At 43.6% G+C, this 143,032-nt stretch overlaps 4 protein-coding genes across 5 annotated transcripts; 2 read left to right on the top strand and 2 right to left on the bottom strand.

Moving 5' to 3' along the window:
• Positions 1–68,309: 68,309 nt before the first annotated feature.
• Positions 68,310–77,774, bottom strand: UTP6 (UTP6 small subunit processome component). The gene is made up of 19 exons (XM_054393826.1): positions 77,683–77,774; positions 77,515–77,599; positions 76,930–76,971; positions 76,748–76,840; positions 76,047–76,094; positions 75,230–75,293; positions 74,574–74,692; positions 74,267–74,344; positions 73,786–73,867; positions 73,439–73,520; positions 73,097–73,278; positions 72,209–72,288; positions 71,487–71,564; positions 71,152–71,331; positions 70,401–70,481; positions 69,485–69,594; positions 69,337–69,403; positions 68,981–69,053; positions 68,310–68,467 (listed from the first exon to the last, which is right to left on the bottom strand). Exons 1-19 carry the CDS (start codon positions 77,772–77,774, stop codon positions 68,310–68,312), a joined length of 1,794 nt encoding a protein of 597 aa, XP_054249801.1.
• Positions 77,775–87,133: 9,359 nt separating this feature from the next.
• SUZ12 (SUZ12 polycomb repressive complex 2 subunit) lies at positions 87,134–108,947 on the top strand. Of its 2 annotated transcripts, XM_054393765.1 has the most exons (17): positions 87,134–87,158; positions 87,201–87,455; positions 90,283–90,329; positions 90,420–90,484; positions 95,814–95,882; positions 97,487–97,536; positions 98,503–98,588; positions 100,030–100,261; positions 101,028–101,130; positions 101,630–101,735; positions 102,576–102,753; positions 104,451–104,542; positions 104,975–105,118; positions 106,134–106,291; positions 106,996–107,194; positions 107,695–107,774; positions 108,513–108,947. In XM_054393765.1, exons 1-17 carry the CDS (start codon positions 87,134–87,136, stop codon positions 108,856–108,858), a joined length of 2,235 nt encoding a protein of 744 aa, XP_054249740.1. In that variant the 3' UTR covers positions 108,859–108,947. The 2 variants fall into 2 exon arrangements, with proteins under 2 accessions (XP_054249740.1, XP_054249741.1); XM_054393766.1 differs by lacking the exon at positions 95,814–95,882.
• A 5,675-nt stretch (positions 108,948–114,622) lies between these two features.
• CRLF3 (cytokine receptor like factor 3) lies at positions 114,623–126,125 on the bottom strand. The gene is made up of 8 exons (XM_054393974.1): positions 125,997–126,125; positions 123,221–123,428; positions 121,339–121,426; positions 120,715–120,892; positions 119,092–119,314; positions 118,297–118,429; positions 115,241–115,353; positions 114,623–114,933 (listed from the first exon to the last, which is right to left on the bottom strand). The coding sequence occupies exons 1-8, from the start codon at positions 126,123–126,125 to the stop codon at positions 114,680–114,682; spliced, it is 1,326 nt and encodes a 441-aa protein (XP_054249949.1). The 3' UTR covers positions 114,623–114,679.
• A 620-nt stretch (positions 126,126–126,745) lies between these two features.
• ATAD5 (ATPase family AAA domain containing 5) lies at positions 126,746–142,671 on the top strand. The gene is made up of 23 exons (XM_054393905.1): positions 126,746–126,811; positions 127,731–129,511; positions 129,841–129,928; positions 130,479–130,643; positions 131,148–131,286; positions 131,684–131,768; positions 132,245–132,426; positions 133,181–133,338; positions 133,640–133,793; positions 134,355–134,648; positions 134,805–134,901; positions 135,710–135,792; positions 135,903–136,048; positions 136,146–136,296; positions 136,397–136,564; positions 136,978–137,096; positions 137,856–137,949; positions 138,173–138,237; positions 138,853–139,033; positions 139,822–140,009; positions 140,278–141,107; positions 142,246–142,410; positions 142,593–142,671. The coding sequence occupies exons 1-23, from the start codon at positions 126,746–126,748 to the stop codon at positions 142,669–142,671; spliced, it is 5,478 nt and encodes a 1,825-aa protein (XP_054249880.1).
• The last annotated feature ends 361 nt before the right edge of the window (positions 142,672–143,032 follow it).

Below are 143,032 nucleotides of genomic sequence, written 5' to 3'. Positions count from 1 at the left end.
TAATCTTCAAGGTCCCTTCCAACCCAAACCATTCTATGAATTTATGAATGCACTGTGCATCTGTATGGCTTTTCTCACCCTGCTACCCAGTGAGAAACTGGTGCCCTCATCTTCCAGAGGGGGAAACTGAGGCAAAGAACAGTGACATGACTTGCAAAATGCTGGATCAGATGTGGGAAGGTGCCCTGTGAGGCTGACTCATTGATCTCTGCACCAACACCCCAGCAAGAGGAATTGTTCCCAAGCAATGGACAGGGGTCACTGAAGCTGATAAGGAGCCAGGGCCAGGGCTGTCCCTGTTTGCTGTGAGCACTCACATGGCAAAGCCTTGCAGATAGCTGCTGTAGTGCAGAGGGTGACTATTGCTGATAAAATGTTTACAGCAGTGCACAGCAAGCCCACACATCTCACAGTCTCATCTGGAGTGAATCAATATCAGTTCAGACCTTATTTAAACATATTGTTTAAATACAGTTTATCCCTCTTATGCTGGGTTGAGAAGTTCAGTCTTTCAAGTCTAGTTGTTCTGACGCTGACATTTTCTTCTATTTAGGAACAACTTGAAAACACAGAACACAGAACGAAGAGCTCACAACCTTAATCCTGTTATCAGTAAGCTGGGATGCTTTTCACAGCCCATTAGTGGTAGGTCTGGGGGATTGTGCATGCTGCGCCAGAGCAGCGCCTGGGCACAGCTACAAAAGGGTCCACATGAGCTCACTGAGCCACATGCACAGTGTGCCCAGCTCCAGTATCTGGAGAGAAAGCTCCCAAACTGCCAGGAGAATTCAAAGCAGAATGATAGCTCAGCATTATCTTCTCATTTTTATAACAGCTTCCTAGAAATTCACAGCTCAGCTTCAAGTAAGTTTGTCCTCTGAACAATGCTATTTGCTGTTTCTCCTCAAGATCATCTCCCATTGTTCCCTACACTCATTCCTTCTCAGTGAATACCTAGTATGGTCAAATGAACCATGAGTGGCAAACTTCCTAAATTTGAGCATAAACTTGTCCAGGAGTAAACCTTTTAAGGAGACAGAAGCTTAAATCCCATTTTCAACAGTAATCTAGGGCCAGACTGTAAGGTTGTATTGGCATCTGAAGATGTGGAGCAGTTCCTATTTTTATCCTAAATATCTCTATAGCCCCCAAAATCCCACTGCTCCAAACCCAAGGCTGCATTTACAGTGCCTGAGAGAGAAGGACCCAGAGATCTCTGAAATAGCTCCACACTCCAATCCATCCACATGCTGAAGGAGGAAACCATTCAGGAGGAGAGGCCCAGGCTCTGCAAGCCAAACAGTTGCACCAGCAGGGCTGTCACAGCCTAGGACTACTGCTCAGTGCCACAACTCTGCTCTCCAGAGCTGGGCTGCCTAGTGTTGTGCTTGACCAGCCCCAACTCCTTTTGAAATGGGTTGTCAAAGTCTCACCCCACACCCACCAACCTCTTTCTCTCCTTAATACAGTTGGGAGTCTTATCTTTAATAAAAGATATCTAATAAAACAGCTAATAGAGGGGGGTTAGATGCTTATTGGTTGCTATGAACATTTACAAGTGTCAGCTGTGTTCCAGAATCTCAGCAGCAGCAGATGCTCTCCAGCCCAGATGTCCCAGCTAGAAGCAGGCAAGGTTGCTCTCCAACCATTCATCAGTCACATTCACTACACTAAACTGGCTTTGCCTGTCTACAAACTGAACTTTCTTTTAAAAGGGCTATGAACACTGCCAGTTTCAGTGGTGTGCAAGGTCTCAGAGGCTCTGCCACACACAGGTTAGAGGTGGTTTTGTCCTCTGCAGAAGCCAGCACCAGATGACACAGGTGGTGGTGGGCACATCTACACTCCCGGTGCAGCTCCCTTGAGTGCCAGTGTGAAAATGCTGGTTGTGCTGAGGGCACGAGCAGCCCTGTCAGCAGAGAGACTTATGCCTTACCCAGAGAAGTCATCATCAATTAGGAGTAAGGAGATCATACACTTCAGTTTGCCCTTACTCAGCAGAGCAACCACACAACCAGTGAGCAGCAGTAGGACTGATAAGGCCATGCCTCAAGTTAACCATATGCTGAAGTGTTTCCCTGACCAAATCTGGATTGCAGGCTGAGGACCAGCAGGCACCTTCTGGCACCTCCCAGCAGGCAGAAGAGCTCCTGGCTCTGAAGAGCAAGCACCTCTACTGATTTCCACAGCACGGTTCCTCTTGGGTAAGCACTGGCAAAATCCAGCTCAAGAGTACCACCTAGCCTTCCTGCAACACTTTACAAACACTAACCAGTGAGCTCCACACCACCAAGTTAGGTAGTCACCAACTCTTGCACCTGTCCCACAAAACAGGTTTTAAAGACTGCCTGATGACTGGAGAAGGTCTGACTCTACCACAGCATTAAGGAGTGCAAGAAATACAGCCCTTTCTCTTGTGTCCCACATAGCCTTTGCTGACAGAGCAAACTCCCCTCACCAACCATCTCCCGTGCTCTCTGATGGAGCTTTCCTGTGCCCTCCTTGGAACAGCCATGCTGGAGCTGAGCCAGCGAGACTGACTGGCCCAGCAAGGGATGCTCAAGCCTTTGCTGGTGGGAGAGGTAGAAACATCAGTCCTGTGGCAGTGCCTTGGAAAGGAAACAGCTTGCTACAGCCCTCCTTCCCCATAAGAGTGGACTGGAGGAAGCTGGAGTGTTTCAGGAAGAACCACAGCACAATGGAATAGCCTACACCTAGTGCTTGATAACTCTCAAAAGCATTAATCTGACTGATACCCTGCATCTGCACAGGCTCACTATGCCCACCAGTGACTACAGTCACTTCTGAACTGCAGCAGAATAGAAAACAGCAGTAGTTTCTTATAACTTAGCCTGGGAAATCAAGGGCATGAGCCCAGCCCAGAAACACAGGGCAGGTCTAACACTGGTGGGTACCAACACCTGAAGCACAGCCTTCCCATATAGCCTGGGAAGTGGGACGTAGGATATCAAAGCACCTAGGAGGTGTGCTGCAAACTCTGCATCATGCTGGGCTGAGGGGAGTCAAGCTGAGCCTGTGAGAGCTGCCCTTGTACCAGTGTGGTCACAAAGCAGCCAGGCAGGTCCCAGGCATGAGTTAGGAGGCCTGAGCCATGCTGGGTTGTGCCCTCTCTGGACTTTCTGCCTGCAACTTCTGATCACTCAGGGAACACTGTGCACAGTGTAAACATGGCCAGAGTTATCCAACCTGGAGTCAGGCCAGACCTTTGGCATCAGATCCCCTTTACTTAGGGAAAAAAAAAAAAAAAAGAAACATGGAGATGATCTGAGTGAGCAAGAAGGGACACGTTGCAAAGGCGGCACAGGAGACTTGGGGTTTGTTCTTAGCTCCACCCAGCCCTGGTGATGATAATCCTTTGTTTGCCTTCTTTCTCCAGCTAGATTGCAAGTTCTCCAAGACAGAGACAGTCTCCTGGTATTTGTTTATACAGAGTTTAAATATCAGTCCCAGGGATTACTGAAATCTTTAATGACCACAAGGACATGCACATCAAATAGGTGTTCAAAGAGAGGGTCTGAGCTAATTACAAGCTGTAAGATACATGCTACAATATTTCTCCATGTTAATTTCTATCCTGGCATATCCAGCCAAGAATCAAATCCCTGTAGTCTTGGCTGTAACCTACTTTGTAGAGACTGGTAAATGAGTCTTAGTGTGACTGGAAACTCTGTGCCTTACCTCCAGCAAGCTCACACCTGACAGAGAAATGAGAGAAATCACTTCTCTTTTCATCCTATTGAAAACAAAACAATAACAAAACCCACAGACAAACAAAAAAACCTGTCACAACTAAAGCAGAGAGAAATTCAGCACTTCAGAGGAATTAAAACAGACAGAATCCTCATGTAACTGGGAGCTTTGAAATAAAAGTAGGAAGTCCAAGGCAGGGCTGCTGACTTTCAGTGTGTTCCTAGGGCACAGACATGAGGAGACGCAGGAGGAGAAGGAGAAAGGTGCCAGGAGTGGGAGGGACTTGCTGAGCTGTTAAACCCAGGGCTCCACCTTGAATTTGCTTTTTATTTCTGAGCAGCAGCATTGAGAGGAAGAACCGAGGGATGGGGAAGAGAGGAAATGAGCAGCAAACCATCCCTCAGCCCAGGCACAGCCATGTCCAAGAGGAGCCTTACTACCAGATTTATTCCTCAGGGACTGCCTTTCTCCAGTGGCTGAGCACAGCTCCTCTGACTTCACTCTTCTGCACAGTCTTTAGCACAGTTCTAGAGCTAAAATGTATTAATAACTGAATTCCACAGCTAAAAGTCATTTCTAACCAACAAATCCCTGGCTCAGAGGGGTTTCCATCCCATATATTCTCCAGAAGTGGCATCAGGAACACTGCAAGCCCTGCTTTTAAAACTTCCTAGCAGCCCCTTTCTGACCTCTATTCAGTGACAATCCCCTGGTTATGCGTGACAAGTCCTTCAACATACCTAGCCCACCACTGCTCATCCAAAGGTCCAAAGAGTCACAAAAAAGGGCTTTCACTTTTTTGTTAGGCTTTGGCTCAGGCCACAGAGAAGCAGCTCTTTGCCCTAATGACCTGTGACATCTATTTCAGCTACTTCTTGCACATCCATGTTGCTGTCCACCCTCTCACACAGCTGCAGCTGCACCAGCTCCTGGGGAAGTGCAATGAAACCCAAGCAGTGTTGTTGTGAGCTTAGCACAGATGAGATACCACAGACTGCAGCCCCAGGGGCTGTTCAGAAACATGGCTCTGGTTTGCTTCCCGTGTCCATCCCTTCCAGCCAAGATCCTTAACATTCTTGAGGAAGCACTGATTGGGCCCTAATACTCCTTCAGTCCTGTAGAATGAAGCTCATTTTGGTTCTGAAGTCAGTCCTGCTCAAGTAAAGTGTTTGTTTGCATTTCAGATCTTACTGGATGTTAAGATGAATCAAGGTGCTTGGGGCTGTCAAGCTGAAAGCTTAATATCTTCAAATTGCTGCCCAGGTTACTTTGAAATATTTATGTAATGCACCTTTCTTTTCTGGCAAATTACCATTAATGGGAAAGGAGCTTGGAATTACCTAGGAGAAGCGCCAAAGTCCCTTTAATGGAAACAATTATTCATTCTAACAGTTTTTTATGTATTACTTTTTCTGTAGTGCCTTCAAAATACCTGCAATTCCAGCTGAATGTTTTATGCTAATCTAAACTCTGATTTCGTCTTACTCACTTTTCTCAAAGCTGCTGCCTTGAGGAACCAGGCAAAGCAAGAGATAAACACTGATCTCACTCCTTTGCTAATGTAGGCTGGTTTGAAAAAGGCTGAAAGCACTTCAGCTGGAAAGCATGCTATCATGGGCTCCATCCAAGACCTACTGCAGCCAATGGAAACATTCCAAAAGCTGCTTCTCAAAAGGGTTAATAAGTCAACAATGGATATTTTCATAAGGAGTTAACTCAATTCTGAGTAATTATCATAGTCAGAAAGGTCAACAGGCTTTCTCCCAGCTATCTAGCATACTCACTAATATATTTTTTCAAAGTTCAGGTTTTAAAAGAGCATCCATTTGAAGAAAATTGTGAGTTTTCAGGGAAATAATGACCGACAAAATATTTCCATGCTGAAATACCTCCACAATGCCTCATCCCCTCCTCCAGAGGCAAAGTCTCCTACTAAAACTCATTTAAGAGAACTGCAGGAAACTAGAGAATCTGAATTAAAATGAAGAGGAAGGGTGGTTTGGGCCTGTGCCAGCAGACAGGACATTCGTCAGATCTGGGTTCCTTTCCCAGTATTGCTGCAGATTCCCACGTGATCCTGGGTGAGCTGGAACCCCCTGCCTGGCACCCACTTCTAACAGACTCACCATCACCTACCTCTGGTCTCAGTTCCCTTTAAACTTCCACTTCTTTGGAGCAAAGAAAGACTCCCTCAAAATATATCAGCACAGTGGGGTTGAGCACAGAAGGGCTCCATTTTGGAGGGGGAAATCAGCCACCACCATAATTCAAAGAGCAGCTGCCTGACACAGTCACAGTCCTGGTGTGAGTGGTGCAGCAAAGCAGAGGACAGCGGAGCTCCAGTTGGTGATCACACCACCACAGAGCAGCCCAAGCAGCTCCACTGATTTGTCCCCTAGGCAATTTTAGCAAGGCCCACTAACTCACACTGTGGTCACAGGGTAATTTTAGCAGCAGCAGTGAGACAGCCTCAGCTCTGCTGGGCCAAGTAGCCCCAGTCAGACTGGCACCACCAGTAGAGCACAGCAGATGCTCCCCAAGGGGCTGGAGCTGAGAAAAGAAAACATCATCTCCTGCAGGAGATGCAGATAGCACATGGGGATGCTGCTTGAACAGCCACATGTGCAGCACTGAATTGAGTTCAGCTGATATGTCCAAGTCTGTGGAGTTCTTCATTTGCCCTGATTTAGGGCTTCCTGTGCTTTTAAAATTGGTCCAAATAGAAAGGTTGATGAAGCTGCAGGAGAGGAGTGGAAGCCAAGAGAGCAAGTCTATTTGCTGCCATATGTTGCACTTTTTACTGCTCTCTTAATGCTCTCTGTCAGAGCATTAGGTTGAGGCTTTTTTGGATCAGTCCAAAACGAGAGGAAAAAGCTGCCTGTAAGTGACCTGCTGCTGACATGCTGGAGACACTTCAGAGAAGATGGAGACCTAGAAGGATAAACTCTCCTCACTGAAGGGTTGCATGAGAGAAACATGGAAGTTCAGCTGTAGACTTACAAGTTCCAGGGTCAAAACAAGCCCTTACACACCTGGATGTGAAAATTAGTATTATTTCCCTTTAGAAGAGCAGAGGAAATTTGAAGACAGAAGAAAGAGAGTGAAATTTTTTGAGAGACACCAAACACTTCATCCATGAGTGGCACACTGCAAGCAGTCAGGCAAACAGCCAGCACAGTACATGCTCTACTTTCTTCCTTAAGCTGATTGCAATGAATAGTAGGATGCTAAAATGATATTTTCATATGAGAACAAAAGAAAATAAAACTCATATAGAACTGCACCCATCCCAGGAACTGCTGCCTGTTTATAAAACCCCAAGGCTCTTGGAGCAACGGAATACTCAGGTCCCATCAGGAGTGAGCAGGTAAGCAGGAGAGCAATTTAAAATCTGTGTAGGACTCTGCAACTGAGCTGCAGCTCTTCCAGAGTCAAGTGCAGGTACTTACCTTCCCTGTTACTGGTTTCAAATCAGTCTCATATGCCCTGTATTTACCCATCTGTGCCTGTGCTCTGGCCTATCTCAGACTGCAGGATACACAGAGTTCATTCTTTTTTAAAATAGATGTCTAGACAGCTCTCTGTGCAGCAGACAAAGTGATCATGCAGGAAGTTCATAGGAAAATTGATGTGAGCTGCTACAGCACAGAGGTATTCAGGATGAGGATGGCACTTCTGCTCCCTGACAAGGCTCCCACCATGGGGTGGGTGGCTCATCTGCAAACTCTAACCACCTGCCACCACCACACCCCACCAGCTTTGTCCCCAGGATGAAGAAAGTTAGAGGAATTGATCAATTCTCATCTGAGCTCCATTCTATGAATCCATGAATCTATGAGCTCCACTGAAATCAAGGCGATGCAAACCATCCCTGCATCAGTGGGTGCAGTAAGAGTAATTCCCATCAACCGGCAGTGAGAGGAAAACAGACACTAAATTGAGCTTCTGTTCCTTGCCTCTTTTGATCAGAGTGTGTACTAACAAAATAGATCTTTGAATCACCTCATGATTCATCACAACACAAAGGATTAAGTTACCTCTCAGGCTGCACAGGCAGGTGACACATGATGGGAGCAAAATTTCAAGACCAAAGAAAGAATCTAGCTAGGTAAAAAAAAAGGTGTGAAGTCAATTCATTTATTTCCATAGAAACCAGGCCTCCACCTCAACTAATTAAAAAAGAGGAATTTAGAAGCGTTTTAGATCTTTTTGCAGCTACACTAACAAAACAAGAAAAGCCCTGATACATATTTTGATTTTTCCTTTTCTGTCTCACGATGTATCACAGTCAGGGTGGGGAAAATCCTAAGGCTACCTCATTAGAAACTGCCAGGGTTGTCCAGTGTACAAAAGGGAGGGCTTTTACAGCTTTTCTTTGCTCCTTTTTAAGTGTATATATATCATGTAAAACTGTTGATGATATTTCTCTAGAATGGAAAATATCTGCAGATTTGGATAACATTGGAAATGAAAAATTAAACTACAGTTAAAAGTAAATATTAAACATCCAGTCTTGAACAGCAAAGTTTATTTATTTTGAAGAGCAAAGTTATATTTCTGTGATTTTTTTTTAAGACCATTTGTCTGAGAAAATCTTTCCCCAAGAAAAAGTCTCATTTCTGGCATGTTACGCTTTCAAAATTCTAAAACCCACTTAGGAAATGAGGGGAAGGAATGAAGGAGAAAGAGGTTTGGACATGAAACACCTCCCTCCCCTTCAAAAAGATGACCTCTGAGGGTCCCTTCCAACCTAATGCGTTTTGTGATTCTGTACAAACTCTTTAACAATTGATGTCAGTTTTCAAGCCAAATTATTTTATAGTGGTGGTCTTTAAGACATAAAATTTATCTTTAAACATAACCTTAGCTAACTAAGGAGCACCTGCAATTAATAATTAAGTGCATAAATCTCCCAATAAAGTCCTATTGTTTGACCAGGAACAACAAATTAATATGACCATTTTAAGGCAAAAATGATTCCTGAATGGCTGCTGGCACCCAGATACCAATGTTTTAAGAGACTCTAGGAATAACTCTTCCAGCAGCAATTGCTTCACCTTCTATAAAAAGTCATGCAAGGCACTCAGTAAGAGCATTCATATCAGGGCAGCTCAAACTCCCAAAGCAAACATGAGATGAGGATTCCTCACGGACCTTTTAATGGTCCCATAACATTTTTTCCCCTTGCCTTTTTTGGCTTGCAAATAATATACAGCATTTTTTACTGCCAATAAAGTTTACTGGTATTTTCATGGCTAAGGGTCAATCATGGTGGAAATCAGAGCCAAGGATTAAAGGGGATGCTCTTTTTATAGCTCTGGCAGAAATTCCTTCTCCTCCATCTGAGGAAGTGAGCAGTGGCTGACAGGTTCTCCTGCAGCAGGTAAAGCCTGGCTACAGGGGACAAAATCAGAGAGCCTGGAGGGAGGGGATAGGTTTGGAGAGTTTTATTAACCACAGGGAGCCACATAGGGTGAAATCCATCCTTTTAACAAGAAATGAGCCAAAAAATTAGATACATATCATGTGTGCCTGGTTTGGAAAGCTTAAAGGGGAGATAAGTGGCAAGCCAGCTTCAATTTCATCTGACTTGAGTCAAATCCAATTAATAGAAGCATTGCAAAATCAGAGCAACAGGCAGAAAATCCTCATTTCCTTGCAATAACTCCAAGAGGGGTAGGCAGGGCAGGTCCTGCTGTCAGTCACACGGGTGCTCCACACAAGGGTGCCAATTCTTTACTCATGCAAAAAGTAAACTAAAAAAGATTTCTGTTGGAAATGATCGTGCTTGGAAGGCAACAATGTGATCACACCTGTGCTCCCCTGCAGCTCAGGCATTCTCCTTTCCTTTGTCACATATTTGCTAAACTTTCTCAAGTCTTCTCCAGCTGTGGCTGTTCTCAGTTCTCAGCCAGCAGAGCTCTGCCTAGGGCACCATTTTAGCAGCAACAGAAAAAAGTCAAAGCCTACCCAGTTATCTCAGAAGAAGCATTGAATGATGTGGTGTTTAACAAATTTGAAATATAAAGATCTGAAACACAAAAGACATGGTACCAATGGTGCATAAAGCAAGGGGAATCATGATTGAGGCTGTGAGCAGTCTGGGAGTCACCAGCCTGCCACCACCGTATGGTGTGACAGCCCAGGCAAGGGCTCCTCAGTGCCTTGCTAGGCCAAGCCCTTTCTCCTCTGGTGCCTCAGTTTCCCTGGTAGGAGTTATTGCTTGCTATGCAGGGAATCTTAGTCAACATTGGGAGGCAGAGAGGAGCTGGGGTAGGAAATAGGTGGAATTCCTGAGCCCATTGAAAGGCTGACGGCAGCAATCCCACAGACTGGCTGGAAGCAGGCGTGTTGCTTTGTTTACCTCAGGCTTTATTTTTTAAAGCACCATGGCAGCTCTGAGACTCTTTCTGTCTCAGACTAATCTGTTTTCCCCTCAACACCTTGCAGCAAGCAGTCTGCCAGCTTCCTGTCCAGACCAGGGTCAGAGCCTCCCACAGGGACGCAGCCGGCTGCGAGCGCTGGATGAGCCGTACGGGAGCAGCAGGATCAGCACAATCTGACCCTCTGCTATCAGCTCACTGCATTCAGAAGCTCCCCAGATCCCAGGCTGGGTACTCAGCAGATTCCAAAACTCAAGCCATATGCCTCCAAGAAGTCCCACCTCCTCCAGGAGCAAGGCAGCAAGGCTTGGAGAGAGCAGAGGAGCCGAGGTGAAATGCTGCTTTGTTTGTTGGCACTTTGCTTTGGTACAGGTTTGAAATGGGAGACTCTATTCTGCACAGCTTTCTCCAAAAACAAACCCTGAGGCAGAGCAATAAAAATCTATCATGCAGGCTCATGCCAGGCTGGATTTACCTTGTGAGCATCTCACCAATATTCCTAGCACAAGACATTAAAACCAGGCTTCTGAAAGTCACAAACTGGGAGTTCTTTCAATATCTCAGCTCTGTTTTCAAGCTCGTTCAAAAAACACACAGACAAGAAACCTACTGGGACTTTTTTATATGGAAGCTGAGTCTGAAGCAACACCTTAACTCGAGGTGATGGGACTTTCCAAGTAGCACTAATCACTGCTGCACTCCAGATAAAATCCCAAGCACTGATCCTGTAATGTCTGTAGGATAAACAATAACAAAATTAATCCTTGCTAGAATTGTAACTAGATGTGGGGCTTCAGATGCCTCACCCAGAAGATCATTCAGAAATGGGGATCCTTAACTTCTCCCAGGTTTTGGTTTAGGCCACTTTGTTTTCTACACAGATTGTAAACCTGCTTGTGCTGAATCCTGCTGATAGAACACCCAGCACATGGGGCTAGTGAACTTGTTGAAAACTTCTGAACACTGATATAAAAGGAGACATATTTTGGATGTCAAAACATGGGTGGAAGCTCCCTGAAGAGGACTGTCATGGAGTTATGAAGCACATTCAAATTTGTTATATTAGAGAAACTTTTTTTTACTGGAGCTTTTGGATTTATCAGTCTTTCCCTGCAAGCAGGTGAAACAAATCTCAGCCATTTGGGATTTTACAGACAACAAGCTAGAAAAATTTGCTTGAAGCAAAATCATTTTCTAGGTGTTTATGGCTCTTCTTACACAACTACCCCCATTTCAAAAAATGGCAAAAAATATAATTAACAGATAGGCTCTTAGTTGTGACAGGGGCCTTGAACTGTTGGCACACCACACTTAAAACCAATAAGGGGATAACTGAGGTTTGCTGGCACAGTGCAGTAGGTACAGGTGAGTAGATTTGAGATGCAGGACATTGGCAAAGGCCTGGGAGGAGGCACAGAGTCTGGCATGGCCACAGTGAGCAGGCACTGGTGGTTGAGGCCATGTTCAGAAGAATATCAGAGCCAGCTACCCCTGCTTCTGCCAAGGCACACATTGGTCCTTCTGGACACACCCCACAGAAACAACAGGACAGTTCCAGCTTCTTTGCCCTTTCTGGCTGGCTGGGCAGAACTGATCCTTTGCAGCTACTACGATGTGGCAGCAGGAATGGTCTGCAGAGCACACAGTTAATACTTTAACTGGAATGATCCTAACGAGTCCCAGCCACGGGTCCAAGCAGACAGCAGGGTTTGCTAATTAGGTCATTCTTACTTGAGTGGTGTTTTGGGTTCTCTTAAAACAGCTGCCTAATGAAGCAATTCATAATTAGTATACTCTTGTCACTTAGAAAACAATTATTTCATAGAGCAACAAAATCTAAATTTCTATCCAATGTTTTTCCATAACAGCCACACAGTCTCAGAGCAAAGAGCTCACGGACAAGCTCCCTACTCAAACTCAGTTATGCACCAGTAGAAAAGGTAGTAAAAGAGCTGGCAGCTCACACCATCAACATCCTCTTTGCTACCGCAGCCCAAGAGCAATCAGAGCAGGGAGGGAAAGAAATCAGAACCGTTTAGGGGACAGAAAAGCCTGTGAATGAAGTGAGGAGCAGGTCAGGTCCTCCTCCTAACTTTCTCAAGTCCTTAAATAAGAGGAGTGCAGCCCACATGCTGCTGGTACTCATGACATCCAGGGAGAGTCCCTCCTCTGGCTCCCATCAAAGCCGGGATTTCAGCTGGGAGAATTCAGAGCATTTCCATCCCTCTCCAATATACATCTGTGTTTGTTATTTTTTTGCCTGCAAGACTGACAACTGTTCACATATTTTCTGAAAGAGAGCACAGTTTGTTTATCTGTTAGCTCTAGGTGCCAGTGCTTAAAATGTCTGGGGTGACAAGAAAATAAATGGACTTACTGTGCCATATTTAGATTCCCTTCCCATCCCTCACCAGTCCCTCAGTGTGTTTGGCTCTTTTTTGCTCTCACAGGGGACTTGTGGCACACAGCACTGTGCCCTCGCCTGTTTTCACTCTGATGCACAGAGGGCATTTTTTAAAGCATGGGATACTTTTTCAAGGATTTGACCATTTCTAATCCCAACAGAAAAAGTTCTCAGTGGTTTCACAAGGACTGGTCCTTCATTGAGGACTGAAGCAGCTTTTACAGGCTGGCCAGATTCTGCCACTTCAACCACTTCCTCACAGAGACACAACGGAAGAATTTCATCAGATTTAAAGCCCACAGTGAGTTTTCTTCCTGCAAAGGAACCAGCCTGAAGGGAGGTAAAGGTCCTCAAGATGTATTTACGGAGCAGTTTAGACTTTTTTCTGAGCATTCAATTCTTGGACCTGCAGCCTAGAATCTGACAAGAGTGATTTTTTCCTCAAATGAATTTTTACACATAAAATACAAAGTATCCTAAAAACGACAATTCCAAGCCAGAAATGATCTTGTCACAGAACTGGCTCTGGCTGCAGGTTTGCTCTGCTGCTGTCCCCATGCATCAGGGATCTTCTGCTTTGGTGTTTGACAGGGACTGACCTGAGCCAAGGAGAATTAAATGTCTCAATTTCTTCATCCTTAAGGAAGTGTTCCAAAGGTCTGTCAGTCTCATCCCTCTAGATTAAATGAAATTTGGCATTTAGATGTTTACTCTTCCTTTATACTAATATGGGCAATAACTTTAGTGCTGACCTACAGGCTAACACCAGTCTGAACACCATAAAGGAAAAAGGCTCTGAATCACTTTTTGAAAGTATTTACAAGAGCCAGAGCACAGGGGAAAAGAGAATTCAGCAAGCAAAGTTAATAAAAACATTCCCAAACTGTTAGCTTAATTAGCTTCAGCACAGTATTTAATGTGGTTGAACAGCATGGGATGGTTTGGGAAGCTTAGCATCAACTGCAGCAGGCATGTCTCAGTCAGAGATGGATGAAATCTCCTTCTGGTACACAACAAACTTACTGGGAAACGTTTTGTTTGCTGGGAAACAATATCTGGCCACAGGGCAAATCTGCTGGCCAGTTCTGACCAGTGGAGGGGACTGAGGACAGCTTTACTGCTTGGTTGGTCCTTACATGAGACAGAAGTGCTTTCTCTTCATGTTCCAGTGTATTATGCAAAGTGGAGCACAGTTTAAGCAAGTTCCCCACCTTGAAAGGACTTCCAGTCTGGCAGAAGGAGATTAGGAGAACTTTTAGATGGAAGAGGATCAAACCTGGGGCTCCCAGATTGGATCTGAGCCTCTCATCCATTTAGTCACAGCACAAAGTGCCACCACCTCCTCCACCTTCAGCAGCTTTGCAAATCTTGTTTCCCCTGCCCCAAATGCAACATTCCCAAAAATGAAACATTTAATGTATGCTGGAGTGGTGGATGGAAAATCTTGTTGGCCACAAAAGGAATTCAGGGTGGCTTTTTCCCCTTCACTTTCTGGTTGTCCATCCAAAGTCATGCCTGTGTACAGGGCATTAGGGAAATAGGCAAACCATTTAAAGAGCTTGAGCATTCAGCCCAATTAACTGGCACTATTGTCTCCTTTGTGGCAAACAGCATCAAGAGAGCTTTAAATGGTGCAACCCCTGTTTGTGTAAAGGGAAGAATTCAATGCCAGCCAAGAGGCCAGGGCAAAATAGCCCCGTCTACACAGGACTGGCTTCTAAGATCACTGCAAGACCAAAACCTTTATCTTATAAACTGCCCCATTTCCTGAAAGCATCCAGAAATGCTAAGCTCCAGCAATTTGTCATCTCTGTAGTCATTCCAAAATATGTAGAGAGGACCATTGTATTAAAATCAAGACTAAAATGGCTGAAAACTGCTGCAGTCAGCATTTTCTGCTGGGGTGAGGGAAGCCATCATTGAACAGAAACATTAAATCTCTCCCTAAAGTAAATCTGCAGCTACATTTATGCTTTTGCACCATCTGAGGGTCCTGCCCCCATAGTTGTTTCAAAGGAGGTCAGAGAACACGACTGAGAAGCTTTGTACCAGTTTCCTAATAAGATTGCCTAGTCTCACATTTCTGCTGATTTCTTTCATACCTTCCAAGTTGTTACAGCAGCTCATAAAGAGAAAATAAAGATTAGACACAAGCCTTTGCCCTTGAGACCATCCCTGACCTCTGGATTGCCATTTGCATTTATTACAAAAGAGCCTGAAATGTTTTTGAGTCACGGAGAAGCAGCATCTGATGGCTACAGAGGGTTTTGCACCAAAAATGCTTTCCTCGCCAGGTTTCCTCAGACAGAACTTTGCAAGGATATTGAAACTCCCTCAGTGTCAGGCAATAAACACAAGTATGCCAAAGTTGGGAGGAGGGGCAGAAGGGGGATGGTTCCTTGCACACCACTGTTTTCATATCCATCTGGAGTTAGGAAAGCACGCCTAGAAAGGAAGAGCCAACAGCGCTGGGTAAGTCAGCCCAATTCCTCGGCTATGACATAGTGACTGTATGCACGCGCGGGAGAATGCGAGGAACTCATCTGGCTGTGTTCTGCCCCTATTTGAAAGAGAATAAATTAAATGATTCACCATGGCAGTAGTAAAAGACTTCTTTAAGGGATCCACTTGCCAGCCTGAGCTGGGCTGAGCTCCCTCCCTCAAGAAGCAGCCCAGAGTTCAGAACTGGATTTGAGAGGCGTTGGGAGCATTCACATCTGGTAAAATCTGACCCCAGCTCAGCATGCCCCTGCAGGCTTGTGCCATTGAAATAATGGGAATTACACTGGAGACATAAGTGTGGTTAGCTGGGAGTCACAGCAGAGGGAGAGCAAGAGTGAGCTGCCGTGACTGGTGGGCTTGTGGAAAGGAGCATCCTGCCTTGCTTCCCTCCTTTCTGGCTCCGGTTGTCTTTAATCAGCAAGCTATAGCTCATCCTTGCAGAACAGCTACAGCTCCCCTTACATCTGCCACTCACAAACTGCCCATTGCTACCACATGCTGCACTACAGCCTAGAGGAGAAAGAGGAACTGTTCCTCATGAGTGTTCATATATTCGTTTCAATTCAATTTAAATGTGAGCTTGATTATGACCTTGTTAGCACCCTCTCTCCTGTTTACTTTCCATTAACATTCAGCCTGTCAAACTTTATTACCACAAATGACCATAGAAATTGGGAGCTGTTTGAATTCTCTCAGTCTGAAACATATTTAGTGGGTGAAATTCAATCTGGCCAGTAGGCCAGGGGAGCTCTCTGCTGTGCCCCAGCCTTCTGCTGACTTGCAAATTTTAGCAGTGTTCACAAGCAAAACGTGATGACAAGAAAGAGTCTCTCTGAGTTAGGGAAAACAGAAGTGACACACACAGGGCTCCCCCAGGTATGCACAGTCTGGATTGTCACATGAAGAACATGTAAAAGGAAAGGAAATTATACTTTTTTCCCCTCCAAGCTAGAAAAAAAAATAAACCAATCCCTAAATTAGGGGATAAAAGACCTCGAACCCAAAGATATTCTACAAAAAAAGTGGGGGGAAAAGGTCAAATAAATTATAAGATTCATGGAGCTCTGCAAACCACAGAAGTGTTTTGTATGCAGCCCATGCTGTCACCTCTGTCTCAGGAGAAGATGACTTCTTTACTGAACTCACCCTTCCCTGTAGTCTCAGCTAGATTTCTTGTCCCCAGAAGAATATCATAACATATGGTTGACTTCCCCACATAATACCTAGCTCACAGCCTCACACAAAAACTTCCCCAATATATGTCATTTTGACACGGGTTTAAACATGATAAACAGTGTAATCCAATCTCCAGCTGTTTGAACAATTCTGGTCATAAAGTGCCTCACTGCACTGTCATCATCCTCACTTCTGCATCAAGCCTTTGTTCTCTTTTATTCCCCACATTGTTTCCCTTCCACTCTGAGATGTTTTGCAAGGAAAATGCATAAATACAGTGTTAAAAACCAACGTTCCCTTGGGCTTTTTATCTCCGTGCAAATAGGAGCTTCCAATTTTAATTTTTATTTAAATCAGAGCTGGACACAAAAAAAAAAAAAAAAAAGTGTTTTTTTCTTTGGAACTCTGGTGAGGCCATTCTGAAATACTGTCTGTGACTTCTGCTCAAATGCTTGGATAAAGCATTTCCAGAGCAGGAGAAAGTGAATGGAAAAAAAAAATCCTGAAAAATGAATCCATTCCAATTTTTCAGTTTGAAAGACCCAGGTCAGTGTCTAACATCATAGAATCATAGAATCAACCAGGTTGGAAGAGACCTCCAAGCTCATACAGTCCAACCAATCACCCAGCCCTAAGCAATCAACCAGACCATGGCACTAAGTGCCTCATCCAGTCTCCTCTTGAACGTCTCCAGTGATGGTGACTCCACCACCTCCCTGGGCAGCCCATTCCAAAGGGCAATCACCCTCTCTGTGAAGAACTTCCTCCTGATATCCAGCCTATACCTCCCCTGGCACAACTTGAGACTGTGTCCTCTTGTTCTGCTGCTGGTTGCCTGGGAGAAGAGACCAACCCCCACCTGCCTACAACCTCCCTTCAGGTAGCTGTAGACAGCAATGAGGTCACCCCTAAGCCTCCTCTTCTCCAGGCTAAAGAGTCCCAGCTCCCTCAGCCTCTCCTCATAGGGTTTGTGTTCCAGGCCCCTCACCAACTTTGTTGCCCTTCTCCGGACATGTTCCAGTACCTCAACATCTCTCTTGAATTGAGGAGCCCAGATTTAGTTCACTTTCATTAAAAACAATTAAGAGATCCAGAAGGTTGTAAATCAAATGCTGTCTATTTATTAAGTTGTGACAGAAAAAAATACTTTGCCCTCAATCGACTGCAGTGATTTCTTTTTCAGCCTAGAAAGCAGATAAAAACTTCCTGTTTTCTGTGCTGTTCCAGTAAAATAAGCTCACCATCTAGCAGTGCAGCAGATGTTGCTCACAAGAGGTTAATACCCACTGGCATGTTGTTTGCTATCCCCCATCTCTGGAGGTTCCCTGTGTGGGTTGGTTATGAAATCCTATCTGCCCCTGCTCTAACGAAGCAGCCCTGGCAGGAAACTCCTCCGCTGTGTGTGCTCTTGTGATCTCTGAAAATTCTGCAGAATACATGCTTGCCTGCTGCTTTCCTGTGATGGCACACGATACAGCAAGGCACTCAAAGACAAGAGGAAACAAAGCAGCAAAGATGAGACCTATAAAGACAAGCTCATACCTGGCTGCAGTTGCAGGGGTGGGGGGGTCTTACAAACCCTTTCCCGTGGAGTTTGGGGTTGCTTCAGTGCTCCAGTGTGGCTGCACAATGAACTGAAATCCTTCCCTGCAAGCCCAGGTGTGGAAGAATGTATTTTAATATCATAAGAAATACAGAGAAAGGGGAAAGAGTATTTCACTTCATTAGTGTGATTTAAAAAGGGAAGATCTAGGATAAAGATGAAGGGAAATTAAGGGTAGGCTAAGGAAAGAGTGACTGAGGGAAAACATAGAAGCCCCATCAACTGAGATGCTTAAAATTAAACTCAATAAAGCACAAGAAAGTACATGGTGCAAAACAACCCTGCACCAGCAGAAGGATCAGCCACGGAAAGTATCTTTTGTCAATCCTTGTTTCTGCTGTCTCCTCTCACTCCTTCATAAGTGTCCTAGGAGTGTCTGCTCCCACACAGTATCACTGTCACTCCTCCAGCAGCCAGGGGCAGCTCCACTTATTTTAATTGGTTTAGTGTCATGTTAAATCTCTACCTATAACTGCAGAGGGACACCTTGTTATAGGCCTGTTTGTGCTGAGCAATAACTTACTCTAGGCTGCCTTCGAACTTCATACTTTGCTCTGAATAAGGACAATCACTGTCCACTGCCCAGCACTGAAGAAGGAACTGGGGCCTTCAATTAGTTCTTGCTCTCTGGCCATGAGGCATCACGTCAGGGACAGCCAGCAGGTCCCTGGGCCAAGGCTTTCAGAGTTCATTCTGCTGTAAGTCAGTCTCTGATGGCAGCCAGCAGCCAAAGAACACCAGACAGGTGCCTGTGCAGATAACTTGGTCCTGTCACCATGCAAACTTGGGGTGAAACTGGGGCAGCTCTGGTTTGCAGACATAATGGGGTTATTCCTAGTGTGAGAGGAAGAATTACCCAAATCATACAGATTAAAAGCCATGTTGGCTCATGCCAGGAAAGCCATTAATATAACTAAATACTGTCGACAGGGAAAAAGATAAAAATCACATGTCAAAGCTGGGGAGAGGAGGATTTGATTAAAGATGGCCTCACTGATTCAGCAGCAATTAAGGTTGCTCTTCAAGCGTGCAGTTCATTCCTACCAGGAGAGAGGCAGTGGGTTCAACCCTCTCCTCGTTTGCACCAGCCTGACATTGGTGAAAGCCTAATATCCGCTGCCTAAGCTCAGCCAGACTGGAGCAGAATCTGCCCCCAAAGCCCTGTGGCAATTGCACAGGATCAGATAAGACACCTCAGGAATGCAGCACTGAGAGCACTTTGGTAATGCTTTAATTTCCATCCTTGGCTTACTCAGTCCCAGCTTTCATGAAGGGACTACACAAGGGTTCGAGGAGAAGTTTTTACATGAATCAGTGTAAAGGGTTGTCACAACCTGGTGTTCTGAGCCAACCTTGGGCAGTGAGGAGGTCATGCTAATACTCAAAAATTCCCTTGGAGTAAATTAAAGCAAACCAACACCTAAGAGCTGATGAGTTGGGTTTGTTAGAGCCAATGGAAACTCTAGGTAGCGGACCTGAGCAGGGGGAAACTGGAAGAAAAAGGAAAGGGGAAAAGAGGGAGAGAGAAAGAGTTAAGAAGTCTGAGAAAGACACAGATATTACCACTCCTGGGATCTAGAGTCCAAGCCCTTCAGTGGCAGGTGTTTCAGCGTCTTCTGTGGTAGATGCAAAATCTGGACCTTGGAAATTGTGGTCCTTTTATACCCTTTTGTTGGCCATAAAGAGAGGTGTACATGAGTGAGGTGTGCCCTGCCACACACATTGTCCTGAGACAATAGAGTCACTGGCTTCTTAAAGTAGCTCTGAAGAACAAGCAACCAAAGAGAAAGGGAAGATCTTGGCCACGGGGCATCAAAGGCTCCATTCTTGTGCTAACCAAGACAGCCAGGTTGTCTGTGCAGTTTGCCCCTCACAGACACCACTGCATCAAGACCTCCACTAATCCCAGGAAGCCAAATGTGACCCCAGGGCTCTCCCATTTGCTGCACAGAGTCAGATTGCAGTTGCCATCTTCTCATCTGCATCTGAAATGCAGCAATGAGCCTGCTGCAAACATCCAGCCCTTGTGTTTCTATAGCAGAAGCTCCTGAGGTGGAGCTGGTCTCTTACTTCCTTCTTTATGTACTGTAGGAGCTCTACAGAACTGGACTGCTGAAACTGCAACACATGAGCTCAGGGCAAAAGGCCACAGGCAGCTGTTGTACCTTATTTGTGCCTTATTTCCAATCAGGTTCTTGCCTGAAACCTCAAAACCACAGCATCAACCACTTGGAAATATACAATCGCAACCAACAGGCAGTGCAGCTTTTTAAGACCAATAAAACATGAAGTTGGATGGATGCCACCCACAGAACTGATTTCTTCAATATTTTCCACACAAAAGCCTACCTACTGACTTCAGCAGGAAGGGTACACATGTATGGCTGCAAAAGCTGAATCCTAGTGCCTGGAATCAGAAATCAAATCTTGTGTGTAGCATCAGAAATAGAGTTTGGTGGTTGTGCAGACACAAGCCTGGCAACCAGCCTGCATCTACACAGCCTGGCCTGGGTGAGCAGTCGAGCCTGCTCCCCCCGAAGCCACAGGAAAGAGAACGGTGCCATCATGGGTGGGATGTCTGCTCTTTCAGAGTAACTCGATTTTGGTTACACTGCAGCTCTTGGTCTATTGAAGAGAAACGATCACAAGGAGTCTGGGGACTGCCCAGCCGCCAGGGAACTCTCCATCACTTCAGCTCCATCGACTTGGAGAAATGAAGGGAACAGCAACTCTTTGGCTGTTTGCATGCTCCCAAAAGAGCATCGCACCCTGCAGCAGCCCCGGCAGGGCTGGCAGAAGGGCTGAGGATGTAACAGTGCCATCTGCTGATGGCAACTCCACCAGCCCCACCAGCTCTGCATGTGGTGCTTACAGGGCATGCTTCAGAAGCTTGTACTGCAACCAGCAATTTGATTTCTTCCTCGGTTAAGTGGTCTTAAGGTATGCTACTAGGTAAGGACATCACCAGAGCCTACCACCAATTTTGTGTAGCTGACAGATGCTTTACACTGAACAGAAGTACTGGACTGACTTGTCTCAGGGGTGCTGATTCCCATTACAAAACAGGGAATGGGGCCTCACCAGCTGAACATCATTCTCATCATTAGAAGAAGCAATTTGCAGCCAGCACGGAGCACACCTACTACCTGAGAAAGACCCAAGGACACATGAGGAAAGAAACAGGTACAGCTTAGCTACTTAGTGAAGCTACTTTCTGTAAAGAAAGCAATGAACACAAGCTCCAAAACTCCAGGCTATGATGGAAACAAAAAGGCTTGGGGAAAACAGCACAGTGATCTGGAACAGACAAAGGGAATTTGGTGGTTACAAAGGACAAGGACAGGAACAGCAACTACGTGAGCTAGGAGATGTTCTAGGATGACACAGAATGTATAACTGATGGCCATTAATCTCTGCAAGGGAAGGAGCTCTTCTTTGGTGCCATCTGTTTCTAATTACTACCCCACTCATCTCTAGGCCTAAATTGCACAATTCAAACTTGATTCCAAACCACCCAAAGTGCTAAAGGTTTTGGAAGGCACAGGAATGGAAGCATTGGGCATAAATTGCAGGGTTTATGAGAGAACCCAATTAGCTCATGCATGAGTGCCAAAATGATCACAGGAACACCCCATCGGGTCACCATGAGTGCCAAATTACTTCACCCAATTAGTGTATGCAGGAATGCTCCAGCAGTTCATGCATGGGCACCCAATAAACTAATGCATGAGTGGCAAATTAGTACACACAAGTGCCTAAGCAGTCTGTGCATGAGCATCCAGTCAGGTTATTCACAGATGCACAATTAATTCATACATGAGCACAGGACCAGTTAATGCATGGCTGCCCAGCTGGTGCATGCATGAGCATCCAATCAGTTTGTGCCTGAGTGCCTAATTAGTCTGTGCTTGAATGCCCTGTTAGGCCATGCTTGAGCACACAAAGGCTTCATGCATGAGCACCCAAATAACTCCTGCTTGAGGGATACATTTTATGCATCAGCACCTAATCAGTACAAGCCTGAATGTCCAAGGAATTTCTGCTTGAGGCCCCAGATCTTCTGTGCAGAAGCTCTCGTCTCTTTGTGCAAGAGCAGCCCATTAACTAACCTGAGTGCTGCACTGGGGGTGTGTGCAAGGTTTTGGTACCTGGGGCTGCAGTGGTGCCTTTGCCAGGTGCTGGCCACTGCCAGTGCCTAGCCAGCCCTGAAACTGGTGGAAACACCCAGAACACCCCAAAGCATCAGCCCATCAGAAACACACTCAGTACCCCAGCTCATGCATGTCTGAGGAAGAGTGGCAGCTGCAAGCAATGGAGACACACAGAGGGAGAGACAGTAGAGATGTGGGGCTGGAGTCATGCTCTTGGAAGGAGACGCTCCATGTGCAAGGAGTGCAGCCTGAGGGACCAGCTTTGGGGAGAGTCATAGGTATTTTTAATTTCTTTACTTCTGCACAGCTTTTGCAGACTTGTCAGACGTCACATCTGGAACCAGGAATAGAAGCTGTCTAGAAGCTCTGATACAGGCCAGCTGCTTGTGATTCTGCAGCATGCCCACAAGAACTCAAATCCAGCGAGTAATGACTGGTAGTCTCTAGAGAAAAGTCTCACTCTAACAAAATGTATTGGCTTAAGAAGGATAAAGGCTCTACAGCCTGTGCTACACAGGAACTCAGATAAGATGATATAATGATACATAGAGGTCATAAAATCTATGATCTTATCAGTGCAGCTTGCTTAGGTCTCTTAATCACTGCAAAGTCCAACTTGCACCACTTTCCTTGTCCAGACAGGAGAAAACAAGGTGCTGTGTATTAAACCTCACTCATGCCAACAAAAATGTACTACAGGAGTGAATGTATTTATTAACTCTCAGCAGTGATGTCAATGGGCCTGGCTCAGCTGCAGTTTCCTGGCTTTGGACACAGAGTCACAAATCTCTAAGACTGTTGAATCTTGCCCCAGAGTAAGGAAACTTGTGAAGTCTCAGCTGGAGCTGGCTGCCACAGGGGACAGAAAGCAAATCCTAGGTGTCCTTGAAACACTGTGCTAATTTTTTTCAGAATTCAAACAGAACAATTTAAACATTCACAAGAGCAGGGGAAAAGCTGGCTTCAGAATGGTTGGGATCCTCTCTTTGCACTTCCATGCAGGTAGATGCAAAGGAAGGGCCAGCCAGAGCACTCTGCTGGAGAAGCTGCCACAGCCTGCAAGGGAAGGCTGCTCCTGAAAGCACACAGCAGTGTGCTGGAGATCCAAGTACCTTCAGAAGCATGGCAAGTGCAGGACTGGCAAGAGGAGCTCTGTGTCTACCTGGCTGACAAGCAAACTCACAAATGCAAAATATTTATTATCTACTAGAACCAATTATGTCCTGATGTAGCTGGCAAAAGCTACAAAATTAGTTCTTTTAGCATTTGATTGGTGATTCAGAATGTCATCATGGAAGGATGTCAGGAAGGCCTCCTTACTGGCTAGAAACCAGCAAATGTGATCATAAACAGTATCACTATTGCTCCAGGTGTTGAAATCCCAGCTGTGAGTGCGGAAATGTAACCTATCAGGGTGTGCATTTAAGGAGACCATCATGAGTCTGTGGTTAAATCCCCAAGGGGAGATAAGGCACCTGAACACCTGTGAATGTCTGGATTTAGAGGTTTTCTGCAGAATCTCTTCTGCCCAGAGCACTTAACATAAACATGAGCTGCATGGAGAGCCACACAATAGCCACCCGCCAGCCTTCTCCTTTTGTCTTCCCTGCCTACATGGGAGGTTTTCTGGGGAACATGGCCAATATTACTGTAAGTTAATGTGGCAGTTTAGGCTGGGTGCCCCCTGCCACTGCCGCATGAGATACACCTCTGGTGTCCTGGGTGCCCACCCACAGGGGTGGACACAGGAAACGACGTATTTCTACCCATAAATCCTGCACCCTATAAGGCCATCTGCAGAGTCATTCTCTTCCTCTTTCTTCCCTCTCCGCTCCCATGGGAGATGTCCTCTCTTATCGGGTAATGCCGGGGGAGTATCCTCAAGGCCTCTTAGGCCTGTCTAGGCCTAATGCCAGGAGGAGAATGGAGGGGGGGGGCAGTCTCAGACCTGGCCAGCCTGAGACTTGCCTAGCAGCGGGAGGGAGAAGAAAGAGCCCTTGGGGGGTTTGGGTTTACCCTCAGGTGGGAAGAAGGGAAGGATTGGGAAGCTCTGGGAATTATGTAACGCTTTGGGATACTCTTTGTCACTATGCTTTGTAGTTTGTAGTTCTCTGTAGCTTCACCAATTGCTTTTCCATTTAAACTTTCCATCACTCTCCAATCCGTTTGTGTGAGTCTCATTCTTTTGTCCCTTTCGGGGCAAGAGAGGATCTGTGTCTGGCCCCAAACCAGCACAGTTAATAACAGCATATTTTAGACAAAGAACAACAAGGAAAAAAATAGAATCAAAACAAAAATATTCACATAATTAGGCTAGAATGTGATATCAGTTATATGAAGCATCACTAAATCTTTTGGCCCAGCTAATGAACTGCAGGCTGGTTTTACAGGCACAGAGAACCTTCACATAACCAAGTGGTTCACAAATCACTGGCATTCATTCTTAGATTTAAGTGCCAGTGAGTTTCCAGATGAAATGGGGGGCAGGGGGGAGGGAAGGATGTTGCAAGAAAATCAACAGGGTGATTAAGCAGCCTTCTGGCTTGATCAGTTAGGCAAGAGGATGCCGTGGTACATGTGGACTTAGTGTGCAGACCCAGTGGTTGAGAAATATGTCCTAGAAACACAGGTTCAACCTACTACATACAGATAGGAGAGAGCCCACACTCCTGTTCCCCTCAAGATAAAATAGCACAATTCAGGCCATTCACATGGGAAGCTCCTCTGCGTTGCTGCAGTTTTAAGTATTTGCCTGACCCCACTTGCCACAGCATCTACTCACTGCTTTGTGGTGCAATGCACTCCAGGAGCACTGATCCCCCAACACTGCTGCAAGGTGGGAAATACTTTCATAGTGATTTACAGATACCAAAATGAGGTATCACGAGATGAACTGACTTGCCAAAAGTCACAGAAGGTACTTGTATAACAGCAGGAACTGAACACAGGTCATTCACACCAGATCAATGCCACGAGTTTGCACTTCACTTCAGAGCTACTTCGTGAAAGACATCTTGGCTGTAGCTGTTAAATCCTCTCCTTATCGCAACAACTGATTCGTTAGTAGAGAGAGAATGCACATGTGCAAGATGTGCCCATCAACCATGAGATTCAATCACAAACTCCAAGAGTTAACTGCCAGAGTTAAAAATAAAAGCAACATTCAACTCTGTAGTGCATGTTTGGTGTTCTAGAAAGAGCTCTGCTCTTGCTTAAAGAAACGTATCCTAGTTTTATTGTTTGTACACAAGGTGCTTCCAAGGGTGTGTTTGGCTCCAGGACGGCTCTGGATCAGGCAGCAGCACAACACATCCTCTGGCAAGTGGAATCTCTGTGCATTTGGGAGATACAGACTTGGATGAAACATTCAGTGAGAGTGCCTGGACTCTTCTCCAGGTCTGTTAGAAAGCAGATAACAAGTGGGGTCACTGGATAGTACAGAAGAGATGTTTGCATGGGGCTGGAATATGTCAAGCTTTACAGTGAGCCAGAAGCTTTAAGATTTGCGCTTCCAGCATACTTAAGACTCCTCTAGAAGCATTAACCAAGGCAGAAAGACAGCAGGGAAAAGACTCGGCAGCTGCTTCCATGCTGCAAGGCTGGGTGGGTAGAGGTGCACACCTACTCTGTGTCACAGCATCTCCCAGAGCTGCCAGCAGTTGGACACTCTCAGTCTCACAGCTGGACTCTCTGCTGTGTTCCCCTTTCTCTTTGCTATGCTTTTGCTCTTCTTGAGAAAGACTCCACAGAAGCATGAAAAAATGCAAAATAACAGCTCAGAAAGGAAGCACAGGAGTGAAACTCTGGTGATTCCCAGCTCTGCCATCACACTCTGTTTCATACCATTCCTGACTAAGGACCCCAATAAGAACATACAGCTGTCTGCACCACAGGCAGTGTTTTTAAACCTCATTAAAATCCACGAAAATTCCAAGCAGGGTGAAGCAAACTGGATGCATTTCCTACCATATCTCAGCTGACCAAAGGCCCAGCACTGTTTGTCGCTTTTCAAGGCATGTAGTGGGCACTGCATCAAATGCCTCCAACAGGAATTGTGAAGAGCCCTTTACTTTTCACATCCAAAAACACCTGTTCAGGGCAAATCTTTGGAGGCAAAACACTTGTCAGAGGAGGAGAATCACACACTCACACTTTACCAAACCTGCTTTTGTCAGAGCAAACTTTCTTCTGCAAAGATATATTCCTGGCTCTGGGAAAGGAAACATACTTATCAGATCAGTGGTGTTTGCAAAGGAAACAAAAAATGGTGAATGTTTATAACTTAAAGTGTTTGTAATGAGCTTAACTGCTGTGTTTTAGTCTTGGAGAAAGAGTAAAAGTTCTTAGGAAAACAAGCAATATAACAGAGATGAAGAGATCTGTTAATTCCCCTTGAACCATTTTGTGCTGGTATGGATTCTTTCACCATCTTCACCAGTCCTGTTTTATGGCATGTGGGATAATTGCAGTCTGGCACAGAGGGAAGATGCTTCTTGCCAAAGTGAGCTGCTGCACCTGGGTCACCTCCCTGTGGGACCCAGCAGAGCTCAGGGTGGATCACCAGCTGCCTGCCACTGGCCTGCTCACTATGTTTAAACTTTCCAGTGGGATTCTTGTAAGACAATCCCTGAGGCCAGCAAAGCACCTTCCCATTTTCCTGCTTATGTGGCAAAAACCACAAGGGCTGTTGTGCAGGTAAAAGTGCAGATGACTCCAAGTTGGAAAGCAGTTAAAGGCAGCAAGTTGGAACAAGAATCTGGGAGTGTAACAATTTCATTAATCATCTTCATTATCTTGGTGTACATCAGAGACTTATTAGCAAAACGAAGGAGCTAAGCAAAGGGGTCTGAATACTCAAAAACTGCAATTAACAGAGGACAACACACACCCACAAAAAGATCAAATAAACACTAATCTTTTCAAAAGGAAAGAAGAATACAGAATCTTGGGGAATAGGTCCTCCTCCCCAGTGTGTACCACACTGCCAGCTCCTTATGCCTCCACTGTGCACAAACAGGTTCCACTGCTGCCTTCCTAGAAAAGACTGGAGCTGGAGAGCTTTGAGAGGCACATATGGGAATAGGCAGAGACTGACCATAGGCAGGGAAGCAATAAGCAAAGGGTAAAGGGCAGAGAGAGCTGCTTGGTCAACCTGTAGTGGGCTTTGTCGAACCCAGGATCTCATTGTTGCCAGTATCTCCCAAAACACTTCCTGGGATCCACCACAGATGTCAGTACAGACTGGAGGGAGAGCCCAGCCCCTGCTGCTGCTCAGCATGAATGACAGCTTGAGGCAGATTTAAGAAATCTCCAGCAGGATTTTCTGAACGAGAACTTCCCAGAGAAGCATTAGAAAATAAATCTCTCTCATGGTATGTAAAATCTTCCAAATTTGGACTAGGTAGAGAGCCAGCTGCTTGGGGATTTTTGTTTGGTTTGTATTTTTCCCCAAATGCAGTTTAATACACTCTTGCTTACATTTCACTGAAAGGGAGAAAGCCACAGTACCAACCTGGATTTAGCACAGTGAAACCAGGGCCTGGCTGGGCTTCCATGGAAAAACTGAGACCTGAAGGAACCCTGAGCCATGGGCTGTCCTACACTACTAGAATGGCAGACACTGAACTCTGGGCAAGCCATCGTGTTGTGGACGCACCAGGCAACAACTCTGGCTGAGACATGCTGGCACTTGCTGCAGTCTGACTCTGCTGAGCACTGCACAAACTGCCCCTGAATGCCAGGCAAGGGCTGGTGCAAGGATTTCTGAAAGCTCAGAGCAAAAGGACTTTTATTCCCTTCCATAGAACAGCACAACTGCGGAGCAGAGAGCTGCCCCCTCATGACATGCAGAAGTAAAGATGGAAGTGGGATATTCCCAGCAGCACAGGCTCAGACACAAGGCAGCTTCCCATACTGGGACTCCAAGTGCAGGACAACATTTGTCTTTTGGGGAAATAATGGGCAGGGTACCCACCAAATGGCAACAGGCACTCCGCAGAATACATTCCTTAACCATAACTACCCAAATCTGCACTGTCTAGAAGATGCTTGAGAGAACCTCTGATTAAGAGGAAGTCAGATCCCAATAAGAAAATAAAATAGCAGAAAATAAACCAGCGTATACATAAAAACAAGTAACAAGACAGCTCCCATTCTGCCTCCTCTTCCAAGTACCCAGCAAGTGAGTGAAGTGCTTAAACATTTCAGCTCTAACCTCATATTTAAACTCATACCTGTTTACACCACCTTGGGGATATATAAAATGGCCTAAATATGAGTATAAATAATTATGTGTAATCAAGAAATCAGGCTCCCTTTGCCCGAGGTGGAAAGAGCCTATAATCATTCCAAATCCAAATTCATTTTGGAAATGAATTTTCATGACTGATCAGCTTATCTGCTTGATCAACATACCTGCAGTCTAGCCCCATAGCATTAGTGCCAAGAACAGACAGTACTGATGACGAGGGATGATACAATCTGCATGTTCATTGAATTTATCAGAGTTTGATGGATACCCTGTGCCCTGGGCAGGTAATTAAATGTGATTGATTTGACTTGGAATGGACCGAGCTGAAATCCATTTCAAAAACCTGTTCTTTCCCCAAAGCAATATATGAGAGCAATGCCCAAGTCCTCAGCACAGAATCTTTTCATTCACTGCAGAATTCCAAGGTTGTTCTGCTTTATTGGAGAGCCACAGGGAGATCTGTGTCTGTGGAACAGCAGGTCATGACTGCGGACCTGAGTTCTGAAGATGGAGTTGCAGAGCATCTTGCAGTGATGGCAGAACACCAACTCTGACCTCTGACAGATGCTATGAAGACAAGGTTGCCTGAGATACTCGTGACTCAGCTCCTGGAGTCTCTTTGTCTTACATGTTGGAATAAAACTGTGATAGTTTCAGAACAAGACAGGTAAGCAGTATAGACCTCCTCTGCTACACCAGCCCCCAGCTCCCTCAATCACTCACCTCAGATCTGTGCCAGAAAGCTTCAGTATTGCATTTAAAATCCTTCAGTGCCTTTTGGCTAACACTGCTATGTGACTGACACCCTACAACCCCCATCTGTCAGAGCCCTGCACAAGGGATTCCTCCACCAGTAACTCACTGGACCTGGCAGCCCATGAAAGCACTCAAGTGTCTTGGACAAGTAGAAAGACTGAGCAAGGGAGCAGGCAGGCAGAAATCCATGCCATGCTTCTACATACAGTCAGAGCTTACCACCAGGTAGCCATAAGGCAGACATCTCCAACACAAAATAATTTTGCATAAGCTTTTTGAAGCCTCAGCAGCTGAAACCTAGAAACTCTAAACCACAGAACGCAAGCCAAAAGTGTCTGTCTAGTTCTCATGTAGACACTGTTAATGATTAATTAGGATTTAGAATGTGGCCTTTCTTACTGCTTCCCAGTTCAGTTACCTGCTCATTAAAAAGGAAGGGTTCACAGCTGTAAGCATCTCCTTGACAAATCCCATTTTGAGTTCTACCATTTTCTTCACACTACTGAAAATGAAGATGAGTTAGAGAGAGAATATAAAGAAGAACTTCTGTTTTGCTGTCTCTTGCTCAGCCCTTACTTTCTGCAGCCTCACCAAAGCAAAAAGGCAAAAGTCCAAACACATGACAGCATTTCAAGAGCAACCTAGATGGTGACAGCAGCTTTGGATCCTTCACATTCTTGGCACCCAGCATTTGTGACTGCACACATGAAAAGCAGCACACAGAAACAGGGGTTATTTTTACTACGGCACTCCAAAATAAGGTAAAGGTTGAATACTGCCTAGAAATTCACAGTGGATGAACCATCTGTTTGCAGTCTTCAGCAAACAGCTGAACAGCAGCACTGCTGGCAAACAGGAAAAATCCAATTTAAAGGGAAGAAATGGCCCAAGTCTGGTGTTTGCTGCACCATGCCTAGGTCTTCATTCTATACTAGAGGACTGCAGAAGGAAACAAACATCTACTAAGTATTTAAATCTAGAAATGGAAAGACAACATCTATTGACCTAATCCCTCTATCTATCCGCACCCTGCAAATATTCTGCTGTGAACTTTGACATGAGTAACTGACCCAACAAACTGAGCACTAAGGTACACAATCTGTAATGGATGTTCAACTCTGGCTTGTTATGGCAAACACTGAGACATGGCAAACCTTCCTTCTGGCTCTTCATTCCCATCCTCTGACTTCAGATCCTGTAACATACTTGCTATGTAAAGTCATCCATTATTCAATAGCAAGGATTTGCTGCTAGTGCCAAAACCTGTGTGCCCTGACATCAGACCTGAGTGCAGAGCCATTTAACTGGGCAACTAAAACCTGGGGCTTTAGTTTATAATGGAGATAATTTAAACAACCACTCTGGTTTTGAAAATCCCAAGCAGACAGGAGGAACAGGCCCAGCACGTCCACCTCACTCCACACTGCTGCCAAGATCCCATCTTTAATGACACATCAAGGCAGCTTCTCCCTTTAAATGGGTACTTTTAAGTAGGAAAAGCTCTCCCTCAGACAATCCCAGCTCTGCACAGAATCCCCTGTTAGCTCTTCTAGCTGAGCAGGCTGCTGCACACCCACTTGGCAGAGCCACAGGAAAGTGCACTTTATCCTGCATCTGTCAGCATCAGTGACAAGCAGACTCCACATAAGGGCATGAAACAGCACGTATCAGGGACAAGGTACTCATAAGAAATGTGTGAGATTTAAACAAGAATTTCCATCTTTGCACTTCTGCCCTGGGAGAACGGACTTCAGATACTGCACAAGAAGAGGAAAGATTTTTGTCTCCAGAGAAGGAGACTCCACAACCTCTCTGGGCAGCCTGCTCAAGGGCTCTGTCACCCTCACAATGAAAAAGTTTTCCCTTCTGTTCCCATGGCACCTACTCTGCTGCAGCTTGCCCCCATTGCCCCTTGTCCTGTCACTGGACATCCCTGAGCAGAGCCTGGCTCCATCCTCCCCATACTGCCCTGCACATCTTTATCACCAGCAATGAGGGCAGCCCTCAGGCTCCTCTGTTCCATGTTCCCTCAGCCTGTCCTCACAGGGAGATGTTCCACTCCCTTCAGCATCTTTGTGGCTCTGCTCTGGACTCTTTTGAGCAGTTCCCTGAGGTCCTTCTTGAACTGAGCTTGAAATGCAAGCTCCTCTGGTCCTGAAGGAAGGAGCTCAAAGAGAACAGCAGCACTTCAAGCTGAAGGGGAAGGCCCCTTCAGAGGCCACGGTCCACAAGTTCTTACACTACCAACTCCCCCCTACCCTGGCTAATCCACTCACACTATGTATGGGCAGCCCATTTCTGGAGTAACAGATGCTACTAACCTATCCTTCAACAACACACCTAGAAATTGTCACAGCTGGATGCCAAAGTCTCCAGTTTGGAGCCTTGCCTGTCGGAACAGGGAGCAAGCTTCAGAGCTGCTCTGCCATTCAAAACAAATGTGAACCAGTAAAAAGGAAAAAGTAAAGAAATCAAGGCAGAAATCACTGCTCACCAACACACACTGCAGGGAGAGGGCAAAGATGCAACAAATTAGCAAGAGCTGAAATTCAGGCAGAGGAAAAGAAGAACCAAAAATAGTTTATTAGTGAATCAGAGACATAGAAGGAGCAACGGAACAGCACGAGGAGCCCTCTTGAAAAACAAATGCACACATTATCAAATACAGCAAATAGAAGAAGTAAAGCTAAAATATAAGTGCTCCAAGACACATTTCTTTGAACAGAAACATTTTAAAATATTTTTCTTCACACTGAGTCCACGTGGTTTGTTTTGTATTGGCTCTCCGTGACTTTTCTAGCAAATAAAGTTGTAAGTAGGAATGTCATAAACAAGAGCATTTCAATCATATGTTGGCATATACCCAAAGGATTCACATGCAAAAGCATTTTCCCTGAAATCCTAAGAGTTACATTCCTTCAGTCCAAGCAGAGAAACCAAATCACATGCATAAAGTGAAACCTTAGCTGAATTTTAGCTGCAGTATTGCCAACTCCAGCCATTCAAATGTCATCAGCCAAAGGCTCAGCTTCCCACTTCTCTCACAGAAGCTGACAGTAATGAATTAACACACATTAAACAGTGTGTCTTCTCCCAGCAATCAGATCAGTGGAACTAATCAAAGGTATCACCTCTCCCCACAAAACCTTCTCTCACCCCAGCTAGGGGAGAAAGGGAGAATGAATTCACCTGAAGGATGTGCCAGAAAGAGCATCACTTACACAAGGCAGGCATACAAATTTGGCCATAGCTGGAGCCCAGGTACTGGAAAATAAATGAAGATCTTAGATGAGTTATGCCTTGAGACTGAGTTACTTTCCCAGCAGCTGATCCCAGTGGTCTTCAGAGTAAGTGACAATGAGGAACTGAGGGCACGTGAGCTTTAAAAAACCATCCATGGCACCCAGGCAGTAAAAGTGGAGAGGTTTTTGCAGCCATGGATCACATATAATGAACACAGAGAAAAGGTTTTTGGAAGCAATTTGCAGGTTCTTATATGTGGGAATTGAAATGAAAACATCAATTTGCTTTACAAGGAATCACTGAATTATGCATTACTCTCACGATATCACAGTGCAGTAATTAAACAAAGATTTCTAGACCTGCAGTGATTCCAGCTTGGAAAGGTTTAAATTAACTGAGAGCAGGTGTATTTCCCAGCCTATTCTAAAGCAAAAAGCTGATATAAAGGTATGGAAAACACAGACCCTTTTGTGGGATAAAGTCTGATGAACAAAGACATGGAAACCAGAAAATCTCAGTCTAAGCCTTCTGCCAGACCTGGATCCATCACTCATATCCAGCCCATAGCCCAGCTAAGGCTCTCTGGGGAGTCATTCTCACCTCTTTAGGGTACACAAACCAGTGGGTGCTGAGTGCAGGCTGAACCCACAGCCCTCCTGTGCACCTTGCCATGAAATCCCTTGGAAAGGAGCAGCTTGTTTTAATTTCCTCAGATGATTTTGTTCCACATTTAACAGAAGTAGTGGAGACTTTAAAATATGAAGTGAGTCACATAGTGCAGGTTTTATTTGCTTCTGTATTTTTATATAAAAACAGTAAAAAAAAAAAAACCCAAACAATTTTTAGTATTTATTTCCCAACACAGATAAGGGAGTTACCATGGCTACCAGTCTCTAGTACTGTGGTTTAAAAGGACAATAAAAGGAAGCCAGACTGAAGCTTGAAATAGTCAGGTTGCTCTGTCCAATACTCACACCATGCATGTTGTGATAGGAACAGAGGACTAAAATCAGTCAGGCTGGAAAAATACAACACTGACAACAAAAACAAGAAAAAGGAGTCAAAAAAGTATGTCAGCCATGCAAGCAATTTCAGATTCAATGTCTTTTCAAGTAGACAGAACATCTCAGTAGCACCTAAGCAGCTCTGGATTTAAAGAAAACACAATGAAGCCCATGAAACAAATTCAAAGACAAGTGCTTCATAAGGAGATTAATTCAGCTCCACAGGCAGTGTGCACAGGGTAGCCCAGTCCAAGGGCTGAGTGCCCATTTGAAGGCTCAGGTACAAAGGCTAAACACTGGCCCAGCTCCTGAGGGTATCACAGACCAGCTGTGAGTGATCCACAAAACATTCCCTAATTAGTGTCCACGCCCTACTTCCCCATCAAGTAACAAAATGGATTAAGCCCCCTTCCCAGCACTGCAGACACATGCTGCAAGTTCCTGGCTCTGACGTGCTAGGGTTCCCTGGCAGCGAAGCCAAGAAGGGAGCGCCCAGCGGTGCTGCTTGCCAAGGCTGTGCCAGCAGGATGCTGGATGGCAACGCCCTGCGTCACGGGCAGAGAATGACATCTGTGCCATGGGAACTACCCCCCAGGACAGAACACTGCTACTGTGCCAGTGAAAAATATCAGCTAAACACTTTCATGCCCACACAGGAAGCACATCACAGATGGTTTAGATAGGAAAACACACACATCCCTCTGCCCCCTCCAAATGCCCACAGAGCCCAACTCCAGCCTTTCCACTTCATCATTGCAGCCCCTCCAGCCTCCAGATTCACATCACACACATCTCCACCTTGCTGGGAGCTCCTGCCAGCTCCACCCACTGCAAAGCATCACACCAGAGGGCAACCAAAACATTCCAGTCCCCAAAACCTTTGGTGGCAGCTACAGCTGTGATGTTTGAGTGCACATCAGCTGCTGTATTCATACCTGCGTGTTTGTAACAGGTTGGTCACCCATAGAGTTGGGGCAATGCTACTTCGGTGTACCTCCATTTACACAAGTGAAACCAGCATAACTTACCAGAGTTTTTTCATCTGTTTTTATTAAAGAGTTCAATTGATTTTCTGATGTACTGAAGGCCTTCAGACAGATGTTTGAACTATTTTATTGACAGAGTGCAAAGGATTCTTTGTATACCAAATTTTCCACTAAGAATAAGCAAAGATATATTCTTACATTTCAAAAGCTGAGCAAAGGAGGTATTAAGACCTGAGAAGACTGAGTGAGTGTGATTCATTTTATATGGATACACACATTGTTCATGTATGTAGCCGCGTTTAAACAGCCTAATATATTTGGAGGAGGGAAAAATTACCCAGCTGTACAGGATGATGCACTTTCCTATTCATTGTTAGATGAGTGAGCTGAGTGTGCTGATAACTTATTGAGAAAAAGAGATCATTTGTGCTTATACAATCAGGACTTTTAATCATAAATACCACTGTGGGCCTCAGGTTTTTGTCAAAAGTATCTTTCTTCCCCTGCTCAGCTCCTTTGATGCTATGCTTATACTCCCTTACTACTGACAGCAAAGCACTTGGAAGGCATTTGCCTGTCCGGCGACCAGCCCCATTGTGTCCACATCTGAACGCAGCTCAGCATGGTGGGGAGGCTCAGTCCTTTCACAGGGTCTGCCTCCTAATTTGTTTTATTCTGAGTTTTCCCATTACTTTAAATCATATGAGCAAAGGACAACTAGATGCCCCTTGGCAATGCCAGCAGCATCAGCAAATTTTAACAATAGTTTGTTTTTGTGTTTTTCAACCTCATGATGGCCTCTGCGTGTTTGACTCAAGAGCTTGATATTTGTTGGGAATTCTGTAGTGCCAGAAGCACAATCTTTGTGGACAAGTTAGAAGTATGAATTGTTTCCAAAAACATCACAAAAATCCCTCTCTGAAAGCCAAGGGGACAGGGGGGGTTATATATATTTACATTTGAAACAGCCCTAATTATACAACCAAAAATTATCTTTTCATCTCTCACTAACTTCACAGAATGTGAATCACAGAATGTTAGGGGTTGGAAGGGACCTTGAAAGATCATCAAGTCCAAATCCCCCATGCCACCCTGCCACAGCCCAGGGAATGGCAGGGGCATCACATCCTCTGCAGAGAAGCACTTCTTCCTCCAGCTGCTAAAGCAGCACCTTGTGCAGAGCTGTGACAATTCAAAGTATGCTGTTTGAATGAAATACCACAGTAGCAACAGACTTGTGGATTCTCTCTTGTTCCCATGTTCTGTATTCAAATGAGTGCTCCTTTCCTTGCAAAAGGCATGGCCCAGACAGATGTCTGCTGCATCAATTGCTGTAACAACCATCCCTGACAGCCAGCCTCCAGTATGAGGCTCTGATTACCACAGCTAGACAGAGCTCATGGGTCATTTGGGAATCATCATTAGACCATACACATTTTTCTTAGAAGGGAGAAAAACAGGAGAGGATGACTAAGTTTTGGCTCACTACAAGCTCTTTTTTTTTTCTTTCCTCAGGGTGGAGATGCTCAGGTTTCTAATGAATAATATGAAAATGGATGAATGTGGATGGACAAAGCAGAGAGGGACAAAAACCAGCAAACAAGAAAAACAAGTCATGCGTACTGCAAAACAACATGAGGACTGACTTTAGCAGAACAAGACACACAGCAGAAGCACCTGAACTACACCCCAATTCAGTCAGGAAAGGTGTAGAGGAGATGTGCCAAAACTCCACCTACAAGTTTTGAGAATACAAATCTGTTAGTTGGAAACTTTGTTCTCCCAGTTCCCTGTGTTGCTCTGAAGAGCTTTGCCAGGAAGAGCACTCACAGGAACAAGATCCTGGATTGCCAGGGCTGAAAGACTGTAAGCACCCTCCTACACTGCTACCTCTCTGCTAATGAGGTGCATGGCAAGCATACACTCTGGTCCTCTGCACCAGGTCACTGAGTCCCTGGGTTTTGGTCCCACAGCAGATCAACCACCTGAGTCTAGGAATAAAGTCTGAAGTGAGGAACAGTAGATCAAGCCCTTCACCTATTGAGTCTGCATAAAACGGGGGGAAATAATCTCTGCTGCAGCCCTGTGAGGCACTTCTCTACTTAGAAAGGTCTTTTGAGACTTTCCTTAGCTGAAGAAACTGCAGAGTTCAATTATCATCTTGTATCACAGGAGGCTGGAAAGGACAAACACATGCACTGGTTTTATTCCTTGCTATACCAGCAGCTTCCTGTGTGACCTTAGCAATTCATCAGTCCCTCCTGGGCCTCATTTCCCAGTTCACTTTTTAAGAATTCTCTAGTTTTGACGCAGACAGGTAAGATCAAGTGAGCCAGCTCGCTGCCATTATAAAGCTCCTCAACCCTGTTTTATATCAGCAAGGAATTTGGCTCAGCATGTCTGCTGGAATAGTTCACTGCTGTTGGAAACAAAATAATAAAAAATTGAGAGAAGCTGAGAGAGTAAGATGAACTTTAATGAAAATCTTAAATGTTGAAGTGGCAAAACACAGTTAAACCCTTTGGCCAAAGAAATGCCTCGGAAAAGCCTCTAAAACAATGAGAAAATGGCCTGACAGGAAAAAAAGACCAGCAAAAGTACCTGAGGCAAGCAGTGCCTTTTAGCAGTCCCTTGGCTGCCTGTGTTTCCAGCCTAAGCAGAACAAAGGGAAATAGGATCATATCATTCACCAGATTTACCATAAGAGACAGAGCTGCACAGGAGATAAATCATTATTGTCATTATCACACAGATCAAGAACAGCACTTGACAGCCTGCAGCAGGTTTAATCTGGAAGACCTCGAAGCACTCTGCCATGCCAAGGAGAATCACAAATGTCATCCAGGCTTCCTATCAAGATGCAGCACATGCAACTCCACAAACAGAGACAGGAGCAATTGGGTGAGGTGATGTCATGCCAGCCTGGCACTTTTCTGTGGCTCCCCAAGGAAGCACCACACACCTCTGCGCTGCTGTAGTGGAAGAGATGGGTTCTGCCAGAGATGCCACCCTCTTCAACAGGGACAATTTTAAGTGTTACCTCTGTCTCCTATCAGGATTCTTAAGGTAGGGGTGACTCCAGGTGAGGAGTCAACTTTCCTGCAGTTGAATGGACACTTCTAGCCCTTTCCCATGTATTAATGTAGTACTTAATGTGCTCACTCAAAAATGCTATGTTTGTATTGACCACCCCACTGACACTGCAGAGCCACTAAACCAAATTCTTTTGCTTAGGATTTATGACTCTTTCCTAATAGGATTTATGATTCTCTCCTAATTATTGTTGAATCTCTTATTCACATTCTTTTTCAATTTTAAATTAAAATATATTATAAAAATAAAAAATTTATTGACTTAAATTCCATACTTTGATAACAGCCCCACAAGAAGCCACCAGCCCAATGAGAAGTGACACTGTGACTATGAACAGCCTCTTCCAAGTCATTCATTTCCAGTGCCACAAGGAACAATCCTCCTGGGTTAAGGTTGATTTATGTGTAAACTCATTTAAAAGAAACTGACTCTGTCTACACAAATAAAGGTTATAAAGCAGGAACTCCAAAAGGGTTTTTATTCTGTTAATCCAATAATGTTTTTTCTTTTATTTTTTTTTCCTGACTTGATTTTTCTTTTCACCTATATTTTACGGCAATTTCATGACAAGTAAATCCAGGCAATAAATATTTCTGTTAAGTCTGATCTGTGAATTATCAAACCTAATGACACCCTGACACAGAGCCTTCTTCCTGCCTTGCCAAATTTATCACATGCAACTAGAGCACCTCTGAGCCCGAAGACTCCACCACACCTGATTTATGTGGCTTGAAAGGAAGTGAACATGTTTTAAAGCTGCAAAACTGCAACTCCATTTCATCTTCTGCTGGGCATGTTTGATCAAATGAGAGCTTGCAAACCAAGCTCTCTGCTGAGGTCTGCATTGGAGAGGGGAGAGGGCTGTTTTTGTGAAATGATGTAGCTGGGGAAGAATGCCGAGGTTAGCACACCCTTGTGTGGAACACATTGCCGGCATTGCTTGGCACCACTGCCAGCAGGTCAGGCTTCTGCTCCAGTCAGCAGGCTTGGATCTTTTGGAGGAAGCTTGGCAGGAGGATGAAAAAAAACTGTACATCCCTGCTCACTGGATCCTCCCCTCCTCGCCCTCTGGACAGCAGTAGCTGGATGGTGCTGCTCACCTGGGTACATCATCTAACACTATTTTTAATCATGGTTTTCCTTCCAGGGAAATAAAAGTTTGAGTCAAAGTTTCCTTGGCACCTTCCAAAAAGTTCTAAAGGATGGAAGAAGAGAAGTAGAAAAATAAAGAGAGAGTACCACTGATCACACAAAAGCAAGGGCAGGTGGAGACTGGTTCAAAGGGCTGATCAGAAGTAAAATCAAATTGTATTGATACGCTGCTGTGAGCAGGCCACGCTTTGGTTCCCTAGCACATCTCACATCACACTCAGCACATCTAAACAGCAACACACACACATCAGCTCTCCCAAAGAGGGTTAAATGTCCCAAGACTGTGCAGTGGCTCTGAGAAACTGCTACACAGAAAGTAAGGTTGACTTAGTGAGAGCAGACGCTGTGTGTACCTGTCTTGCAGCAGATAGGGAAGCACACAAAAGATAAAGGAAGCAAAACCAGGACCAAGACTCAAGAAAGGAACCTGCTCTAGCAAACCACAGGTTTGTTTCGATGCTTCATGCTACAGGGAAGAAATGCTTAACACCAGAGAAAACCAGGATTCAGTCTTGCCTGCTCCATAAACTCAACTCTTGACCGGAAACAAAGTTTCTCACATATCTGGGGTGCCGGGAGCAGGCAGCTGAGTTCTGCTCTCTACAGGAGGGCAGAGCCACTCACCCGCGTCAGGCACGGGACAAGCACAGCTGTACTTTTAATATCAAGAAGACTGTAACTTCAGTACTAAATAGCCTTGCACAGCTTCAAACAGCTTTGGTTAGAGGAAGCAAAACTCTTACCTTTTTAAATAGACATCAGACAGCTGGAGGAACAAATGCACAACTCAGCTCTTCAGAGATCTGCAAGAGAAAGAAATTGAAGTCTATTAACTTTGGCTGCAGTCTCATAGCCAGGGTTAGGAAATTCCAAGAACTGATGATTGAGGTGGCAATGAGATGGCAGGAAGAATATTTACCCAGGAGAGGAAAAAAGACTATTTACACAACGGTATTAAGCTTCTTTTCGAGCATAATCATAAGGGCTTTAGTAAAAAGAAAGGGCAAGCTCAGAACTTCCCCAGTTAAGCGACACCCAATGACTGGGATTGCAGGCAATGCCATTAGCTTCGCTGTGTTAGAAATGAAGTTACTGAGATTTGTTTGCAAAGAGATTGAACCATCAGTCCTTGCACACACAAACCTTCAAAAGACTGGTCTAACATGGCTAAAGTATTCCTGGCTTATTTTTTCTTCATATTGTAAAGGAATTTATAGGAATCATAGGTCTTTTCCAACCTTAATGATTCTGTGATAAATCAGAGGCTAAATGTGCAGTTCTCAGTAACCACAGGGATTTCAGCTCATGTTATTCCTGTCACTGACGGAACAGAGAGAGCATAAACAACTTCTCCTCATACTTAAAAATAACACCTCGTATCTATTTGGACTTAGATTTTATGCTTTTTTGTCCATATGGAGTAAAAACATTAACCTGTTAACTATCAGGTTCAGCTCAGAGAAGAAAAATCAAATGAGAGACAGCATGCAGAGCAGCACACAAATGCAGAGCATGACTCTATCCTCACCAAAAAGCAAAGCATGTCCTTCTCACAGGGCAGTTACATTTGCTTGCATTATTTCCCTAAGGCAGATCCAAGATCCAAGTGCTGCATTTGGCACACACTGTCCAGCACCCCCTAGAAGAATGAAATCAGCCAGTACAGCAGCGTGGAGGCCCCAGTACCTGACCAGAGCAGCCATCTCTGCAAACAAGCAGCTGCCTGAACTGCTGATCCATGCAAACATGCAGCTAGCAAGAAGGTTCACATTAAGCCACATCACTTTAAAATTCCTCAGGTATCAGAACTGAAACAAATACCCCACTATGGAGCATTTCTAGGAAGCCAAACATTCATTTGACAGCTCCAGTTCTTTTTGAGTCTTTCCACCTGCCAGGCTGTAAGGTTGATTGTGCATTTTATCTGAATAGATTCCTCCTCTACTCCAAAATCAAGGGAAGCTGCCGAGGAATTAGCACCTCCTGGAGCCAGGGCTGTTAAATGAGGTGAGGTAACACACCCCAAGCTTTGCTACAGAGGAAGCAGAACTAAAATACAGCACAGCAAAGAAGGTCCAGACTTCCTGTACTGTAAAACCTGCAGAACTGAGGGAAGACACAGGGGCAACATTACATGGAGATCACAGAGGCAGGACTTCTGAGAGCTGCCTGTGGAAAAACGTTCACACATACTTTGCACACATCATTGCTGTGATTAATATCTTGTGCATGCATGAAATACTCAAAACCTGGGCTTGAACTTGCTAACTCCAGCAGTATAAGAATAAACTCACCCAGCAGATCCTCAGCCGGAGTAAATCACCACAACCCAAAGGAACTGCATCAATTTATAGCACCAAAAGATGTGGTCTGGAGGCATTCAAAAACCACACAAGGAAAACAAACTCACCAAGAAAGAAAGAAAAAATAAAAATTAAAAAAAAATAAAGGAAACACATTGCAGGGAATGTGCTTTCCTATCCTAAAAGGCAACTTTGGTTTTCTTTCCCCAAAGATGTGCTTATTCATCCTACTCCTCTGGGAGCTGCTCACAAAGCTTTCTTACATTGCTGTCCATTTAGCATCATGTTTCACTCCCACCATCCATTCAGTTTAGGGGCTCCCTTGCTGATTAAGAGACTTACAGTAATTCAGTAAGAGTCCAGATGCTAGACACTGCCTCTTGAGGAAGCTATTTGAGGCCTAGTAATTTGAAACCTTTTATTTAAACTCCCATCATCTTTCAAAACACAACTTTTGAGATCTAACTTGCTGTGCTTTCAAATTACTGAAAGCAGCAGGTGGGCTACAAGGAAGCAATTTGTTATGAACATGATGCTACCTCCAGATTGGTAGCTGGTTAATCCCCACAGTGGTTAGTGGCCAGCGTGCTGGAGAAGAGCACACAACCATTCATGAATTCCAAATATGGGGTTGGCAACAGAATTCTGGCATCTGAGAAATGTGATATATGGAGCTAACTACTCTGACCATGCCCCAACACCCCTCGGACAGCCCAGTGGAAAGGTTTTAGGCTACTCATAACCTCAGGCTGCTCAGTAGCCTGATCTTCAGACTGGAAACACCTTGAATACCTGGGGTCAGTTTAGCTTTTCATCTCCAGCAGCTCAATGTCTTTCTTGACAAAAACAGCAGTTGGTGCTGGTTCATACAGCAAATCCAGTAGAAAACCAGCATGAACAGCTGACACTGGAAGGTCTGCTCTGCTTTGGAGAGTTTCAGTAGAAGTCTGAGCAATGAGTCTGAGCTCTTTTGGAAAGGCACCACTGAAGACCAGCACTGCAGAGAGGACAGCGGAGGCGCTGTTAATGAATCTTGGTTTCAGGACTGAACCAGCACCTTCTAATGTGCATGGCAAAGAACCCAAATGTGCAGAAGAGGAAACAACCCCACAAAGAACAAGGGGAAGCTTGAAAGTGATGTCCCTTCTAAATGAACTGGAAAGAAAAGGCACTTACGGCTCTGACAGCAAATCACAAGGTAATTGTTTCTTCCCACAGACATTATTGTAACATGGACAAAAATTGGTCACCATTAAACAAAGTTTACTCAGTGGCATTTTTACTGTTCTGCTGATGGGTCAGTTAAGAAAACACTGAATAAATTATGAAACAATAGAAGGAAGATGGCTCTGTATAAGCAGCGTTCAATATAACAATTTTAAAAGGCTGTAACACAAGTTTATTGAATTTGGCAGGGCTTATAAATCCCAACTCCCATTACCGCACTGCAACTTCCAAGGACTGCTCTTCAATTTGTCATTGCACATTTCAACTTTAAGTGGTCTCAGTGCAAAATGATGACACAACTCAGGTCAAACACCTGGTTTAAATGCTGCTCTCTGCCCTGCAGCCTGTCCTGGGTATGAAAGCAGGGTTGAGACATTCGTCTTTACGTGTCCATCTGACCAACTATTGATCTTATTTCAGATTTCCTTGGCAGCATTGTTTTGTTTGGGTTTGTTTGTTGTTTTCGTTTGTGTTTGTGGGGGTGGGTTGGTTGGTTGGTTTGGTTTGGGGGTTTTGTTGGGGTTCTTTTGGTTGGTTGTTTTTTTAAGAATTCTGACCCTCTTGAAATGCTTTCTAGAATGATTTGGTGTTTGAAAAGCTCAGAAGGAGTACCAGAGCATTTTAGTTAGGATGCCCAAGAGTACACCCAGCTGGTTTCAGGCACGAAAGGGTGTTTAGGGAAGCTTGAATTCTGTTGCAGGAACTGAAGTATTTGCCTACAGACTGTTTCTGGCATGCAATTATCTCATTTTATGGAGTAATGCTCCCCACCAATTAACCTGGACTCTTAAGACCTTCTTCCTCCTCTTCCTCCAAAGACAAGAACACCTTCAAAGCCCTGACTTGCAGCAGAGAACAGATGAGATACAAAATACATTTAGCCATGACGCAGATGGGTAGAACCGAGTCTGGATGATTCCAAAGGGAAGGAGTTCTTTTCCCCTTTCCCTGCATAGCAAGCATGCTAATACGAAGCTGCTCTGAACAGAAATCTGTTTTCCAGCATATTGACTTACAGGTAAGTCCAATTCATTAAGATCAGAACTGGAGCATTTCACATTGATTTTAAAAGCAACAATTAAAAAAAAATAAAAGAGGCTTAACCAGTAGGAGCTGCTAGAAATGTGGCTGCTCCAAGCCTGAAATGCCAAACTGTGACTAGAAGTAAATTAGTCCAAAATTTGCCAAAATATCCTGAAGCTTTCTACTTTGCTTTCATTCTGTGGAGGATATAAAGCTGTGCACAGACTTCAGATGAAAAGATATAAATATTTTGTACTAACAAATTCACCTCATCCTGCTGTAATTTTCTATTAATTTCTGCTTTGGATTTCCAGCTGAAAAACCAAAAGAAAAATGCAGGTTGCAAGTAAGATCTTTCTGTAGAACATACCTTGGAAAATACTTAACCAGGGAAGGGCTTGAACCAAAGACCAAGAGGAGCTGATGAAAAAACTCTGAACACCTTTAACAGTTTCTAAATCAAGTCAGTGAAAGCTTTAATTGCTCCCAATTACACATATATATAGCTTTATACATCTATAGGACAGACAAACTGCTTTTTCACTGAACAAGGACTGGGAAATGGGGAATTTTACAGGGACTAGCCTCTAAAAAATGCTTCCCAGAATTATGTACTCTTGACCTACTCTGAACAAATTGCAGCACCACTTAAAAAGAGGGATGAGAATATCCATAAAACAAAGACAAATCTGTTCCTCCAGAGACACAGAGAGTTAAATTAGAAGTGTGAAGCTCATCCCTTGTGTTTGTGTGCAAGCACACTAAGTCAGCAGACAAGCCCCACATTTCAGCAGAAGATCAGTGGTGCTGTGATGGCTCTTGGGCTGTGCTGGCTTCTGAACACCAGCCTTCATTTAAGAGCTTTCTTTCAATACAAGCAATAATATTTGGACAGCTCCAATAGAGCAGAATTTACTGCCCTGCCTCTCCATCCCCTCTCTCTAGGAGGAATGCCTTTGAAATACAAATGATTTTTTAAGCCTCCTTTTCTTGGTGAGGCACAGAGAGAGTAACGGCTTTGCCCAAAGCCAAGTGAAGCGAGAGGAAAGTGATATTCCTTGAGGTCATGCTGAAAGGCCAAGACAGACTAAGAGCTGCATTCAGATCATGACTCTCAGCTCTGACCCAAGAGCTGCTGAAGTTGGTGCAAGTCTCCCTGCTGACTTTAGTGGGCCACAAACCAGGACCCTTTGGCCTTGGCACAAGCCTGAAGATAAGTAAATGCAAAGCAACTGCACTTCTGCCAAAGCAGCACATCACAACAGCCAAATTTGCTCCACAAGGACTGGGAACGTGCAGTGCACTAAAAGGAACAATTCTCAGTATTACCACATTGCTGAAACCTTCAGTTGAAACCTGCACTTTATCTGAAAGTGCAATATGCTGCTCTGAGAAACAACCTCACTGTGCACATTTCGTGGCACATCCCTTTGTTATTATATGGTCGTGCACTGACCAGGCTCCATAAGCTCTCTTCTTCTTTAGGTTTGCTAGAAAACACTGGTCAAAGGACACTGAGTTCTTGCCATTTTCTCACCTAAAAGTATTTTTAATGCAGGTAGACTGACAAGGAATGCAAGTTATTGCATACAAAGAGATGAAATTACAGTATAAAGAAGGAGATTTTGCTATAACCTTCCATGTTGTTTATTGCTTATAAAAGCATCAAACTGCTACAGACCCGAGGGTCCAGCTTGGTGTAAGGCAATCACCTTAGCACAGGCTGCACGCTAACAAAAGCAGGTTTTGAAAGGTACTTTAAATAACACATCATTAGGCTAAATGCAAACAGAACAAGAGCCCTGACGAGCTCTACACATGAAAAAAGTATTCCTGGAAGTTGCACTTTATGGGACATATCACACACTGCTGCTGTCCTTGGATGCTTTGCCACAGCCAAGATTAATAGCCCATTTTAAAGCCTGAAAATGTTTAAGAACTGAAATGCTAGTGGTGATGGCTGGGGTCCCTCACATTCCACTGAAATCAATGAATTTGGAAGCATTTGGCATCTTATATGATGGGTGAGCCCTTCCTGAGCTACCAAATCTTGATTAGACCAAAATAGAGGAACTTTGAACACAGTCTTGGAAGAACATAGAGGAAAATGTGAGCTGTCGTGGAAGAGAGGTAAATCTTCTCCCTGACAGCCACAGTAAATCTCTCTCTCATCAGTTTCCCCATCCCCCTACAGCCTCAAAGGAAAAAAAAAAAAATTGATCTTAATGGACAAGACTGGCCCACCTGATGGTGTATTTCTGACCAGCTGTGTACAACCTCCTGGGACTTTCAACAAACATCATAAACAAAGCCAGGTGGGAAACTGGTTTCATTTATTTTTATTTTACAGAGAAGTTCAGACTGAAATTGAGTTGTTTACAAAACTACAGGACCTTGAGGGGCCACGAGAGAAACCTCTGTCAATCTGAAATCCACAGTCCACATCTCACTAAAAGCAAAGTTATATTTATGTATGTGCCTGAATTAGCAATAAATAAAGAAACTGTTAAAATGCAGAGGCAAAAATCCTAGTTTACACAGCTGCAGCAACCCAAAGCATTTTACAAAACTCTGCAGGACCTGACAAAGGTTGAATTGCAACCTCCCATGAAAGAGAGTTTCACAGCAGTTCACAACAGGATGTGAGGGTCATCAACACAGTTAGAACTGCAAAATCATTTAAAAACAGGTAGAAGTAAGAAGCTGGAGTTTAGCCTGAGAAGAAAGACGACTTGCACCACAAATTCTTTAAAGCTGACAAGTCATTTGAAATGAATGCTTCATCTCCTTGAGAAGATGGAGGACCCACTTGCACTACATGTAGAAGAGCTCAGATGGAAAACAGGAATATCAGCTACCTGGGCATCCTGAGTATTCCTCAGAAATCTCTCTCCAAAGCATCTCCTGAAACTAAAGGTAGAAAATACAGAATGAAAACTTTCATCTCAGAGGTTAGGTAAAGATCCGTAAGTAGCCATACTTGCAGCTGAGAACAGCATCAACTCAGCTGGCCCTGGCTAAGATTCCCAGCTATAGGGTAATAACACAGGTAAGGCTGTGGCATGGACTCTTCCAACTGATTCACCCTTTGCTTTGAGGTCAGCAGCCCTACACCACACATGCATCAGCAGCTGAAGCAGAAGCACACCCAAGCACAAGCAAAACTTCAGACAGAAGCACATGAGGCTTCACAGCCTCCCCAAGATTCTTGCTTATGAATGAGTGAATCTTTAGACTCATTGTCATGCTCTGCAGTTAACTGCTGTGCACAGACATCAGTGGTTTTCCACTCTTCTCGACGTGATAGCAAATGCATGTCAAAGAGAAAGTGGCAACACTTCTTTAATCAAAGCAAGGAGCAAGTTTTCGCTATCTGAAAACATAGATTAACTCTGATGAAGCTGCTGTCAGACCAGTATGATTGAAAAAAGGTTCACACCCATGCAGAAGTAAGTTAGAAAATGTCATTTAAAAGAAAAAAAAATTTGCCAGCACAAACTGATATGTGTGCAGCTCCTCTACCATTTTTCATGCAGATTCAGAAATGCAATTTCATGAGAGAAGGAAAAACTGCAACCTCATAGGAGCTGAGAATTCAAACGACCAGGTCCCCTTTTCTAGAAAACAGCCTCTTTTCATCATTTAGCTGAGCAAAGAAGCTTTAAAATACACTAAATTTGAATTTAATATCCTGTTAGACTGCTGGGGTGGTACAGACCCCATTAAATTTTCTATTTAATTCAGAACCAAATCACACTGCCAGTTGCAGAGAGTCCTGAATGCTCCATTTTATAGCATACCAAAAAGTAACCCTCAATACCAAACAGCTTTCCACTGAGCTCTCACAAAGTGCAGACCCTACCTGAACATATTCACCAGTGTCCTTTGTGATATTTCCTTGTAAGAGAGGAGAAAATGCACAGACTGGGCAGAAAATGGACAGATTTGCACAGTCAAAAAGTGAGCCCTGTGTGCAAGACTGCAGCTGTTGATGGATTGAGGTGATGCTGGGCTATGTGTTGCCCTGCATCAGGCAGCACAAGAATCACAGGATCACAGAACTGTTTTGGTTGAGAAAGGCCTCTAAAATCATCAAGTCCAACCATTGACCTAACACCACCATGGCAACTGAACCAAGTCTTCAAGGGCCATGTCTACAAATGATTGAAGTGGCAATATTCATCTGAACAGCACTGCCACCCCCTCCCACTGCACTGCTCTGCACAACTCTGTTCTCTGCTTGTGGCAATGAACACATCTCCATGTCTCAGTCACAGGAAAGGTTCTACCAACAGACTGTTATGAGTGTATCAATTGCAAATGTTTACAGGTCACATCACAGAGATAAAAATAGAGAAGAAAGAAGGATTAGAATAAGAGTCAAGAAGGAAGTACAGAGGTTTGATCAATATGTAACCTTCCCCAGTACTGCTGAGTTCTGGCTAGATGCTTCAGGAACTGACTCCTACACCCTGCATTAATAAGTGACCTTGGCCAGCCTCCACAGCCCTGGCTCTGCCAGAAGCTTCCTCAATATCACAGCACCTCCAGCCAGGTTACTCACAGACATCTGGGACTTCTCTCTTCCCTAGAGCTGCAGACAGATGTAAGACACAGGAAGCTGACAGAAAACAGTAATATTAAAAAGCTAACCAATTTGCACCACTGTTCAAGAGGAACATGTGGAGCTGGAAGCACCAGGTAAACTCTTGCATTTTCTAGGTTTTGAAAGATGAGAATGTACAAGATGAGGCCAAGAGCAATAGATTGAGGGCTGGGTTGGATGAAAGGCAGATGGACCCAACATGCAAAATATTTTTGTTGTGAGTATTCTGACATGAGACATAAAATAAACCTGAGGAAGATAATCTGATTTCCCTGTGCCCCAGCTCTCTCTCCAGCTCCCTACCAGCAGGGTATGATCAACATGCTCAAATTCATGATGCATTTCTGTGCAGCCCCAGAGAACAGAACATCAAATGCCCTGGAAACAATTTATCATTTCCTACAGGAAACACACTCCATTTCTGAAATAAATATTTCAGATCTCAGAAATGAGGATTTTCTGTTTAACGAGCAGACAAAACCCCTGGCAGAAAGCACTTCTTCTCAACCCCCCAAAAATACAATTGTAACAAAATGTAACTTTATTTCCGTGATAGTTTTGTTTTGACCAACACCAGAGCATTTCAGCTGATCTTGGGAACAAAAAGCCATCATTTTTATGTAACATGAGGATAACTTAGTCCACTATTTTTCTGTGATTTTTTTTCCTCCCTCAGTCTTTCCAGTACCCTGAATCCCTTTGCCTGTTGTGTCCACGTCCTGCCCTCTGTTTCATATCTAAACTAAACCCTAGGCACAATGACAGCACAATGAAGCCTTGATCAAGCGCTCTGAGCCCTACTGTAAATACATCAGATAGGATGAGATCTTCCCATTTGCCCTCTATAAGCTCTGGATCAAGTCCAGGACAAAGAGAAGTTTATTAACACACACACACATTCCTACACCAGCCTTTGAGTTCTTTGGCAAAAAATTGTTTTAAACAGGCCCCTGTAGAGAGTGAATGAGCAGTGCTCAAATATTTACATCCAGCAACAGAGTTAATTACAATTTAAGACATTAGTAAGATTCACTTCACTGCAGCCTCAGCAACACACTGCAGCAAAGCAGCAACATAAACCATTTTCTGCCATCTGAGGCAGGCAGCTTTCCATCTGGGTTTCAGCTAAGGCAGGAATGTTCCTGTCTACAATAGAACCTCACTAATCAGCACTTCACTAATCCACACATTTTATTACCTTCGCCAAAAAACTCACAGCCTCTCCCTGCCCCTCAGCAAAGATTTAACAGCAGAGACCTCAAGCAAAGGCTTTCATTACCAAAACACATATTTTAGGCAAACGTTGTGTGCGTTTGAGTCAGATATTACAAAGCAGTTTTGATAAATAATTTGAGCAAAACTAGAGTTGTCAAAGGCATAGCCAAATCTTATGTGTATCTGGACATGAGAACCCAAGGAAACTTGGAAGCTGAATCTACAGAAGAACATTTTATCAAACCCCACTTCATCCTTGCTGTCTCCCAGGATTTGCTCCTTTGTGAACAAAGCAAGACACACAAAGGAAATTTCCTTTCTTCTAAGTTAACACTATGTTTGCCCACTTTACTTACTGGCTCGCAAATTCAATAACTTTCAAACTCCAGCCACTTCTGACACTTCATTCTTCCTTTCGCAAAGCATTCTGCATCCTTTACATGTAAGCCAACAGAAACATCAAAGCCAACAATCACATTTAACTCCAGCCGGGAACACAAGCTCTGTCCATCCCCCTGTCTTAGCTCTGTGCTTAGCAACTGTTTGTACCTCTCTGCACCAACCATCAGCACTTAAAGGCTGTGGCTATGGCAGCTTCATTTTTCAAACCTAAAAGATATTATCCACATGCCATCCTTAAAAATCAAACTAAATGGCAGCAAATCATTCATTATCCTTCCATTTCCAAGGGCATTTTTAAACAAGTGAGAAGATAATCAAATATACTGACTTGTTGGGGGTTTATTTCCTCATCAATTAGGCTATTGACATAGAATATGAATAATACAATGTATAAATTATTTACATGCATCCATAGAGGGACAGAAGGGAAATTTATATGCATTTATATTGATCCAGTTCTACTTTTTTGAATATTTAACAACACAAAGAATGATGTGTCAATTCTACAGATGTGATCTTACTGCATCTATTGGGGTTTGACTTTTTAGTTGCAATTGCTGTTAAAACTCAAGCAATTAATTTTAGAAGCACAAATAAGTACATGCAAGCTGCCTTCATCTGTGACAAACAGACACAAAAAAACCCCAAAACAACACAGATCTTAAGAAGTTCTTATCTGGTATTACTGTTTGGACGTGGAGGGAGAAATTAATCGGTTTTACTTCCTATATTTTAAACAGTGTTTTGCTAGAGATTTCTTGCCTGGGTTTAGTTAAGGCCATTATGAGCAGTGATGTTGTTCCCTGGGTTTAGTTAAGACCCTTATGAGCAGTACTGTACCACTGCTCCTCCACAAGCAATGACTAGCATGAAAGAGAGAAACAAGTGAATGGCTCCATCCATCAATAATTCCTAAGACTGTGTCTTTTCAGGTCATCAGCTTGAACCAGAAAGCCACAGATACTGAAAGCTGTATCTTCAGCTAAACAGCTTGTGAATGTCTGTTTTCCAGTGCACAGGCATTCAAAACCCCAGATTTACACCTGCATGGAGTCTCAGCAAAGAGGCCAAGCACTGAATCTACACAAAGACAAAGGCAGAACGAAGGAATACACAAACAGCCCCTTATTCTCTCTTGTAAATTAAACCAATGGATTAGAGGCCAGAGTTGTCCAAATTACAGTTTGACACCCCTATAAAAATTCATTATTCAGGAGATTTTGTCCCCCCAAGCAACACTCCAACTGCCCTGCCAGTCGTCTGGCTGAACTGTGATCACCTGAACTCACAGGGATTCTGCCAAGACCATTGAGCCTACGATCACATTCCCTTCTCACCAAACCCTCCTCTCCTTCAGCATCCCTGGTGTACAACACAGTGCAAGCAGTCACAAGTTCTCTTTGGAGTGCAGATCACAGTTCCAGGCTAAAAGAGGACATAGACCCCCATATACTCTCTATTGCCAAGAAAAAACAGAAAGGAAGCCTCAGCAATCAGATGGAGTACACAGAGGAGGTGAGGGAGCTGTGGTCATACATGGTCAGTCCCAAAGCTACAAACACCCCTGCTTCACGTAACATTCTCTGCACAGGACAGCCCAGGAGAGCACAGAATCTGGGCACAGGTCATATAGAGAGCACATCTTTCAGTTAGCATCTGGTGGTAAGAGCAGATGCAGGTAGATGCAGCCAGGGAACAAGCCTTAAGTTTGACCATCCCTGTTTGGCCCTAGATTCTTCAAAATCTTATTTCCTTAGTCCAGCAAAGCTCAGAGAGATACATTAAGAGCTCCTCCTGAGCTCTCAACCCTGGCAGGATTTCTAGTTGAAGATGCATTGTGCTGGGTTTACAGTGAGTAGTGCCACAAGCCTGAGGAATAAGCATAATAGCTTGTCTGTTAATGATCTAACTCAGTCTATTATACAGATCTTGACATTTTAAATGAAATCACACTCTTAAAGAAGCATACAAGAACTCCTGGCCAAGCTGTCAGCCTGTGGCTTGGACAGCAGCACTCTGTGCTGGGTTAGGAACTGGCTGGAGGGCCGAGCCCAGAGAGTGGTGGTGAATGGTGCCACATCCAGCTGGCAGCCTGTCACTAGTGGTGTCCCCCAGGGATCAGTGCTGGGCCCCATCCTGTTCAATATCTTTATTGATGATCTGGATGAGGGGATTGAGTCCATCATCAGTAAATTTGCAGATGACACCAAGCTGGGAGCAGGTGTTGATCTGTTAGAAGGTAGAAGGGCTCTGCAGAGGGACCTTGACAGGCTGGACAGATGGGCAGAGTCCAACAGGATGGCATTCAACAAGTCCAAGTGCCAGGTGCTGCACTTTGGCCACAACAACCCCATGCAGAGCTACAGGCTGGGGTCAGAGTGGCTGGAGAGCAGCCAGGTGGAAAGGGACCTGGGGGTACTGGTTGACAGCAGCTGAACATGAGCCAGCAGTGTGCCCAGGTGGCCAAGAGAGCCAATGGCATCCTGGCCTGCATCAGGCATAGTGTGGCCAGCAGGAGCAGGGAGGTCATTGTACCCCTGTACACAGCACTGGTTAGGCCACACCTTGAGCACTGTGTCCAGTTCTGGGCCCCTCAGTTTAGGAAAGATGTTGAATTGCTGGAGCATGTCCAGAGAAGGGCAACGAGGCTGGTGAGAGGCCTTGAGCACAAGCCCTATGAGGAGAGGCTGAGGGAGCTGGGACTGTTTAGCCTGGAGAAGAGGAGGCTCAGGGGAGACCTCATTGCTGTCTACAACTACCTGAAGGGAGGTTGTAGCCAGGAGGGGTCTGGCCTCTTCTCCCAGGCAACCAGCACCAGAACAAGAGGACACAGTCTCAAGCTGCACCAGGGGAGGTTTAGGCTGGAGGTGAGGAGAAAGTTCTTCACAGAGAGAGTGGTTGGCCATTGGAATGGGCTGCCCAGGGAGGTGGTGGAGTCACCATCCCTGGAGGTGTTCAAGAGGGGATTGGACGTGGCACTTGGTACCATGATTTAGATAGTCATGAGGTTTAGGGTGACAGGTTGGACTCGATGATCTTTGAGGTCTCTTCCAGCCTTCTTGATTCTATGATTCTATGATTCTATAAGAAGCCCTGGCAAACCATAACTCTAAGTGAAACCAATAAAAGTAATCCTTGTCCCAAGCACTACCACGATTTATTCTCCAAGTCAGGATTTCTCTTCAATCCTTGTGATTAGCTCAGCAAGCCAAACCTGGAAAATACCACATTGCATGTAAATTGCTGAATGCTGCTTCTGTCCTTGAGAGTTAAAGCAACGTTGAGATGTTCAGACTTTCTAATCCAATACTCCCCTTTGCCCCTACTTGAAAGACACTGTCAAGACAGACTCCCTACATCACTAGCAGCAAGATCCATACACCCACTTGGATGTCACTCTTGGCTTCCCACTAATGTTTAGTGGAGGATATTTTGATTTATTCAGATAGATGCCCTGCAAAACACCCCCCTCACCAGAATTGACATGATACTGCAGCAGGCTTTGACTTTGCACATTTTTATCTCTTACTCTCCAAAGCTACTCTGCTCATTGCCTCTTCATTTGAATCGTATTTAATAACACACATTTTAACCTTCTGTGGCATATACCGATCACGAGTGACAAACCAGGTCACACACAACTCTTCTGCATGAGATGGAGATTTTGGCAGGGCTCCGGTGAAGGGAGCCCTGAGAAATTAAAAGTATGTCCCACACATACAAAGCTATGTGGTGAGGAACTGAACAGAGAACAACTCAGTTAAGTTCAGGCAGAGGTTGACACCATATTCTGGGTGCTGCCAAACATGCTATAAGCACACGGACACCCACCTGTAAACACACACAAGAGTTAGATAAACAGAGCTACACCTACAGCTGCACTCTATAAACAGAGGCAGACCACACCTCAATCTTCCATCCTGCACAGAGATCCAACTCCTACACCACTGGGAATTTCAGGATATGTTCAAACTTGAAGTCAGTCTTAGACGTGCTTTGACCTCTGAATTTCTGGGCTTAAGGCAGATCTGAACTTGCAGAGGAAAGCTTCAGATACTTCCTCCATCTCCAAATCAGACTTTGTATTGAAAAGAACCAACTTATCAATAGCAGCCAGCAATAGAATTACAGCACTCAATGTAAACAGAAATTAACAACTTTTGGAACAGAAGTGTTTGATATTTGTTATTTTTAGAAAGGAATTTAATAGTACCAGAAATCAGGAGGGACCTAGTAATAGTGAGACATTATAAACTTCATTAGGTCTTTGTCTCCACCTACTGTATGGAGGAGTAATACCTGGAACTCCCTGAAGGATCACTGAATCCTGTTCTCATTATAAACCCCAACGTCTATTCTGTATAGATCACACAATCATAGAATGGTTTAGGTTAGAAGGAACCTCCAAAGATCATCTAGTCCAACCTGTCAGCAGGGACATTCCCCGCTAGATCAGGTTGCTCAGAGCCTTGTCAAGCCTCAACTTGAACATCTCCAGAGATGGGATCTTAACTACCTCCCTGGACAACCTGTTCCAGTGTTCCACCACTCTCATGCTAAAGAACTAGTTCCTAACATCCAATCTAAATCTGCTCTTCTCTCATTTCAAACCATTGTCTCTTGTCCTATCACTGCAGGCCTTTGCAAACAGTCCCTCTGCAGCCTTCCCGTAGTCCCCTTCAGGTATTGGAAGGCCACTATTAGGTCTCCCTGGAGCCTTGTCTTATCCAGACTGAACAACCCCAACTCCCTCAGCCTGTCCTCATAGCAGAGGTGCTCCAGCCCTCTGCTCATTTTGGTGGCCCTCCTCTGGACCTGCTCCATCAGGTCCATGTCCTTCCTGTGTTGAGAGCTCCAAAGCTCCAAAGTATGCCAGGTGAGGTCTTACCAGAGCAAAGTGGCAGAATCACCTCTCTCCATCTGCTGGCCACACTGCATTTGATGCAGCCCACAATGCCATTTGCCTTCTGAGCTGCAAGTGCACACTGTCTGCTCATGCCTAGCTTCTCATCCACCAGAACTCCCAAGTCCTTTTCCACAGGGCTATCATCACATCCCCCAGCCTGTCTTCATAATGAGGATTGTTACAGCCCAGGTGCAGGACCCTGCACTTGGTGTTGCTGAACTTCATGAGGTTTACCGGTGCCCAATACCTCAACCCTTACCAACAGCTACAACAGCTGCTGTTAAAACCCTATCACTGAGAAACAAACACCACTGCTTCTTTTGCTTAGATCACTAGCCCATAATTAGTGCAATGTGGCCACTGTTATGATTTATGGAACACTTTTGCTTTATCACAAGGTTTTGAAATGTTGAAACTCTTGAAAATAACTTACATGAGTGTAAGAGGTGATTTGGAAACTTCCTGACCAGGAATGAAAATTAAAAGTCTTCAAAATACTTCAAGTTTTTTTAATGACCAACAACTATTTTTCAACCACCACCACCACCCAACCCGACTCCCACCCCACCCCACTCCCAGGACTGCAGTGAAAACCTGCAGAGGCCTGTGAGCGCTCTCAGGCGTAAAGGCAAAAGGAATTAAACAAAACACTCTTAATGAAAACTGTCAATCTGTCAAAAAGTGGAAAGGATCAGAGCAGCCTGATCTCTGGTTGCTCTGTACTTTGCACTTCCTAATGTGACAATACAAAATGCATGTTATGAATTATTTCTAAAGATGGCTCTTTCTTACTATTTTAGCACTCATCCAAACGGTTGATTTCTTTCGTACCTGTCACTAAGTTTCTGTACAATCAGAAGCTAAAATCAAGCTTTTCATTGCTATGGACTTGGGAAGAATGGTGCCAGACTCCACTTAAACAGAAACTGGGGAAGCCCCAGGAGTCCATTAAAATCTTGATTGAAATGGTCAGGCTGAAGGCAGCAAAGAGCCAACCTGCACAGCAAGGAGGCAGGGAGGCACCCCAGGCAATTTGGTGACTTTATTTATTCACACCACATGAAGTTTCCAGTCCTCAGAATGTGTTCAGGCAGGAGATCCAAAAGGGACAGAAAATTGAACTTTGAGATGCTGGTATTGGTGAACAAGCTCTTGCAAAAATAGGCCCTGGATGTAGCCAAGCATGTGCTTGTAAAGGTGCACAGGGAAGCATTTTGTTTTCACAAAGAACTATCTTGATGCACCTTGCAGACCTGTGAGAACTTCAGCTATTTTCAAATCTATTTGTAATAAGCTCCCTTCTTATTGAAGAGGCAAAAAAGGATACAGATCCTGTAGCAAGGTCACATTTCAGTCCTTTTTTCCTCTGTGGACAAAATTTTATAGATTTTTCTTAGTCCAACTCAAGAGAATGCAAAGTAGATAAAGGCTCTTAACAGCAGATGGACCTAAAGATATCAAAGACTTAAAAGAAACATTTTCCCTGCAACTCTTCATAAAGCTCAGGAAGGCTGGTGTATAGGTTTCAGCTGAAATGAACAGGGAGTTCACATCCCAACTAAGAGGCTGTATCTTCTAACGGACTCAGGAACATTCTGCAGCAATCAGCCATGATGATGAAGGTGGCAGCACCTGAGCTTCAGAGGAAAGGAGGCCTAAGGGAACAATAAGGGCATATCTTGACCATAAAAGTCATCCCTCCTTAACCTTCTCATTGACTAGTCAAGGTGTACTTCACAGCACAAATGAAGTGTAAGCCCAGTTCCAAGATGAGGTGGGTAAAGATGATCCTTCAAGGTCCCTTCCAACCCCTAACATTCCATGTAACTGTGATATGACTGCACATTCTCTTACCAACCCACACAAGAGACCCACAGCAGCATGTGGCAGAGCTTTGCCCATATTCAGTGGGTCACTGTGAGTTGTACTTGTCCTCCCAGCCAAGGAATAGCCACCTCTGTGCTACAGAAGAGTAGGATTTAAGGACATTTAATCCAAAGATGTTGTGAAATACAGGATATATTTGGGAAAGTCTCTATTTCCAGCTTTTCCAGTTCCTCGTGGCAATGAGTTCCACCAACAAATGCACATAAATTAAAAGCACTTTTGAAAGTTTTATTTCATTGCTCTGAAAGAATTGGGGAAAACTGATTCGTCTTTGAAGTTCAATGCACTGCAGTCCTGGAAATAAGGGAGATTTTGTAGCCATAGCAACATTGTAATTTTCATTGTAAATTTTAATAGATATTTAATTGGGCAATGCCACAGACTGGCATTCAAGCTATTTTTTTCCAGTGGAGCCCTGCTTTTCAATGCATGAAGCTATTGGTGCTTACTAGCAGTAGCCTCTGAAGATCTTTACAACATAGCTACCTTCCAAATACAATTTTCATATCAACCTTGACAAAGAAACTTTGCTAAGTGGTTTCTGCTTCTGCTGTTACTGTCCTTGACTACTACTTTTTTTTTTTAAACCAAGTGAAGTCTTTGCAAATGTTCATTTTATTAGAAGACAGAACAGGCAAAGTTCCTTGGTGACTAATTCATAAGCTGAGAGTAGCTGAAATACTGAGTAGATGAAATATTTTGTCTTCCAAATGCTGCCAAATATCCAAGTTATTTTAGAAGTATGTAGCTGTATGGATAGAAGATTAATGAAGAAAAGTGGTGCTGAACTATGGCAGAATGTTCTCTCAGAATAAAATCCACCTGCAAGAGGCTTTCTGAAAGCTGCAGAGGATAAGACTGCTAAGATACAAAAACATGCTGTTTATTACAGCGAATTTGATCAACCACTTTGGTAACAGAGTAAGTTCCCATGCCTAAGAATAAATTCCATCCCTCTGCTGCATGCTGCAGACTGTAAAAAGGTTGAAAACAAGTGAGCCTTTCACAAATCCAGAATTTTCTCAAGATAATTATGCCAACTCTTAAACATGACAGACTCTCCACTGAAAACCACATCTCTGTCAGATCTTAAGTGTGTGATTATTCAAAAATCTAGTCAAAATTATCAGCAGTGAAAACACTAAGTCAAAAGGAACCTGGGATATGTCAGGCAGCACTGTCATGACTCACAGGATTTTGTCCTAGAGCTCTAGTTTGCTAACAGAGTACCAGTTCAAGCTACCCTGCTGCTGGGTGGAACCATGGAGATGAGAGGTCTGCTACACACCTATATTATGGCTTCTCACTCAATATGGCCCCTACGGACCACCTGAAGAACAACTTAAATCACATGTAGCCTTGCTCAACAGGGTAAAAAAAAAAAAGATACCATTTAACAGTGGTGCAGAATCCATATTTGCCAGATAATAGCAGAGAGAGACCACCTAAAAACTTAGAGCATCACCACAGTATGAGTTTTGTGATAGTAAAAAATAGCAATGGTTTGAAACTGGAGCAGGGTGAGTTTAGGCTGGACATCAGGATGAAGTTCTTCAAAATGAGAGTGGTGAAACATTGGAACAGGTTGCCCAGGGATGAGGTTAAGGCCCCATCCCTGGAGACAGTCAAGATCAGACTTAATATGGCCCTGGCCAGACTGCTCTAGTTGGAGGTTCCTGCTGACTGCAGGGGGCTTGGACAAGATGACCTTTGAGGGTCCCTTCCAACCCAATGCAATCTGTGAATCTGTAAACAGGAAACAAAATGGATGAGAAACAGTATTTAGGTAAAAAAAAAAAATTACAAAATAAGAATCTGTAAACAGCAGCATGAAAAAAACTCAACAGAAGAATTAATGAAAGCAGAAATTAGTCTGATTCTATCATCCCTGCAGCATCTAATGGTACAGCAACAGTAGTGTACTTGTCATTCTACTGAACAACTGAAAACTACTAAGCTGTTAAAAATATTAGCCCTAAATGTCACTCTAGAAGTAATGACAGAACCAAGATTAAATGGATGCTAAATCCTCAGTCACACTTGGGTCTTTTTTCTCAAGCAAAGACTCTGTCTCACCACAAGCACCTATTCCTAGATTGCAGTCCCCACAAAGATGCAATGAGGGTGCCCTGGGTGGGCATTTGGAATAGCCAAGAACAAAGAAACTTCTTTGTTATTATTAGAACATGGAGGATATTTGATAAGACATGGAGAAAACAGCTGTTGCCTGCATCATTAAAATAGCACTGAACAGCCAAACAGAACCTGCAAGGATTAATCATGAGAAGAAGTGCTAAAAATAGATATTCCTCTCACATCAGTGTAATGTGTCAGGTAACATGTCAAGTACAGAAGAAAAGGATACAAGGCACTAAACCAGAGAAGAGAAAGCTCTCAGCTCAATTAGGTGAGGCTTCAATTAAAGAGGAAGTTCTCAAGTCGAACTTGAAGCATGCTCCAGTTGTAAATATGAGCACAGTAACTGCACACTCTTGTGTTCTCCCATAGATAACCCATTTCAGCCTCCTCCCACACTCCCTGCCAACACAGTCCAAGGGTTGTTACACAAGATGGATGGTGCTATAGCAGAGAACCTATTTCTTCTTTCCTTTAGGTAGCACCCATTACTGGGTCTTAGTATCACAGTCTCACAGTATATTAGAGGTTGGAAGGGACCTCAAGAGATCATCCAGTCCAACACTCCTGACAGAGCAGGATCACTTAGGGTAGTCCACACAGGAATGCAGCTGGGTGGGGTTTGAAAGTCTCCAGAGAAGGAGACTCACAACCTCCCTGGGCAGCCTGTTCCAGCACTCCATCACCCTCTCTGTAAAGAACTTTCTTCTCATGTTGAGGTGAAATCTTCTATGTTCAAGTTTGAACCTGTTGTTCCTTGTCTCATTACTGTGCACCACCAAAAAGAGCTTGGCCCCCTCCACTTGACACCAACCCCTCAGATATTGATACACATTGATGGAATGCCCTCTCAGCCTTCTCTTTTCCAGACTAAACAGCCCCAGGGCTCTCAGTCTCTCTTCATAGGGGAGATGCTCAAGTCCCCTAAGCATCCTCATGGCTCTCTGCTGGATTCTCTCCAGCAGTTCTCTGTCTCTCTTGAACTGGGGAGCCCCAAACTGGACACAGTATTGCAGATGTGGTCTCAGCAGGGCAGAGCAGAGAGGTAGAAGAACTTCCCTAGCCCTTCTGGACACCTTTCTTGATACATCCCAGGATCCCATTGTCTCTCTTGGCCACCAGAGCACATTGTTGTCCCATGCAGAACTTGCTGTCCACCAGCACACCAAGGTCTTTTTCTGTGGAACTGCTTTCCAGCAGGGCAGCCTCTAACCTGTCTTGGTGCCTGTTGTTATTCCTCCCCAGATGTAGGACCCTGCACTTGTCCTTATTAAACTTCATGAGGTTTGCCTGCACCCAGCTCTCCAGCCTGTCCAGGTCACATACTACAGGTGGAAGCAAAACCTAAACTTAACTCCAGGCAGAAACAGCTACTAGGTTCAAAAAAAGGAAAAAAAAATCCCTCCAAAATGGAAAATTCAAGCAGAAGTTGAAACACAAACCACAGAAATAAATCCTTAAGCCAGAAAAATCTATTGCCAAGCCTTGAGGACTGAACTGTGGTGGAAGCTAACACTAAAGCCTTAGCAACATCCAGTTCCAAGGTAACATGAACAGGAATAACTAAGCCAAACTTGAAAGTATATGTGGCAAAAAGAGGTTGTTTCCCAAGTACCTGGAGTCTCGATTATGGAGCAGTTAAGTCCATTAGCAGGACACTGAACTTTACCCTTTTGTTTAAGGCAGTCAGGATCACAAAGGCTGGGTGTTACCAGTTTCCCTAGTCCCATAACACTGAGGAGCCACACTGCTACATGCTGGCAAAATGCTCACATCTGCCTCCTCTCCAGATCAAATCTAATTAAAAGTCAATGTAATTAAACATCAGCCACCTGTAACACCAAACAGGTGGCTGATTTAATAAGCCAATACATCCTTAATTCAGCTACACATGGTGGAGAGGTGGAAGGTGCCTTGTGCAGCCCAAAAAAGGGCTTCCCCTGGCTATCAGTGTTGGGTGCTGGTTTTAGACAGGCTTTCTCCTCTGCACAGCAGAAACCCTGCTGCAGCTAATGGGACAGATGACGAAACTCCCTGTTCTTTCATCTGAGAATTTACCTCTGTACATAATTATAAGCATGATCATTAAAGTCACCAGTCAAAATTGCAGGGAGGAGCCAGACACACAAAGTACTCCTATAGGGCCTCAGTGAACTTTCTAGACCACATTAAAAGCCTGTCCTTAAACCAAATCCCAGCTCTGTCTGAAGAACACTGCCTGCCTCTCTCCAAAAGACCAGATTAAATCTAATCCACCTACTAACACAAGTGCAGGTAATAGAGTTTATCTAGTAGACAAGCAGTCTCTGCCTGGGAAACATTTATCTAAGTGGCTTTATCTACAATGCCTGACCAACTCCACTGAACAGACCAGACTTCTAGAAACCACAAGGAGCTGGGTTAATCAAACAAATCAAGCATCAAGCAGAAAAGCTACAGCTAAACAGAACAGAAGGCAAAAGGTGTTTCAGACCAGTAAAGAAAGCCCATTATATGAAGAACTAAACCCTATAGTAACACTAAACACTGAACAGGACATGACACAGGCATTGCACAGGGATATACAGGGACAGAGCTTCTGCTTGGGTCATGATGAGCTGCCACAGTTTACACCAGCAGAGGATCTATCCCAAATGCACAAAGGAAGCTGTTTCCCTCACTAACCCAATTACTAGGGTTGTGTGCTTTGCAGTTTTTTTCAGTAGGTTACAGTCTCTTCTGCCAAGCTAGGAAACCATGCTATGAGCAGCTGCTACTCCCAGGACTAGCAACTTCACCAGAGTTTTTATCCTTTAATACTCAAGCCTCTGATGTCTACATTTGCAGCACAACACCACAGAGGGTAAGGACCATAAGTCCTTCCCCATGCCTACAAGCAAGTGCTTACCCACTAACCCCACAAAATGACCTTTGTTACAATGGGATTTACACTGGTGTCCTTGGAAGCAGATGGTCAGGATGAGCTGCTGCCATCAGCATTTTCCTCGAGTCTGTGAAATTATTCACATAGTCCCCTCAAGAGTGGAATCATTTTCTCAGCTTAAGAGCCAAAGGACACCAGTTAAAAGGAGGCACAAAACAAGCAGTCAAGCAGTAATGTCTTTAAAGGACACTAAAACGGGCTGGATCTTGTAGTTACACAAGAGCAAGAAGCCATTGTCTCAACCTGATGAATGAATTAAACACTGCACCTTATCAACAGGAAATATGAAAACATTTCCTGCAGTGATTTCCTCTTGCAAATCATTCCCTGTAGGTTTCAAAGGAAACAACAGATGCACCCAAACCAAGCTTTTTTGTTTCTTTGCTGGCCTTTTCAAAGAAAATGCAAAATTATGTTGGGTTTGAGGTACTTTTGGTTGGTGTGTTTTAGTGGGGTTTTTTAACATCTGATTTAGACAAACTTTCTTGCTCAGAGAATTTTCAGTACTTTGTGGAGAGATTTCTGTCATTATCTCTGACTGAAAAATGGGGACATGAGAAAAAAAACAAGGGCAGCTTCAAGTTGTACCCAGACTTCCGAGTCACCATATCATGCCACACTACTGAGCCTTCCCAACAACAGAACCCCAGCAAGCACATTAACCTGAGCAGAGCCTTCTGTCCTTTGAGTGGGATCGTGTGCTGTAGGTAGAGAAGAGGGAAGTCTTGTTAGAGATGTAAATGCATTTAACTGAGAAATCTTGGACTCTGCTGGCAAGTTTTCCAACTGATTTAAATACTGCCAATGTGTTTCTTGTAGGTGTAGAATATTTACAATCTTAGCCCTGTAATGGGACTCTTTTCCATCCAATAATTCAAGCAGGCTGAAGGGCTGACAGTCTTGGCATGAATTATTGGCTCATGTACTACCTTGTGTTTTGTTCAATTGCAAGAGATTCCTGCCTAGAATGACACACTTGTGTCAACACAAAACAGGCTCACTGCAAGGCTCACAATGGAATCTGAAACACTCCGTAGTGCAGAAATGTTGGAATCTATGAGCTTGATTTCAGATCCTTCCAGGAGATGCTTTCTGAGAAGACTGCATCTGGTTTTCTAATCCCCCTGCAGTTCAAGAGTATTCAGATCAGGCTTTACATTAAGCCCCTTCCCTAACAAGCAGGGCCAAGACAAATGAAACTACATTTGCCAACACGTCCCTAAAGAGCTCAGCACATCTCTGCTGCAAAATTCTTATGCTGTTTTTGCCAGAGCTGGTGGGGGTGTCAGCTTTAACCCACAGGGAAACTGAAAACAAATCTTTTAAGTTTACAATCATTTAACATACAAACAGTTCAGGAAAGAGGCAATTTCTCCTCAAGAGACAAGACAGCCCAGGAAAGGCTGATTGCAATTAAAGGGACAGGCTGAAAGAAAACCATCTTGATTTACAGAGCACATAGAAAATGGCTGGAAAACTTTGGGCTTGATGGAATTTTGGGACTGTACAGGAAGAAAATCAAGCCAATGAATGTTACAAAGTCTTTTTGGTTATGCTTTTAAAGCAACTCTAAAGAATGCAGGTTGGCTTCCACAGAATTCTGTGAGGTTCATCTTTATTAAATACAGTGGGATGTCTCCCACAACCATAATTTAAAAATCCATAGGCCCCCAAGCCAAGTGATGTTCTTTGTTCAGCCATGAAAGGCACTTTTCAGTCCAAGAAGGGTAACTTCAGAGTGGAAATTTTAAAAAATGAGAAACTAATCAGGGCTATGACTCAGCCTCGCTGGGGAACAACAAGGCTATGCAGAAGAGATCTGAATTCGATCCGAATTACTCTCAGCGTTGCCGTGGGAGCTCAATGCCTGGTGCCAGTCAGCAGGGCTGGCGATTCCCTGCTTCCCTGCTGCCCTCTGCAGCTGCTGCCCAGCACTGCCTGCTCTGGCTTGTGCGGCTCACAAGAGATACTCGGCTTTTGGAGCAAAACTTTTACCACTAACTCTTTGGTTCTCTGCTCTCTCCGATGTGTGGCAGCCCACAAAGCTTGCCCAATGCCCTGGAGAGCAGAGTGAGGGCTTTCTTGCCATGCAGGGGAAGAAGAGCCTGTTAGCCTGTGCTTTCTGCTGTTGTCCAATGGAAACACTGATCCTGAGATAGCTCCATCATATAGGAATGAAAGAGCAAGCCTACTTTCTTGCAACCTTAACACCAAACTTTCTCTCCCTGACTGCTTGCACGAACTGCAAAGAACCAGGAAAAGAAAAACAATCTTCCAGGTCTAGCTCTCCTCTGCTCTCCAGGAAAAGAGCAGGCAAATATCACTGTGCCATTCACTTCCATCGACTCATGCATATGTTATTTTGCTCTCACACACTGGAAGAGATATTTGATCCCATGTTGCCATCATGCCAGTTTCACACTGAAAGTGCTGGCAGCAGCAAAGTATCATGGGGCTTGAAGTTCAGATTGGAACATGAGAGGATTCCGGTTCCAGTAGCAGATTCCTGTTTCTAGGTTTGGGGTGCTGGGCTCTTCTCCTGCTGCATGCTTGAGTGGGGGGAACCATTTGGTCGCTGCTTCTGCACTTTTCTGCAGAGAGGCTCAGATCATTGTGTATTGGATCTTTTCCAGTAAAACTCAACCCAGAATTTTGGGGTTTTTTTGGCATTACTTTCCCTCCTCTCTGCATGGGGAATGAGGGGCCTATGAGAGTGGGCTGTTAACCCAGGACAGGCAGTCAGTGCCAAAACACAGAACCAACAGGAAGTTCTTGAGACAAGTGATTAATAAAATAAAAGCATAGATGAAGAGTATTGTTTCTCAAGTGCCCAGCGTGAGGATTGAATGTGCATTTGAGAATGTCTCCTTTACCTCCAGAGCAAAAGTCAGAAGGACATGGTTCTACTTCCAGCTATTTTCCTAGAGACTTTATGGAGTTGCTTTGGGTTCCCATCCCATTTGCCACAACTTAACAGCAAATCAGCAGTATCAGGAACATGAATCCACTCCTGTCTGTAGGACACAGAGGTTATACACTGCAGGACATTATATAAGCACAGATATTTTCCTCATCATTACAGGTCTGATGTTGCATAAGGATGTTATAAAGACAATGGTGAGCCTGGAGGGTAATATGCTCATATACCAGAAGGTCTGATGTGGAGAAATCTTGTTCGGGAGGCTGTATTGAGCACCCAGTGTTCCAATCAGATGTGCACAAGTGTATCTGCAAAATGTGTTATCATTTATTTGTAATTCCTTGATACCAGAAATAGACAAAAATAAACCAAAACCAACTCATTCTGTATTTGTCATGGCTGAGTCTGTTAAATGCCGGTATTGGATATGAAACCACAAACTACAACATGGAAATACAACAGAGAGGCTGGAGGAGGCAAAGTTTTTAAAACTACTGGAACAAATTTGACAACAGCAAATGGAAAAAGGAAAAAAACCTCCAAGTTACATCAACACACAGGGATCTGCATGTCAAGCTGAAGTTTGGAAATTAAGTACTTCCTCGCAAGCAATTTATTACACAAAATTATAGAACATAACAAAAAGTCCAGAAATGCATTGGGTCATCACAGCCAGCACCTGCACTCTCCAAAGGCCAAGTGTGGTCAAAGTACAGGCAGCCCAGAAGCAGCCTAAGCCAAACTTGGAAAATGAAGGAGCATTTCTGGCCTTAGGCAGAACTCTACCAGCAAGACAAGGGCCTTGACATGACTCAGTCAGTAAAGAACATAATCCAACTCAGAAGCCAAACTTAATTCTGACCAGGGTCAACCTCACTCATCAGCATCATCAAACTGGCCAATCTCAGTCACTCTAACTGGTGGTGTAAAAGTAATAGAAGCTGCATGGTGACAGCCTGGGTTGTAAAATGAATCCTCTTGCCATGAGTATGAGGCCAGAAGATTATTCTCCTGAAAGCTTCCACACTGGAAATCATCAGCATCTAAAGACGATCAAAGAAAAGATTTAAACCATGGGAGTTACTTGGAAACTATTTAAACAGTCTCCTGCAAAGCACCTACCCCCAGTCACACACTAACTAAAGCTCAAATGAAGCACAAGTACAGTGGTACTCACCGTAAGGGTTACACTCAGAGTCCTCCAATTCTTTATCCCAGTCCTCAGCCTCATACACACAAGCAGTTTGCAGCACTGGAAAAGTTTCAGCCTCAGACACAGTGGAGACTTCACCACCCAAGTCTTCCATGTCAGGATGGAGATCATCATAGTCAACAGGAGAGTCACTGACACCGTTTTCATTATGAGAGGTATCAGAGAATTCATCCTTTTCACACTCATTATCAAGAATATATGGAATATTCTTCAGCAAATATTCTAAAAACAACAGAGCCAACAGCAGCATTGATTAATTACTCTTGCACCAAGCACATACAAACATCTACATGAAAATAACTCAGTGCAGCCACTTTCCATGCATCACCTAGGAGTTTTTAAGTACATTTCGTCAAGCAGAATCTAAGTTTCATTACTCATCATCCACTTTGCCATGTCGTGATATTTCAGGCTTACCTTTTGGGGGCTTCCAGGTCACAGCTTCTTTCTTAGTAAGAAGCTGTTCCTCCTCAGAGCTTGCAGGCTCAACGGCAGTGGCCATCACCTACAAGACAGTTTGAAAGAATCCAGTAGCACCTTTCACTGTAAGGAGGTTCATGCAACTTCTGCTGCATTTGTTTCTGAGCCCTTGACCCTGATCCTTGATGCATCAGGGAGTTTCAACCAGCCAGGCTTTCACTTCAGAAAGCAAACCTGCTGAGAGATGGCTCATCCTGCTGCTGCCACCAGTTGGCAGCAGCCAACACAGCACAGACAGTGCCCTCAGTCACTACCACAATCCAGCTACCACCTTGAGTTTGGGAACAAATTCCCAAATTGACCCAAAACGGGCCCGTCTGGAAACAGCAGCAGACTGTGGAAGCTGCAGAAGCAATGAAGACACAAGGAGCGCAACAATACAAGCTCCACAGGCTATGACCAAGCACCTCGTGGGGGCCACATGCCAAGCAGACAGGAGAGGGTGAGAGTCTGCAGCAGCCCTAAGGAGCTGCAGAAGAGAGCAGAGGTGCAGGTGGAGCGCAGGAGGGAACACCACCTCAGCTGCTCCGAGAGTGCCCAGAGGCAGTGGAAAGGGAACACGCGTTACCCTAGCACTACAAGGCTGCATCTGCTTACGGAGGGCGCTAGGTGCGGGCAGCGCCCCGCTTGCCCTCCCGAAGCCGACCTGCTGCAGGGAGGGGCCTTAGCCGGGTCGCGGCCAAGGCAGAGGGCTGCCGCCTCCCGGCTAGGGGAACACAACCCACCCTCCTCCGGCTCCCCACCCCGCCGGACCCCGCCACACCTGCCCCGGTGGCGATGGCGGCAGCCGCGCCATACTGGCCGGCGTGGAGGGAGGGACGGGGCGAGGCACCGCTGTGAGGAAGCGTCTGTTCGTCCGTGCGTCCTTCCCCGCCCGGCCAGAGCTGGTAGCCCGCTCAGCGCCGAGCCCGGCGGCTGGCGGCAGCAGCGGCCAGCGGCGGGCGAGCGGTGTCCGAGTCAGGGCGGCTGCTGCGGAACCCGGGGCACACAGTGGCCGTGGGGCGCTGACAGAAACCCGGGGCGAGAAGGGGAGAAAGAGGCGGGAATCGAGGCGGCGCGCGGCGGCTGGGCTGCTCGCGCCGCAGCCTCGCTGCGTGCAGCGCTGAGACCTCCTCAGCGCGCGGGGACCCCTCTGCCTCGTGAGCACCTTGCACTGTGTGCAAGGGGAGAGGAAAAGCGCCTGACTGCATGGCAGAACTAAGCCATTAGCTATGATTAGGGGAAAAAGGTGTAGAAAGAAAGGCGTAAAAGCTGTAAAAAACCTTTGCGCTCCAAAGCTGTAAATAAAGTATCAATGCCTCTTCAAACTGCGCTGCTTTTTAATCTTGCCACTAAAACCCACCAAAAACTATCTCGTTATCCTGCTAGCAGCATGCTTGGAGGCAGCATCAAGAGCTTGGAAGCACCTGCAGTGATCTGGCAGGTGCTCCATGAACAAGCCAAAGTTCTGTGAGGAAGCAGAACAGGTGCAGAAAAAAGGCTCATACTCAGAAATAGTTATCAGCTGTGCTGTACTTAACAACCCCAAACAAACAAAAATCCACCAAAAAAAATATCCCCCAAACTTTGTCCTTTAAAAGCTTTTTGCTGTGCAACAGACAAAGGAAGACAGGCAATTCTGGGGCAGGGATAAAGTAGTAACAGGGTACGAGGATTGATTACTAAGGGAAAAGCACGATGGCAAGCATGAGACAGCTGGGAACGAGTAGGGAGATAGAAAAGGGCCCGGCTAAAGGCTTCAAAGACAAAGGATGTACCTCAGACATCAGGAGCAGCAAACAGTCTCGCTTAAAACCTTGTTTCCAGCTAATTACGTTACTAGAATTTGTTGCTTAAAAAGATCTGCACTTTCTACCTGTGTGAAAAACCTTAACGAACTATTTTTCTGTATTGACACATCACCATCCAGTCACTGGGAGATCAGATAAAGGAACTCAGATGCATCGTCCTGTGCTTTCCCTAGGCACACTCTGCTGCTCCAAGGAGAAAGCATTTGTGATGATGTAAAGGGTTTGACATGGGAAAAGGTGGCTCTGCAAGCAGTCAAGGACAGCACTGTCTCAAAAATTTGTTACCCGTTTTCCAGGCACTGTGGACAGAAAGTGGAAGAGTGGATCAGAACTTTGTACTGTCACATCAGGGCCATTTGTAAGAAATCTCAGCTCCCCTCCACTTTTTCAGTCCCTTTCAGAATTACAGCTTCAGAGGTGGGTCAGAGGCTGGTTCAAGGCTAGGAAACAAATACCAACAAATACAGAATTCTACAGCTTGTTTCTCCAGTGTTCTACCTTTCATCACTCAGCTTAGTAAAACACCAAGAGCTTTCACAGGTGGTTTTGCATCTGTTAGAATTCCAGAGTGTCCAAGCTAACACATTATGACTCCTCCAACTGAAAGCTTAGGCAGGAGGAAGGAGTTTGCACTCAGAAGTCTTGTGAAGAACAACCTCAGAGGCACCTTTGCTTTCTCCTCTTGAACTTGCCACTGGCAGAAGCAACACTAGAAAGCAACTGCATTGGGGCAGATTATTGCATTCTTGCGTATGTGGAAAAAAATAAAGAAGTCACTACTTTAGTAACATCCAGGAACACATTTTTTTGTACAAAGATATTTTAAAAAATGAGCATTGTCATGTTATAATTATTTATAGGTTTTCATAAATGTCCAGTTTGCAATAAAGTGTGTTTGGAAACAAAGTCTTCCACCAGGTCACCCTGCAACATCTTCATAGCTCGCCAGTGAATGTTCCCACAGTTTTCTGGTTTGCCTTGGGGATGACTTAGCTCTTCTTTGATATAATCCACCCAGAGATCTTTAAAAGACAAACAGAAGCTGTGGTTAGATTCTATTGGATGTTACTTAACACACCAAATCTAGCCTAGAAGCTTGCTTTTTGTCAGTGTCCCCAACATTAAAGCACTGAGGCTTACTTTGTGGGACTACAGCCCCTGTCTCCTGAGAACCAGAAACCTGGGCTCTATTCCTAGCTGGAACAGTGATGTCTTCAGAAATAATGCAGCAATTATAGAACTGTTTTCTTTCTTCAAAGGAATACTGCAGAAATCTTGATTATAAAAGCATAGCTCCATACTGTTTGCAAATCCAAATGAAAGGTCATCTGCATCTCTTACTGCCAGTCAGTTTCAATGCCTTATTTGCTAATAGTTCCACTGAAGCCATCCCACTGTGACCAGCCCCCCTGGAACTGAAAGGTTGCTGCAGAGTGTCATTCACTTAATAGCAAGGAAGAAATAAGTTCCACTGTACATGACAGCACTCATAAGGACAGAAAGAGGCAGCACTGAAGTAAATCAAAACCCATTACCAGAATCTGTCGAACCAAACTCTCTCAAGGCACGTTCATAGTATTCTCTCAGATGAAGCATTTTGCAGGATTCCTAACAAAGGAAGGTATTAAAAGGCCATTTATTTCATACAGAAGTGAATCTGCAGCTTGATTACATTCTTACAAAGAAAAAGAGTCATGGTAATTACATGAGCACACTCACACAACCAAAGATTAGTTACCACAGAACTTGCATTACATGCTATGAATCAACTTTAGAAGACAAGTATGAACTGATCACAAACCAATGACACTACTCACAAGCCCTCAGTTTCCTATTTCAATCCAAAGTTAGAAGTGTATCTCACAAGGCACTAATTTGATGTTCAACTTACTTGTTCCTTTTCTATCTGGATCATTCTCCTGAAGAAGTCAATTGAAAATGGACGATTTTCACACAGGCTAAGGTAAAAACAGAAGGAACTTTAGACTTCAAGCCCTTTAACACATGGAACAATCAGGTTTGAAGGTTTTATTTGTCACCTGGTAAAGACTTTTTTAACTTTTTTATAACCACAATTTCTATAACTCCAGTCAAGATACTTTTCTTTCATAGTCACAGATTCAGCAGGAGATGTAGCATGTAAGGATCTCTGCAGGTTTAAAAAAAGGAACAAAAAGAAACAAACAGAAAAACAAACAAACCACATAAGCTACAATTACAAGGCAACAAGGGAGAAGAAACCAAATAGCACCTTCTCCCTAATTAGGCATCTGACATAAGGCAGAGCTCCTAAGTGAGACAAAGTACTGCACGAAAGCATCCCAAATGGTATCTGCAAGGCACCATGAGGTAACAGCCAGTATTTTTCACATTAAAATATTAGCTGCAACCTAAAATAGTCTCCTGCAATATTCCATACATCTGGAAACTGGCATTTCCCCAACAACCTTCATGCAGAAGGCTTCACAATGCTCTGCAAACAACTGAATTAAAGCTTTTACCTGAAAGCCAACTTTTATATTGTAAACTGGGGGGCGAGGAGGGAGAACCAAAGCAAACCAGCATGCCAGGCAAGGAGAAGTTGCCCTAAGTTACTTAGGGAATTTACAGTGAGGTTAAGAAAACTGGGACTTTAATAAGGTTGATATTTTCACACAGATTGGGAAATTCTCTTTTCCATGTTCAGATAAACATCTGAAACCAGCAAAAATTCTGGACCACAAAGTAGTTAATTTTTGGTTGTGCTTACAAACATCTGGATGTCTTGGAAGCATGGGGACATGTATGATCTATGTCCAACTGATTTTTGGTAACATATGGAGTTTTACTTTAAATTCTTTAACACATCCATGAGGGATGTGCAGTGTAAAGCATTTGGTACATGCTCTGTCCAGACACACTGTTCCCATTTATTTATGCACTGCCATCAAAAGTAGATTTCTATTGGCTAAGTACCTGGTAGAGAGCTTCTGTGTGTTCCTTGCTGTTTGTGCCTTCACTCCATTCCACCCGGAGGGTCCACAATGGCAAAGTCCCCTACATGGTAAGCAGATAAACGGTTGAAATACAGAAATAGACAGCAACACATCCACCATGTTCTGTATTACAGCTACTGTAAAAATGTCCTTTAGACATAGCTCTTAGAAGACAACTTTGGACTGCACACTGAAATCACTTCTTGTTTCCCTTCCTACTTATAGGACAAAGAACTACTTTAATGGACAACTGCAAGATGTGTTGCCAGGGATGAGACACAAGCTTCTCTGCATGAGCAAACACTGCAGTGCAAAGTTAACTTCAGAGAAGAGCAAAAGGGAAAGAAGTAATCACCTCCTTGGATGCTCATTTCTGGCACCCAGGGTTTCAAATGGAACAGTAAAAGAGCATACAGATAATTCAGGGCTTGAAATGCCACACATACAAACAGGATTGCCAGGACAGCGAAGAAAAACATATTTTTCATTAAAGACACAAAGAACACCAGCTGACTGCTAGAAGAGTAGCAGGCACACTTTAAAACTGAATTTGAAGTGAATTTACAATTTCCTAATGCTCCTGAGTGCAATGTGCATGTGAAATGTCAAGTTCTTGTTTCCGAGCCTAAAATGGTTAGGGACTTCAAATGCCTTCCAAAGGAGAGGAAACAAACAGAGAATAAATCTCAGAGGTTTCCTGCCCAAGACTAGTGCCCATAAAATCAGCAGACCTTGGATTTCATGTGTTTAATGGCTTCTTCAAAACACTGGGTCACATCATCCCTCTTCAGCTGGATCAGCACCTGCAGCCTCATCTGCCATGCCTCCACCGACAGGCTGAAGCGCTTGCTTGCAGCTTCTGCCACCTCCACAGCCTTCTCAGAGAGGTTGAACTCCAGCAACAGTTGAAGCTAAAACCCAACAGATAGAGCTCATCACCACAAGGAATTTGTAATACCTTGTTAAAAAGCAAGGCTTTGAATACAACATTGCCCACGTTTCTACCTACTTAAAACAGTAAAGACTGGCACGCAAGTGATACATCTATCTTTGTGTCAGTTCTTACCCACTGCTTATAGAGAGCTTCTGGCAGGAAACTGGACTCATGAGCTTTGTCAAACACACTCAATGTCCTCTCCAGCCTCTGGAACCAACAGAGAAGAAAAGGCAAATAGGTATTATTCCTGCATACTGCAGATCCCAGCATTACATGAAGCTCAGTGGGTTACTTGTGTCATCATGTCACTGAAATTCAGTGTGCTATGTACCTTCCAAGATGAAAGGAAAATATGAATTACACTTCTTTCTTAAGCAGCAAAAGAACAGCAATGTTCTTTTACTGTATTAAAAGGGAAGCAAACTGCACAGGATGATGAGTTAATTCACTGAGCCACACAAGAGCAGAGATGCAAAAATCCAGATGCCCATGTGCCAGCACAAACTTTACTCAGACTTACTTGCAAGACTCATTTTGCTTCATTCTGGTTTTGAACAAGCACAGATTGGCAGGACTGTCAGTGAACATTAGCAAGCTGGCTCTCTTAGCTCCCATCCTAAGAGGCCACTGTACTGACATGGTTGGTTTATACCCGAGTTATTCGTGTTGAGGCAGGCCACATGAGCCCAACAGTAAAAGTGAACCACTTGGAGACTAAATCACTTTTAATGCTGGCCATAGGTCAGTATTTTGATAAATTGTCAAAGTACATTTGCTCCTTCTCTGATGGATTACAGATGTCAGTAAAACCAGGGACAATTTGTTACTGTGACTGCCATAGAAGCTTTTACCTTTTGCTTTAATTCTGCACTGTTGGTTTTCCTGTTGTATCTCTCTAAGCAGAAAGTGATGTAGCATTTCCACATGGCCTCTGTAGAATCAAAGGGATGGTATCATACTTTGTAGAATCACAAGAGTAAGCAAAAATATTTAAGGAACAGAGAACCCAAGCACCAAGTGTTCGTGCCAACTTTCTTGTAAATGCTGTATAATAAAAGATGCCCTACATTTGTAACACTGACAATGGAAAACTGCTCCCCATTATAAGCTGCAGCCAGGAACTCTTTCTAAAGAGAGCATCAAGCTCTTAGTTCAGCTGAGGCTTCAGCACACACTGTCATAACTGATGTTCAGTGCAGCCTTTGCCTGTTGTTTTCAATAGGCCTGCAGGAGTGAGGACACACACAGGCAGCTGAGAAGTGGCCCTTGAGGGTAGGGATTAAGAGCATCATGACTAAGTCCATTCCATGGATAGTCCCTTCAGAGCCTCCTTTAAGATTAAGGAGCATGCCAGATGTTGGAAGATCCACTCCACTAGCAACTCAAAAACATGGCTTACTCACAGCTAACCAGCAATATACTGGAGATGCTAAAAAAAAAGAAGCCTGTAGAAATACTCTCAATTTATATCTCCCAATTCTCTCTTCATCTTTGGGCTTCTACTTCCCTGACAGGTTAAATCACATTACTAAAGCAAACAATCAACAAAAAGCACTTTCAGTTAAGCAGCTCCTTCAAGAACATAAATGTGTTGGAAAATAACCCATAAAATAAATCCCCAAAAGGCAGCTGCTTGTCTTCCCTTAGGTATGGTGCAGCCTGCCAGCACCTACTTCATCACTTTCACAGTATGCTAAAGTACCAGGAAAAATGATGTTGAAATGCAGGCAAGAACTCACCTGTTGGCACTGCTCCCACAGCCTCTTCAAAGACGGCACAGCAGCGTTCCTCTCTCTGGGTCATTTCAGACACTTTTTTCTGCTTGGTGCTGTGTTCTGTGGACTGCAGAGACCCCAGCTCCAGCTCTCGATGGGCCAAGTACTCCCATGTAAGAGGATCATCAGCAAACTTGGTCTGCAAACTAAACACCCCACACCTGTAATACCCCTCAACCTTTTGCAGGTATGTTAAGAAGTGTTCTATTGCTATAGAAATGCAGTTAATTTCTAAGTTACCCAATGACATCTTTCTTAAAAAAATAAAAGATACAGAAAAACTTCAACACAAAGCCATGACCTCACCTTTCAAGAATTTCTTTTTGCAAATCTTGGGTAAAATCAAAGAGCTTTGCAATGGAAAGCACAGCCAGATGGAACTCAGCACCTGCATTTTAAAAGGGAGAAGAAAGACGATTAAGTGGAGTACAACATCCACGGCACACTTTTCATTTATCTGTCTTTGCAAGCTTTTGTCATGACCCAGATGACATTTGAGTGTCTAGAGAGACACCCTTTGCTTTCTGTAAATCTCAGTGTTCTACTGAAGAAATAGTGAATTTGAAAATGTATCTTAATGTATACCTTGGAGCTATTGGAGAGTTAAAGATGACAATTTTCTTATTAAATAAGTAGCAGCAATGTGACATCACCTTTAATTTTCTGAGCAGCATCCCTGTAGATGATGCGAGCCATTTCCCCATTGAGAATCTCTTCAGAATAACTGAATTCCCCCTGCAACATCAAACAAAACATCACTGAACAAAATGCTTTCCCCTCTCAGCTACCATTTTTACAAAGATGGAAAAAACGTGAGACATTAATGTTTTTCTTCACCTAAATCTATCTTTGTTTAATTTGCACAAATGAACTATACAGAAAAAACAAATTTAGCTATTCCTTTGCAGAAATCACTGTTAACTTTCAAACCGAGGAAGGTTAAAAAAGGCTTTAAAAAATTAAAGAAAATCAATGTATCACGTATTTGAGCTGAGCAAACACTTGAAAAGCTTAACACAGGCACAGGACATGAACAAAAGCTCTTCTCAAACAAATCAGAGCCCTTGAAACTAGGTGGCCAAATGCATGATACACAAGCAGACAGAATCTCTTTATTAAGCTCAGATGACCTACCAAGTCCATCTGTGCTCGTTCAAATTCTTTCTTTTCCTTCCTCTGTTTTTCAGCATTCATCAGCTCCATTCTGAAGTACTGCAAGAGAATGAAATTATTGTGCGGGTGGGGGTAAGTCACAGAACATCTCAGAACACAAACATGGTAGAGTAAGCTCCAGTTGAGGAGCTACAAATCAGGACTTTGCCAACACTGCACAACAACATGACAAACAAAACTTTCCTAGTTTTCTCAGACTGATTTGAGAAACATGATGGACCGACCTGCTCTAATGGATCAAGTAGCTAGTCATAGATAAAGAACTCACTTCTTGATAAAGTTTTGGGCACTCTGGGTGGAAGCGCAGAGCACGGAGAAACAAGTGCCGAGCGCTTTCTGACGACAGCCGTGTCTCCATTTCCCATTTTGCTGCCATAATCCACAGTGCTGCAACAGATGATACAAAAAAATCATTTTAAAGGGGCTGGTCACAAAAAACAATTTTAAAGCTGCCCTCCAGGTCAGTTTTGTTTGATGTACCCACCCCCACATAATCCATGAGCTCAGCAATGGAGTAAAACTGATTATCTCTCATGTAAAACTGAGTTAAAAGACAGAGCTAAGCAGATCCAGGAAGTTTAATCTGGTGCAGCTATAGATATAATGCTGTACAATGAAGTCTTCGGAAGCCAAAAAGCAGCTCTGAGTACTCAACATCTCCTACCTCTGAAACATTTACCTAGGCCCCAGTTTGCCTGGGAAATGGTCATTCAGACCATGCGTTCTCCCACTTCACATCACCGTGATTGTGCAGCACAACCCCTGTCAGAGCCCTTCCCTCTGAAGTAGCAGCAAGGCAAAGGAAAGACAGCAGGAACTTTTACCCCAACAGACTGAACTGTGATCTGCAAGAACTTAAACCAACCCTATACAATCTATGCTTGGTCGTTTCTGCAGTACTCCCCTCCCCATTGGTTTACTTACCTGGCTTGTTGGGATGAATGGCCAACATGGAAGAGAACACCTTACTGAGCTGATTCTTTGTATTCTGTAAAGAAAAAGGGCTGGTTTACCTGCTCTGGTAGCAAACTGAACCACCAGCACCACACTTTCATGACAGAACCTTACAAGTTCTAATGCAATTGTACTGCAAAAGACCCTTCTCTGCTACTTTATCTCCAGTAGAAAGCTTCTCAGATTTGTTCGCTACTGACCGGCTTGCAATTACCGGACTAGATCAGCACAGCTAACTCAAACCTTTCTGAACAGCTAACGCTGCCTAAGACTCAAGCCCATAGTCTCACTGACCACTTCTGAGGCAAAGAATGCATTTTTGTTTGGTCACCTTCTTCAGAACTGTTAAGGACAGTGACTGAATGCCAGTAATAATGTGAAGTCTTGCACAGCTAAGTTAATGAAGCACAGAATTGTCAGAATTATACTTTTCAGCATAGCTTCTGTAAGAAATGTTTGGAACAAAACCTTCCAATTCACAAGTGATCCGTTTGTTCCAGAGAAGGTATAACCAAACCAAACAGTACTCCAGATTCAATCAGCCTCACCTTAGCCACCCACAAGCATCAAATTTCATGCTAACAGATGCTGAGTCAAGCTCTACGCTTACACACAATCAGTGAAAATCCCAGGCAGCTCCAACAATGCTATCAAAATAATTTCAGTATTACAGCATGTAGCAGTGAAGATTTTGGTACCCCTGCATTGCAACTGAAGTTCCAGATGCCTGCTCAAACACCAATCCAGTAGCTCAACTCAGGCAAAAAGTCAGATTTTGAACACTCACCCATTGCTTGCAAAATGCAACATGTGACAGCCAAAGCTGGACATCGTCCTGTTGGAAATGAAAGGGAAAGAGAAATCAACCTTACAGTAAGGCAAGCACAAAATCACTTGCACATTAACAAGCAAACAATATGTCCTTGGCACAATGACCTGGCATGCAAAGAGAAGGAATTTTGAACCTCAAACCCCCATTTTTTTTCACTCCAGATCTTCAAACTCCTGCAAAACATCCAAGGAAATCCACCCCTCCCATCTCAAGGTACACCCTTGCAGCCTTTCCAGTCAAATATGTTACTCTGAACTTCGTAACGAGCTCACTGCAATGCTTCCTGAGGCATTTTGTTCAGGTTTTACTATTAGATGAGACAATCTTTTCCTGAAGCAGATAAAAAGTTCATTTGCATTCCACTTCTAGTCCCTGCAAGCAAACAAACTAAACTTCCATCGCAATACGTGGCTCTATGCAGTTAAGGACTGATGACTCAGATGGACAAAATATTGTTACTGTTTGTGTACAAAACGAAAAACGTTTATCTGATACGAATGATCTGCTGCTAGGCTACTGCTAACTGCAAGACCAGATGACCATTTCATTTTTCTATTATATTCTTCTGTAATAGAAGAAACAGTTAGTGACAATGACAGCCAAATAATTTTATGCACATTTTTCAACCTCTCAGGACAAAAAAGACCCAAACGTACTTTCCATTTTCCTGTAGCACGCTTGAAGAGGCTGTGGACTCTCTGCAGCATAGAGAACTCAATTTCATCCTTCTTAAAGGAATACCCAATGCGCTGGAAAGAAAAAAAAAAAGGTTATTTTATTGCAATGAAAACAATTTGGCATGAAATATTCTGCATTCTACATAACTGACAAAACTTACTGCTCTTCTTTTCCTGATCAGTTCCAGCAGATTAATTTCATACTAGAATGAGAAGTAAAAAAATTATTTACAAGCAAATGAAGAGGCATACAGAAGTAAGAAAAAAAAAAGAAATTAAGTTTTCTACTACTAATCAGGTGGACAATAAAAATTAAAACATAAGCAATGACTTTTCAGCCAGGTCACTACTCTTCCAAGGCTAACTGAAAATACATTTGAATATTTGTATGGTACATTATATTTTAGATTTGAGCTGTTAGCACCCCATACATTCCGAGACGCACAATAAACAAATCAAACTTTTAATACCATGAAAAAGTTCATTTCACTTCACTAAAATTTACACAGCACATCCGGGAACAAGAGGGCAGAAGACCCTCTTAAAGCAAATTCAGGCGGCAGTTCCTGGCTCTGCTTCCTCCTCTAGTGTGGATAACGAAGAGCCTGTGCCAATAAACCCCTCAGCGGTGCGCACTGGGGACCAGGGGAGGAGAGCCCACAACCAGCTGCTTGTTTCCTACTTGGGTCACTTATGAATGGATCTACGACGCCAGTTAGCTGGCTTTGCTCACCAGTACAGCCTACCTGAATATAGTTAACGAAATCCTCCTTCCGAAGCGCTCTCCGCTGTATTTTGTACTCCAGAGCCGAGACCTTCCTCAGGATGGCCCTGCGGGAACGAGCAATCAGCGAGCGGTGCAAACTCAGCCGCGCCGCCAGCTCGCTGCGCCCGGCCCGGCCCCAGCCGCTCACCTGATCTCCTTACGCGTGAACAGCCCGACCCGCTCCAGCTGCTCGAGTTCCGGGACGCGATCCTCCACGCGCTGCTCGACGCGCTCCGCCATGGCACCCGGGAGGCTCACGCGGGCACCGCGTCCGCCGCCACTTCCGGTCGTTCCGGCACCAAGTTCCGGGGCACGTCCACGGCGCCGCTCTGCCGCCCCCTGCTGGCGCCGCCGGTGCCTTCCTCTGCCATTGAGTTCTCCTGACGATGAAGCAGCACAACAGGAAATCCTTCTCGAAGTGGTGGTGCAAGAGAATTATTTATGAACATTAATTGTTTTGGAGTTGGCTTTCTTGAGATCACAGAATCATGGAATTGGAGGGGACCTTAAAGATCATCTACTTCCAACCCCCTACCATGGGCAGAGACATCTGCTAGACGAGGTTGCTCCAGGCCCCATCCAAGCTGGCTTTGAACACTTCCAGGGTGAGAGCCTCCAATCAGATGCAGCAGTTCAAGCCAATTCTCGTGTAAGCCCACAGACTTTACTAAAATAGTACTTAAGAAGGACTAGATTGGGCATGGAAAGTAGCTTACAGAATCACTAAGCATGAATGAGATGGGAATTACTTCACTTGAGTGCTTAATTTGATCTAGTTTGCTATCGCTGCATGATTTTGTACTAGAAAAGCATTCTGTGTTTAGAGCTTATATGTCCTGGTGCATTTGCATCACAGGATGTAAACGAGAACAGCAAATGCAGTGTAGGAGTTCAAAGCCTAAAGGTTGCTGTCAGCCATTACCTGGAAACCTCTGGGAAACTCTATTCCTTATCTTCCTGCTCTCCTCACTTAATCACTAAGCTCTTCTTTGGCTGAAAACCAGCAGTAACTGCGTGAGAAACACCAAAATAAACAAGACTTCTCCTGAAACTTTATCATGGATCATTCTACCAATTTGAAAAAAACTGCTTTGTGATCAACCCTTCTGTGTTCTGCCTCCTGCAGTCAGTGAGGAACTTTGAAACTCAGAACTCCATGACTTCAATGAGATGATGGAAAAGTGTGTGTACCCTAAGGGGCAACAGAAACCTCCACCTTGAGTTGTGCCTCCAGGAGAGTTCAGCTATATGCACATATCTACCAACAGCAGACAGGTATCTGCTGATACACCAGCAATATCTACCTATAATATTGGCACACATGAGAGTTATTCTCATACTATCCACACTCCCACAACAGTGAGTGTCCCACAACATGTCTTTGGGCATTAAATCCCTTGTTAGCACTTGTCAAAGCACCATAATGTCACCCCATCGAGGCATATAGGCACAGCACAAACCACTCTGCGGGACCCAGCCCTCTGGGACTCGAAGAAAGAATGGTGTGCACCAAAACAATAGACTCCCCAAGTTTCCAGTTTAGGAGCCCAGTGTTTCCCACTCAAAACCAGAGTGAGAAGCACTAAGATTTAAAATACTGAACTTGTTGGTGACTGCAGAGGGTTGTTTATTAATAGATCAAACTAGACTGAAAACATTTTCTCTTCCCTCAGATACCCCTCCTTTCCTGTAGATGGAAAAAGTACCAAAATGCCTTTCCTTTCCTCCCCCCCAGCAAAACAATCCTTAGAACAATTAACATAACGGACTGTCAGAAGTGCTCAAACCAAAGTGACAAACGCAGTGAGTGGCAGGCAAGCCCAGCCCGACCCACCAGAACACTGCCTGCTGGATTTGTCATGCAAATCAAAATGGAACCTGACATGCTCTTTGTTCATTTTCCTTTCAAAAAATCTACTTTAAATGCCTCCCATGTGCCTTGTTTTGGAAGCTGACATTCCAAATGCATCAGCACAAATTAAGGGAGGGATCCATTACCAATAAAGACGTTGTGAAACACAGAATTTCAACAGATCTTATTGGCAAGACTGGAGGGACAACTGCTGCAGCTTGCACCTGAAGGGTCATGCAATTTGCTGCTGCTGCTGCTTTTATGAATTCTCTTTAGAAAAATTCCATCAGGAGGTCCTTGCAGAAGTTCTGGCAAGCTGTCTCAGCTTGGTGCTTATAGATTATAGCCTGCAAGCAATGGATAGAGTGTAAATTAGGAATAAAACCAGCAGATTTGCTTTAACCTTGTCTGTATTGAAATGTGTGATGCTTAATGTGCACAAGGCAAATATTTCAATTATTTAGCTGTATCTAAATTGATTTCATTGTAAATTAATAAGATGTAGCTTATTTCTTTCTGCCATTTTACTACCCAAGTGCATAAACAATTACCAGATGTACAGTGTGTTACAGTGAACTTATACTGTGTGGAGCTCCTTTTAAACAATGAGAGTGATGTCCTGACCTCATGAACATTGGGAAACTTCCAGGGACTTCAGCTGAGCCAGTGGTTCATCCTTAGGGACACATTTTTCACAAAGCCCTCGTAGCATTTACTGAGCATGTGAGGCTTTGGTTTAAAAATATATGAAGGAACACATTTGTTAATAAAGCAGCTTGGAATTTACTCTCAAAACTAGGCTAACCCAAACTTGGGACTATATTCACTTCCCTAGTTTTGTAATTTAAACAATTGACACCACAATTTGGTTTTGCTTCTGCCAAAAGAAGCACTCATAAATAAATCTGCACAAGCAGTGTTTTCAGCACTGCAGCTCCACTCTGAGCCTCCACAACCATCATTTGGACTGGTCCATACCTGCATTGACACTGATGCATGTCTCTATCCTACACAAAGGTTGTTTTTCCCATTCTGACAGACAAACTCTTCCCTTTCTCAGGCCATGGCTTTGCTCCTGCAGCTTGATGGCCCTGACTTTGCAGCATTAGATCTGAATGCTTCCTAGAATTTCATTCACTCACTTTTCTCTTCTTCAACTATAGTAGGTAAAAAGAACTCAACATTTTCACACAGTGCCTTAACAGAACTAATAACTCACAATTTACTCAAGCATACAGCTCCTTAAAAAGGCAAGACCTTTACTTTCTTCTCTGAATCTGCTCTGAATTTGAATCTTTATGAATCTGATTTTTCCTCCTACTCATTTTGAGACATTCTCTTGCTTCTCAGTTGCCCCAAGACCTGAATACCTACACACAGGGAAATTCCAGTGAAGGAGAATGATGCCTCTGGAATGGTTTTCTTGCCAATTCCCATCTGGTACTCCAAGATCCATCTGTTTATTGAGGGTCTCCAGGGGCTTGTACAGTCGTGGCTCTAAGGTTGATTGGTAAGGAGCTGACAGTCTAAGTGCAGCCGAGCAGTTTGAACTAGTCACGCATCATCTTCTGTTTGCCAATTCAGTAATCCAGTGGAATGCCAGTCCCATTTCAGCAATTCAAATCAGTCATCTCCTACGTACTCCCAAAGTGTCAACACTATAAAGAGTGTTGCTTAATTAGTTTTAATGTAATATTATTTCTTGCACATACATTTGAAGTTAGGATTGTTGCCAGAGCTCTAGAGAGCAGTCATGCTAATCTGAGTTTACCTCACTAACCTGTCTAGGTCTGAAACAGAGGTGAGACTGTGGCATGGCCTTGGGTGACTTTGCTGTATCATAGGAAGGTAAAGACAGAAACTTTGCAGAGCAAAGCCTCAGATCTTTGAAAGGCAAAGAATTCTCAGTACTAGCACCAATTAAGGTGGCATGCCAAGATCATAAATTATGCCATATAAACATTTATTTCTCCTTCCAAAAAGTGGGATTAGGACTGTCACAATTTACCCCCTGCTGTTTCCCACCTCCTTCTGTAAAAGCACTTTGACCACAGTCATGACAACAACCAGTGAAACAACTTGTGGAGCATGGATCATTCAGATTACAGTCTGCAGAAGCACAGATCCCCAGCAGCATTCCAAAACCAAGATAAACTCTTGTAAAAGCCTTCAGAAGCAACCTCTATGTTATAAAACCACAGATAAGGTGTTCACTTTCATACGAAAAACTGAGATAAACTCCCCTGTGGATGAATTTTGTATACCTGTCCTAACTGGAAGACACTGAGAATGCAGTTTCTGCCCTGATCTTATAATTTCAATAATTGCTGATGATAAAAGTCAAAATTCTCGTTGCTTGGGTTAGCCACAAAAGAAAGAATTGATCCCTGTTAAAACCTATCCCTTACTTAAAGCTGACAGAATTTTGTTAACTAATTAGAGGTTTAATTTTACTATCTATTGACATATTCTTTGATCCTTCTGTATTTTCTTCTTGCTTGAGTGAAGCTTTCATTCTTGCACTGTCAACAGACCTTTTGGTGAGACACTTCTACTTACATCTGTAACTGACTTCATTCTCACATTGTCCCAGCAGGTTCTCTTTGATCTCTGCCTTTCTGAGTTTAATTATTAAGTTTACATCAACCATTTTTCGGTTGCTGTATCTTTCCCAGTTTCCAGGGCTCAGTCAAGAGAACACAATTCCTAAAGTTCACTTTGGATTATTTCTTTATAGTGCTGGTGTGAGCGCTCCTTGTGCTGGATCTCTGGAATGACAAGAACTTCTATACAGCTCACTTTAAGCACCTACAATTCTTTCAAACGATTACAAACTTGCTTAAGGTATTCAAAATGAAGGGTACAGACCAACAACCAAGCCAGATAAGGTCTGGTCTAAGTGCTGTGTGAGCTCAGATGAGCAATGACTGTCCTTTTGCACAGAGTCCACAAGTCCTTTTCCCACCTAGGGGAATCTTTAGTGATACATGGAATTTATCCACATTAACAAAAGTGAGTAACACCACCTTCTTTTCTTTCAGCAGACACTTCCTATTAATTTTGATCTAATCCTACATGACTAAAGAGCTTGTTTTAAATTTTGTCTTTAAAACTAAGTGGATGATATCCTGAACTTATCATTTTTACATTAGAAACCCTAATCTTTTTACCTCATTGTATGAGATTTGATAGTACATTTCTGGCCTTAGACTTAAATCATCTTAACAGATGTCCTGCCATTCTAGAGCAAATGAATATTCTGGCCCAGTTTAGAGTTCAAGTTTGAGGTTGGGATTAGGTTTAGGTTTAGGGTTCAGGGTTAGGGTAACTGCCAGCAACCTGCTGGCTGAGAGCTGTGCATTCTGGATGCACTAAGATTCGCTGAGGGCCAAGTTCCTTGAGTAGTGGAATACATTTGAGCAGCTCTGTACAAAAGCAGGCCCGAGCCAAAGAGATGAATGAGAATCACAAGTGGCTGCTCTGTCAATCTCCTGCATATACCACATTCATAGCTCCACATCAGCATATGTGGGTGGCTGGGTAAGATCTCAGCACTTCCTTTTTCTGTGCTTCAGTACAGTTGTTCCCTCACAGTAAAGTTTCTCTTTTCTTAGTTCCCTGCTAATAAAACAGTGTAGCATTAGACATTAACATGCAGAGACGTAAACTGAAACTGAGAGTTACCAACCCAACAACAATATGATCCTGCCATCCTCAGCACATCCAGCACTCTGCTCACCCACTCCTTACCCCCAAAGCTGTGGCTACTCCCTTCTTCCAGCTGCAATATTCTGTAGCCACCCTTTACAAGAGACTGGGAAAACACAAAGTGGGAGCTGGCTTCTGGTTTTCCAAGTATGCAGGGATGTGTAGCTTATCCTATCAGTTCCATGGCTTGTTACTGCAGATCAACACCAAATCAGGCTGCAAATTAAGAACTTGAACTGAAAGAAGAATTAATAACTATTATAGATGAAATTAACCCAGCATCTAGTGAAATTCATTTGTGTAAGTGAAAGGCAGAAAGAGGTGCCACTGGAATGGATCTGTATTGGGAATACAGCAATACAGCTGCAGGACCCACACCTCCCCATCTATGCATGGAGAGCTTTTGTTTGTTTGGGTTCTACAGCATTTGTGCCTTTTCACTTCCCTCATAGAAATCCTGGGTTTGGTGGGCTGGGCAGAGAGTGGGAAGGATAACCTAGATGGATGGAAATAGAAAGAAGTAAAGTTTGGATGTAACCATGGAAGTGGAGTGTGTAAGGTCTCTTCCATGCTGGATGCCTTCGAATCCCACTGAATGTGCTCAAGGCCAGAATAAAGACGTGTAGCTACCCAGAACACTTGCTGTGGGATTGCTATGCTTAGCCGCACCCCAAAGAGCAAACTCCAGTTCCTTACCAGTGTGATATCATAGTGCTCCCCAGTAAGCACTGGCATTGGCTTTGGCCTGAATCTGTAAGGCATTTTTAGAAAAGATTGATCCAAAGTTTACATTCAGCTAGTGAGCATCAGTCTTTTGTTCTGAAGTTCTATTTAAAACAAAGTTCTCAGAAGGTAAGCTAGATCTGTAGTAGTATTTACTTAGTTACTAACAACCTACATGGACAGACCTGTGTTCAAAGATGTGAGAGAAAAGTATAATTACACTGACAGAACTTCCATTTAGACTGAGCTCCAAGAATACAGGCATTTATTTCCCCCTTAAAAATGGATTTACTTTGTAAATATTCCTGTGCTGAGTAGTTTTCAGGACTGGAAGCTGGAGAGTTAAGGAGCTACAGGGGTACTACGGGCAACCAGGAAAAGCATCTAACTATGAAATGAAGAAAAAAATCACCATGTGCTATAAAGCCTGAGTGCTCTTTTTCATACATACCTCAGGAGGTAAAAACCGCTGCAGTTGAGCCTTTCAGGATGACAGGAATGCTGGGTACGTACAGGCTGCAAAAAGCCCTGGGAAAAAGATTTAGGAGTAGCATATGTTTTCAATCTGCAGGAAACAAACCTGATCTTTCGGATTTCAAATGCAAATCCCACCAACAGTATGTGGAAACAAGAACGGATTGGCCATCTCAAGGCAGAAAATCTGCCATGTCACAAAGCCTTCTCTGCCAGCTACTTCTGCTTTACTACCAGGAGTTTGTTCCAACAGCAACTTTGCTTCACAAACGGTTGTTTCTCCCATTTGTCATACTAAACTTATTAAACTGCCCTGTCTGGCTTTATGTTAGGATATTTTCTCTATTTATACCAAAAAAAAAATGCAATACTTGTCATCATCTTGGACGTGTTTAATGTTACAAGTTGATACCCACTTCAGTAAGGTCCAGTTCACTGCTTGTCTTTTTTAGACTTTATTCAAAACACATTTTCCCTGGCTTTGCAGATACCCTGCCATCTGCTAAATGTGGTCAGCTTCTTCCTCTTACTTGCTGTATATATATAGACAAGAAATGTTTAAATTGCTTGGGCTTTTAATAAATGCATCTGTGAAATCTCATAGGAGTCTGTATTACCAGGCAGGTCAAGGACACAACAGCTTCATGCCACAGCTTATTTCTTCTGAAGAAAAAGTACATACTGCTTTCAATCTTTCAAAAAAGCAATATTTATTTTCTTGCTTCTAAGTGTACTAAACAGATAAAAGTTCCTGGCTGGTTTATGCCCTGTGCTCTTTCTAAGGATCCATGCTTAGTTTTGATTCAGATAAATTCTAGTATGGATTTGGTTGACCGTTTTGCGTTGCAATTCACTAAGCACTTAAAATTCAGTTAGCTCAGTTGTGTAGGAAAGGAACTTGAAAGGCTAGTTTGGTAACAAGCTTTTGACTGGTTAATAAAGGCTTTATTAGAAAAAAGTTCTTCCCTGAAAGGGTTCTCAAAGACTGGAACGGGTTCCCCAGGGAGGTGCCTAAATCCCCATCCCTGGCAGTTTCAAAGCTGCAGAGATGTGGTGCTGAGGAACATGGTTTAGCACGAGACTTGGTAGAGAAAGGTTGGACTCGATGATCTTAAAGGTCTTTTCCAACCTTTATGATTCTGTAATTCTGAGTCCCTAATACAACAGTTCAGAGTTGTTGAGGCTCTTGCAGTTGAATGCATCTCAACAGCACTCTGCACTGTAAGGACATAGGAACGGCCCAGGACAGAAGATCTAAACAACTCAGAAAATGAGGTCTCTCTACCAGCTAAGGAAAACAGGCTCAAGCTGTCAAAGCTCTACTGTTTGACACTCAGTCTGATGCTTCCAGAAGGCTCATACACATGCATTTTGTGTTGCTCTGCCATGTCCCCTACTCAAGGCTGGAGTCTCATCCTTAGTTCCTCTGTTCACAAGCAGATCTGACTCCAATGCCGAGAGATTGTCTAATTATCTTTCTTACTCCTGCTTAGAAAGTTGCCCTCTAGCTCCTCCTCCTGGTTTTTGAATTGAGAAGGATAAGCCACCAGAAGCAGCAGAGAATTGTAAACAGTAGGGAAGAAATAGAAATGGGGTTTAGCCAATAAGCAACTTCAAGAACAAAATTGCAGCTACTGAGCATTTGTGAGCCTTTCTCAAACATGCTGCAGTCTTTGTTACCTTTTGTCACTTGACCTCAGGGTCAGCCTCTGACCACCTAAAGATGCTCTTCATTTGCTGCACTGTTGCTAGCAGGTCTAGGAGTTCAGAACACAGGCAAATGCTCAGCACTCACAACAGAGTCCCCTGGTGTGAAAAGTGAAGAAGGTACGTGAAAAGCCCTCAGAATGCACAGTGCATCCACCCTGGCAGCCATTGGATGCCTCCTCCCTGGCAGTGTTCAAGGCCAGGCTGGATGAAGCCTTGAGCAGCCTGAAGGCCTGATCCTGCACTTGTGCTTGGCCATACGCAGGCAGCTCTCAGGACTCTGAAGGTAGCCGCAGCAGCGCAATCTTTATTGCCTCAAGAACTCTATGGGTCCTTAATAAACAGAGAAAGGAAAAAACAACTGCTGAGCAACATTTTGCCTCAGACTTCAAAGTCTCCCTGCATCTATGAGTGGTTTCTTGCGCCGTACTCGAAGAAAACCTCATGGGTAATTAAAGTTAAAGCTGCAGGGTACCGGCAGGACTCATTTTTACCGATTTACACCCAAGCTCGTACTTTGACTAATTTGACTCTTTTAACGATGTTCCTGTAGGCCGTTGAACTCCCCCTCCAGCCGTGCAGGGGGCGGCTTCCCTAACGCGAGAGGGCCACCAGCTACCTCTGCGGCCGCAGAGAAGGGGCAGGAAAAGCCGAGAGCTGCGAGCAGACAGCAGCACAGCAGACCTTCGAAGGCAGCTGCCGCCGAACCCGCAGCGGCGAGGGGCGGGCGGAGGCAGCCCGCTCTACCCAGTATGCCCCGCGTCGCAGAGCGAGAGGCCCTTTCCCGCGAATTCAGTTCAAAGGCGGGGGAGGGGAGAAGCGCCAAGCGGCGGAGCGGCACCGACCAACCAAACGCTTCCAGAACCATCCGTGCGTCACGCGGGGGCAGGCCCCGCGCTGGCCAATGAGGCGGTGCGGCGCCATCTTCGGAGCCAATGGGAGAGTAGAGGAGGCGGGCGCGTCGTGGTCGTCGGGTTCGGCTGGTCGTAGCGCCGAGGAGAGCGGAGCGGAGGAGACTTAGAGGAGTTGGAGCTCGGCGCTTCCCCTCCCCCCGCCTCACCCCACCCGCCCCAGCCGCCCCCTCCCTCCCCGCTCGGTCTCCGTCCTGCCGGGGCCCTACTTGGGGGCCAGGCCCATGGCTCCTCAGAAGCACGGTGGAGGTGCGGGGCCCAGCTCGGGCTCCGCTGGCGGCGCCGCCGGAGGAGGAGGAGGAGGAGGAGGTGGCGGCGGAGGCGGCGGTGGCGGGGGGTTCGGGGGCTCCGCGGCGGCGGCGGCTCCCGGCGGCAAATCCGGTGGTGCCGCAGGCGGCGGTGGCAGCGGCGGAGGAAGCGGTTACTCGGGCGGTTCCTCGGCCTCCTCGGCGACGGCGGCAGCGGCAGCGGCGCTGCCCCCCGCGAAGAAGCCGAAGATGGAGCAGATCCAGGCCGACCACGAGCTCTTTCTTCAGGCCTTCGAGAGTGAGTACCGGGCCGGCGGAGGAAGTGGGGGCCCGGGCTGGCGGGACCGGCCGGGGCCGCCGCAGAAAGGGCGGGAGGAGGAGGAGGGGATGGCTGTGGAGAGTGGGGCTTCCGGGGGTAAACATGGTCGGGGGAGGGAGGGAGCTGGGACCGGAGAGGACGGCGAAGGGGAGCGGGGCTGGGGAGGAAGGGGGCATCGCCAGGGAGGCGGGGGCCCGGCGGGCGGAAGCGCGAGGTTCGGGGCCGGTGTGCGGGCAGGGTGGCGAGAGGCTCTCGGGACCGGGGCCCCGAGGGCGGGTGTGTGTGTCTGCGCCCAGCCGATGAACTTGGTTTCTCACCCATAGTTCCCATCAGGCTTTCGGGACGGCTGGTTCCTTTCGCTGCTCCAGCAGCTCTGGGAGGCACTGGGAGTTGGGAACGGGCAGCCTGTTCGTTGTTTGGCGACTACCTTTCTAGCCACTTTTAGGGGCAGGGTGCGATAAAGGCTCCCCTGTACGTGGTTTTTCTTTGTCTGGCAATAATTGTCCATTAGTTGAGATTTCATATTGGAAAATGACCTCTGCGACCCTCATGTCACCCTGTGTCAGCTCCAGAAGGGAGGAGAATCCCCTTGGATGCACCAGAAAGTTGTTTGTGGCAATCGGGTTCAAAGGCAGAGTGTAGGAATAAACTTAGTGCACTAAAAAATTCTGTGCAATCGCTAGGATTTGAAGGACGTTTTTAATGCCCTACTAAATGCACGATCCTATCCTGGGGTTGGTGCTGTCACTGCTCACACTTGCTAGAGGTGGTGACAGTCTTTGAGAGTGTGGCAGTTGTCGGTGGCGTCTCAAATCCTTACTAATATGGAGTTCTTCGAACCTTATCCTTGCTAACAAACTTTATGTTCAGGAAATATGCAAATAGGGCGATTTTAAGAGGTTTGACCAGTGCCCATGATGAGGGGAAGGAAATTATCTTATTCATGCCTCAGTCTGTCAGGGAGGCATAGAGCTGTGCAGGTAGTGATGAGAAGTTACAGCCTAAATGTGTCGTAGTTGTTAACTTTCTTCTGTGAATTTATGGGGAAATTGCAATAAGGAAATATTAGAGTATAAAAAAAATTCCCAACACATGTAGCACTGGACCTCATTCTTCATGGATGTTTTTGTCCCATTTCAAGGTCATGTGCTAGAAAAAGATAAAAATTTATTTTAAGCTTTTGCTGAGTAATATAGACTTGTGAAACATCTGTCTGTCTGCAGGTTGAAAAGTGTGTTTCAGGATTTTTCTAGTCGGGAAAGTTGAAGTTGAAGCAGCAGGGCATTGTCTCTTTAAATTGCATTGTGTCCTCCTGAACATAATTTAATGTTTTCATGTGTGTCCAAATTGTAATTATGTCATGGGGTTTGGAGACTGAAAAGCCTGGGATATTGCTTCAGAAGTTGTGACTGTTCTATCTTCACTTCCCAGCAAAGTATATATTTCTTAATTTCTTTTTTTTCCCTGTCTTTTATCTCAATTTGGGAATACAGATTTTTATGATAATTTATGTTAAGTAGAATTTTAGAGTTTCACCAGGCTTCTAAAAGGAAATAGTGGACTTGTTTTAAGATTTCCTTCTCTAATAATAATACATCTCTCTAGTATTAGATTCTTTGGGGTCTTACATTCATAAGTGTAGAAATAAGGCTGAACCATATGTTTTTAAAGGGATAAAGACTATAGAATGTTGTCCTTTTCCCCTTCTAATTGCAGAGTTCCATAAATTACAGGAAGGTTTCCAGCTATTTGAAATCCCTGTTTCGCAGACATATGAAAAAATCTCAGTATTTCCTTAAAAATAAAGAGTTGTTTGTTCTCTTTCTGTGGGAAATGGAGGCAGTGTTAGCAGCCCTAGCGTGGCCATCAAGGCATTCTGCCTTCTCTATCATTTTCTCTCCACTCAATTTTGCTTTATCAAGTAATTTCCAAGTCTGTTGCTGACATTACCTAGTGAAGCTGGCTTGTGTTTCAGTCAGAAAGGGTGGATTTCAGCTTAGACTGGAATCCATATTAGGTACAACCTGGTTCAGACAAAAAGGCTTTTTGTCTTGGTTTAACTGGATTGGTTAAGACCAAATTGAAGGTCCTTTTTTCCATAGGCAAGTCCTGATCTTTTGAACCGTGGTTATTACACCTATTTGGCATGATGTTACCCCTTCCTGTCAGTGGTGTGTACGGCTGTGTTATCCTCCCTCCCTTTGTGCTTTCAAACAGTAGCTGCTTTCCCAGTATCAACATTTTTTTGTGATCCTATACATGTAAAAGGTTTTGGAAACCTATTTCCTTGCTTAGAATGATCAGTGATGTGTCATAGTCAACTGACAGTCTCTGTTCTTGTTTTGTTACCTTGTGCAAGTGACCTTGGTACTTTCCAGAAAGATAAAACAAATTGTCTGACTCTCTAAATTCATTGTGCTGCTTTAGTGTCCTATCATTAACTTTGTGAAGAAAACTTTACTATTTGACAATAGTTTGGCGTGTGTTGAAGAGTTTTTCCCCTGCACTTTTATGATCTAAAACCCGTGAGAAACAGCTTTTGTGGGAAGCAAGAGCAGTCATAGTCAAGTCGTGACTACTGATTCATGTGGCTTAAACAAGAAGTTGCTTTGTGTTGTACAGTAGATGGAGAAACCTTTGACTTGGAGCTGTTTGGACATTGTGATGCTTCAGTTACATCATTACTTTTCTGATCTTTGTTTAAAAAATAAAATGAACATGCCAGCTTAGCTATTTTGGTATCATTCTAAGGCTGTCTTTCTGGAGGTATGAGATCTGTTGGATAACATGTCTGTCTTTTTCTTAGAACCAACACAGATCTACAGATTTCTACGTACACGAAATCTAATAGCAGTGAGTAATTTGCTCTTTATCACTCCTTTACTTTGGACTTGTAGGAAATTTTAATTAAAGCATAACATTTATCCTTTTTTTTTCCTACAGCCAATATTTTTGCACAGAACTCTCACTTACATGTCCCACAGAAACTCCCGAACAAATATCAAAAGGTAAAATTGTTTCTTGAAAAGCAATCCTAAAATGTTAACTGAGTAGCAGAGGTCTGAAAAATAGCAGAGGGTGAAGCTCCTTTTCTCATGAGGTGTGTCAAAGATAACCTTTTCTTTTTGAAGACCTTAAAACAATGCATAAAGCACCTTACAGTTGATTTCTGAGATGTAAGGACTTTTCTGCAGCGTGCTATATGTGACTGTACACTTGTGACTTCTGTTGGTTCTGCGAGTACTGAAATGTGGTTAACTGTCAGCAGAATCTCAGCTAAGTCATCTGTGTTTGCTTTCTGTTACAAGGAGAACTTCTTAAACACCAAGGCAAACTGTAACCTCCAAGCTCTTGTAATCAGTGGGGCCTGATCATAATTGTGTGAAACATTTGATTTGTAAAAGTGTAACCTAAGAAAACCCCAAACCGAATGCAAAATTATTTGGTTTGTTAATTAGTGTTGAGAAGATTCAATAATTATTTCTGGAATTGTTTTATAAGCTGAAAGAGGTTTATGGTATTTTACCCCGAAAAATCCAGCAAACCTTTCATAAAGGTGGCTTTGAACTGCAAACAGCTGAGAACTGGGCTTCAGTTTTACCATTGTAAACAGCCTTCCTATCATGTGAGGTGCTACAGCTGTGTGTCAATAGACTTTATATAAATATAGCAGAGTGAAACGTGCACTCTACATTATTTATTAGCAGAACCACAAAGTCCTCTCAGTTACCTTCCCCCCTCACTGAAAATAATTTGTTGCGCTTTGGGGTTTTTTTGTAGCCTGGACACTTGCTTTAAAATGATTTAGCACCAAAGTTCTTAGTGCTTGGAAACAGTTGCTGTGGGACTGAAGTACTTAGTCCTGACTGCTTGAGGGATAGCAACAAAATCTGATGATGCAGACAATTCTGATTTAAACTGTATTTGTATCTAAGAAAGGTAATATTTGAATGATTTGAGAGGTAGAATTTGCACATTTGTATTTGAAGAAGCTGTATCTGGCATTCTCAGATCTCTTAGATATTGTTTAGTCTTCTTGCCTTTAGCTGTAATGCTACAATGTAACTTTTTGTTAAAACTGAATCCATAAAGTAAAACTTTGGGTGCTTAGAAAATGGTCAGATATATTTTTGTTTTAAACTTCAAGTTGCTGTTTGCTTCTTCTTACAGAAGTTCCAAAAGTGAAATGTTTGCTTATTTTAAAATAGAGCAGAGCCAAATGTAAAGCAATAATGTTCAGAATGGGTTGAGTTCTGATTTATTTTTTCTTACTAGAATTGGTGCAACAGGAAGTTCTTGCTTATAACTGCTGTTAAGTGCTATATGAGTGAATGTGTATGTTTTTACCTGAATCTCTTTCTTCAGGTATTGGCTGTAGTTGCTGGTTAAAAAGAAATAGTTCAAGTTCAGCTGCATAAGCAATGATTAAGTTCTCTTTGAAACATGCTGATTTTTACTAGTTCCCTTAACAAGGTGGTTTAGAACTGTGATTTTGGTTTAGTGCACTAATAACAGGTTAGTGGCCATTTCACTCACTTGGTTTTCTGATAATACTGTCTTATTGAAATCATTCTGCTGATTAGGTCTAGGAAGATTGAAACATTTCTTTATAAAAACACAGTAATGCAACAAAGCTAGGATAGTTGAGGCGGGGAGAAGCAGAAAATAACTGCAAAGAAATGTGGTGCTCTCCCTTGGGTCTGTAGCTCCCACTTCTCCATGTTCTCTCAAGGCCTCTTGCAGCCTAGTTAAAACCACAGAAGTTGTTGTTTGAAGGTAGTTTGGCCTACTTAGGTGCAGTGGCAAAACAATCTCCTGTGAACTTCTCAAGGAGGTTAGCAGGAGAGTTGTTTACTAATCTGTGCTGGTAAACACTTTCAAATGTGCACCAAACCTTTATTGCCATCGTTAATTGCCATCCCATTCACTAGACATGGTTAAGGGAGATGATCCTGATGGAAAAGGGCTTTTAAAACAGGAAAGATGTCCCAATCAGAGTAGCAGATCTTCTTAAAGCTTTTATATATGAAAAAAAAAAAAAGTACCTAGCTCCAGTATAGTAAAAATATTAGCAGAATTTTCTTTATAAAGTAGTACCTTTTGGAACTGCCTTTCTGTTAGCCTGCTGATGTGGCCCATGGCTATACTTGCTTGCTTATTTATTTATTTCTCTAGAACTTCTTAATTCTGCCATTTCAAAATTGCTGATCACTGTTTTAATTGCCATTTCAGTAAGCAGTATCCCATGTTGTGGTATTGGAGTTGTGGAGGCTCAATGCTGGAAGTGTTGAAAGCCAGATTAAATGGGACCTTGAGCAACCTGGTCTACTAGGAGGTGTCCCTGCCCATGGTAGGGGTTTAGAAATAGATGATCTTTAAAACCCCTTTCAACCCAAACCATTCTGTGATTCTATGTGAACTATAAGGAGGTTATCTTCAAACCTTGTAGACTTTCCCTATCACAACATTAATTGCAGTTCTGTTTTTTGTCTTTAGCTGTACAGTAGTCTGAGAAAAATGCCAGACAAATTTATCACTTGGAGGTAGAGCAGTGAAACTGTGTTCCTACCAAGAAGTTATCCATTGTTCTTGATCTGTGTGTTTAATACCAAGAGTTTGTAAAGACCAGAAAGAGTCATGGCATGACCTTCAAGTTCATTCAGTCCAACCTTCAATCTAGCACTGAAGAGTCACCATTAAACTGTGTCCCTAAGCGCCAGGTTCACAATGCTGCTTGAACACCCTCAGGGATGGTGACTCCACTGTCCTGGGCAGATCATTCCAATGTTTTGAGAACCCTTTCAGTGAAGAAATTTCCTAATAACCAGCGTAAACCTCCTCTGATGCAGCTTGTAACTGTTTCCTCTGGTCCTGTTGCTTGACACCAAAGAGAAGAGGCTGGCCCCCTCCCCCCTCCAACCTCTCTTCAAGTGGTAGTAGAGAGCAATGTGGTCTCCCCTCAGCCTCCTCTTCTCCTGGCTGAACAATCCCAGCTTCCTCAGCCCTTTGTAGCCTAGGTGTTCCAGGCCCTTCATGAACCTCATTGCCCTTCTCTGGACATGCTCCAGCACCTCAATGTCCTTTCTGTAGTGAGTGACCCAGAACTGAAACGCAGCACTCAAGGTGTGCCCTCACCAATACTTAGAGCAGAGAGGCATGTTGATGGGGAATAAGTTCATGTGCACGTATCAGCCTGGGCTAAAAATTAATGAAGGTGCTGCTCATCACTGGAGAGGTGAATAGGCTTTGCTCAAGTGATACTTGGTGGAGAATGACCTGGGCTTGCCTCCTGTGGGTCTGTCTTCAGGCACTATGATGTTATTTGCCCAGATGACAGTGTTGGAAAAAAGTTGTTAACTCTTAATAAAAGTAACTCCCCATGCAGTATTAGGATAAAGGAATAATTTTTGTAGTTATTGGCAAGGTAATGGCTTGCTCCGATGTGACTTTAATACTTGGTTAATTACTACTGGGCTTGACTGGAATAGGAGTGGGTAGAGAAAGGAATGTGCAGGATGCGCAGGCTGTAGCTCAGGTAAATGCTGGTGTGGGGATGGTGGTTACAAAACCTTCGTTTTGGCTGTTCTGTAGGGGAACATGGTAACATAAAAACATTCAATTTAAAGAGACTGCTGTATTTTTGTTGTGGTCTTACAAGTTGATGTCAAAAGGCAACAGTCTAGATGTGTTTTGTTTGCTATATTTAGTTTTTCTGAAAGATTTTCAAGAAGACTTTCCTTTGCAGGACTAACCTGCGTCCGACATTAGGAAAGGTCGTGTTGCTGTTCTTTCTGCATCAGTAATGCTTGCAGATATTAAAATGCAAGCTATGGCAAACATTGGTATGTTTTATGAAGGAGCTTTCACCCATTCCTGAAGCATGTTTGTCTCTAAGCTGGTTTCTGGCTGGTTTTATGGCTCACAACATAATTTTACTCTAGAGCTATTTTAATCTATTCTTTAGTCTGAAGGAAGCCTTCTAAAGCTAAGTGTGCATCTTGCTGTTCTGCTCAACAGTGGATGATTTTGATGAGCTTGGACAAAATGCATACAGTGACTTTTTCACCTTAGAATCTGAAACTTTCAACAATTTCCGTGTTTTTAACATCTCTAGTTTTAAGGCTGAGTGTTGCAGTGTTGATCTTAACCCCAAATTTTAGTGTAGGTGAGTCATTTCTGGAATTTGTTTGCTTGAGCCTTTGGCTGAGTAGAGCTTTGAATCAGTGATTACTTGCTACACAAATGATTCTGATTTTTCTCTGTTACCTGGCAGCAGCCCCATGCTTGTGTAGGGTTTCTTGCCCAGTGTTGCTTTTCAGCCACATTGTGGTTCATAACTAAGTCATCCAGATGCATTACATGCTGCATGTGGGCAGTGTGTCACATCAGTGTTTCTTCAGTCGGGATATTTCTGTAGATGCTGCTTCCCACTTCCCTAGAGCATGTCATTGTTCCCTCTCAAGAAATCCAGTAATTGGCAACAGCATATGTTGTTCTTACTTCATTTTTCTGAGGTGGAAATGTGAAGGAGGGATGGCCTGTCAGCTCTTGCATTGTCACTCAGCTCAGTGCAATTTTGTTGGCATCTAGATCCATGCATTCAATTTTCCTTTAAAGAAAAATGGAAAGACTATTCTGTTAACCACTGAATAACTTCTGTTCTTCAATGAACTGTATATAGGAATGAACATTAAACTGCATGTATGTTAGAACAGGCTGAACATACGAGCATGAACAAACTGATGTCAGAATTATGGAGAGAAATGGTTTGAAGTGATTATTCCCTGTGACATTATTGTCTTTGGTTGTCATCCCCTCCCTTGGTTCCTCTGGGTGCAGAAGTAGGTTCAGGATTTGTTGTTCTTTGTATTGTCTGTAATGTAACTTGGTGGAGAAGGAAGGGATAGCTTACACCTGAGTTTGAAACTGTTTTGTCAGATAAGCTTTGAAGGGTTTTTAATTGATGATCAAGGTTCCAATAGTACTGACAGAAGAGCTGACACTAAGTTCCTAGTTAAGTGGAAGTGTCACTAAAGGGGGAAGATTTTCTCTGCCCAAAGCTGACATGTTCACTGCAGGGTTTCAGCATGGTGCTGTGAAATGACACCTCATGAGCGGCAGGATTTCTTCTGAAAGGTGTGGGTTTAATTATTTGTATTAATTTGACACTGCTTGAGAAGCTCTTTCCCTACAACACAATTGTGCTATGAGGCTTAAAAAGGTGCTTTCTGAACAGAAGTCTAAAATTGAGTGAAAACCAACTCAAAGTGTAGACTGATGAGTATTTTTGGGAAATAGTGGCTGTGTGGAACTCTTCTTTCTGCTTTTTCTTCGCAGGAAAACATTCAAAGTAGATGACATGTTGTCAAAAGTAGAGAAAATGAAGGGAGAACAAGAGTCTCACAGGTACTGTCCTGCATGTATTGTGTGTGGGTACAAGTGAGCATGTGTGCTAAAGCAAATGTCTTTCTGGTTGATAAAAGTGATGAAGAATAGTTCTTAGAACCAAGGTACTTTTGTTCTTTGTTTTGTCAGTAACTAATCTGTGTGTGCTGGCATGAAAAAAAAAGGCAGATTTGGGGAAATGTCTGTCTTAAATGATTCTATACTTGCTTGTTGGCTCTGTCTTCTCTCTTTTTTTTTTTTTTTTTCCCTCCCTGGTAGAAAGACTAATTTGTCCAAATTCTATTTAATGTACTGATAATAGATCATGAAATGCAAACGTATTGGAAAATTTTATCTAAACCCAGACATCCTAAGGACTAACCAAAGCTGCTGGAATGTGTGAAAACCTGTTGAGAGAGGGTTTTGTTTGTGGCCTTTGCATGGTTTGTAACCAGCTGTTCTTTTCCCATGGCACTTGCAAATAAGACTGCTTCAAAGCAGCCATGTCAGGTGTAATTTAGTCTGAAAGAAACTTAAGAAATTTTGTGTTCCAAGACGTTTTATAGATTTATTGACTATTTTTCTTAATTATATTTTGTTCTCTGTATTGTGAATACTTGCTAGGTAAATATTCTCTTTTTAAGGATAAAGTTGAAGCAAAATGTAGTATTGATTTGTGGAGGTTTTGTGCTTTCAAAACTATGAAAAATTCTCCCTTTACTCTAGAATTGGTCTAGAAAAATAACATGGATGAGTGATGCAAATTGGTACAGGTGCAATCTTTTGAATGCTGAAGCTGTTGGGCACTTTGAGTAATTATCTGAGTGCTCTGGGGAATGTTTGTTTAAAAATAGGTGTTGAGTGTCAGGTTGTATCTTCCTGAGAAGTCAGTGAAGATGCTCAAAATTGTACCTGGTGTTCTAGTGTAACAGATAAGATTTTGTTCAATACTCTGCACTTTAGAAGTGCTGGGTTTGAGACCCATGTTAATCCAGGGTTATGAGTACTTGGTTTAAGCTGAAATGTATTCCAGATTTAACAACTGGAAACAAAATGGGTATGCGGTAGCAGAAAAGTAGGCTGTGAGCTGCAGTGCTTGCTGTGAAACAAAACAGAAGCAATTACTCTTTTGATTGGATGTTATGGATGGGAAGGGCTTGATGCAACTGATAATCTTTATTTCTAAGGCTGTAGTGTCCCAATGGTAAAGATTCTGCTTGCAGAACTCAGAATGCTTATTAAAAACAAAAATTTCCACCAAAACTCATCACTGATGCTGATGAGTGTCTCAGAAATGTGTTTGACTGTGCTGTGAGGGGAAGGTCTCAGGTCTTTAGGCAGTGCCATTCTACTGTACTATTTGAATCTCTACGTTTTGGGCTTTGGGGTTCTTATTTTTTTGTTTTTAATGTGTCAAGTCATAGAATGCATGGAGAGACTCAAACTGTAAAGAGAAAACTGGACTGTAACTTTGCATCAATTGCAACTGCAGTATCCAGGCAGTTTCCAAGATGGAAAGATGGATGATTTGTTCCACTTCTGCCTCCTGGGTAAACCTGTGGCTGCCATGAGAAGCAAATACTTTTGTTCTAACATTTCCTTTGTTTCTTTTTTTTCCTGTTTAGCTTGTCTGCTCATTTGCAACTTACGTTTACTGGGTTCTTCCATAAAAATGGTATGTTGGCTAATTCATTCAGTAATTTGCGCAAGTGTTTTTCTGTTACGGTGTGGCTACAGACATGGGCTGCAGTAGATTTTACAGGCATTAATAAATTAGATGATTTTGTGTGGTTTTGAATGTTTAGATTGTGATTCTACTGTTAACTATGAAAACCCTTTCCCTCCAAGAGAGCGTTGCATATAGTGAGAACCTGATGGCCATTTGTACCATAGAAAAGGGTAATAAAAGGAATGTATGCTACAGCCAATATTGAATATAGGAAGTATTTAACTTGAAGCAAGCACAACTGATAGGCTTACTTGTCTGGGTAGCAAGCTTTATCTTCTGAGTCCTTTCTGATATGAGGGCACATTTCCAAACCTCTTGAATTTGTATTTAAAGGTCCTCTTACTGCACAATGACATTTATTCTGTGAGACAGTTGTTAATTAGCATCACTGATCATAGTGCTGGTGGTAACTGTCCTGGAGAGTCGAGGCTCTAGGAGTCCTTTAACAGCTGCTCTGCACTTACTGAACCTTGCAGAATCTTTAAGGTGTTTGTTGTTTTTTTTGTTTGTTTGGTTTTTTAATAATGTTTTGTTTTCCTATTTGATATCATCTGAATTTGAAGTTTTGGTGCAAACCAAATTCTAAGTTTGCAAGTTGTGTAAAGACAAAAAATTACAGGAAATTTGCCTTATCTGCAGTGAGTGTATTCTGACTGTTCTTAAATCTACCCATCCCCTATTGCCCAAGGTAGCAAGCTTACTCCTAAATTTTGGAGATCATCTATGCTTTTTAATATGCTGGTGTCCTCCAGTGAGAACTTGGAATAAATTTGAGGAGAGTTGATACTTAGAATTTGACTCAAGGTCTTTGTCCCTGGAGGTACCTGTGGTTAAAAAATAATTAGGAGTGGATTTACACCATGGGATTTCTCTTCAGTTTTTCAGAACTTTCAAATATTTTTTCCTGTTTAGATAAGCCATCCCAAAACTCAGAGAATGAACAAAATTCTGTAACCCTGGAAGTACTGCTTGTGAAAGTTTGCCACAAGAAACGAAAGGTAAAAGTGATTTTTCAAACTGTTAATATGCATTAAAGCAAAATCTTTCTGCCTGAGCTTGGAACATCTAATTTACAAGGTAAAGGTGAAATGGTGCTTCTGTTGAGATTCATTCAGTCTTTAAATTAAAGAACTCATTTAAGTTGGTTTCTGTTGACTGGGTAAGAGAACAAGAAGCAAATACAGATCTGGATTTCTTTTCTGCTTTGTGAGAAACAATTGGAAGTTATAAAAAGCCATTCAAATTTTTGAATGGTTTTTAGCTGGCTTTTAAGAATCACTCATGGATTTCAAACACCTCTATTTTCACTTCAATTTGGGTTTTTTTGGTATCACATCATTAAACTATCCATTTTGTTGTGATGCCCAGAGGCTTAAGTAAACCAGGCAATCACAAAATCTTGGTCTGTGCCTTTCAGAGTTTAGAAATAAAAAGGAACAAGCTGTAGTTGTTTTGAATTTTTTAATTCCCCAGTCATCTGCCAAGTCTTGTATCTGTTCTTGCCTTTTCTGTACCCATGGGGTTTTTTTACATTGATCATCTCAATTATTGCAAATTTTAGCTACTATGAATCATAAACAATTTTCTCTGGTTTTTTTTTAATCTTTTTTCTTTTTGAAGTGTCTTGGAATTTGCTTGCTGTTTGAGCCATGTTTGTTTCACACCAGTTGCCAAATTATCTTCACAGCTCTGGGAGTATGGGAGGCTCAGTAATGCGTGCTGTAATTTTTAACCAAAAAGAGAAAGATTTGCAGTCAGAGCTCTGTATTTTCCTGAAGGATGTTAAACTGTTTTGACAGTTTTTTGAGAGTTAATACTGTTCCTAGCCAATTTTGTTACTTGTTATAGTATGGATAAATATGGTAAAAGCAGGAGGTGCTGATGGTTATTTGAAATGTTTTTCTGCAAGTTTCATACTTAGGCCATCTTGCCTTGTTTTTCCAATACTACACAGTGCTCAGTGATCTATTTGAGAGATACTGAATATAATAAATCCTAGGTGAGTGGTTCTTTATCTCCCAGATAGCACAAAATGCACTTTGTAATATTGGAAGGAGAAGATAGGAAGCCCTTGAAATATATATATAACCAAAACATTTCATTTCTTTAGGTAAACAGAATTAAATTAGTATTAATGACTGTTCTACAGTCTGAGTGCCTCATGCTGGTGTTAATTTAACCTCTCAGGGAAAGATGGCTGCTGCCAGCAGTGGTTATAAAACACCAGTTTTGTTTACACTTGCAATATCTGGTTTTACATTTAAAACTTGGAGGTTGTTATTCCAGGTTCTGGGGATTTGTAATTATCTCTGTTCCAAGACTTGTTTTCCAAAAGATGGCAGGACAAGCACAATTCCTAGAATCACATACATTTGAACTCTGGATGTCTTTGCTTTCTATTCTACAAACCTAAGCCTTAGCTTTCTTGTCTTCCTACAGGATGTCAGTTGTCCTATAAGACAGGTTCCTACAGGTAAAAAGCAGGTGCCTTTAAACCCAGACCTCAGCCAAATAAAACCAGGCAACTTCCCATCGCTTGCAGTTTCCAGCAACGAGTTTGAGCCAAGCAACAGCCATATGGTGAAGTCTTACTCACTGTTGTTCAGAGTGACTCGCCCAGGAAGGAGAGAGTTTAATGGGCTGATCAACGGGGAAACTAATGAAAACATTGGTAACTTCAATCTCTAAATATGGGCACTTGATCTGCTTTGCAAGGTTTATCTGGCAGTTGTCTTGCAGTGCAGCACAGCACAGGTCATACACTAGAAAGGGCTGGTGACAGAGGAGTGACTGGATTGCTTTCATTTCCTCTCATTCTTTTTCAAGAAGGCTAAAATACAGTTGGTAGAAACTTGTATATTTTGCACAATATTAACACCAGTTTTTACTAACATGATGGTGAAGGTGTGAGGCAATGCTGCTGGAGGGTGAAAAGCATGAGAGCCTTGTGGTCATTGTGACTGATGTTAAACATCCAACAATACTGGTCCCCACTGACTCAGCTGTGGGGGAGAGCTGTCATCACCTCTCATCAAAACTAAATGACTAGTGAAAATGGAAAGTACCTTAATAACACATTTTTAAAAGCTATTTCCTTAATCTTATCAAAATATGATAGGTTACATCCCAAATGTAGAATGAAAACTCTTCTTTCTCACTATTTTATAGCTTAAGCTTAAGGGGGGGACCTTCAAGCTGCCTTGCAATGCCTGGAGGAAGGCTGCAGAGGGACTTTTTGTAAGGGTCTAGCAAGGGGGAATGGTTTGAAGCTGAGGCAGAGCAGGGTTAGACTGGATCTTGAGCTGTTCTAAGTCCTGTTCTTGTCTATGATACAGTTGACATAATTAATAGCTAGTTGTATTTAAGAGTTGCATAGAAGTTGTTTGCTCTTTTGAATCTGTGCTTCTGTAACTGAATACCATCTCACCTATGTCCAGATGTCAATGAGGAGCTTCCAGCGAGAAGAAAAAGAAACTCTTCAAATCGTGAAGACGGGGAAAAGACTTTTGTGGCACAGATGACTGTGTTTGATAAAAACAGGTAACAATATGCAAAGTCAATACTGGTTCTGTTAATGGCCTTAAGGTCTTAAGGATGGGGCTCTGGGCAACCTGATCTAGTGTGAGGTGTCCCTGCCCATGGCAGGGATGTTGGAACTGGATGCAGTGAGGTCCCTTCCAACCCTAACAAGTCTGTGATTCTGGAATCCTTTATCTGCCTTCTTGCCCTTGAAGCTCTTAATTGTTCTGAATAGAGTAAATGGTGAAGGAGTTAATGGTTTGCAAGATGCATCACAATATTAACTCTGTATTGACAGTAGCTTCCCTACATCACTTCAGATCTCTTGGACAGCGGCTTTGTGACACCAGGCAGCTATTTTGTTACAGATGGTGGTTACCTAAGGCTCTTGCCAAATAAATTTACCTGACAATTTGCCTGTAGTTTCATGGAAGCTTTTTAATTGTGAAATACGTTCTTCATTTTACTAGGAAAGAATAAAACTGAGCTGCTTTACTAAGCACATGCTTTGTTCTGACAGGCGCTTGCAGCTTCTGGATGGGGAATATGAAGTGGCCATGCAGGAAATGGAAGAGTGTCCCATCAGCAAGAAGAGAGCAACATGGGAAACAATACTTGATGGGAAGGTAGGGATTGTCATAGTGGCTGCAAGACCTGCCTTCACTTAAAAGGATTTTGATTAAGATGGAAAAAACAAAGTGTGGTCAGTGGCTGTTACTCTGAAAATGGATTAAATTTAACAGGAAATAGTGCTTCTCTTGCAGGATGTATGGCCAGGAGTTTTAATTTAACTCAGTTTAGGGAAGCTTTGGCTGCAGCAGAACATTAATGCAAGCAGACGTTAACTCCTATGGCTATGGCAGCTGTTTCTTTCAATGACTTCTGAATTTCTCTGTTATGAAATCAGGCAAATGAAACATTTGTTATCATAATTAATTCAAGTTGGACAAATAAAAAAAGAGGACCCCAGAGCTTTCACAGGTGTGATCTTACACCTTAAGAGAATGATGGTGAAATTCAGTGATGAAAGGAAGAAGGTGTTTTGGTGTAGGAGAAAGTGTGGTGCAGGGAGAAACTGTTGAGTTGAGGTGAATCAACACTGGGTAAATGCTGCTGGGAGTAGGTGTGAATAAAAAGAGAAGGCCACTGGCAGCAGGCTGGTGGTTGAGTGCTCTTTTCCTTCTAGCCAGGACCCATGCTGTTCACTGTTTAGTGTTTCACAAAGATCAATGTGTGTGCCACAGTTATGTGCATGAAGTGGTTGCTCAGTAATGTGCAGGAAACTGCACAGTCATCTTTGTCAGCTTTTCTTTTTTAGCATCTCTAAATGTGTAAGCTTATGTTGAAGACACAAGGACTGAAGGTGATTAAACAACTTCATCTATCCCCATTCTGTCACTATTTTCTCATGATTGGTTTTGTACACAGGAAGACATTAACTCTGGTTTATTTTTTTCCGCCTTCAGAGATTGCCTCCTTTTGAAACATTTTCTCAGGGACCTACGCTTCAGTTTACTCTTCGTTGGACGGGAGACACAAATGATAAATCCACAGCTCCTATAGCTAAGCCTCTTGCTACACGGAATTCTGAAAGCCTCCTTCAAGAAAACAAATCCAATTCTGTTAAACCTACTCAGACTATCGGTAAGAAAACTTGGGCTTTGCTGCTGAAAAAGTCTTAATTCCACCAAGAAATCAAGTGTGGTGTAGCTTTTACATTTTAAAATACAAATTTGTGATCAATTGCTTGACTGCAGTTTTTTTCTAAGAGCAGCAGCTCTCTTTCTCACTAGAGCTTTGGTGCAGAGTAATACAAAAGTCTGTAGGAAGGAGGAATTTCACCCTACATGTGCAGAAGCCACTGTCTAGAATGATTTCTACCATCCTCAGCCAACCTACAGATTCTTTTTTCTTTGGAAAGAGTTCAGGAATATTTAGGCTGATTCCTGTCCTTTGAACTGAATGTTTTACCTGAACTGGGGGTTGCAGACATTTAACATTTCTTCAGTCAGGATGAATGGCTGAAAACTCACAAAACCATCAAGTCATTTCCAATAGAAGAAAGGCAGCAGAAGCAGGAAAGTAATCAAACTTTTGCTGCAAAAGTTGTTCTCCTTCCTCTTCACTTCCTCATACCAGGTGTTTGCATTTTAAGGGTTTGTTGCAGAGCTGTAATTTGTTGGGCAGGTTTAATGCTCAGACTTGCAGCAGAAACGACGGCGTGTTGACTAACTCCAGAAGGTGTGTGCTGGTTTATTGCCTAACAAAGAGGCAACAGGGACATGGCAAGGCTGCATTGCTGAGCTACTGATGGAACCCATTTTTTCTTGCATCAGAGAAGCTAGTTAAGTATTCCAGAAAATTGGTGAAATGACAGCAAGAGCAAAGCTGTGCAGCAGACAGCGACGCAAGAGGGTATCATAGTTCGTAGCGTTGCGGCGTGGTTCTGGTGGTTGTGCTGCCTTTGAGCACCAAGGGAGGAGAGTGAAAATAGTAGGAAACCTCTATCAGTTAGAGGTTCTCATAGTAGAAGATCCAGTGCCTCTTTCCCAAGGGTGTATGAATTTGATGTTGTCATTTTCCTTTGGCACGTTTCCCAAGGCAGACCAGTGGAATAAAGGCATCAAAGGCTTCCTAAATGTAACAGCCTAAGCTTTGCTGTAACCACAAAGTGCTCAAAGTAACTGAGCCATGGAATTCTAAATTCTCTGATGTGGTGCAGGCTGAAGGGTCAGGGCTCCTCTTTTTTTCTTATTCAGAAAGAGGGTGAAATTTTCTTTGTTTTCCAAAATATTATAAAGTAAGTCAGTAGAGCTGAGACTTATTTTGCCTTCTTTATCATTCAGAAGCAAGCAGGTGTCATTATTTGGTTTTACTTAAGAATATATTTATAAAGCTCCTTAGATATCTGAAGTTTCTTGCTTGTTGCATGGAATCAATCTTACTGAGATGAAAATGAATGGAAGGGGCTCAGAGGACACTGAACATGGCCAGTACTCAGAAAAAAGCAGGTGTTTGAAGGGGTAGAGTTAAGGGTTTAAGTGTCAATTAAGTACTTTGTGTGTCACTTGCATTGCCTACTGCTGTCTGTTGTGTGCCTTGGGCCTCAAGCCACTGAGTCTAGTTGAGAGGCATCCTGCCCATGGCAGAGATATTGGAGTAGATGGTCTCTGAGGCCCCTTCCAACCTAAGCTGTTCTATATGATATGAGAGTACTCTAGAGCAGCCTACTTTCTTCAGCAGCAGTGTGCCTTTCTCAGAATTTCCAGCTCTGGGTAACAAACAGTGTCCTTTTTTTGCCCCTTCTTAAAGCAGTGTGTGTCTGTACATGTGTTTTTCAGCTGTGAAAGAATCCTTGCCAGCAGACCTTCAGACAAGGAAAGAAAGAGATGTCTTAAATGAACCTCGACAGAAGCTGAGAATATTTTACCAGGTATTGAAAATAAGCAGCAGAGGGAAAGAATGAGCCTCTAAATATGGCATGGAATGAAAATGCTTTCTTCTCTTCTGAGCTGGGGGAGAGGAATTTCCATTTGCCTTTTCAGTGAATGCCTTAAGGGGGCTCAGATTCCCATGTTAAGAACCCTTGCACATCTTCCTGTAAGAAGAAAGTGTTTTGGAATACTAATCTTCCTGGGGGTGTGTCAGATGTCCTCAGAGACAAAGAACATCTCCTGTTAGACATGTGGAGAGGACAGGTGGTCTCCCTATGGGGAAACAATGAAATACCACTGCTGCAGTACTCTGGGCTGATCCATGCTCCCTGGAATGTACTATGAGATGGCACCCAACTTGGCTCTGGTTGCTGGGAGGTTGAATGAACCTTGTTTGATGCTAATGCTGCTTCTTGCTTTCTTTTCCCCAGTTCCTCTATAACAACAACACCAGGCAGCAGACTGAAGCCCGGGATGACCTGCACTGCCCGTGGTGCACACTCAACTGTCGCAAACTCTATAGCCTGCTCAAGCATCTGAAACTTTGCCACAGCAGATTCATCTTTAATTATGTTGTAAGTAATCTCTTTGTAGCTTAGTAGCCTGAAACCCTCTCCAGTCTGTCACAGATAGTCCCTGTGCGGTGATGCGGTTCAGCCTGGAGAAGAGAAGGCTCTGGGAAGACCTTAATAATGCTCTTCCACTACCTGAAGGGAGCTACAAGAAGGCTGCAGAGGGACTGTTTGCAAAGGCCTGCAGTGATAGGATTGAGGGGCAATGGTTTGAAATTGGAAAGGAGTAGATCTAGATTGGATGTCAGGAACAAGTTCTGCACCATGACAGTGGTGAAACACTAGAACAGATTGCCCAGGGAGAGGTAGTTGAGGCCCCATCACTGGAGATCTTCAAAGTGAGGCTTGACAAGGCTCTGAGCAGCCTGATCTAGTGGAGGATGTCCCTGCTGACTGCTGGGGGGTTGGACTGGATGACCTTTGGAGGTCCCTTCCAACCAAACTGTTCAGTGATTCTGTTGCTAGCCTGTGGAGTTGTAGGACTGTATTTACGGATTAAACACAGCTTCATTTGAATGTTTTGTGAATATTTGCATGTTACATGGAAGAAAAACTGTTGTGTGGTTTTTGTGGGTTTTTTGGGGTTTTGTTTTTTTTAAATAATGCTGATCACCAGAGGATGAATTCTGACTTTTCTGCTGCTTGGGCATTAACATAGTTGCTTTATGTGATGTAGAAAACTACATTTGGCTGGAATTTTCATGAAGCTTTAGGAAATTCAGAAGTATTCTCATTCGTAGGGTGCTTGTTAACAGTCTTGCTGATATTTTCCTTAATCCTGTAATTAGTTCTGTTATGAGTGGCTTTATGTAAAACAGTAAAATGGTACAGAGCAAGGAGCTTTTAGAGTCAATTTTTTCTAGAGGTTAAAAGTAATTTGCTTGCTGTCAAAGCAAACTAGAGCTGTGCCAGCTTATTGATAGGGTGAAGGTTAAGGTATTCAGGACTGCAAAGGTTTAAACCTCCTGATGGATTGCCATTCCTGTTTGCTAAGCCTGTCTGCAATGGTGTGTTTCAGTATCATCCAAAAGGTGCTAGGATAGATGTGTCCATCAATGAGTGCTACGATGGCTCCTATGCAGGAAACCCCCAGGACATCCATCGGCAGCCTGGCTTTGCCTTCAGCCGCAACGGACCCGTCAAGAGAACTCCCATCACACACATCCTGGTGTGCAGGTAGGCGGCTGGGGAACAGGGGCTGTGTTTGTGGAAGTTCATAGATTCACGGTTTGAGTTGCAAGGGATCTTAAAGATCATCCATGGACAGGGACACCTCCCACTAGCCCAAATTGCCTGAGACCTCATCCAACCTGGCCTTGAGCACCTCCAGGGAGGGGGGTATCCACAACCTCCTTGGGCAACCTGTTCCAGTGTCTCACCACCCTCACTTCTCTTCCTAATTCCCAGTCTAAATATCCCCTCCTCAAGCCTCAATCCATTCTCTCTCATCCTATCACAATCAGCCCTTATAAAAAGTCCCTTCATGGCTTTCTCAGGGTTTGGAAACCTTCAAGGCATGTAAAGCTGTAGGTGCATATAACAGTGTCACATTTCACTGTGACTGAAGCGCAGTGCTTTGTGACTACACAGTGTTGCTGAGGGATGGTGACTCCATCTGTGGTCACTCTACACCTTTTCACATGAGGTATCTACTTGGTGTCTAACTCTTTTGAACTGCTTTGTCCTAAAACTTGCCTTCCCCGAAAGCTGGAGTGCTTGTGGGGATTGTGACAGGGTTTATTTCATTGTTGGTGGTTTCCCTCCAGAAATTCCTGGAAGCTAGAGCTTAAAAAACCAATTTGTATTCATCAATTGCAAATACTAACAGATGCATCTTCGAGAGGATGGCTGACAGCAGTTCCTTTTGCTCCCTCTGCCAGGCCCAAGCGCACAAAAGCAAGCATGTCCGAGTTCCTAGAGTCTGAGGACGGGGAGGTGGAGCAGCAGCGGACATACAGCAGCGGCCACAACCGGCTCTACTTCCACAGTGACACTTGCCTGCCCCTCCGCCCTCAGGAGATGGAGGTGGATAGTGAGGATGAGAAGGACCCCGAGTGGCTGCGGGAGAAAACCATCACTGTAATTATGCCATTCGTGCAAGATTCTTGCCAGGGGTGTGTGATTTGCAGGTGGTCTGCAGCTGTCATAGGGAGCCAGCAGGGCTGGTACTGTGAAAACGATGCCTTTGCAGCAGGGAAAGTTTTGTGATGCTAAGCCACTAGGGACAAAAATTCATGGGATCAAAGTTTGGATGATCAGGCTTCTCCACAGCTGCAAAGCTTAGCTCAGTCCATGTATGTCCTAACAAGTTTTCATTGTGTGGGTGTTCTCCTTCTGAGAGGAGGTGCTGGTATCACAGTGGGGTGTGTACAGAGCAGGGCAGGTATTTATCACAGGGCTCTGCATGGCACAGCTGTTTCCTGACCTTTCTAAGTGTGGTGCCTGGACTTTGAGCAGTAGTTCTGTGGTGCCTAGGTGGCATAAGTTGAATTTTAGGTGTTCACTAGTCAGCAGACATGTAGTTCTGATGGCTGTCTTTGTTTCTTCTCCTGCTCTTTCTCCCAATCCTTTCTCTCCAGCAAATTGAAGAATTTTCTGATGTTAACGAAGGAGAGAAAGAAGTGATGAAATTATGGAACCTTCACGTTATGAAGCACGGGTATGGTACCACACTTAGCTTTGATACAGAGAAGTTCTGGTATGGATTTGGTTGACCATTTTGCATTGTAATTCACGAAGTACTTAAAATTCATAGACCCATAGAATGGCTTAGGGTGGAGGGGACCTTAGAGATCATCATCTTCAACCTCCCTGCCATGGGCAGTGATACCTCTCAACTAGACTCAGTTGCTCAAGGACTCCACAACCTCCTTGGGTAGACTATTTGAGTCTCACCACCATCATGCTTAACAACTTATTCCTAAAATCCACTCTAAACTTGCTGTCCCTCAGCTTCAAACCATTCTTCCATAATTTGGTAACAAACTTCTGACTGGTCAATAAAGGTCTTATTAGAAGAAACCTCTTCCCTGAAAGGGTTCTCAAAGACTGGAACAGGCTTCCCAGTGGGGTGGTTGAATCCCCATCCATGGAGTTGTTTCAAAGCCACAGAGATGTGATACTGAGGGATATAGTTTAGCATCAGCCTTGGTAGAGCGTGGTTGGGCTCCATGACCTTAAAGTTCTTTTCCAACCAAAACAATTCTGTGATTCTAAGCTCTTAAAATAAATAGGTTCTTGCTGGAGGTGGCCCTTTGGCTTTGAAAAGAAAAAGCACTGGAGGTGTTGAGACTCTCTAACAGATGTGTGCAACTACACCGATGACCCACCCTGTAGGGTGTCTTTTCTGGTTCAGAAGGTGTTGCAGGTGCCTAACGGTGGCTTTCTGCTCTGCCAGGTTTATTGCTGACAATCAGATGAATCATGCCTGTATGCTGTTTGTTGAAAATTACGGACAGAAAATAATCAAGAAGAACTTGTGTCGAAACTTTATGCTCCACCTGGTCAGCATGCATGACTTTAACCTCATCAGCATCATGTCAATAGACAAAGCTGTTGCCAGGCTCCGAGAGATGCAGCAGAAGTTAGAGAAAGGAGAATCAACCTCCCCGGCGGATGAGGAATCACCTGAGGAGCAGAGCGGGACAGCGAATGGATACAGTGAAAACAGCGTGAGGGAGAGGATGGCAGAAGCAGAGAGCATCTCAGGGGTCACAAAACAGAGCAAGAAGCAAAAGCTCTGAAGACAAGTGTCGGTTTGCCTTGCGATGGACAAGCGTTGAAGTGACGTTCTAAGGTGCATGAGCTCTATGAGGAATTACACAACACAAACACAGAGGTTCCAAACAGGCACTGCTGGATGGAAATAAATGATTTCAACAAGGATGTCGTTTTAACAGGGTTTTAATTGAGTTAATTATGCAAGTCTTAGGTGTCTATCGGTTCTGGTGACGTAATGACAATATTCTAAGAGTGAGCATGAAGAGCAATATGAAAATATTTTTTGTAATTTCAGTAATTAGCATCTTAAGAACTTTTATGGAATTGACATAATTTAAATACCTGTCAAACCATTTTTATCTTCAGATTTTTGCATCTGTATCTGGCTGGTTCTCCTCCCAGGAAGCTGTGAGACATTGGGGAAAGGGAATTGGGATACAGTTTGGGGTGTTTTGGTTTTGGGGTTTTTTTTTTGCCTTTCTTCTTTAGAAACTCTCCAGTTAAGCTTTTTTTTGTGACAATAAGGTCTCACTATTTAAATTCTAACCTCAGTCCTTGTATTTGAAATCATTTATCAGCTGATCATTGACGACAAAATGAATTTTGGGTTGCTTTTGGGGTTTGTTTTGGGTTTTTGTGGGTTTTTTGGGGGGTTTTCTGTTTTGTTTTCCACACTAAAGTTATCAAAAGTTGGCAAACTTTAGCACTTCCTTTGTCTCATGCCTGTTTGGAAGGATCTTGGCTTTTCCTGTTGCAGACACAGTGAAGTGCCACCTTGGCTTTTAGAAGTTCCCAGCAGTTTGGTTTTCGGTGGGATAATTCTGATGTATTGATCACCCAGTGTGTACCATTTGAAACTTGAACATTCGCTCCTTTCTCTTTCGATCACACACTTAGACAGCTCCGCAGACTGCACCGCGCCAGCCCTCACCCTGGGGGCCCTGGTGGAGGCGTGCCAGGCTAAAGCCCAGAGCCCATGGCCAGCACATGGGCATGACGCCGAGAAACTTCTCCTGAAGTTCCTGCCTGCTGTTTTGCCTGAGTCCAGACTGCAAGCCCAGGCCATAGGTTTAAGCTTTGGCTTTCGAGATGCCACTCTTGAGGGAAAAATGCACTGTAAAATTGGACCAGAAAATGTGTTGCACTTCTTCTGCAAGTATTCTGCGATGTATTGTATTCAATACAGATACTAAGATGCTGACTAAACTCTATTTGAGCAGTTTTGCACTGCTGTTAACACATTTTATGCATACGTTTACAGATTTTTTTCCAATGGAAAGTGGTTTCACTACTGGTACAGTATCAGCACCGAAGGGTTTATTCCAGCAAGCACTGTGGTTGAGTGACATCACCTCAAGTTTTTTATTATCCTTTAAAATATTGCATTTTTCATATTCTTTATTTATAAAGGAACAATGCTGCTGTAAATACAGGTATTTTTAATTTTTTTATTTCATTCCATCACCATGAGATGCAGTTCCCTGGTTGTTTAAGGGGGTTTATAAGCTTTCTGATGGTGTCTTCAGAAATTTATAAAATGTAAATACTGATTTTTTTTTTTTTGATGGTCCTTGAGATGTGTTTAACTGTGAGACTATTTAACTAATGGTGTGGATGTGATTTGTCATCCAGTATTAAGTTCTTAGTCACTGATTTTGTGTACAAAATAGGAAAGAGGGAAACTGCAGCTTTCATTACAAACTTCCTTGAATCTGCCAGCTCTCCAAGTTTTAGCAACTTCCAGTTCTGCCTCTGGATAGTACATCAAAGCATTTCTCTCTGGCTTTAATTTGCTAAAGCTGTGCACATATGTAAAAAAAAAAATAGATTATTTTAGGGGAGATGTAGTTCTAGAATTATTGCTTACGTCATTTCTTAAGCAGTTATGCTCTTAATGCTTAAAAGAAGGCTAGCATTGTTTGCACAAAAAGTTGGTGATCCCCCCCCCCCAAAATAGCAATGAAATTAATTCTGTCCAGTAAACTTTGTATGTCATGTCCAATTTATAATAAAAGCTGAAAAAATCCCTTTGTTTTCTATTTATAAAGATGCCTTTTCTATATGTACCAGTGGTAGGTTTGGCAGATCCCCTGTAAGCTGGCTGAAAGGAATTGGAATGGTACAGTAGATGTGAAAACAAACTCAGCCCCCAGCTGACAAACGAATCTGAGCTCAGTTGTTGACATGAACTGTTGTTTTTACATTCGATGTTTTATTGGAAATCAGCTTTTGTACATAAAGTTCAGTAATATAAAGTCTGCCACCATGGTTGTCTGCTCATTTTGTGTGCATGCAGAAAGGCCACCAGCAGCACCTTGTATCACCTCCCTCTTCTGCATGTTTTCTTCCTTCACCAGAAGCTTATAAAGATAGCTGAGATGCTCTCCAGTCTTTTTGTTGTATTTAAGGTGTCTTCATAAATTTAATCATGTTTTCAGGTGGATTATAACAACTTTCCTGCTCCTCTCTTGGGAGTAGAAACTACCAGAGGGTTCTGGTCACTGCAGCCTGCTCTCAGAAGCTCCCCTCAGCATACACAGATGGGAGGTCTGGCATCAGTTCTTAACCTGGATGGGATATTTAGGAGAAAAAGCTCCCCGGGGCAGCAGTTGTTTTCCCCTTGAAAGAGACCAAGGAAAGGGGAGAAGCTGCAAGTAAGGCAGAGCTAAGGAAGTGAAGTAAAGCTGCCCTGAGAAATTAAGAGTCCCCAGACTTTATCTGAAGGGGTTTAAATACCTCTGCTGCTTGCTCAGAAACAGTGGCTAGAAACTATTGTGTGGGAGTTGTGTCATTTAATATAATGGTAAGGGATGGGAACAGTAAAATGGAGACAAATGAGCTGATGGAACAGGGCAGTGTACAGATGCTGTTGCTAACTGCTTAAGGAAAATCTGCTGCAGATAGCAGTATCTGAACTTCAGTTGGAAATAAAGGTGAGTATACAAGTGAGAAACCTGGAAAATAGAACGTTTGGACTAATGAGGGACACAAGATGAAAAAAACCCAAAGTAACAGCTTCTCACTTTGTGGTTTGTTTGTTTTTTAAGATGTCTGCAGTGCTCAAGAGGAGCTTTTCTGGCTGGAAGGCAGTAATGCTCAGCTTGGTGACCCAAGAAAGAATTCACCAGACCATGCTCAGTTGAGGAATAAAACTTTATTTAAAAAAAAAAAATAATTCACTTGACACAAGTCTTAGCTGAGGTAAGTGACTGTGCTAGCTTAGGAAAACAACTTTCAGGACTGGATTTCAGAAGCAGTTAACACTGTGCTGCTTGCAAGGCTCCAAGAGCTACAGGTAAAACACTGTGTGTCAACTTTCCTGTTAGCTGAACTCTGCTGTGGAAGAACAGAATTTCAACCTTTTTCATTCAAGCCTCTGCTAATTGGATGCATAATTTGTTACTTCATTACTCAGGGCTCTTGCCCTGAGACTTCACCCCTCCCAGGTTTAAAAGGTGCAGCTCCAAGAGGTGGCTGAACAGTACCTAATTTGCAGATTGGACAGCAAGGCTTATGTGTGCTGGCAGGCTGCCCTCCTTCAACATGTAGTTGAAGACTGAAGTCAGGGAAATTATTTCTTCTGCTCCCCTCAGCTATCAAGGGGAGCAGCCAGGGCCTCTTGCAGCCCTTCAGTCATCTTCAGCTGCTTTGTATGAACAACCTGAACAGAGGGACAGGGCACTACCATCTCTGAAGTACCTGAATTCAAGGTTTAAGCTCTCTTTTCTCCCACTCAAGTCAGTACCTTGCAGAACAAGCCTTGACTGGGCCCCCCAGAAGCACGTGATAAGATACCTAGCTTGTTGGTACCTCAAGTGTAGATAGTCACAATTTTAGTTCCGTGTGGTAAAAGTACTAAGTTACAACTAGTACCTGACACCTGAAGTAAGCTAAATAACCAGCACTACCAAGTGGAGCACGATTGAAGTTGGCTGCTAGCTGGAGTACCAGCCGGCTCCTCCAGCAGGACTGCCTACTGCTGGATCATCTACTGAACCTTCTTGCCTCCAGGAAAAGAACCCTAATGAAAGCACTGAAAATACCTCTGGCTAACTAAGGAACACTAGAGTACAGGGTATTGTCTTCCTCCTAGCAGTGAAACAGGCTTGAAGAACTGGGACTACTGCAGGCTTTTTGCTGCTATTCCTGGACAATCTCACCTGCAGGTGCCCTACAGTAAATCCCAACCTCACTTGGCCATGTGCAAATTCTTTGCATCCTTCTTAACCTACTCATGACTTCTTGTAAACAGCACCAACACCAGCAGCCATTCCCCTCTTCTGAACTCGTGCCCCTGCTACAGATGCTGGGACAAACATGCACGCAGCTTTCTGTGCTGACCATGTGAGTAGGGGACACATCTGATGCCAACTTAGCTTTTCATGCTGGCAGAGAGGGCAAAGGTAGCATGCTGCCACTGAAGGAAAAAGGGCAGAATGATTGTCTAGGCTTTAAAAAAATAGTTACTATAATGTGCTAAAAATATATTTAATTTTAAGGCAGCTTGAGGTAAGGCATCTCTGAGTGTGTACTGTTTTGAAGTGTTCTTTAAATCCAGTAGCACTGCAATCTTTTGATCAGGAAACAAGCTCCCTCTGATAAGCTCTTAGTTGCTCCTTAGGGGAGATCCTGGTAATGCTATGTGACTTCTGAATTCAAAGTCAATTAATGCATAACAGTTCCTCATCCCAGCCTACTACCTGGAGGAGAGAGCTAAGTCACCATCTGTTCCACTTTGCCACAGGTTCAATCTGTACCAGCAGGGCCTGCCTCAAGCCCATACCCAGAGCCCATCTCCATCATCTCCCCAAGTGGATCTCCAGCAGCAGTAACTTGGTCAGCTGGGTCTGTCCCCAGTGCTTCATCTGTAAACCTGCACTGAATGCAGGGTGTTCCCAGGCAGCTTAGTTGGGACTGCCAGGAATCCTGCAGGACAGAGCAGCACTTCCCTTGCCCCTGTGGTTGGGACAACAGAAAGAAGGTTATGTCTAAGTCTTAGAAGGGCTCTATGAGGAATCACAGCTGCAACTCTGTGTGCCATGCCGGAGCACTACTCAGTAAGGCTTGCTCTGACACAGGCCCCAGAGTCAATGCTACCTGAGGGAGACATGCAGAGCGGGTGCAGGTACCCACCCTGCTTAGGTCCTGGTCTAGTTTGAGGCAAGCATCTGCGTGAAGTTGATGTAAGCTTCACAGTGCAGCTGCTCTAGAAATTCCAAGTGACAACACAGAGAACAGGTCAAGAAAGATCTGGAAATAAGGCACTTAAGTGAGACATTGACAGCCTGGCTCCATATCTTGCAGACATAATGGCTCAGAGGTCCTTGTTCTAGAGGAAGGAACAGTACCATGCGTGGAAGGAGCAGCTGCTGCATGCAGAGCCCCTTCATATGAGTAAGGCAGCGTGGTGCACAAGGAAGCAGAGCAGGACATTGCTGCTCTTTTTGAGTGGCATAAATAAAACTTTGGTCCATTACAACCCCCCTAAAGTTTTACAGGCTTGTTTCACACAACACCAGCATTAAGCAAAGGTAACTACATGATGTGTACCCTGAAACTAGAGTACAATGAAATACTGACAAAAATCAAGTCTGGAGGAGAAAAGGGCAAGGTCTTAGGGACTGCTTAAGTTACTTTGCCTACGCAAGTGCCTGTTTCTAGCTTTTTCCAGAGTAAAAAATCCAATGCTTCACAATTGTTTAAATGAATCCAGTAGGAAGGACAAACAGTGGAGTTCAAGTAGTATAAAGACAGTGGGTTGTTAACAGATTGTTGGTGTCAAACAGCTGGAAGCCCAGGTTTTAACACACTTCATAGCAAGCACAAAAATCCCTTCACTCGCTGCTAGAACACCAAAACCTTCCAGCCTGGGTATGAAAATGAACATCCAAAGTACAAAGAGACACAGCACTGATCAAGTACCCAGTCAAAGACCACTTCTCTGTTGTTGGAGCTAATGGTTACTCGAAGCTTGAAGTTTCCTCCCTCGTTGCTGGGAGGCCCCAACTGCACGACTTCCATGTCGAATGTCACAGTCGAGCCAGATGTCACAGCAGGCAGCTGGTTTGTCATCTCTTTTCCATTCACAAACACTGCTCCTGAAAGAGGCATGGTACCAAGGCCTCACTGCTCACTTTCTGCACATACCAACATGCAGTGCTCCATCTCCCTGTTTTTTGCAGGCAAACAGAAAAGCGCAGCAGCTCTGCCACATCCCTTTTGGCCACAGCAGTAACTGCATGCGGGAAAAGGAGGTCCATGATCTCACGAAAGATTTTAACTGCACCAGCAGTGAGGACACAAAAAGCAGTTGAAATTGCTCACCCAGGGATACAAAGAAGCAGGGGTTATGGGTTTTTGGAAAGAAAAAGGATGAAGTTGTTGAGTGCTGAGCCTCAGACTCACCATTGGTGCTAATGCACACAGCTTTATCCCGCTGCAGGGAGTCGAAGCCGTTCTGCTGCTCCACGCACACCCCCAGGCTGTCCCGCCGGTCCGGCTGCCCCACCGTCTCGATTCTAGCAAGCAGAGAGTTCAGTCAAACCCTGAGGCTTGAAATCAAACCAGACAGTGAAATCCAGACAGCCTCTGGTAACAGCCACTGACCCCAGACCACTGCACTGTGCTCCAGGCCTTTCACCAACTTCCTGCCAGGTTTTTGGGAGCTCCCTGTGGAATGACCAGAAGTCCCTCCAGCTCTCCCAGCAGCTCCTCTGAGCAAGGCTCCATTTGTCTCCACAAAACCTGAACCTGCTTCCTGCATGCTTTCATTGCTATTGGAGAAAATTCTCCACTGTCACAGCTTAAGAGTCTCCTGAAATGGTTTCTTGTCTGAAACAACCAATGTGTGCAAGACTGCAAACTTCTCTAGCAGATTACTGGTCACCATCACCTGTGTGGCAAGACAGTGGCAGTATCTGCATGTATTTAATAAGCTTGTGGAAAAAAAACCCAAACACAGACCAAGGGGGTTTTGAGCCTTGCTATCTTCTGCTGTGAAAGGGTGGTGGTAGGTTGTTGGGGGGCGGGGGGTTGGTTTGTTTTTAATACATCAACTTAGTGCAGAAGTATACTAAAAACAATGCCTAGAAGAGCATTTACAAGTCTGGCTGCTGCTCAGCTGCATTTAGGATTTTGATTTTGGCCCCAGCAGCTGAGCCAGGCTGCACAGCTGGCACACTACACTGGAGTGCTTTCTCTTGCACTGCCCTCTCTCAGAGCTGCTAAATCAAGCTTTGGAGAGAGCCTGAGTGACTCAGGAAACTCCCATGGGCTTTCCTAGAAAGTAAAACAGTGGTTATTTTCTTTACAGCTTGGGAGAAGGAGCAGCACTGGTCTGTGGCTGTTGCCAAACACGAAAAGCTTCCACAAAAGCTTTTAAGAACTGGAAACTGAGCTGGGCAATAGGCTGGCACACAATGGGTTAACTTTTTCAAGACAAACAGAGAAGATAAAATTGGAATCATGTTTTACTTTTGCACTCCATTAGGGTTTTCAGTCCCCTGGGAACATCACTAAGATAGCAAAAGCCTTGTGCTGGAAAGCAAACCAAGAACAAAGAAATACTTAAATAACCAAGAAGCTTTTTTATCTGGGAGTGACCCACGATGCTTTCCCAAAACAACTTGAAATTCCTTTTGGTACTCCAGACTCAAATCCCTTTCCAACCCTTTCAGTGCTGCTCACCAAAACCTTGCCTCTGCCACTCCAGCACACTGAACCAGTTCAACCACACCAATTTGTCTCAGAGCACAGAGAAGTAGATCTGGGGGTCATCTCATCTGCTTCCTTTGTATTAGCTTCAGTGGGGTTGTGGTGGGGCCCTGACAAAGTCAGCATGATTTTCACAGACCAAATCCCCAGCCTGGCCAGACTGCCTGTGGCTCCCTGCTGCAAGCTGAAGCTGCAGAGACAGCTGCAGAGCAGGCCACTGTGGTTCCTCTGCCCTTTCCTAAGGGCAGCTCCCTGAAGGCTGCAAGGGAACAGGATGAGTCTTGACTTAGAGCAATGTTTTCCTACAAGTTGTCCAACTGCCTCACCTCAGAGGATAACTGCAGCAGCCTGGCTTCAAAGAGCAGATACAAAGCACTGCATTTATCACAGCTTTACTTTTCACCATGAGGTTAAGTGCCTGTGTCCTGAATGCATGAGAAGAACACAAAGCTGCTTCCCAAACATCTATGACCTGAACCCTGTGTATTTGGGTTGCTCTGCAGCCTGTTCAACCCTTCTCAAAACACTTCTGTTTCACCAGATGGAGAAAGCCAAGCACCAATTACTACAACTCCCTGCTCAGGGAAACCTCACACCCTTGCAAACAAGAAGCTACTCTCAGACCTTGTAAGAGGAACACAACTGATCTTAGAGGCTCTCATGACACTCTACTTCTGGACTTAGGCTTAAAACAATCTTCTTCTGGAGAGGAGTCCACATTACCAAGATGTAAAGCAAAAGATTTTCATGTGCAACCAATAAAAAAAAGATAAAAGGCATTGGTCTGACAGAGAACCAAGAGAAACTTCTGCCTTTAATTTCACAGGCATTTCTGAGCCAAGAGATATTAAATCCAGCAAGAGAGTCAATGAAAGCTTTAGATCTTTTTATCCCATCTCAGACAACTGAATGCATCCTCATACTACAGCTATCTAAAGCTAATATAGTTTGAAATGAAGCACCATGGAAAAAGTCAAATACCAGGAAGAGCCCCCTTGAGTGGGGGCTGCCCACTGTACAGCAAGTAGCTTTGTTTAACCAAGGAAAGACAGAATAAAGCTTCAGAGTCTCTGAGGTCTGTAATTACAACTGACACATCCACAAGGACATTGTCATACCCTGTTAAATAGGGGACAAGATTAAAACCAGCAAAGCTGCAAAAGTTTTTAATGATGTTGTGTCAAATGGAAAGCTGGAGTTCCACAAGATCCCTGCTCCACTCCAGAGTTTCTAATGCCAGTTTCCAGCAGGTCAGCACTAATGATCTCAGATGTTAAAGACATAAAAGCCAGACTGCCATCCCTATCCATCCCAGCAGCACATATATATTTTCCTGTCCTAAGTCATCAAACCATGTGCATAGTCTGAGCCAAGGTGCAAAGGAGGCAGTGCTGAGCCTCCACTGACTTCTGTCCAGCTGTTACAACTGCCACAAAACTCAAGGAAATTCGACATTCCACAGACTTGCTCAGCATGGGCTGTCTTTCACCACCCCCAAGAGTTCTCTCAGGTTTCTGTTTTAGATGCAGGTCCTACGGAAGCATCAGGTGAGAACCAGGAAGCAGAATTCAAAAGAAGGAAGTTCAGACCTCACACAGATGTGCCTGTGGCTGAGCCGATGTAAAACTCCAACACGCATCATTCTGTGATCACGACAGATTTACACACAAATCACATGTAAGGGACTAGAGAAGGCAGCTTGGCTCCCAGAAGATGCAGCATCCCCCAGCTCCCCAGAAAGCACTTGCCTGAAGGTTAATGTTTGCCCACAGACGTAAGTGGGTGCCTTGGAGTAGAGCACACCACAGGACTGCGAATCGTTCCGAAGTGCAATGTTCCTTCGACTGCTCAGGCTGTAGCCCTCCAGGCCAGCTGTCCATTCTTCAAAGAAAAAACAAAAAACACAACCAAACACAAAGCCAAAAAAAGTTTGAAAAGCATGAACCTGAACTTGCCTGTCTCCTGCCTCTGCAAAACCAAGGCAGTTGCAACATCCACCTAGTTTACCTCGCATGAAGCTTAAGGGGGGGATGGTTTTGCCACCTTCTGGTGGAGTTATTTCTGTTTTGAGTAATTTGCAATTACTCACAGAGCTCACCAGAAGTTCACTCTCTGCTGTGATCCCTGTGAATTCACATTGGAGGCAAAGGAAAACCTTCATTATCTGCTGCCCTTAAAAATTTGCAAGTGAAGAGAAACTAGTTTTTAGTCTTTCCAAGGTAAGAGCTTTTAATGAGACTGTAAGTCATCAAAAATAGTTAAGTAGGGTGAGGGAGAAGGAAATAAATGCTTCACTTCTGGCTCATTGCTGCTTCCCAAGGCTAAGCAGGGAGCTACCTGCTGGAAAGGCTCAGTATCCATCACACTAAGAAGCAAGGAATAAATTGCAGGATGAAAGAACAGGTCATCACCCATTCCACACATGCCACAGCTAAAGACATCCCATCAGCACACAAAAGGCAGCCCCATAAGTCACCCAGCTCCCTCAGGAGTGCTGCACTGATGACAAGGGCTCAAGATGAAGATGAACAACAGGACAGTACCATGGGGAACCAGCGTGGTGCGGCCAGTCTGAGGAATGCTCCAGGGGCTCCACTCCTGACGCCCGTCCCCTCGGGCACAGACTCTGAACTGGTAATCCACGTTGGGATCAATGTGCAGCACTATGAACTCTGTCTCTGAGCCCACATACACATCTTCAAAGTGACTGGCAGTGCCCTTGCGATACTGCAGTCTGTAATCCTGAGGGATGAAGTCATCATCCACCTAGAGAGACATTCAGGGCATCAGTGAAGGACCTCTCTGCGCTTCCTTTTTCCTCCAAAGAGGCACAGGCTGAGGGCTGTTACCAGCTGGTGTTAGAGAACAGACAGCATGTGTTAAAAGAAAATAAACTCAGTGTCTGAACCAACCAACCAACACAAACACAAATAAAGGAATTATTCCCTTACACTTTAAAAAGTACCTAGAGAAGGAACATGGAACAGGAGGCTTTCCAGTCTAGCAGATAAAACAAGATCCTTCAGCGAAAAGCTGAAGACAAACTTGCAGAAAAAACTCAGCACCAATTTTTAGCAGCACGGGAAAACCACTGTTATCTTTCAGAAACTGCTTCAGGGCATGGTTTCTAATTCTTTGAGCTCTCCAAATCAATCAAAACATACTTCCCCCCTAAAAAGCTCCACTATCTCCCAAGTATGATGAAATTCAGAGGTCTCTTCTACACAGCACTGAAAATCAGACCCCATGTGCCAAGAGTGCTCATGGATCATCTTTCACAAGGTAAGGGTGGCTGAGCAGTGGCTGCCTGTTGCTAGAACACCAGCAGATTGTTTCATGCTGTCAAGGAGCATAGAACTGTCCAACAACAACTAAACCACATCAGAGCACAGCAGTGGTTTACTCAAAATTAGGGTTTGTGTACTAAAGAGAAAGGCTGCTTGACTATGTCAGTATCTTCTCTTTCTACTCACTGCAGCTCCCCAAGAACACAAACATGTTTAGGTGTAAAAGAACAGGTTCAGCCTCATCTGGGACTGCTAAAGCATCTTCAAAGGGAATGAAAGCATCACCTCAGCACTGAAGTCCAGTCTCACTGGGAGTGCCTGGCCACACAAACCAACCACTCACTTCTGCAGCACAAATGTGCCTCTGCCAGAAACATACATCAGGACTTCTTGGTCCTGTTTGCACAACAGCATCATGGACAGATTCCTCTTCCCTATTGATTTGTTTAGTGGGAAGTGAATGAAGGAGGCGTTTCCTGCTTGTCCAGTACCTAGCGCTTGCTGAGGCATGGGAAGCTGGGGCAGCAGGGTTTTCAGCTGCCCCTCCTGACTTTCCCACACAGAGGGAATGAGACTGTGAAGCAGAGCTGCATTAGTGTTTTGGCCCTTTCCACCTGCAGATGGGAGCAGGTAGAGTCCAGCTGCAGGAGTCTGACACAAAGGTGTCACTGCTAGGGAGACATAAACCCCTGTGCCAACCACAGCATCACCAGATTACCTTGCCTTTAAATGAGGTCATTGCAAGAAAAAATTCTAGTTCTGAAGTTTGTAACTACACATTGAGGGAAACTAGTCCTTTGAAGGAGAGAATCCAGGAGGAAAGTGGCTTTTTCAGTTTCTTTAAGCCTGAATGATTTTCACCCAGGATATTCTACCTACCTTACACCATCGGACTAAAATGCCTCCAGGCTTCTCAACGAACTCCTCTAGCTGTACAGGTGGGCGAGACGCCACAGTCCCATGTCTGAATATTTGATTTTTCAGTATAGTGAGAAGGCAGTCATCCAACTGGGCAGATAAACAAGGCACATCAACCAAGGAGGGCACTTCTGGCAAGCTGAGAAAAGAAAGTTTGCTGTAATGAAAGAGGCCAGCTTCTACAAACTCCTCTTTTGTCCACACATTTGAATCTGTGCAGATTTGCAAAGAGAGAACAGCTGCAGAAATTGGCATGTGCATTTCAAACTTAAAAGAGTCAGAAAACATTGTGTGTTAGCCCTAACCAGACTGTTTCTCAGTAAATACTCTGAAATACAGGCTGTTCCACAAGGAGTGGTTCCAGCGTTCCCAAATAAACAGCTCATATTTCTGCAGAGCATATGGAGGTTGAAAACTTCTCCATTCTGTGCCTGCCAGCCCCAGGAAACAAACAAGACAGAAACACCTCCAATGAATGTTTTAAGGCAGTGGAGCAGAAGGCTTTTGTTCCCAAGGAGAACAGATCCCCTGCACAGGAGCACAAGTGCTGCTGCCTCGGGTGGCCTCGGTGTGTCAGTGTCTTACCTATCTAGCTGAATATGTAAAGCTTTTTTTGTAAAGCTGCAAAGTTTCTCGTTCTGTGGTCCCACATCTCCGTGGACTGCACTCTCTCCTGGAATCAAATGGTAAAAATATTCCTATGAGGAAATGTCCAAGGAAGGCATTCTTTGCTTCAAAGAATAACCAGTTCTGACAGGAGCAACCAATTAAACAGCAAGCATTCTCAGCACCTTTGCTAGACTCTTAGCTAGAGAACACAATTACAGTTAACGATATAAAGCCTAGCTGGCAACTTCTGAAGCTCCCAAAGCCTCCCATAGACACACCCATAACACATGTAATAATTTGCCTCGGCTCTCAGACAGTAGCAGAACTGGGGGCAGATGCCAGAAACCAGGATTGTTAATCCCTTCCTCCACCTGCTTTAAATAAGATAAAAGCAAAGCACCTTCACTGAGCAGAAGACAAAAGCAAAGCAGGAGCTTAAAAGCAAAAAATCATTGCAACCATCATTCTGTTTGCCACAATCTGAATGGCAGTGACTGTCATGATGAAGGAAATAATCCACGCATCAGAGCGTGGAGATCAATGGAAATCTTTCCATAAGCTTTCCATATAAAGCAGCATCCCACACTTCAGCTACCCGGGACGTGTGCTCCATTCTCTAGGCTGATGACTTCATGGTAATTTACCAGACAAGAAAGCTCAGACCTCTCCCAACTGGAGGATTACAAACATTACAAATCTCTAAAGACAAGCAGACATCCTAATTGGCAGCAGGAGATGCAAGAACCACAGGGGCTGAACTCCTTTCTGGCTCAGAGGCAGCATCTGCTCATTCTGATGATATGGCTGAGCAATGCTGAGAGGCAATGGTGAGGGAATGGTGACCCCCAGGGTGGGATGCTACCAGCCAGGTTCTCAGGAGACCTGGCAGAAACTTGCACAAAACACTGGCAAATCTTTGCCACCAGCTGTGATTCAGTAACTTGAGACATAAAACCAAACCAAGGTGAGTGGCAGCTGTCCCAGAGCTTGTGAGGCTAGTTAAAAAACCCACCCAACAAATTGATCTTCCAGTCCTGCCACTGCCCCTGTGAGCAGCAGGCATGGGGCTGCCAAGCCAGCACTGTGCTCATAGTCTATGGGACCTGGTGGACCTCCTACCCAGGGGAGCCTGCTCAGTGCACTCAGCTCCCAAAACTGAGATCATGCTGAAAGTTAAAGCTGAGACATGAGAACAATGCGAGGAAACTGCCAACATACTCATGGCTCAGACACGCTCCCAGTAGGTTCTGCAGCCGGGGGAAAACAGTCGGGAGTGACATTCCTTTCTGGCTAGGTATTCAGCATCGACAGGGGGCAAACTGGCCCTTGCAGGAATATTCTGTGTGTCCATTTCTGTCTGCCTCATCCTGAGACATTTGGAGCAATTGTTCCCACACAGTGGCTGTTTTATTCCTCCTGCTCCCCATCAGCACTGAACATCATCACACTTAACAGAAAGATCATCTGTTTGCCTTAGCTATTCCAAATGACTTTCTTCAACCAGAGAGATTCTGTCATTGTGATACCCAAGCTGTGTTTTGTTACAAAGCAGCCTGACAGAATTCTCTTCCTAGCACAGAGGGGTACAGGACACCTCTGCAGTGAGACTTTTCCAAACAAGGTGTTTCCTGCCCTTACCCTGATAGATGAGCACCCTGCAACTGGAATGAAACATTGAAATATAAAATTTTAGAAGATTATATTGATCACCTCTTCACTACATCTACCCAAGTGCAACCTTTTTTAACACTTGGTTTGAAAGAAGGCCAAACCAAGCCAAATACCCTGGTGATAACAATCTCTGAGAGAAGACATGTTGGAAGATGAGGCCAAGCCTTAGTGTCAGGTCTTGCCTTACCTTCCTGGAGCAGCTCATTGGCTGTACTGACTCCATGCTCTATCAGCTTCTGGCATTCATCCAAGGGTTTGATGCTCTCTTGTTCTATAGCATCCACTTCCTGCAGCAGTGACATCAGTCGCTCATCCAACAGCTTCTTTAGAGTCCCTTTTAAATCGTTAAAATGTTGCTCAAGTACATCTCTGGTCAATGTTGCACTTTCTCTGATCTAAATTCAGGCAACAGGAAAGAAGGATTCAGGACAAAGGCAAAGGCCACGCACATCTGTTTTCTGAACCACCTCACATGCATCTGCTGCTGAAAAGCTTTAAATGAAGGACCTTTGGCAGGCAACAAACTGCTGCAGTCACTTTCAAATCACATGCAGTAAGGAAAGAGGCAAAGAAACTTGGCTGGACAAGGGGAAGAACATATTAACCAAACAAAACAAACTAGGTGATGCGTAACTCAATCAAGGGATTTGTATCGTCAGAAAAGTCTGTCTGCTCTGTAGGTCTTTCCCTTGCTGCCTCTCATCACTGCTGTAACCCTGTTGAGAAACCGCTCTGCCACCATATACAGATAAATCCCATTGGAAAGAAAGAAATACCAGACTTTTAGAAGTCCAGGAGCGCTTTTCCAGCACTTTCCCACTTCACTGAATTTTTAAAATCCTCATAAAGTTCCTTCTCAGTTTCTTTCAAACAGCCACCACTGACTTATCTGTGCTCAGGGGATACAGGAGAGGGTGAACAGCAAGTATGGTTTGACTCTGGAAGAACTAGACCACAGAACATTCTGCAAGTGCTTATTAAAATGCTTCCAAACTTGCTGAATCTGACTTTTAGGGAAGCAAACTCATTTGAACAGCACTGAGCTAAAGTTTCAAAAGTCTGAAGTAAACATCTCCCTATGAACGACTTTTCTAAGGCCCAGAGAGAAGGAAACACAGCGACACGCACACAGCCCTACACGTAATTTCTAGATCTTTAGCAGCACAGACACCCAGCACAGGAAGCTCTCTGGTTAGGTAAAATAAATTTCCTCTTCGAGTAATATTCGTGAAGCTCTGCAGCTGCCACACAGCTTGGTTTCCCTTCTCTTGTTATTTCAGCACTTGAGGGAAAAAAAGGAAGTACTGAGCTTCGTGAAGGGGTGGGGTGGAGGAAGGCTGAGCAGTGGCTTCTCCAAGCCCACTACATCCATTATGTGCAGATACAAATCCAGTGAGGCAGCCCTAGAATTACAACTCCTGCCAGCTACACTGAAGAGGAAACACAAGGCCATGATCATACAAAGCTGCTTGAAGTTTGCTGAAATCATATCTCATTGCTCCTGAACAAAAGGATGCAAGAAAAGTGACCTGAAGTGGTTTTCCTATCGCATCAGCCCACCATCAGCTTCTGCTACTTGAGTGCCTAAGGTATTCAGCACTTCTGAACGGAGGGAATTGTTGTATGCACATTGCATGGCTCATTCCATGGGGACAGAACAGTGTGTAGGCCTGAAGATGGACAGGCAGAAACAAGCCACATGCAAAGCCCTTCCCCCAGAGCGGGGAAGGAAAGCAAGGTACGCTAAGGAAGTGCTGGCAGCCACCACAGCCAGGCAGACTGGCTCCCTCGCAGGGCGTTTTATCAGGCACCACTCTGAGGTGACAAAGTTTGGATTACAGACTGTCACAAACAACTCATGTTCTTAAGTAGCCTGTGGTTCAAGGTAACTAACCTAATGCATAGTGAGTGCCCACATTGACTCAGTGGCACTGACCGAGCAGATCTCTATGCTAATGGAAGCTGCTTCACACAAGCTGTCAGGTTACCACAGAAACATTTTCTGATTTTTGGGGGAGTTTTAATTTTTTTTTATTTACCCATTATAGAGTTGAATCAAAGATGGGTTCTAGCCTGCAAAAACTGACGTGCTTAGAGGATGTCTCAGGAGAGAAGCCAGCTCTCCGCCATCTCCCTGCCCACACTGCCTATCTTCCCATCCATCTTCAGCACAGTGGGTGAGTTACCAGTCCCAGTCAAAACTCTCTGGCTCCAGCACACAGCTGCAGAAAAACCAGCTAACCTGGAATGTTGGCAACTTAGATGTGACCCACAGACTACGTGGTCCATGGAGTTTGGTGCATGGGGACAGCACTTAGGACAGCAACCAAACTGTAGTCCAACTCGCCTAGGAAGGTGTCTTCTAGATGTGAGATGAAGGTGACAGGTATGACACTGCCTATAAAGCAAGGCTTAGCATCCCAACTGCTATACGAAATGTAGTTCTTTCAGAAATCTTTATTCTTGCCTAGAAAACCATCGCAGAAGATCAGGCTCAGATAATCACCAGCCTTCAGCTCACACTCCTTCCTTCCTTTACTACATCCCCCTATTCCAAAGTCCTCCTCCACCTCCAGCACCCATAGAAGCAATACGAGGGCTGAAGCCCGCAGAGAATCACCAGGCTCACCACAGCCATCACCCACTCCAGGAGGTCCGGCAGGCCCCCCTCATCCGCCTCCTCCCCTGCTCGGTGCACCCCGCGGGAGGGTGATACAGGAGAATACGGTCTGGGCACTGCTCCGGCATAGCCGCCAGCCCCCCAGGGCCGGGCTGCCCTGTCACCCGCGCTGCTGGGGGAAAAAGTAGGCTCTGTACGGGTCCCGCCCCAGGCTACCGCAGGACTGGAGGTGCGGACAGATCTCCTCCAGGCCGCTCGTCCCGCCCCGGGCTCGGCGATGAGAATCTCCGGAGAGCTCCGCCGCCTCCGCCCCTCAGCCTAGCAGCCCCGTCCAGCTTCCCACCTGCTTCCGTGCCTGGTGCAGCCCCCGCAGCCGCTGCTCTAGCTCCCGCCGGTAGCTTCGCGCCGCCTCGATGCTCTCCTGAGCTTCCTGCAAGAGGAGCCGCACCTCGGCCTCCGCCTCGGCCTCCATGGGCAGCCACGGCGGCGCGGTACCCGGCGGGGCGGGGCGGCGGGGACGGCGGGCGGGCCTCGCCCCCGGAAGGGCCGCACATCCGGGCGCCGTGCCTCGCGGGGCGGAGCGGGAAGCGCGGTGGGGAGCCGGCCCCGAGGCGGCGGGATGGGTGGGGGGCGACCCCGGGATAAGGTAGGGCGGGGGCAGCGGAGCGAGGTGAGAGCCACAGGTCGCAGCTGCCGGCCCTAGAAGTCTGTGCCCTCTCGCCTTCTGTGCCCCACCCCACTCCGCACGGCGGCGCCAAAACCCGACTCACAGCGGAGCAATGGGGGGTGTGGCCTCTCCGCCACATGACCGGGGCAGAACGGAAAGGGGCGGGGCGACCGGCCGCGGGCCGCGTCACGTGAGGGTGGAGAGCGCGCGGCCGTTGGCAGCGAGGGCTGGTCACGTGGGTGCCGTAACGCCGCCCCCTTCCGCGCGGAGGTCTGAATTGCGTCCCGCGCGCGCTTTCTGTCTTGCTGCTCGCGCCCTGTCAGGCGGCGGCCATCGGGCGGGCGGGCCGCGGCGGGGCCGCTCCATGGCATAGCGCGCGTCTACCCCCGCGGCTGAGGGCTCCGCTCTCCGCCAGCGCCCGGGGCATGGTGGGCAGGGTCGCCGTGGCCGCGGCGGCCGCCTCACTCCCCGAGAAAGACGGCGACGCTCAGGTGGGGACGCGGCGGCGGGGGTGAGGGCGAAGGCTGTGGGAGCGGAGAGCGGGCTGGGGGTTGGCGGAGGACGAGCCTTTGTCGTTCGCGCCTGACCCGGCGCGTCTGGAGTAGCGGGAGGAGGCGTGAGACGTTGCCCGCGCTGTGCTATTCTCTCAGCCTGACGGCCGGTGCCCGGCAGTTCTGTCATCAAACGCCTTCTTGGGGCACCTCAGCAGAGTCTCCGTTAGCCTTGGGAAGGAGTATTGTGAATTTCAGGTGGTGGGGTTTCCGAAGAGCTCAGGTTTTAATAAACTAGGAGAGCGAAAAGGTTTTTGACCTGTCCTCCTTGGAGTCGTACGAATGAACTCTTTTTTATGATTTGCATTATGATATGAGATAGGAATTATGTTAATTTTTTTCAAGTATTTTAAAAGGAAGAGTCTCTTCGTGAGTGGTATTAGATGTTTCCTCTATACAAAGATCATACATTGTTAAATGGTGTTGGAATTTTTTTAAAATACTCTACAGAAGGTCTGTGGAACACCTCAAGGTAATTCCTAGATAGGTCACATAAGTTGAAGTACACTTCCTGAGCTCTGCTATTATGAAATCCCAGCAAGGCTGTTCTGAAGCCCCCACAGTCACTTTTGAGTTTGATGGTCTCAAATCTGTGTGGGACTGTGGTTTGTGTTTTGCTTTGTTTTTTTTTTTTTTTTTTCTAATTGCAAAATTTTTATTTCAAGCTTAGCTTTTGGAAACATGGAGATAAAACTCATGTACACACAGTCCTAACACACTGCCATGAGAGGGTTTTATCCTCTGAAAATGTACTAGTGTCACTAATTCATACTGCAGATACTGCACTGCTTTATTTTATTTATATGAATCATCTTGAGCTTGTAAAAACATAAGGTCAATGTTGATGTTTTTTTGATAGCCATGCAAGAAACGTGGAGAGGAAGATTCTTCTGTAAAAACAATCACGAGATATTTCTCACCATTAACAAAACCAATGGATAAAGTGTTGTCACCACCAAAACCCAATAACATATTGGATTACTTCAAAAAGACATCCCTTACTGAGAAAGTGACATTCCTAGATGTAGTTGGAGAAAATAAGACACCCTTGGATGCTGATGACAGAGAGTGTACATCACCTTTTAAACCACCTGTGAAGCGCAAGAGGAAAGGGAAGAAAATTAATTTAAATAAGAAGCTAAGAAAGATGAAAGAATTTGAATGTGAAATAGAAATTAGTAGTGATAACAGCAGAGAAACAACAGGACTGAAACAAGAGAGTAATGATTTTACTGCTATTTGTATTTTAGCTGACCAAAAAAGTGCAAGTGAGTTAGGAGAAGATAATGTGCAAAGAGAGAAAGCCATCTGTAGAAAAAGAGCAAAGAATGTTGGTTTTGGGGTAAATGAAGTGAAAAATAGGGTAAGAAAATCAAGGAAAAGGAAACAAAACATAAATATGGATTTGTCTGAAAGCTTTTCATCTGAAAACCAGCTGACTGAGAAATGTGAAAAGGAAAGTGAAGATGGAAAAATGATCATCTCTCCTCCCACAGCTGAGTGTGACACTGCCATTAATGAGTCCAGTGCTGAAGTTCATACCAGTGATCAGACAGCGGAGATAAATAATAGTATCATAACAGTGTCATTTGAGGACTTCTTGAAGAGTCAGGGAGAAAACAGTGTAGATCATGTTGAAGAAGATGCAAAGCCCACAAAAAACACTTCTGCTACAACACATATAACAGACAAAAGTGATATTGGTGACCCAGAAAAGTGTGAGGAGTCTCAACAGCTGCCTCTTAGAACAGTAACCGTCCTTGCACAAGTTCATTCCATTCCCCCCAAATTAGCTCCATTGCATAAGGAGCAAAAAGGCTCTAGGAAAATGGCTTCCATTTTTTTGAAGCAGAAGGGATGTGTTAGGGTAAAAGAACATAGCCCTCCCCTCCTGGACAGTGAGCAACTGGAACAGGTTATTCAGAAGAGAAAATCTAATGTAGTTATTGAGGAAGAAGAGTTGGAGTTGGCTGTGCTAGAGACTGCAGGGTCAGATACTTTGAAGCCAAAATGTTCTCTGGAAGAAAGGCATCAGTTCATGAAGGCATTTAGACAGCCAACATCAGATGTAATAAAAAGTGGAGTCAAAAGGGCACCTGGAAAACAAAAGCAAGTTGTTGGAAAGCTTTCAAAAGAAAAAGAGGGACATGAAGATGACATTGCTTCAAATAAAGGATTAGGAAGTAGTGCATCAGAAGGTTATGTGGACAAATATACACATTTGAGTTTTGAAAAGAGCAAAATTAAACTCAAAAGACTGAAAAAGTTTCAAAAAAAAGGAAACAGAAGTAGGAGGATTTCAGGAACTAAGAAAATTAATGTTTCAAATACTCGTAATGATAATGAAGATCTGGATTCAGGAGTTAGTGTCCTTCCTAAGGAAAACATCTTGGACCTAAGAATTTCATCAAGTCCAAAAGTGGTTGAGAGAAGGAAGAGTTTAAGGCAGAAGAAAATAAAAACGTCCACAAACACTACACCTAAAAAGCCCAGGATCAGAAATCCTTTCTCTGAAGCAGAGTTGAGTGACTGTCCTCTACAGGCTTCTACACCAAAAGCCAGCAAGCAATCCTTGAGGAAAAGCAACATGTATAAAGCTGAGGTGATTACTATCCCCTTTGATGGAAGCAGCCCCATCAGGTAAACATTTTGGAGTCTATCCCATTTTTCTGCACTTTGTTTGCCTGGGAGTATGTTGAGGGTGAGACATAATGGCAAACTGCTTGGAATGCAGAGTGAAGCTGTGCAGGTACTGATGTGGATGTTAGCACAGAAGAACCGAAGTTGACCTTGTAAATGGGCTTTCATTAAAGAAACCAAAACCACCCAAACAACAAAAAAACCCCAACAACCACTAGCTGGGGAATTGCTTCTGTTTGCAGTACTGAATATTTAAGTGCTTTAGAAAATGAGATTGAGAGAAACATTACCCTCTGTTAAACAGTAATACATTCTCATTCCCTAATTAGGATGAGGTTTACTCGTATCAGTGCAACCACAAAATCTGATAAAGCTGAAGCATTGCAAAATGAAGAGTTCAACTCCAGAAGTACAAAGGTACGTTAATTAACACTTTGTGTTTCAGTGTTTTGTCATTTCCTACGTGCATGTGGTGGTGTTAACATTCAGTGTTGTGTCATAGTCTAATGCAGGATGATGGTTCTCAGAAGCCCTATGGCAAGAATCACAGAATGTGATGATCAAAAGATGATCCAGTCCAATCCCCGTGACAGAGCAGGATCACCTATAGCAGGTCACATAGGAATGCATCCAGGCTGGTTTGGAATCTCTCCAGAGAAGGAGACTCCACAACCTCTCTGGGCAGCCTGCTCCGGGACTGCCACCCTCACAGTGAAAACTGTTTCCTTCTGTACCTGTGGAACCTCCTCTGCTCCAGCTTGCACCCACTGCTCATTGTCATCAGACATCCCTAGGCAGAGCCTGACACTTCCCTGCACATCTTTATCAACATGAATGAGGGCACCCCTCAGGCCCCTCTGCTTCAAGCTAAAGTCAGCTGCTTAGAGAAACATGAACAATTATATGCCAAACAGCAAACATATTGCTTGTTATTATTAGATATTTTGCTTCTTTTGTACTTGAACAGATAAGTTCCACTGCTACAAATCTATCCAAGGCCAAGCAGCTGGTTGAGAAAGCAAAGGCTCTAAGGCACCACAGGTCAAGGGCTAGCGAAGACTCACCCACTCCTCTGCGGCGCTCGTCTCGGCAGCAAGCTCTTGCTGAAAAGAAAAAATCACAAGAAAATGAAGTAAGAATTAATTCATAAAAAATATTATTTTGGTGGTTTTGAAATTCATTTAAGCACAAAGACTCTTCCTTAACTTGCAAATGCTTCTTTCAAAGGAAGGTAGATGTTGATGCAGTGGTACAGTAAATGTCAAATAGTGACCTAACTGCCAGGCACAGACTGGAAGGCTCATCCAAAAGCAGATCTGTAACATGCTACAGGTGGTCCCACTTTAGAAGTGACTATGTCTCTTTCCTAGTGGATAGCAAGGGGTCTGTTTCAAACCTCTAGGTTATAGATACTGAAATAGAGAGTAAGTCTGGCCTTGGTTGATATATTGGATATCTTACTCTATATCGTTTTTCTGTGTAAATAGTAAAGTATTGGATAATCTTCCAATTCTGTTAGCTAACTTCAAAGCTTTCTGACAGTTTCTTAGTCTGCTCAGCACCAAACACTAAATGTATTGTTGGTAAAGGAGAAAAGGTAGTCTTTCCTCTCTCATTTTATTTGCTTTCTTCTCAGGACTCAGTAATAATTTTAGATTCAAGCCAGAATAATGATGCTCCAACAGTGCGTGATGGGAAGCAAAAGGCTCTTAGGAGCTTAAATGATGTTCTGGGGAAAATGTCTAGAAACTTGAAGGTTGTGAAGAGGTCAAAAGGTAATTGGTTTTTACTGAATGTGTTGTAACTTCACTTTACAGAGCTGCCTTTGCAGTACGTTCATCTTCGGATATGAGATTCTAATGTATACCTTTTATTTTATGACATGAAAGAATAGTGCTTTGATTTTTCTTCATTCAGGGAAAACTGATGAACTGCCAATTATATACCACATTTTGTTGTCCCCTAATTTAAGGGGGTTTTAATGTTACAGAAAATAACACCTACACTGATGAAATAACTAGAAATGAAAGTAGAATGAATTTTGTTCAAATACTCAGCATTCCCTTAGGAAAGGAGACTCATTAATGTTATTAAATGGAATGTATAGTGACGGAGAAGCAGGGTTGGAATCCTCTATCGCTGCTAATCATAATTTTTGTTTTCTTTCTAAAGCAAAACTGGGATGCTCACCTTCCCTCCTAGGCAAAAATGCTCAAACCTCTGCAAGTGAACCAATTGTGATCTTTGATGAAAGCAGGTCAGTTTTCAAGACTGCAGTTGCTGAGGAATTCAAATATATGTCAAGGTTACTTCAACATTCTTTCCTTTTACAAATTTAAATACATTAACATGAACCTTTATATCCCGTTCCAATGAGTGCATTTCAATTTTACACTGATCAATATGTAATTCTGCTCAGAAAATTTTGGGGGTTTTCTGAGAGTTGTTTCCTCAAGCACTATTGAGCTCTTTTAGATGGTTGAAAATGCAGTTGATGAGCAATGAAAAATAAATCCTATGTTGCATATACACATAGAAAACCAGACAGGATAATTTTTTAAATTAAAATCTCTGACACAAAATTTAAATGTAAATTTACCAAACTCCAGTTAATTTTAGCAGCTTTCCTAGACTATTTAACTTGTGTGTAGAAGTGAATGTGATTAAATTCTGATGTAAGCCTCACCTAGTGGGAGTTCTCATGACTTTCTTCCCTTTCTTATTTCATTAAAGCCAAGATGCATCTGAAAACTCTCAAGATGATGATCAGTTCAGAGCAAAACGTGAATTCTTGATGAGTGGATTGCCAGAGTCCTTAAAGAGACAGATTGCAAAGAAAGCAGCAGCAATGGAAGTTTACTCTCTTGCAAGTTCCTGTTTCAGGACTGTTGTCCATGTACAGCAGAAGGATGACTGTAAGGTTTTGTTCAGCTATTGTATAAATGTGTAGCATAATTCCTAGTAAATCTGTCCAGAAAAGAAACTGGAACAGCAGAACTTATTCTTGTGACTGGAGTAACTGGGAGTTCCCTCTTGGTTTGTTCTGCAGTAAGACAACAGAAGAAGCTTCCAGTGAGATGCTTTTGAATACACAGTTTACATATTAATTTGCTGCTGAAGTAGTGTGTACATTTATGGGTGGGGATGCAAAATTCTAATATTTAGTAAAAAAAAATTATTCCTTCAAGTTCCAATTTGGAAAGTAAAGATCACATTGGACTGCTTGTGGCAGAAACCATTTCCTTCTGCGAGAGGCTCAAAAGGCAAAAGCGCAGCCCACTCCCTTCCACAAAGTGCAGGAGTGTACTACAGGGTTCTTAAAGAGTGTGACAGAAAAGAAGAAAGTAAAATAGCACTGAACAGTTTACCTTTGCAAATCAACCAAAAGAATCGAAATCTAAGCACCTGCCCTACAGAGATCTGGGGAGTGCACAGGTTGTTTAGAGCAAGCAGAGCCTCGGAGGAACTTACTGGAGAAATGTTGTATGCAAAAATGTGCCAATTTAGTCTGCTTGTGGAAGGTGGAATTAATAAAGAAGAAAAAGTTGATGCAGTGAGTTAAATAAGCTTGGCTTTGACATGTTAAAGCTGTAATTAAAAGATCATTTACTCTTCTTATTGTAGGATGGTATTGTTTGTTAACAAAGTTTCCTCTTGTTTGTGTTGAAGGCTGTGCCATGTGGAAACTGAAATCACCATTGTGTCCTCTATTAACTAAGCTAAGGAAACTGAACACTGAAGTCACTAATGTCACAAAAATCACTCTCTCACTTGGTGAATTTTCCACTGCAAATGCAAAACTACCTGGAAACCATTCTGCACCTCTGGTCAGTACCTTAAAGTGGGGGGATTGTATTGTAAGAAAAATGAAGAGGAAATTTAAATTTTGTTTCTTGTTAGGACTTCTGTTCTAAAAAAAAAAATCCTGCAGTTTGAATCTGTTAGTCTTGGTGTTTTTTTTTTTTTCTTTTTGTGTAATTTACCCATTCTGCATTGTAACATTAAACAATTCTCAAGATTTTCTCTTAATTTCTGGGTTTATGAAGATGGTGACCAATATAAATTACACAAAACTCAGTGCCATTCTGTGTAATACTTTAAAGTAATAATTTTTTTTGTGTGTTACAGCTTTCTGGCCACCGACCAGTTTTTCCTGATACATTCAGGAAAGATTTGCTAGATGAGATCATGTCTTCTAATTCTCAATTTCCTGTGAGAAAATACTTCTACAAGTTTCTGAAAAGGCAAACGGAACGGCTGGGTTTTGAAACCAGTACACAAGGTTAGTAATCTGTGTTGGAAAAATAAACACACCCTCACACTCCTCCTGCCATGAAAAGGCAGCTTGGAATTTTAATTTCAGTGAAGCACAGAATCCTAGAATGGCCTAGGTTGGAAGGTACCTCAGATCATCTGCTCCAGCCTCCCCACCATGGGCAGGGACACCTCTCAGCTAGTCTCATCTACTCAAGGCCTCATCCGGCCTGGCCCTGAACACCCCCAGGGAGGAGGCAGCCACAACCAACCTCCCTGGGCAACCTATTCTAGAGTCTCACCACCCTTGTACTGAGGAACTTCGTACTCAGATCCAGATTAACCCTACTCATCTTAGAACCATTTCCCCCTTGCTAGACACCCTTATGAAGAGTCCCTCTCCAGCGTTCCTGTAGGACCCTTTCAGTCATTGGAAGGAATTGGGAAAGAATACTGTTACAATAAATTGGTCCTCACATTTCAAAGCATTTGGACTAAATTATTGAAATATGGCTTAAACAAACATATGGTTGTAGGTTGTAATGGACATAGTTTGAAATTTTAAGAAGATGTAATTTTTTTTCTTTAGAAAGCAAAAAGAGCACTGCAAATCCTGAGGTAAATCAGAAACATTCTGACAACTGGAAGGAAACTAAGAGGAAAAGGAAAGAAACAGAAAATCACAAATCAAAAAGAAGGAAACAAACTGAAGGTACAGAGACTGAAATAAAATCTAGAGCTTCCAGGAACCCTGTTTCTGCTGTATCTGGAGGAAAAGAAGCAGAAACAGCACGAGCAACACATGTCGAAAAAACCAAGACACAGACACCAGCTGTTACGACAGAAGACACTGAATGTTTATCAGAGCCAAATACACTTTCAGGTAACTGATTCTCACAGTGCAAAGAGTGAAACTGTATCTGTGATGCATATCAGCTGCTTCTGTGATGCAAAAGTCATATCTTGTCTTAATATTCTAGTAGACTTGAACAGCTCTTTTACATGAAGAACTACTTAAATGATAATATTTTGTTTCTAGGTGTTGAAAAGGAAGACATGCTCTGGACAGAAAAATACCAGCCTCAGGAGTCCAGTGAACTTGTAGGGAACAAGAAAGAAATCGAAAGGCTGCACAGGTCAGAAGCAGGAGCACCGATCCATTCTTAACATAACTCAAGCCATCATATTACTTGGTCATGCTCAAAGCAGTGAGGTCAATTATTTCACACTATGCTTAAGTAACACCTACAGGGGGTGTGTTTGTGACCTTTTTGTTGGTTTATTTCCAAAAAGCTGCAGAAACAAGTTGTCAGTTGGTGTGAATGACCTTTGGGCATGGTTTACTTTACAGGAAACCCAAATAACCTGTATGATGTGGTATAAAGCACACACAAAATGCTACTCTAGGCTGGTGGATGGCATGGAATGCTGAATTAATTAGTGCCCTTAAAACTGATTTTTACTCAATTCATGTCAGGTTATTTAAGGTTGCAAACTATGACTGAGGCACAGGAACTTGTTCTGAGCTGGATGCACTGCCTCTGCTTTTGACAGTAGTTTGGAATCCATCTCATGTATTGTGCTTTCAGTTACATTTTCTATGTGGGTTTAAGTTACTGTGGCTCTTAGGCAGAATTTAAAGTTCTGTTTACAAACAAACTACAAATGACAGAGCATTTTCCACACTTAATTAGTTTGCTGAATGATTTATTTATATGCCAATCAACTAAAAGAATGGGGAAGGAATGAGGAGTCCTCTTTTACAAAAGAATCGAACCCAGAGCAGTTAATATTTGAGGTTTTTTAACCTGAAGGGACTTGATGAGTTTCTGAGAGGAATAACAAGTGGCTGGTGTTCCCTAGTTTTATGTTCTGTTACACCTGAATTTGGTTCGTTTTATTCAGTAGTAATTTTTTGTTTTTTTCTGTTCCTTCCTTTTATAGTTGGTTAAAAGAATGGAAAAAAAGAGCTGATTGGGAAGAAAAAAGGAATCAGAAAGTGGAAAAGGAGGATAAAGAGCATCAAGGTGCTGATAGAATTTGTTAAATCTAGCTTATCTGTTAAAGCTGGCATAAAAGTGATATTAATTGATAATTTTTGAACAATCCTTCCTTTTCTTTTAAAATAATTCTACAGATTCTCTGGACAGCCTTGACTTTAAAGACAGTAAATCAGATCTTGAGGAAGAGACTGGTCTTTGCAATACTGTTGTGATAACTGGCCCACCAGGAGTGGGGAAAACTGCCGCAGTGTACGCTTGTGCCCAGGAGCTGGGGTTTAAGGTTTGCGAAGCCTTTTCCTTAGCACTTTTACTTGTCACTAGTGAGATGAAAGCATTTGTAATAGAAGGTGTCTCTGTTTTTTGTAATACCACTGCAGATATTTGAAGTCAATGCCTCTTGCCAGCGCAGTGGCAGACAGATACTGTCCCAGCTGAAAGAAGCTACCCAGTCTCATCAAGTGGACAAAAAAGGCATTAATGCACATAAACCTTGCTTTTTCAACAGCTGCAGCACTGCCAAGTCACCCAGTGAGTTCCACACCCAGGTGTATCTGTTGGGGTTTGTTGGTTGGTTGGTTGTTGGTATTTTTTGGTTAGGTGGAAGTTGAATATAAAACATATCTTACAGAAAAAATGTATTCTCCAAAGAAAATTGTCTCACCAAGAAAACCTCCACTGTCACCAAAAGGAGTGGGAATAAAACGCAGCTTGCCCCCCAAAACACTTGCAAACTACTTCAAAATCTCTTCCAAATGGAAAGATAATGATGGAGCAGTAACACCTCAAAAGAACAAAGGTGGGGATCACTCTTTGGTTATTAGTTACTTCTGCAGTGTGAAAAACCACACTCTACTGCTATATACACAGAGAAAAGGTAGAGTACGCTTAGTACATTCCAGCTGCTGGCAAGAGATACTGAATGCATCTCAAGTACGCTTAGCTACATAGGAAATAGTTATTTCTCTGTTAATACATGGTGTCAACAATCTGAAGTTCTGTAGGCTTTTCTTAGTTGTTCAGGTTTAGCTTTTAGTTTGTTTCGAGGTTGTTGGTTTTTTTCCAGGGCATTTAGGTAAGAGAAGATAAGTTAAAATCTCTACAAAAACACTGCTCAGTGCCTGTTTCAGCTTGGTGTGGAAGGGGTGACTGCCATATTAAATGGTTTTAGTGTTCCCTCTGCTTCCTGCTCAATTCTTTGCCCATCTGCAGGAAATACTCAGAATTCACATGAAGAAAACAAAGATGCTCAAATTAAATCAATAAAGAAAGAAGTAGGAGAAGGAGAGCCCAACAGAAAAAGTGCAACATCTCTCATTCTGTTTGAAGAGGTAAAATTCACGTGACATACGCTGATGGAGTGATGTGTCCTTGTGTTATGTTTAAATAATTTAATTTTATTTTCCCTTCTTCCTTGACACTTCAAGTGTGAGGATTATTAACTTGTAAGAATTAATTCAGTGTCTAATGATCTCATCCTCGTGAGTACTTTTTTAATCCTGTATCATTATTTTACAAAGTTGTTTTAGAAGGTGAAGGAATTTATTCTATTAGCAGTTGTTCACAGTCAGAACTGTGTGCAGGATTCTGCTGATTTAATTCCTTTATGTCAGAACTGTTGGCTTGTAATTTTACAGTACTTACATGCATGGAGACACTTCAAAAGTCACAATTAACACCCCAGTATCTAAGCCCATGTTAAATTCTTCTTTTCTATAACCTCTTTCCCAAAAATGTCTTTGAACCCTGAACTGAGAATATAAAATGGAGGCAAATAATGTAATGTTAAGTAAATAAAGGAGTTATTTATCCTGGTAAATTATGTAAGTAAAAAAAGTGTTGCCAAATGTGGCTTGATCCTATAAATCCCTGGTAAAATTCCATTAAAAAACAGACTTCTGAAACCACATGGACATGGTCTTGGACAACCTGCTGTAGGTGACCCCCATGGGTGCTGTCATTGCCCCCATGTGTTCTAGAAGCCTCTTCTACTGCCAAGTCTTGCTCAGTCATCACCAGTCCTACTCCAGTCACAGCCTGTAGCTGTGTTTAAAGCTGTTGATAGTCTGCTCTTGCTTTGTTCTTTGCAGGTTGATATCATATTTGATGAAGATGCAGGATTTCTAGGTGCAATAAAGACATTCATGACAACTGCAAAGAGACCTGTGATTCTTACAACCAATGGTGAGTAGAGTTTGTGGCACCAGTTGGGCTTTAGAGGCTGAAGACCCTCTTCCAGTGTGATGGTTTAAATTTTGATGATTGCTCCTAAATGTAGAATTTAAAGGAGAATATAAAACAAGTGTTTCAATATTTGAATCAAGATACTGGCTGCTCTGATGGGTGAAGAAGACAATTAGTTTTGAATGTAATGTCATGACAGTTGACTGATTATCTCCTTATCTAGATCCAATGTTCAGCTTAATGTTTGATGGCTGTTTTGAAGAAATCAACTTTAAAACCCCTTCCTTGGTAAGTCTGTTTTGGAAATCCAGATATGTCTTAAGCAGTTGTCAGCTAATTCAAGTCTGACATTCAGGTATTGGTGTAGGGTTATATTGTCTGATGTGGCAGATCTGTTTCATCAGAAGGCTGTTAGGGGGGAGTTATGCAAGGATGTGTATGGTGTGTTTATCTTTACAGACAGAACTTTTGTTATTAGCCTGGAAGATTAATGTTCTGAACCACTTAATATTTGAGAGAATTAAAATAAGAGTATCATTTCATCACTTGATGTAGTTTTCAGGATGTAATAGTTAAGAGTGAGGTGTGGATTGGTCTCCTTTCCCAGGTACCAAGCAACAGGATCAGGGGAAATGGCCTCAAGTTGTGCCAAGGGTGGTTTAGGTTGGACACTGGGAACAATTTTTTTCCCTGAAAGAATTGTCAAGCCCTGGAACAGAGCTGAACTCTCCTATGTGGGCCGTTTAAATTCTGATTTTCTACAGAAGTTTTAATGTAACTAATTAATCTTCTGTATTAAAGGGAAAAATGTATTGCAGGCATTAATAGAATCACTTGCTTCTGTGTGCCATTGAGCCTGAGTAGAAGGAGTTGTTTCAGTGGTCTGTGTCTGACTTTGTTTAGATGAATGCTGCCAGCTATCTTCAAGTGCTGTGTCTGGCTGAGAATCTGCGAACAGATGTGAAAGACTTGGCTGCTCTCTTAGCTACAAATAACTGTGATATCAGACAAAGTGTTCTCTACTTACAATTTTGGGTTAGAAGTGGAGGTGGATATTTGCAAGACAAATGTTTGGCACATCATGGTAGGTTAATTTTATTTAATTAAAAAAACCTCTGTTTTAACATGAATTTGAATAATTCAAATCATTCTTAGACATGTAGAAAGAGATGGTAACTTTCTGTGAGACTCCTAACTACTTGGGTAGGGATTTTGGGGGTGGTGTGGGGTTTTTTTGTGGTTTTTTTTTGTTGTTGGTTTTTTTGGAGTTTTTTTGTTTGGGTTTTTTTTTTGTTTTGTTTTTTTTGCTAGTTGCATATATACATAAAGAACTAAGAGTTTCATTTTATTGCACCTGTTTATTACCCATCATTGTTGTACTTAAATCATGTTTCTTTCCTCTTCTGAGTATCAAAACTGGGCAGAGAAGAGAGTCAGCACTAGCTTCACTTCAGCTCCGTCTGCAGCTCTTTATCCATTTGGCTGAGTTGCAGTTAATTCACCTAGAAGAGTTTAAAAAAAAAGAAAAATTGGACAAGCAGGAAGTGAAGGGACTTGATCCCAAAGGATAGAGGAGGAGTGTCCCCAACAAGTGTGGAGCGAGATGGCATGTGAGAGAGTGACAGAGAGATTAGTGGGGTGTAAAAGGAAGGGAAGAGTTGCTCACAAAGGGAGAATGGGCAGATGAGTAAATAAATGAAACAGGGATGATGAATGGGGAGTGAATAACTAATTTCAGCTGCCATATTCACCGAGACTTGCAGCAAGAGGTGATGGCTACAGTGCCCTTTAGAAAAGGAGTTGATGCAAAGAGGGGAGAAATCAACTTGATGTATTATTTCTCTTGGAGTAAAACATGTTCTGCTTGTGCAGGAGGAGAGGAGACAGATGAAGCAGAGCACATAACTCCTTCTGAAAAGACTACTGATGCCAAGAGTGATCTCTCTCAAGCTGCTGCACTTCTTCAGGAGTTTCCAAAATGTGACACAGGCTGTGTAGAGACCTTGCTTGGCCTTAAGAATATCCTGTTGCCTTCAGAAGATTTGTTTACGTTTCTTAAGGTATTTTTGTAGTGGACTAGCTAAAGCTATGAATGGTTTCCAGGTAACTGATGTAATCGTTACTTTTGAGTAGCATCTTCTTAGAAGCAAATTTGAAAAGGTCTCTTGTAGAAATTGAAAGGTCTGTTGTTATTAAACAAAACCTGAGCTGGGACAGACTCCTTACAGACACAAAGCCAGGAGTGTGAGATTTTCTGCAATAATATTTTTATTTTTTTTATTAAAAATATTTTAATGTATTAATACATTTTTCATAATTGTTTTACAGCACAAAATAACTACTGGGGAGAAATGGAATAAAGTGATGCAGGTTCTTACAGAATTCCAGCTGAAGAAAGTAAATTTTATATACAGCAATCTTGAACTGCTTCTTCCCTTACCAGTGCAAGTCCTTTCAAGTCAGCCTGAAGCCTCCAGCTCTATACCTGAAAAGACTGCTGTAGTTTCTGCAAAATCCAGATCTACTAACAGGTGTTGCTCTAGAAGAAGCAGCCTTGGGAAAAAGTCTAAAAAGACTAAGAACCAGAAAAGACTTTGTATGTTGGATGATAGTGACTTGTTTGCTGGACTGAACTATTCAGTTGAGTTCCTGACTCTGCCATCAGATACTCCTGCATCATGTGCTGAAGTGAATACAGAGAAATCAGAATTGTTGATGAATAAAGAAGAAAAAGACATCAAGACTGAAACTTCAGCAAATGAGCAAAGGTCTGTTCTTGATTTCCAGTGTCTGAATTCACTGACTGAATTTGTGGAGAACATGTCTTTCTTGGACTGCTGGGTAAACACCAACAGCAAGGAACCACCGGAGTTTTCCAAAGATGAAGGATTTAGTTGGACAAATGGCAAAATCAAAAATGGTCTTTGTGATGAATTCAGTATAGAAAATACTGATTGGTGGAGTTCCCAGAGCTGCAGTGAAATACAGGCAGCTATAGAAGCACTCAGTTTTCACAAATGTTCTGTTAGTATTTCACAATGCTTGGAATCTTCTTTGAATAGCAGTAAAACGCCCAGAAGTGATCAGATGGAGGGACCTGCTTTGCGTGTTTCACACACAAGAAATTGTGTATCCTTCAGTCAGTCAGCTGATCTAAGGTAAGACTTTGGTAATATTTCTGGAATATAATGCAGTTATTTATCAAGAAAAGCATTTCAGAGGGTGTAGGAGTGTTTCAGAACTATGCGTACACACTCATATCAATGTGAATCTCATCAGTGTGCCTCCAAAATGCTGGAAGATGTTGTACATTGCTTGTAACTGCTTGGCAGTCTCTGCAAAAAGGGACTTTTCTTGTTTGACTCTAATGCTGCTCAGGAGTGGTAGCCTCTATCTAGTCTAGTTACTTTAAAAATTAACAGATAAAACACTACCATTGCCCCCAAGAAACAACAAAAAGCTGAAGGAATGGCTTTTCCAAGACAGCCTGAAATGGATTCTGAAAGCATTAGACATGTACATAGAATACCTTAGGTTGGAAGGGACCTCAGAGATCACCTACCCCATGCTGAGCCTGTGTTAAATCCAGAGCTGGTGTTTGATGGAGACCTAACAAAACTCAGAGCAAAGTTACTGCCAATTTTTGTAGTACCTTATGGTAATGAGTACTAACCTTTAATATGTTATAAAAGATGAAAGGATACATAGCTGCTATCAAGTGTGGGTATGAAAGACTGTTTTTAACATAAACAAATCATCATACCTGAAATGGGTGTAACAGTGACTAAAGCCTGCTTGAGTGTCTGAGGAGGAAACTTGCTCAGACCAGTAATTTGGTCAGTACCCAGAGGAGCAGTGTCAAAATGGATCCCACCATTGAACCTGCAACCAAGTTTGGCCAATATATCATGAGTGGTAGGTCGGATCTGAAGTTCACATTCTGGCAAATGCCAATCACCTCATGCTTTTTATCTTTTAAGGCCACAGATGCTTCTGGTTATGTTGTCTGACACTCCATACATCACTAGCTGGTGAAGATCTGCCCCAGAGTAGACTTCCTAGTTAAAAGCATTGGCCAAACAAACTGCTGTCCTTCATGCTTCTGTCTAAGCACAGCTTTGTGGTGCTGTGTAAGCAGCAGACCATTAGAAGCTGCAGGAATCTAGTCCATTGGAATGCAGTTTTGGACATCAGTATGTTTAATAGTTTTAAACCATCGAATTTGATCTTAAAGGGACAAAACAAGGACTGCAGATTCTTGAACACAAAACAGTAAAGTTCCATTCTCTATTGTAGCATTCACAAAAAAGCACAGAAGAGGCTGGCAGTCATCAGAACTGTGTTTTCTAGAAGTCCTGTCAACCTGGGTAATAAGAAAGCCAGCATCCTGGAATACCTGCCTGCTCTTCGCAGTATCTGTAGGTCTGAGAGGCTTAAAGAGCAAGGGAAGACTAAAAGAAGGTGAGTTTTGGTTCTCCTAACTCTTGCTGCATTTCCATATACAAAGTCCTTAAGAACTGTGGTAAAACATGCCGGCAGTTCTAGGCAAGGAAAGTGAACATTTGCCTCTCCAAATAATGAAAGTGTAGCCTTGTATTTGAAATAATTTTGTCCTCTTCCATTTTTTACTCTTCTTTTTATAGATTCTTGCATTATCTTGAAGGGATTCATCTGGAAATACCCAGAGCAATGCTAAATGGTCTGTCTTCGGACTTCCCTTAATACTGCTAACACCAGAAGTACCTTGTGCCTAATGGTGGTATTCTCACCATAGTTTGATTTTCTTATTTTTTTAACCATGTTATTTTATTGTACATTCAGAGCCATTTGTATATTAAATTTCTATAACTATTTAAAATAATGTATATAATCTATTGTCATGATACTGCTCTCCACAGCTGAAATGTGGGTTTGTTTGGTGCTTGTTCAAGAAGTGCATTTGTAATATTAAATGCACAAACTAATCACCAGGGACTACTCCTTGCTATCTCTCTCTGTAACTTGTCTCACATAGCCAGGAGTCCTTTTGTGACAACCAACTGTCACACGTTCCACAGCAAATGTGCTCTTTTCTGAGGGGACT

The sequence above is a fragment of the Indicator indicator genome, chromosome 29 (assembly GCF_027791375.1).
Source record: "Indicator indicator isolate 239-I01 chromosome 29, UM_Iind_1.1, whole genome shotgun sequence".
Taxonomy (NCBI): Eukaryota; Metazoa; Chordata; class Aves; order Piciformes; family Indicatoridae; genus Indicator; species Indicator indicator.
This window is presented reverse-complemented; position numbering and strand designations above follow the sequence as displayed.

Bases quoted from the DNA above. Each gene is read 5' to 3' on its own strand.
- UTP6 (XM_054393826.1), bottom strand. From the start codon at position 77,774: ATGGCGGAGCGCGTCGAGCAGCGCGTGGAGGATCGCGTCCCGGAACTC. The intron at 75,294-76,046 runs GTGAGTGTTCAA...TTTTCTTTACAG, and splicing joins TTGCATTTTGCAAGCAATGG to AATACAAAGAATCAGCTCAG. The intron at 74,693-75,229 runs GTAAGTAAACCA...CATCTGTTGCAG, and splicing joins CATTCATCCCAACAAGCCAG to CACTGTGGATTATGGCAGCA.
- SUZ12 (XM_054393765.1), top strand. From the start codon at position 87,134: ATGGCTCCTCAGAAGCACGGTGGAG. The intron at 100,262-101,027 runs GTAACTTCAATC...ACCTATGTCCAG, and splicing joins GGAAACTAATGAAAACATTG to ATGTCAATGAGGAGCTTCCA. The intron at 101,131-101,629 runs GTAACAATATGC...TTGTTCTGACAG, and splicing joins ACTGTGTTTGATAAAAACAG to GCGCTTGCAGCTTCTGGATG.
- CRLF3 (XM_054393974.1), bottom strand. From the start codon at position 126,125: ATGGAGGCCGAGGCGGAGGCCGAGGTGCGGCTCCTCTTGCAGGAAGCT. The intron at 123,429-125,996 runs GTGGGAAGCTGG...GCCTGAATTTAG, and splicing joins TGCACCAGGCACGGAAGCAG to ATCAGAGAAAGTGCAACATT. The intron at 120,893-121,338 runs GTAAGACACTGA...TTCTTTTCTCAG, and splicing joins TTACATATTCAGCTAGATAG to CTTGCCAGAAGTGCCCTCCT.
- ATAD5 (XM_054393905.1), top strand. From the start codon at position 126,746: ATGGTGGGCAGGGTCGCCGTGGCCGCGGCGGCCGCCTCACTCCCCGAG. The intron at 131,287-131,683 runs GTAATTGGTTTT...TTCTTTCTAAAG, and splicing joins GGTTGTGAAGAGGTCAAAAG to CAAAACTGGGATGCTCACCT. The intron at 134,649-134,804 runs GTAACTGATTCT...TTTTGTTTCTAG, and splicing joins AGAGCCAAATACACTTTCAG to GTGTTGAAAAGGAAGACATG.